This window comes from Crassostrea angulata, chromosome 3, assembly GCF_025612915.1.
Source record: "Crassostrea angulata isolate pt1a10 chromosome 3, ASM2561291v2, whole genome shotgun sequence".
NCBI classification, from domain to species: domain Eukaryota; kingdom Metazoa; phylum Mollusca; class Bivalvia; order Ostreida; family Ostreidae; genus Magallana; species Magallana angulata.
Window position 1 is genome coordinate 6906088 of NC_069113.1, and position 144179 is coordinate 7050266.

Below are 144179 nucleotides of genomic sequence, written 5' to 3' on the forward strand. Positions count from 1 at the left end.
ACGGAGACTGAATGGGATGAAATACCTTGTGTTCTCAATAAGTTCTTTCTCCGCTGTAAACCACTGCTTTTTTTTTTATCTCAGGCGACGACAGATTTTGGAAATCACCGCAATCCAGGACATTATTTTAATGCCAGAAAGGTTTTATGTGAGACATTTATTGTAAAAAAAAGACTTACAGTTGGTTTGATTTTACTTTCATGTCAATACATGTTCTAGTACTCCCCAAAAAGGAAAAAGTTATAAAAATAGCGTACCCTCAAAAATGGAAGTACATCGTCTTCTTGTGAGTTATCATGAAGAAATAGGAAACTACACTTGTGTAATTATCACATGTGAAGAATATTCTCGTAGTTACTGCATGTAGATCAGGATAAGAAATCTTTGCCTTTCTCTCTTCAGCTAGTCCCTTTTCTAGCGTTACAGTGTAATTAACTTACTGCTGACATGTACATGTACTTGTTTGATTTGTATTTTTTTTAAAATAAAATAAAATGGTTGTTATCATTATAAAAGCTTATGCTCTTTTATCACGATATAACCTAGTATGTAAATTAAGATGCTACCAGATAAACATCAATAATCCAACGACTGCCGTACTTCTGAGTGTGTGCTCTTTGGTCCCCTAAACCTGCGAGTATTCCTTTTGTTGATATCAGATGGCTTTTGGTCCTTCACTTTTGGTTGTATTTTAGCTCGAAGTCGTTTGGTAATAACACATATACATATCCAGAGCAGGATACACCCTAGAAGAGTTCCCACCAAAAAGAGCAACAGGGGTGGGTACAGCGGACTCTGAAATTTAACAAGCTGCTTTAAGGAGGCAGGGCAGCCTTGGCCATTCTAACTCAATAAAAAGTATTAGTTTTGTATTGTAACTAATGCACAAATGATTTTGAAGTTAAACTATGTAGTTGTTTTGAGACATATTATCGGCTAACTTACCTCCTGATTGTAGAGTTAAAACTAAACAAAAATCTATTCATCTTTCCTACGTTCGATAAGAAATTTGTGTCTGCTTTTTATAGAACAGTGTACTATACATGTAATTTACCTTCAGTGTTCCGATGAGGTCATTGTGAACAATATAGGAACCTATAAAAACATCAAAGGAGAAGTTTATTAGAGGAGATCCAGTTTTTTTTTCCCTTTGCAATCATACATGTGTACATTTAAATGTTAAAAATCAAAGGTTTCTATAAACATATCTTTAACAATTGTTACAGATGAATTTTGAAATCTTAGATTTTAAACTTTTTATGTAACACATGTATTATGGCAGTTGTTAAATTTTTAATGTTGTTGTTGTATGATGATAATTGTATGTTAAATAAGTAAAGGTCGGAGCGCTTACTTTTTTTAACCTCGAAATTCATGTGTAACAGTTTTCATTTTTTTTTCTAAACCGATACTTGCCACAGTCTGGCCCAACGAAGTTATTTTGACACTTGCAATTGAGCTCTCCCCGAAAGGAACTACATTTGCCTCCATTTTTGCAAGGAAAAGATGAACAGGGTTGTTCTTCAAATTGACAAAAGTCTCCAAAAAATCCTGTCATAAATAAATCATGATTACTAGGTGACAATGTTAGTCTTAGAGTAAATTTTCAGCTCGTTTTCTATCGATCTCTGAGTATTGAACTCAGTACTGATTATAGTACTGAGAATAGTACTCGAAGAAATCCTTGGATTGTCGTTAAAATCAACAAGTTTAAACAATCTCTACGGAACAAATTTGACAAATATCAACACTTTGTAAATAGGTTATGGTAAATTGTCCCAGTGAGAGTTATCTTTCCTATCGGAGGACAGTGTACCATAAACATACCTTTGGTACAACGACAGGATGCAGTGTTGGGCGTGGAGAAACATGTACTGTTGTTTAGACACGGATTCTCGCCACACAATATTTCGGCATTTAAATTTAAAATCAAAATCAAGAAAATAATGTGTTAGGCATAGTGACCAACACCGTACCATGACTGTATAGAATCAATCATCGTCAAAGACAATTGACAGGAACTACTTACTCTCCTGACAGTTTATGCCTTTAAATCCTGGCGGGCAGATACAGGCATACTTCATATAAAGGTTCAAGCAAGTCGCGGAGCCATGGCACGGATTGGAAACACATTCATCCGAATCTGCAAAATATTAAAATGCTAGTATACACTTCGATTATGATATTTTAATTCAATATACATGTAAATCAAATATGAAAAAACACATATAAGTCATTGCATACTTGTGCTGTCGTATCATATGATGGAATAGATGTTAAGAGTGTCCTTACCGGCGATGAGACCCAGAATACAGTGCTTTCTACTTGTAACACTACAACAGAACAAATCTTCTGTTATATTGTAGCAACCATTCACTGCATTGAGTACATGTAAATCGGATTCATCGTAACATACCCTTCATTATCTTTGCCCCAGACACAAAGGTAGTTCTCTCCTAGCTGTTGGGGAATCGGTCGCCATTTTGAGTATAATTCTATATGATGCTGACCTCTTGAGTTATTCCGTAAAATTGTTGTGTTGATATGTTGAGAAAAACTTTGTACAAATGTGGCGTTTGATCTTAAAGGGACAAAGAAATTCAAGTTACTAGTATACTAGTGACAAAGACTATTGAGCAATAAAGAAAACGAAAAGGGGGAATAATACTTCAATGTCTTAATGAAATGCGTTAATCTTATATTTATATTATAAAATTACACATACCTTGTGGACGAAATGTACACCGGAAAAATAAAATCAACATGGTTGTGGAAATCCATAAAGCTATAGGATGCAACACTGTTGTCTGGAAAGTTGCTGGTGTCATAAGTTGTTGAGGGTCTGCATTGCGACGAAGAGGAGACAATATCTATATAAAACTAAACAGTAGATCGTATAGAAACGAATAGGTCATAGATAAAACAAATTATCTAAATTCTCAATTATAAAGACCGCGCTGATTGGTTTACCTGGATAGGGATGCTGCTGATTGGTTGATTAGGGAGTAGGACTGTGGAGGCGAGTTTGATTGGATATCTTGGAAAGTCTTCGACCGTGATTGACACCAGATATCTTTTCCCTGCGGCGTATCCCGTTTTGTTTGTAACATTCAGGTATATGTTGCAAAAGTTCTACATAAAAACCCAGCAATGTCTTATTTACAATAAAACAAACCTTTTCATAAAATTTGAAAAAATAACTAAAAAAATAAAACTAGCTCTTATTGACTGATTGGTGATTTAACCTCATCAAGGTAGGCCTCCGGTAGCTGGTTACAGTTTTGTCCACATTCGGCAGGCTCTGGCCAACGACATTTGATTACGTCACCATCAGGATCCACAACCGGAAGTGAAACATTAGAAACGCAACCAAACGGCAATCTGAAACAACAGTAAAAACCCAATATTCATACGGTGGATTTTGTACAAAATTGATTATAGAGGAATTATTTAATCTACTTTTACCCTGTGTAAAGAGGCAGAGCGGCTATGGGACTGGCGTTGATGCTCTGTGTGTCGTTTCGAACACGTGTGTCTATAGTAGTGGTAAGTGTGACCCTGCCGCCATTGGTCAGGATAGCAGGAATGGTTACTCTAGAAATATACGTATATATTAATGATACAATTGATAACATTCTGTCATTTTTGTGTAAACAACTCAGAATATACTTACGACATGGTGAATCTCATATCCACCATTCTTTGTTCAAACCTATTTTCTCCCTGTTCCCAGCTTGGACTTTCTCCCAAAGCAGTTACGATATAGTTAAGGTTACTTCCTGTAACATTGTTTGAGCATCCTTTTAGGCACGTCCAATATGTCTCGTTAAAAGGCTGTCTGGAGGTCGTGCCCTTCCCAATGTCTCTTTCTGAACAACCAAGTCCGCACGGCCCAGTACCCAATTCGTAGGTCATACGATAAGTGTAACGAATCTGTGTGTAAAAATAATTCTTAACAATAGAAATGATCTATAATGTCAGAAAAATATGTATGGATTAATATTCGATTTTAATTTCGAGTTTAATTTTTTTGGGGGGTGGGTGGGTGGGTGGGTTAATATACCTTTAATATTAAAGGTAACAGTCGTTATTTAATTTAAGCTATAAAACTAATGTATTTACTCCGGTACCACCAAGTGCCACAGTCGATAGTCATGTTAGGTCTGCTTACCCATTAGTTAAAGAGAACATGTCATTGGGGACCCCGGGAAGGCCGGTGGGAAGTGTGTCAACCTCCAGCAGTAGTTGGGGGCGGTCGGGGCAGAACATCCCAACTGAGGCCAAAAGCCCAGGGTCAATGGTAGTTTAGAGTGGGGGTTGTTTTATGCCAAATTCAGAACTTTGGCAAGGTACTATGGGTGGACAGATGACGACAGTTTGTTGGCCCTAAGTGTATCGGTTGATGGCGTCTATATACTAATAATGTAAAATGATTTGAGAAATGGAATAAAGAACAATTATTAATAGCTTAGCATTTGAAAAGAAACCTGTTTTTAAGCCAGTAAGGAGGGGCGTGGCAATTAAGAGAATGAAGAAAACTGAGCAACTTAAATTAAAAAAAACATTCCTTTCAACTGTCACGCTACATGCGAGAGATTTTCATATTTTGTCCAAATGTTTGAAATCTTGAAGATTAATTGTGCTAATGTTTGAGGTTGGTGGCACTTGATACCAGAACCAAGTTTGAACATACATTCCACTCGACAAGAAGAAGGTTTATCTCATTACGGCACGAGCCCTCTATGGACAAGCTTTCTGATTCTCTCTCTCTCAATTATTTCTCAACAAAACGATGTTATTCGTTTTTCATATACAACGATAAATTCAGACTCGGTTCCATACAACCCAGCAGGCAACTCTTCACTGGGTTTAATGATCTTATAAACACGTTATTGCTTATCTTTAAATATGAAAACTATCCTTAGATCTACAAACCAAAATGCATTTATAAACTTGTCAAACAGTCATATACTCTTTCATAAGGTCTTTAACATAGAATTAACGTTTTGAAAATATGGATTACTAAATTATAAGTTCTTTACAAATCGGTCATTTAAAAATTAGATGTGAGATTTTGGTCTTATAAGGTAGAAGAGTAAAATGACCATAAATATCATATTTCATAACCATTTCTGTTATTCCGATTTTTAAAAAGTATCTCTTGGCGTATGAAGGTGAATTCTTTAAAATCATAAAAATAAGTAAAGAGTGTATTACATGTATTTATTATCTTAGAAGCGATATAGATAAATTCATTACCTGTTTAATATGTAAGTACTGAACTCTGGGTTTTTGTTATATCTTTTATCGTATCATTACAAGAACAATATCTACACTGTGCGTAAGTCGTCCCGTCCCTATTGTGATACACATTTTACAAATCAAGAGTATGGGAAAATGCATTCATACATGCATGTCACATGTTATATTATATACATTGTATTAACGTTACTCACTTTCTCTTGGTGTATATGGAAACAGATTAGTACTTGTTCATATTATCATGCAGTTAACCTTTTTTTCTTTTGAATATCAAAGGCAGGATTTAAAAAAAAAATGTTATACATTTCTTTTCTCGATACTGTATTGTTTTTCAGAACACACATTAAAATTCTGACTTTTAGGATGCGGGTTTTATCTAACACAAAGAAATTTTAAAAAATCAGCAAAGGTTCCCTTGCAAGCAGATTCTTTACATGAAGTCATAAACTACATTTCCCCACCTTGTTCCTATTTTCTCTCCAGCTAATGGTTCCTCCGAGAAATACAGACGATGACATCCCAAAGAGCGCAAGGATAAAACTGAACGTTACCACCACATTGCTTCCCTTCATTGCCATGCCTGTCCAATCTTTTAAACGAATTTAAGTGACATTAATTAATAAATAGATAAATAAACTGAACGTCGATATCAAAACGTCAATCAAATTATAAGTACATTATGTTCTGGCTGCTTGGAGAAAATACAACTGAAAAGTCTAGTTCCTTATTCTGCCGAGCTCACGTGGTTAAACATGAGCAAATGACCTTGTTGACCTCAAGAATCTAGTTCGATATCCGCCATCCTACCATCCTATGAGACACGAATCAAGAGTGTCCATCGACAAAATCAGAAGTTTTGAAAATGTAGATGTCATAGGCGTCGGAACCGGGGGGCTAGGGGGGGGGGGGGCTTAGCCCCCCCCCCCCTTTTTTTGCAAAGTTATACATAACCATTAGAAACATAGCATGATAGAGGGTTCAGCCCCCCCACTTTTTTTCGCAGGAAAGATTATCGTTCCTAATTTACCTTGAAAGAATGAGAAGTTAGATTCAGAAGGATACTAGTTCCCCACCCCCCCCCCCACCCCCCACGGAATAGGAATTTCATGATTTTGGAAAAAAAAATTTGGGTAAGTAATTGTTTTTTTTGGAAGTATAGGCATACTCCCCCCCCCCCCCCCCCACCCCCCAAACGGATAAGGATTTTCATGATTTTGGGAATTACTTTTTTCTCAATATTTCTGAGGATTAGTCTAGCCCCCCCCCCCCCCCCCCACTTCCAATTTGCTTCCGACGCCTATGGATGTATAAACTCAAAGTTAAGTTTGGATCCTACTTTGTGTTTTTATATAAAAAAAATTCTTCATAACACGCCCTGCTGTCATTTTGTTGTGGCACATCCTATTTTTATTTTTTGTATTATTCATTACAGCAATTCGAATTTGGTAAATATTTAGCGATAGATTATTCTGTATACACTGTAAATATATTTACTTTTTTTCTTAAACAAAACGAATAACCATTAATTTACTGCTTTTTATTCTTTAATTGTCATTTTGATTGGAATAAAGGGGCAAAATATACATGTAGTGCATAGTCTTACATGTAAGTAGTTTACGACTGAACATGGTCACCGATTTGAAGTACCATTATGATATAATTTAATTCAGAGGTTACTCGAGCCTACCCAGAGGATTTGAGGGGATTTCTGGACACAGATAAATGCCTAGCTCATCCGTCGTCTCTACGATTTTGAGGTCTGCTGAGCGAAGAGTCTGCGGAAGTAAATGGTCGTTCCTTTTATGATTGAGTAAAACAAATCGTCACGGGAAATCTCTTGGAACATTACATTACAATTACCACCCATGTTATCCGCCAAAACGTTAATGAATATGCATTTTATTTTTTGGTCAGATTTTTTTTTATTTACTTCAAACGCGTTTTACGAGTTCCCGCTAAAAATAGTTTTGTTCAGTGGCAGTAGCCGACTTAGTTTTGAGATTCTTAAAATCTTTAATACGTGATAATAAAGAGATGATTAGTATCTAAATCATTTATAAACAATGGGTTATCATTTTTCCATTACATATATTTATATGCATTGGTCAATATGGAATTTGATTTTTAAAAAGTTAACTTATGGTTAGCATATACATGTAGGCATATTTACGTGCAACAGAAGAATTTGGTCAATTTATGACAAGGCCGTTAAAATAAATTGCTTTAAAAGTTGTTAGATGTTAAATGCCGGAGTTCGGACCATCGATTAACTGCCAACCTGCAGATCGAAGGCCATCCTTAAGTGTTTTTGGTCTGTTTAAAACAAGATCTTATAAGATTTCAAAGAAGTCAGAAAGATTATGAAATATTACATACTAAGTATGAGGGGTCGACAAAAGTGAAGGTTGTTCTGTGTATGGTTCTGCGTCTAAAAAGTCCAGGATTATCAGAACGCAGTAAAAAATTATTAAAGTAACATTGTAACGAAAATTTACAAAATACATATGTATCTGATAATATCAATACATAGGGTCATTGGAAATATGTATTCATCTATTGGTTCATCTTTTACTAAGATAATCAGTACTTGAAGATTTTAAGACTGTGAGGTCACACTTGAGGACGGGCGCACTTTGCCAGGGGTGTTTGTGGAGTGTCTTCCTCTACCAGAGCTACACTTTGGGTGATAACTGTGTTTTCTCTCACTTCTTGACCCTTGCTGAGTTTGTTTGATTGCTGGTCATTGACGAGGGGTGACAGAAAAACAGAAGATTAACCTTACAGAGTTCGTCTCTCTCTCTCTCTCTCTCTCTCTCTCTCTCTCTCTCTCTCTCTCTCTCTCTCTCTCTCTCTCTCTCTGAAGATTATAAGAGGATGTATGTTCACAGAAATATCATATTCCATATCAATAAAACATGAAAGAGTACGATATATTTCTGTATAGTTTTGTAAGCAGTCGATACATATGATATAAAATATTCGTTGTCAAAATGTCAACATGAAAACTTTAGGGCTGTCGCAAAAAATATTTCTGTTCATGTGCATGCAATTAGTTTGCGGAAGTTTTCTATTTTTTTTTCTATGTTGTATACTATAGATTTGGAGGATTTATCGATTTTACTCCTTGTATAATATCACACTTTACCATTAAAAAACCCGGAAGCAAAACAAACTGAATAGTGGGGGGGGGGGGGGGGGGCTAGACATAAGAAATTCTTGATAAGCAAAGAAAAAAGGGAGGGAGCTTCGTTATGGTTATTTACAATTTAAAAAAAATATATATCAGACCCCTTTGAATCGCTTGCGAATCGTCCGTCATGGTTTCAATCTAGATACCACTACTGATTGGCGCATGTATCGATACTAGTACTGATTAACAAATATTAATAAACGAAAAACAAATGTTAAAAAAAGAGAAACAACCCACTTCCTTCCCCAATTTTCATATTCTAAATCCTAACAATCTAATAGCAGTTTCAAAGTCTGTATCAAAATTAGAGGGCCACTACTTTGAAAAAAAAAATCATTTTTCCAGATCATATGTATTAATAATTAAGGTGGAATAACACATCGTCACAAAATGGCTGACCTCTGATCGAAATGACATTTCGTTATATTAAAAGGATTTTATCGACGGCAACATGTACCTTCCTTCATAGCCGGGTGGATAGAGTGTTGGGCTTGTGATCCGTACATTCCAATTTCGAATCCTTTGGGGGATTTTGCTGTTACTTACTGGATTGAAATTTTTAGATATTCATTTTTTTTATCCCCAAACTGCAAATTTTTCGCTTATTTGACATCTGTACAGTTTATTTATCATAATATCTTTCATAATCAAATAATTTACTGTTAATTGGAGTGACTTTTTCCAGGTGTGTTATTCCACCTTAATTTTCAAGTAATAATGGTCGGCTTCCCCCCAGTGGCGTGGTTACCTTTTAATTTACTGTATTCAAAAAAGGTAAGGGGTCTGGGGCCGCCTTGAGGCCCCCAGTAGGTCCAGGGCAGAGCCCTGGTGGGGGCCCAGGGGGCGAAGCCCCCGGAAGCTCCTGGATTTTATGTTATTTGAATGACAAAACAGTCTTAAAAATATGACATATTTTAAGTATTATGAATCCAATAAATATGAACAAAAGTTGCTGAATTCCGAGACAAACATTATTTACCTGGTACTCTTCGAATATTTTCTTTAAAATTTCAAGACCCCCGATGCTCTTACAATTTCACATACTGTATGTGTAAGGGAAATGTTGAATTTTAAAAGAATGTGCAATTATATATGAAACACTGATACCCCAGAGGAAACCAACTGCATGTGACTAAAGATAATAGGCGTTTTGAAACAGGTCTATTATTCAAACCGTAAAATACTTACCTAAATGACAAATTTTTGATCAAGTTTATCCATAGACATATAACGATATGTCTATGGTTTATCACAATGTAATGTGACTTTGTCAAAATTTTAATCACCCGATCGCCGACTTTAAATTACATGTAAGTATTAATCCTTAGTGCAGCATGAAGGACTGATGTCACTTTCTTTTGTGGTGACCGTGTCGTGATCGTCTTTGCCTTCATTGTGTAACTGTTGTGCTTTTAAAAACGATTTTAAATTGCTTTGTACTGACATACTTTTTACATTTAGATTTTTTACGTAGTAAACTCAAAACCGGATGCATAAAAAGCATGAATAAATGTTAATTATGGAATGACGATATTTTTCGGAATCGTAGTAATTGCGTGGTTACGATGAGAACTGAATTATGCAGATTATAAATCAGTGGAGTCTCAATACGATTTGTTTACGTGCAAAAAATAGGAAACTCAAATCATAAGACCTATGCTTTGCAAAATTTTGTGTATTCATTTGCGTTTTTGCGTAAAGGGCGCTAACGTTGCGCCACTGCCCCCCCCCCCCCCCCCCCCCCAAAAGGTGATGCAAAAGTGAAAGTCCCATTCTGGAAATAAAACCCTGATCATTAGCCAATATAGTAGATAAAGTCATTAATTAAGTGAGTACTTTCATTGATTCTTTTGCTAACACTAGTAACAGCTTTAAAAAAATATTGATCGGGGAAAGGATGAATAGGCTTAGTGCATTCCGGAACATTCTGGTCCGACCGAATCTATATTACAGATTGTGGTTGTCGCAAAATATTAATTTCTTATAAATATCTTGTCGCTAAATATTGGATCATATTTATTGTTTAGCTTGCTTTGTTGTTTCAACTCAACGATTGATAACTTAAAATATAAAGAGAATTATTATTTTAGAAAAAAAATTAACCCGATTGATTTTTATTACAACCAGAAATGGGATTATCCAAATATTTGTCATTTTAATCATAACACACACCTGGGACTTTTAATAGAAATGTGGGGGTGTAGATGAAGAAATAGTAATGTTCAATCACTCATCAATGGTCAGGGTAACAGAAGGTACAGTATAATCACTATCTAATGAATTTGTTCCGTATTTTTTAAGTTGTACGCAAAATATTTTGATTAAAATTTTCTATTCTCTTTATAAGTCTTAGAATAATAAAATTTTATAAAGTACTTTCTCTTTTTAAATATCCACTCACTTGTTGCATCAATTACCTTAACTTTGTCTTTCCAGTATTTTAATTTACTACGATGCCATTTGGTTTGAAATTCAAAAGAACCAGACGTTATGACATTTCTACAAAGAATGTTTTTGTGGTCGGGGTGGAAATGCTGGACCATTCCTTCTTGGAGTGTACCCTGAACTCAGACAGCACGGGGCAAGAATGCCTGGAGAGCATTGCCCAACGTATAGAACTCAGTCAAGTATGTACTGAAGTAGACAGATACAACAATGTTCTTTAATGGAGAATTTTCTCTTTTGTATTGCACATCCATGTTTGTTATAGTTGCAGTTGACACCTTCTCATTAGGACAGGTCAGATCATGTATTTACTGCAATGCTTGTGTTGACATTCACATCATACGCATATACATACATGTGTACATAACAGACGTACATGTACAATTACAGAAGGTTTATAAGAACTGTGCTTTTCACCAGTTTATGTCATACACAGTACAGACATTGGTTTGAGCATCTGAGAAGAATATTGATGCATTTATTTTTCACAAAACCAACTGGCTAATTAGATTAATCAACCAGACTGGTTGTAACATGGCTTTCATACATGTTTTACTTGCAAGGGCTTTGCAAAATTTAAAGTGTAGTCCTGTAACAATGAAAGTACAACTTTAACAAGCATTCTGAGAGTATTGCATAAGCAATACACGTCCCCTACCGGTTTGTATTATTCTATGAAAGCTCCCAAGCACACAACTATTTCAGAGCTATTGTAAATGAGATGTCATGCTTTAATCAGAGATAAAAGAACAGAGGAAATTAATACTATAAAGTTGATATAGAAATTAAATACAAAATAGGTAAAATAATACTCTTTATTTCATCTCCTGTAATTTCGCCAAGTCTATTCTGTATTCGCTGGTAAAAATTTGTGAAAACAATGCACTGTTATGCACAATATCATTTCTTACCGTCTTCTGTACCCCGAATCAAACCAAACAGTTAAACAACCCAACCCGACAACGAACCCGATTGTAATAATAATACAAAAAAACCATGCCGATTAAATTTACAACACAATGCTTGACACTATTTTACAGAATTTATTTGTTTGTTAGAAATGATAAAAGAAATGGTACAGGAAAAGGAATGGTAGAAGTAACGCACGATATTATTACTGACTACATACTGGCCTCGTTTATTCAATACACACCGAACCCGATAACGAACCCGAACATTAAAAAATTGGAATATAAAAAATTAATTTTCTGGAAAATATGTCAATCAGACGCTACAAAAGTGTAAACTTGATCTGTAGTTTGACATTTTGAAGCTGTTCAGCAAGTTTCATATTCTTCCTCAATTGCATAAAGAAAAAAAGCGTGGAAAACAAGTGGGACAGACAGACGGACAGACAGACGGACGGACGGACGGATGCAGAGGAAAGCTATAGTCCCCTCCGGTGAAACCGGTAGGGGACTAAAAAGAAGACCGCTTATGAGTCAAAAATAAATTGTGCTGGATACCTATTGCGAGATCTCAAGATGAATGCTGCGAATTCTTTACATGTTTTAGGTTATTACAATAAATTATTTAGTTTAAGTAATTTAAAGTTTGCATTTCTTTGTAATTCAGACCCAGTACTTTGGCTTAAGATATGTAACAAAAAAGATGCAGTATCACTGGATTGATCTAACAAAGCCACTGAAGAAACAGATAGAGAAGAATCTACAGCCGGGGCACTCTCCCAGGCTCTACTTCGGGGTCATGTTCTATATCCCAGGGGCACACAAGATCATTGATGATGTTGCCAGGTAAGTTACCCATCATGTTGTTCCACCCCCACAGTTTTGTATTCATTAATGATAAAATATTAATGATAGAGAGTAAACTTTTGTTTAGACTGCTCAACTCAAATTTATCCTGTTCAAAAAGTTAGTTTTCATTATCATTTATGTACAGTGTGTACCAATTAACATTCTGAAATCGTAAAAATTCTTTTGCAGAATTAAAAATTCAATAGCAGTCTCAAGATTATATATATCTACTTGGTCAAAGTTTAATATTTTGAGAATACTGGCAAAGTATCAGTTTTAAGTGCATTTGTGCATTACTTAACCTGGTAAGTAACTTTATGTAGAAATTATGCATGAAATGTAATGATCTATGCTCTTTGTTGTAGATATCAGTACTTTCTACAGCTGAAGACAGATATTGTGGAGGGAAGGGTTCCTGTTGGTAGTGAGCAGGTTATACGTCTCGGTGCTTTTAGTTTACAAGGTAATTGTTGAACTCATTAATGATAATGAAATCAAAGAATAAAAAATGCTTGAAGTTACCTACCTATATTTAGTGTAGCAATTGCAATTAGTGTCTTAGTATTTTCATTTTGCAAAATAAGGAATATATCTGTTGTAGCTGAATTTGGGGATTATGAATATGACAAACAACACCAAGAATACTTTGAAGATAATGATTTATTTCCAAAGGTAAGTGAAATTCTGAATGCTGTGTTTCTGGCGTAAATCCCTATTTAATTCCAATGTTTTCAATGGGTTTTGTGAAATCATTAATCTATGTTTACCATTGAAATAAATTACAAGATGAACTATACAAAAGTGAAATCTCTTTGAAGTTTGACTGCTAATCCAAACTTCAGGACTAGAATTGTATGTGTTGTGTTGGTTGGGATGTTACGCCTGATTACTTGATTAATACATTACATGTGTACATAACAGACAATGTGCCGAGATGAGGGTGCTGTGGGAGAGATGATGCAGGAGGTCCTGAACTCTTACAGCAATCTGCAGGGGATCCACCCGGTCAAGGCCGAGATGCAGTACATCAAGGAAATCCAGATGATGGACGGCTACGGCATGGAATACTACACAGCAAAGGTAAAACTAGTCGTAACAATGCAAACAGCAAATAAAACCCTTACACAGCAAAGGTAAAACAAGTCGTAACGATGCGAACAGCTGATAAAACCCTGTTGGCTTCTATATACATGTAAATACAGTATTTGACACAGATTTATCTGTTAAGGCATTTCTATGGAATGCAACCCTACATTGTTAAGTGAATCAAAGGAATGATTTTTGTGGGTCACAATATACTTCATTGTACATTTATTTTTCTTTTGTTCAAGCTTCAATTTTCTATAGTGTGAATTGAGCTTGAAATTATTGTTATTCTTAACTGCAATAATGATATATGTTATAAGGCTCTGTAAAAAGTTGTCATATTTTCAGGATCAAAGTGGTAAAGAGCTCTACCTGGGAACCTCTTATACAGGTATACTGGCCAGGTATCTTGATGGCACACCTACAATATGTTTCAGGTAAGTTCAAAATGCAATTTTACAGCAGTTGAAACTCTGATTGTCTGATTGTTATGAAAAAGAAATAAAAAACATATGAATGAAATTACATATTGTATGTTCGATTTTAGGTGGGCAGAAATTGCCAGATTAACACAGAGCAAGAAAGTTTTGGAGATTGACACATCCAAGAGTTCTTGCCATTACACAATGGTAAGACTGTAGATAAAATAGCACATAACCGGTAGATGTTGGGGTTTATAATCTATGTATATGTACATTAAGATTTGCATGTGTTTAAAACCAAAAAGTACAGTTAAACATATTAACATTGAACAAGCTAATGAATGCTTTTGCCTCAATAGGAAGACTCAGATACTGCAAAATATCTGAAGAGGATGGGCTATCTGATTCAGAAGTTTCACAAAAACAACAAGATGACTCCAAGGTAGGTCCACTTTAAGATATCATATTGTTTTTTACATTAAAAATCCTAAGATATAAGTTTGCTCTCATTAGCTTTTCATGTCTTCCATTGAATGTTAAATTGATATCGTAAGAGTAAGAGTACTGATTTTTCGAGCTATAGTTACTTTGGATTTTATTTTTGAAAAATGTGACAATCAGGAAATTAATTGCAGCTGCTTATACTGGATTATCTTTTATCTATCAATGTGGAAGATGACACTAGATGTTTGATATACCACATGCATGATTAAAATTTCAAGCATTTCTTTTTTTTCTTTTATTGCTTGTTGGCATTTGATTTTGTGCCTGTAGAATAATAAGTTCACATTGCATCCAATCAAATGATTTAAATAAACTGTGCACTGGCTGGTCTCGGCATGTTCTATAAATAGAATGATGCATGCCCCTCTGTTACAGTTCCAGTATCGTTGACCTCTCCGAATTCGCAGCGGACGGGGGACAGTAAGCTATGCTTCACTGCATGTTACTATTCTTAGCTTGTTTCCCTTGACAACAAGCACATCACTGTGGTGATGTACTTTGGTAGCTGCATACACATACATTGTACATTATATTAATCATTCATATCAGCCATGGGTAAAGATCATATTAATAAACACTAGCTTAGATTAACCTGGTTGAAAGATGGGTATATATTTATACTTGTAAACTCTTACTAGTATAACTGTTTTGTTTCTGTGGTACAGTAATTATGTATATTCATATACTCATATTTATCTGACTATTTCACTCTGTGCTAGGATTAATACTTTATTTCTGTACAATTAATTTTAATGGTATTTAATGAAAAATTTACATTGAATAATTGACTTGTAGCATCATAAATATAGATATACATCTTCTGGATCTAATTTTTGTATACAAAAGCATGTTTAACTTTTTTATATCAATTGTTACAAAATCAACTTCTTAATACCCAGAACATGTATCTGCTTGATGAAGAGTATGATTTATGCATCCTATTTCTAAATATTTATATAATCATTGCTGTCAAATTGATATGCATACAACTTCATTTACTTGCATGAAAATGTTTAATTATCTGTGATATGTACTTGTGCATGTTTAGTCACAGTGTGACCCAGCAATAAAACTTCTCTGTCTTATTTAGGGACGATATCCAGACGTCACAGCAAGTGTTTTCGGACCCACTGGTAAGTCAGCTATGCTCTAATTAAATACTGTAAATTCCTTATTTTACGCGAGTTCTTAATTCCTGCGATGCTGCTGTTTTGTATCAAATCATGAGAATATGAAATCACGAGCACCAACTTTTTGTATTCATTTTTATAGTTCAAAACTGTCTGAAAAATAAAAGTGAGATTTTAAAATCCGCAAGAGGTGCTTCTCGCAATTTTATGTGGGTATTAATTCCTCACGTTTAAAGAGAAATCTACATTGTATGTCATAGGTTTGAGATCTTTGCATGTCTGTGGAGCTAATAGATATGTTAAGGTACCAGTATTCTGACATTGCCTGTATTCATTTGTTTCAGACCCAGTCGCAGACTTCTCTCACTTACTCCCAACATTCCACACATTCCCAAATGTCACATGATCAAAGATTTGATCGAGGTAAACTTCACGACAGCAATGTATATTATAATTATTATAACATTCTTTTAACTTTTGTATTCTCTTACTTTCATATACATGTACATGTAGATGAAGAGGTACGAAATTGTGATATATGAATTTAAAAGTGTTTGACTTGCTAAAAGATGGGAATTTTTTTTAACAGATTTATCACAGTCTTCCATTGAGGATTTCTATCGCCAATCCCAGCAGAGTCTGGAGACCACTCACAGTGATATCATCCATTATAATGGAGGTCACATGATTACTGACAGCCCTGTGATTGGTCAGCACACGTCCATGCAGAGGAGCGAGTCTCAGAAGTCCCCGCTACTGCCAGCGTATCGCCCCAGTCCAAGCTACGATGAAGTGATGCGGCGTAGAATGAGTCAGCAGTCACCTGCTGTACACAGCTCTCCTATACTCCAGTCTCATCACCACCCCACCACCCTCCCAGACCACAAACTCTACCCCCAGACCTCTCCCAGGCTCATACAGGATGCAATGTTGTTACAGCAGCCTGCGCCTAATATCATGTTCAACCCTGATGTTACTTTTACCAATGGAAATGCCTATATGAATAGTGAACTTATGTCTTCCTATAGCAACAACACAATGTATGCTAACAGAGCAGCTTTCGCTACAGACTTGGCTAATAGAGGCAGTAACTTAGTCATGCAGCCTACCTACAGTTCGCCAGAGTTGAATACCCAGCTTCCCCAGTTCAGTATCAAGGAGTCTGAGCCTGTTCATTACAAACCTCCTCCCCCTTATCCGCGGTCTAGCACGAGCACTCCAGATCTTGCCAACCAAACTGTGAGGAATACTGTGGGGGAAAGTCCAGATTTAGTGTCACGGAAAAATCTGGGGGCCAAGGCAAGTTTTAATGGAAGTATAGAAAGTGTTCCAAAGGTTGTGGCAGATCACAGTGAACTTAGCGCTTACTCCATGAACTCTGAAAGTGTTGTCAAATCTAAAGAAAGTGCAATAAACCAAAGACACACACGGGAGACAGTGGAGCAAACATTGGTCTTGCCAGACATATCCAAAGCAAGGTTGAGTCCTGATATTACAGTTCAGCATGCGGAGACAGACGATGCATCTAGTGATCACTCCGGTGCTACCTTTCACATCAAAGACACAGACAGTGAAAAGGAAGATGATAGGAGTCCAAAGCTGGACAGTGTCAAATCAAAAATTGCTATAAAATATGTTGCTCCCAATAAAGCACCCCCTCCTTCCACCACCAAAGAGCTGATCACTCGAAGGGAAAGCTTCCGTCGACAGATGATAGCACGGTCAGCTCCAGAAAATCCCATCGGAAAGGAAGAGTCCCAGGATCCAGTAGTGATCCCGGAGCACACAGATGCGGGTAATGTAACGGTACCACCCACCACTAGTCAGTCCACATTCATCCGTCGCTTTTCCAGCAGGCGTCTGTCCCACAAGAAGCCAGAATTGCCCCCCATCACCCGGCGGGCATCTGACATAGGAGCCAAGTTCACAGGGCTAGATGTGGTACCTCCAGTCAGTAATTACGTGAGACAAGTCAGTGCAGAGTCTGAGGAACAGGAGAAACCAGTGGAGGACAGTGATTCAGACAACGACAAGGTAATGGGCTGCGAACATGTACATATTCCTAAAGAGAATGAATTATTGGAAATTCACTAATACTACCAGTATGATATTAAAGACATTATTTCGAAATCCATATCTATACAGTAAATCTCGGTTATAGCAAAGTCCTAGGGACAAATGGATTTACTTTGTTATATCTGTAATTCGCTATAACCATATAACGAATTCGTAATAATAACTATAGCGAATTAACTATATACATGTTTTCTCTCACCAGACTATAAGTTTTGCTTATTGAAGCTTCAAGTAATAATAAATTACTTTGATACCCTTAATAATCGGTTTGTGAATCGAAAAAGTTATATTAAATGAATTCATTCAATCTATTATGCTAAATGGTAGTGCAAACTTTTTTAACTGTAAAGAAATTCGTTATAATAGTGTTAAAGTTTGTTATTATTCACCTTTATGGGACTCAAAATCACTTCGCTATATATGTAAATTCGTTATATCCGAATTCGTTGTAACCATAAAATTTCGCAAAGATTTGTTGAGAATTTGACTGGGGGATTAAAAAAAAATTTGCTATATCCGAGAATTCGCTATATCCATGTTCATACTAAATGAGTTTTACTGTATTAGTTTCATAGATGTAAGCATGAATTCTGGTTACAATAAAAATTTACTTGGAAAAAAGCTTTAGAAAATTAAGAATTCACATTCTGAAAAACTTTAGGACACCACAGTAAAACTAAAGATGGGGCCTCTGAAAATGGCAGCTATGAATGGTCTAACAATGTCACGGCCAATGGTATTAGCTCTTATGAATGACGAAAGCAGAGCACCAAAGGATGAAAGGGTAGGTGTTATAACTACAATGATTTCTGGCAAGTTTAAAATAAGTACAATGTTTATCCAACTTACTGGTGAAAGTTTTGCTTAATTCTTTGTACATTGGGTTTGGAGTAGGATTTGTCCATTTTTTACATATTTAAAAGTACATTAATAAAGAAACTTCATTAGTTTTTCTATAAGTCTAAGGTTAATGTTATAAAGTTCCTCCTTCCCTGGAATAACAATGTACATGTCAATTCTGGTGGATTTTACTTATAGCCTTTGTGATTTTTTGTAACAATTGCACATAAGACAAATTCTTTTTTTTCAGGAATGTATTAAAAATGAATTTAGTGAAGCATTTTGCACAACAGTTTAAAATTATATTATCATAATGTGTTTACAGAGGAAGTTACTAGAAAACAAACTGTCAGAAAACTTGGTGTTCAAAGAATTTGAGGAGATTCCAAAGAAGGTACAGTCAGCCGAGTGTAGCGTGGCTCGACTCCCAGAGAACGAGGTCAGAAACAGGTTCAAGGATGTCCTGCCGTATGACATCACTCGAGTCAAACTGACCCCGCGGAAGGACAATCACTCTGGTTATATCAATGGTTCACACATAAAGGTACGCACTATTAAGTTATTAAAATACATGGGTAGCTGGTAAATTTTTTATTATGGTACTACACAACTACTGAACATAAACCTTTTACTTTTAATCAAATCAAGTTTCTAGTACCTGGTATCTAAGAGAAGTTCAGCTTCATATATTTTGTAATTTATAAATTAGTTGTACATTGTACATTAATTTGTCTGTGTGTTGTCTTTTTAGTTGTCCTTTGGGGATCGAGTCTGGTGGTACATAGCCACACAAGCCCCGCTAGAAGATACATCCTCCGACTTCTGGCAGATGATTTGGGAGCAAGAAGTGGATGTTATAGCCATGTTGACAGACCTAGCTGTAAGTCCCTCTACTTTATCTAGTAGCTTTGTGTATTTTTTATTAATAGACCTAAACATAAGTGTCTTTAATTACAGTAAAGTTCAAATCAAGTTATGGTTGCAACAAATATAGACAATTCTTTATTATGTTGATTACACATTAATTACATGTACACATATCCAAGGTGAAATTAGGTGTGTATATATTATTATGTTTCTCTGTAAAACAACAAGTAAATTCTTCTGTTTGCAATGAATATTTAAGCAAATACTAAATTACTTTATACTCATAGATTTAGTGTAAATAATGAGAGGGATTTTATTGTTTACACTTTACACTGTATTGTGCTTCATCTAGAGGTGACCTTATTACTTTACTTTTATTGACCTTACTTTTATATTTACAGGAGCAAGGGAAACAGAAATGTCATACCTACTGGCCTCAGGAGATTGGTCCAGAGCACAAAATAGTATTTGGACAGGTAAATACATAATACATAACTGACACAAATAGTTCATTAGAAGGGACCACAAATCTGATAATTGATTAGAACAGAACGTGTACCAGTTTGTCATGTATATGTAGTTTGTACATATAGTTTTGGGTGGCTCTCCTGTTCTGTAATGACTCATTCTGTGACATTACTACATAGTTCTGAACGTTTTGTTTCTGTTTTTAGTTTGAGGTGACCCTCCTGTTCTGTAACGATTCGCTGTGTTACATCACAAACAGAATATCCGTGGTACATCTCCCCACCAAGAAGGAGAGACAGGTGTGGCACCTACAGTATACTGACTGGCCGGACCACGGCTGTCCCGAGGACATGTACGGCTTCCTAGGTAAATACCTCACACATACCTCACACCTCACACATTCAGTACAGGGTATGGACAGCTTGTAATTGCATCGTACTACATTTATAATCAATTAACTGTAATGGAATTTTATTGATAAGTAAACATTTTTAAGATGGTTATTAAACCAATAAACAGCTACCAATCAGAATATACATGCATGTATGTTGCTATGTAAAAGTTCTGTAAATATTAACGTTTTGCAAAATAATACTGTAAATAATGTGAAAGTTGAATTATACATGGTACAACGTGCCAGTGGATATTTCATGTATACCTATATAACGAGATGATGTTGTGTTTAATTGAAACATGACTGTAATGGATTTGTTTTGGTTGTAGGATTTCTGGATGAAGTAGACTCGGTTCAGCGACTGGCTGAGAGTGAGGAGGGCAGTGGTAAGAAGTCCCCCATCGTGGTCCACTGCAGCGCTGGGGTTGGGAGAACGGGTGTGGTCATCCTTACCCAGGTCATGAAGTGGTGTCTGGAACACAACTTTGTGAGTATTGCAAAACCATTACAGATAGAAGTAGCAATTAATTTTATTAAAATCATTTACAATTTATGTACAATGTAATATACAATTCATGTATAAACGGTAGTTCTGGAATTTAATTTTATGTAGAACTTTCACCATTCTTTGTACCACAGATGTCTTGAATTTTAAAGCTATTTTCTTAAACAATACATACCAGTAAACAATACATACCAGTAAACAATACATACCAGTCAACAATACATACCAGTCAACAATACATACCAGTAAACAATACATACCAGTAAACAATACATACCAGTAAACAATCATCAGAATTCGATATAAAGGATTTTTTTGTCATTCAGGACATAGATCTTCCGAGGGCCCTGGGTGCCATACGTCAGCAACGAATGTTCATGGTCCAGACGCTAGGCCAGTATAACTTTATTCACAAGACTCTGATCCAGTATCTAAAGAATTCCAGACTCATCTGAGAGGACCTGGACAAACTCACTGAACTCAAAAACTCACAACTCTACATGTGTTCTTCAGAACTTTGGTTCGAGAAGGGCAGGACTTTTTATTGAGTCATGAAAAACAAGATTGTCTAGGGCAATTACCCGTAAATTAATTTGAAAACAACATTTTATAGCTACAGTCATAATGAAATTTATCTCTAATAGAAACAAAATCATGCAAATTAATGCCAGGATGTGAAGTCTTTTGTGATTCATCTTTCCATAAGAAAATAAGGTTGTCAACAAATGCAAGGTTTTCAATTTCTGAAAGATATATCTTGGTGCCATAAATGAGGTGATAAAATGACCAACTGCTTATTCTGAAGGTTCATTTTTAAAAGGAAATACTGATATATTCTTTGATTTACTTTTGCCATTTTATATTTGGTTAACATTACTTTTTCAAAGCAGAGCTAACATATTCAGAAAGGGTTAGAATTTTTGTAATGTTAAGAAGAGAACTACGTATTTACATTTGTTTACAATAGAGTACTTTTAAAAAAGGACAAATATATGCAAAAATATATTTATATATATATTTAGAATTAAAGATACAGTATGGGCATATTTTCTTAAGAATGATATGTATACAACTTTGTATTTTTCCTTATAAAGCATGCATATGACTGAATGTACAAAACACATCTACAGGTATTTATCTATGAAATGACAAGTATTTTATATGATTGTAATTTCTTTTATTGACGATAAATTTTTTTTTGTAATCTACAATCAATCTTGAATCTAAAATGAATATCCTTTATACAGATGAACTCTTAAATTCTTTGATTTTTACTTTTTCGAGTACTTGTCATTTTTACCTTACTTTGCTCGTAGTTTTATGTCTTACCTTTTGTATGAGATTTACTTTCTACATTGTTTGTTGTCCTTTTTGAATCATGGTTGTCACCCCTGGTTGTGTGTTATATTTATGACTTTCTCATGGTATCTTTATATAATACATTTAATTTATCAGTATTTATCTGTTGTAAAGTTTAACGAACGCGTATATTCATATCTATGACTATGCAAAATATTCATGTTCAAGTTACTCATTAATAATATAAATATTTGGGGGAGAGAGAGAGAGAGAGAGAGAGAGAGAGAGAGAGAGAGAGAGAGAGAGAGAGAGAGAGAATTTTTTATTTGCATGTACATTTACCAACATTAGCATTAAAAGAAAAAAACGTATTATGCTTTAGAAATATTGATGCTTAAAAACTTGGCTGTTGTACCATGCATGTCTGAATTTAAAACAATTATAACCCAGTTTTTAAAAATTGATGTTTTTTCTTTGTGCTGATTTAAGAGTCTTGTATTTTTTTTTCAATATTAAGTGCTTTTAGAGGATATGTTGTGAAAACTTGATTTTTGTAACATACTCTATATATTTTAAACTTTTCATATTTTTAAGAATTTGGATTGTGTCCTGACTCCTTATGTTTATTACATTCTGTCAAGTCCCACTTTTGTCCTACAAACTCCAATTCGAGTGTCATGTTCTATATGTTCATCTAAGGTTTTGAACTTAAATCATTTCAATTCAATCAGCTTTATTCTAGTCTACAAAATATTTAACATGAATTGTCAATGTATTTGTTAATTCAGAATCCACCTTAGTTTCTGTAATCGCGTTGTTCTGTAGTTTTGTGGATGGAAGCTTCTTTTTAGCTTATATTTTGCTGACTTTTTAAAAGTTATACCACTACCACCCTTTAGATGAGATTCTAGTATACTTAGTATTTCTGACTTTGTGATAAGCTGGCTTCAGTGTACATGTACTCGTTTCTCTGTAAATGGTGCAATCTCTGAACCAGACAGCATTAAGTGACTGCTTCATTTTATTATCTGTTATATTTTTTTTGTTAAATGATTAAATCACTAGATTAAGCAACAATCGTTTTATTTCATAACTCAGACACTGCTGTAGTATATGTCATGTATAAAGGGCATAAAACATACAGAACCTAGTATAAACTGTATGAAAACATCTAATTGATTTGTTAGTAATTACAAGTAAATTGGAAGGCAAAAAAGGGGGAAAATGTGCATGTCAAATAATTTTATTATGCTTATTTTTATTAATTTATTAGTTTTATTATGAGTATGATATGATAAATGCATTTTAAACGATAAAGCTCTCTGGAAGACAACGGCACATTAGTCAGTAGTCTGGATCCGGAACCGTAAACGACTCGAATTCTAGTTTGGATATCGTTCTCTCGTTTTTGAATTCTGCTCGGTCTACCCGAGACTCTGGGCTCCCTTCCTTTTCTAACCAATCCTTCCTGTAAAAATACAAAGCGTGTCTCTGTTCACTATATCACAGGTCTCCAGAAAATAAAGCCAAGATCTTTATGATACCGCTATGCGACTTACTCCCCCTATTAGTTATATTTTTCAGAAGAAACGTTTTCGTAACTGGACTTACATGACTTTGACTTTGTCCTGTGGACCCTGGGCTATTCCTGTAACTGTCCCCTGCTCCGTGTTCCTCACCCATCCGACCAGACCCAGGGACTTAGCCTTTTTCTTTGTAAACTTTGTAACACATTAAACTGATTACTTTATAAGGGAAATTTTGTCACATTGGAAGGACTTGACTTTTGAAATTAATAAAAATTTATATATTAGCAGGCACGTAGCATCGTTTTTGAAAGTGGGGGGGGGGGGGGGGGGCAGACCCATCCAAAAAATCTTGACAAGCAAAAAAAAAAAAAAAAAAAAAAAATAAAAATTTATATATTAGCAGGCACGTAGCATCGTTTTTGAAAGTGGGGGGGGGGGGGGGGGCCAGACCCATCCAAAAAATCTTGACAAGCCAAAAAAAAAAAAAAAAAGAAAAAAAAAAGGAAATTTAAATCCTAATCCGTGGGGGGGGGGGGGGGGGGGTAGACTCAACTATACTTCCAAAAAAAAATTCTTCCCTACCAAAATTCCTAATCCGTGGGGGGGGGGGGGGGGGGGGACTTCAATATCACTACTCTTTTCCTTATTTTCATATCAATTTTTTACTAACTTCCAAAAAAGTGGGGGGGCCAACTCCATTGTAATTCCTTTTTGTATATGTAAATTTTAAAAAATTTGTTGCTGTGAGAAAAAGTGGGGGGCCAGGCCCCCCCTGGCCCCCCTGATGCTACGTGCCTGATTAGTAAAACATCTGTAGAATTACCTTCCTGAAAAATACATCTGAAAAAGAAATAATGAAAATATTAATTAATAATAAAGAACAAATTGGACAATAGTCTGTAATAGAACATCCACGATTATACAGAATTAGAGTGTTAAAAATGTTATGGAGTAAGTTACATGCAGACGTGCCTCCGTAAATTGATTAGAACAAACAAATTCTTGGGGGAATGGTGGTGATTATTAATGACGATGCAATATTGCTTGAAATATTTGCGGATCATTATGGTACATGCATGTGCATTATGTTGTCACAGAAATGCAGGGTATTATTCCCAAGATATTTTTATTTGACAACTGAAAGAATCGTGATGCAAGATGAGTTGGTTTTACATTGCACCTTATATCACTTTGGTGTAGTTTAAATGGCTGGAAATGGACCATTTTTACTATAATAATACAGAGGTAGTGTTTAAGTTGACTATAAAAAAAACTCATTTGAACGTGTCTCAATGTAATTAAAACTTAGATGTTAGATCTGCTCCCTTACTACTTGTGTAGCGAGTAAGCGAGCGGATCTAACATCTAATTTTAATTAGATTGAACGTGTCTTACTTAACAATTTTCAGTCATTTTCAAAGAAAATTTATATCGATATATCTTTTGGATAAAATAAATAAATGTAGTCACAAACCAACGTTAGATACAAACTAACATGCCTTAACCTATGTATATACATGTATTATGTACAATTATATACACTGGAAATTAATTGAGTATCTCAGTATTGTCCAAATTCGCCCCTTTTTATTCAAGGATTGGGTACACCCTCAGTCGATCGAACATCATCTTCACTAACCAAGGTTTACGATCCGCTCCTCTCAAAAGAGAGGGAAGAAGAGGAGCGGATCGTAACCCTCGGTTAGCGAAGAGGTCCACCACAAACTAAGGCGGTGGTGAAAATTATGTTATATACACTAATCATATTCTAAATCATAATGCATGCAGGACAAGATGTCAGCCAGATCTAGCTCTGTATCCAAGCGTTTCGTTGTTCAAGCAGCAGATCAGCGTTAGTTGTCAAAAAGAAAGTGGTTTCTATTAACTGTGAAATGCTGTTTAAAATCTCACTTCTTTCCCATGTTTCCCGATAACTTTTTTTTTTTACAATATTAATACTACTGAGTACACAGGAAAAGGCACAGCGAGTCCATATGCATCCCAGCCTACATCTATTTTCAAAGAATGCAGTTCTGTGGTGATGCTAAATTGTGCCTGATCACACCATCTTCCCAAGTCAAGGGTTTCTGATCCGCACCGCTTTGTGAGAAGCTGTGCGGATCAGAAACCATTGACTTTGGAAGATGAATCACGCATGAAGTCGATTTTCTTTATTAGAATTATCAACCAAGACTTAAGAAAAGTTGCCTAATCGTGTTAGGCCTAGGGAACCAATGTAAGTTCTCATGTAACAACCCAAACCACTGCAAACTCAGTCAAGTTTAGGTAGACAGGCGCGCGGATGGTTTCTGTATCTCAAACTTTGTTCTACATTATATCAATTTAATTCTAATATCAGATTTTTTCGCTTATATTTCATTCTAATTTAGGAATTTTTCTACTTAGAAATACAAGAAAACGTCGGTTGAAAAAGTTGGGGTAGGGGGTGTACTCGCATTATCACCGATGTGAGATCGGTTTGGCCAGTGCGACAGCAGTATGAGCTTTTTCTGTCTTACACTGTATCACTACGCCGCTTTTTAAAAACGTAAACAAACGATGTCTGCTTTAGAGAAATGCAAAATGATGTATTGAAATTATCCATTGAGTAATTGTTACAACTTATCATATTTTAATTGAAATAAATGTCGTGTGCTCTCATCGGAGGGATAAATCGAAAGTAATCAACAGAGTAGTTAGAAATCAGTTTTTAATGTAAAATAATGCGAGAAAAATAATCATTCATTATATACTCGTGTGGGATAGTGAAATTCCACCTCGGGGCCAAGATTCACTGTCTAGGACTCGGCAAAGCTTCGTCCTAGACCGTGAATATTGTCACCGAGGTGGAATTTCACTATCCCACACTCGTAAAAATGAATGATTCTATTACTCCCTTTATCCCCCTCTCCCGTTGTTAGTGCCTGCTAATACATGTACATACATCGGCCATCTCTTCCTTACTAGAACCATTTTAACAAGGCCTTGGACTTTAAGTAGGACGTAACTATATCTATTTCTTGCGTCTAAAAAAGTTAAAAATGACGCTGGTTTCAGGTGAAATATACACAATTGTGTAGTCTTAGCTCAAAAGCAAGACAAATCTTGTTGATTTCAAAGAGCCATGGCTGAGTGGCCAACAATGAAACAGACAGGCCTACGTCACATTGCTGTTTGACACCCACTACCTAAAGTCAAAGCTCTTGTTAAAATGGTTCTAATACTCCCCGCGGTTTAAGTTAGGAGGGTGAACCCTACGTGAAACCAGTGCCGGGCCACGAGAGGTGCACTGATCAGCTGATGATCCGGTCGTTTAGGTTCACAATAAAAATGGACAATGTGAAATCAGAGAACACAGCTTTCTATACCTTGAACTATGCCAAAAATCTCAAAATCGAAAGAGACTAATTCCGATTCTGCCATCGTTACTGCACAGTGCACACGCGTGCTGTTTATAACTGTATTAATTACTCAAAAACCGACCTACTCCAGTTCAACGACCAAACAAAAAATCAAACAGGAAGTCAACAGTGAACGGTACTAAAATGAAAACCAAACACCTTCCCTTCCTGAAACCGGACTAGCGAAATTCCACTTACAAAATAGATATATAATTTGCAATATGTGGCTGTGATTAGATATCAGGATTTACTACAGATACTGAGTTTAACATCAATCCCGCAACGTATTGTCAGCCTAATCAGCTTTCTTACATTCTAATTCATTTAAAATGTGAATCATTTCATTGAATTCAATAATGTTTCTCAAATTAAGTAGAAATTGTAATGATTTGATATGTAAAACCAGAAGTTTAGCAGAATAGCTAGCAATTATGTACAAGCTGGCACAGTTAATGACACATATTAAACAAAAATATATATGTACATGTACATTCTAGATTTAAAGATAAGTAAACGCCTTAAGTTGACATAGATAATATGTCAAACGTGGTTGTAATCTAAACATAAAACAACCACACAGTTTTTGTCAGGGTACAAAATAAGAACTTTGATTAACATTACACAGTCAGACCAACTCGATTTGTCACTGTACAGCTAGTGCCGCACCACAAAGTCTTTGAATTCCAGGTTTGAAACAGATTTTTCGTTTTTGAACACAGCACGGTCAATCCTTGAATTTCGACTACCTTTTGTTTGTAACCATTTCTTCCTAAAACAGTAAAAGAAAAATAAAATAATTATATATTGCAAAAATATATTTTTTGCTTTTCTTGTTCATTTTATTCTGCAGAAATATTTTTTTATACTAACACGTGTATCACGATAATGTAAAATGGTGAGTTTTCAAACGGGTAGGATTTAAATACAAAATTTACAATTATTTGGAAACTAGTTCACCTGTTGAATATAGTAGAATATTATAGAAGAGAAGATATTAAAGGAAACAAACAATATCCAATTTTCTCTTTTCTTTGTTGTTTTATACCTGAGATATGCAAACGGTTATAATCATCGCAAGAAAAACGTGCCTTTTCTGCAATACCCGCAAAAGTTGCACCCGTAATACGAAACAAATAATTATCAACATTACATTGAAACCCTCACTGGTATCATTCTCCCATCATCCCTACACTCACATCTCCGCCAGTTTTTCCTCCTCCCCCTGGGCCACGCCCTCCACCGTCTTTTGTTCTGTGTTCCTGACCCAGCCCACTAGCCCCAGAGATTTCGCAGTCTTCTGAGTGTTCTGTTCACGAACAAACAATGGTCATTTTAAAACGTTCAAGCTAATGTAAACTTAATTTCAAATAAAAAAATTATAATTCAATTCATTGATTGAAATTGAAAAATGATGCATTTCATAAACACAGTTTAAGATTCCCATCGTATTCTACATAGTGTACATGTTAATAAACACTTGGCATGAATGAATGTATATTTTTCTAGTGATCAATGCGATACCTACGTGTAGGTATACTAGACTTAGCCAATGAGGAGCACGTTTACCTGAATGTCAACTACTGTACACGTAATTTGGTCAGTACGGTGTTACTTATAGATACCGCTGTCATCATGGAATTATGCTGACTGGCGGCCTGCACGAATGTGGTAAGATGATATCCGACTTTGACTCAGCAGTGTTAACATGCTGACTCAGTGGAAATATCTTACTCGACAGACAATAGTTGTTCATGTACCTACTTATAATTTCGAATCAAATAAAAAATAAGTACATTAACTAACACACTTTGTAAAAGTATTTATAATTTAGAATATATAACGTGAAAATATTATTAAATGTGAGTAGAATAAATTCTGTATGTATTTTTTTTTTTGCACATGCTAGGGATTAAATAAATCTCTGTATAAACCTAAGGAGGCCGGATGGTCCACAAATTAACCACCAGATCTACTTCAATCTTTAATATATGATTTGTTTAGCGATAAACTATAACATGTATTTAGTAAAGAAACCATCCATTTATTTTACTTTTAAACTTGGGTATTTTCCACTATGTTTATTTAGAGCTCTTTTTCTAAAAGAGATTCATAAAGTCTAAAAATGGCCGCGACCATCGAGCCCTCTCAAGACTCTACCATGTCTACCATGCACTCGGAATACCAACCTTCCTAAAGAAAACTCCTGAAAAGAGAAACAAAACGGCTTTTAAATACAATGATCAGATGATTGAAAATGTTGGTCCTTACACAGAAAGGACAAATTTTGTGTTGTTGATTTTACAAAATGTACATATCACATAAATAATCATTTTGCGAAAGAGATGCATGAAATAATGACCAAATAATATATTGGTGACACTGAGAGTGTTGAGACACCTTGAATAATACTCGTGCAATTGATTTGTTTTTTGTTTTAATCTCCTCAAGGTTATTTCCCGTATGGAGACCAGAGGAATCTAGATCTCACCGTTTGCATGGATTGCATAAGGGTCCAAAACGTTTTCAAAATTCAGCCAAACATTAGGTTTGTGCAAATGAAATTAAATTCATATTTCTTTTGGCAAATAGTGTTCGAGAACTAAAAAAAATCATTTTTTATTTTTTATCCTTTGTAAGCTCGGGAGACTGCAGCGGTATTTCGCCAGGCAGTAAAAAAAATTACCGTATCCGACCTCCTTGGACGGTCAGAAGTTTCAACTTATGGATGACATATTTAGATAAGTTAAGAGCTCTAACAGAATTCACTTCATTTGTAACAAATTTTATCGAACCATACATCTACATCATGATCACTAATAAAAAGAAAAGGATCGGCAGATTCTTGCGTTATTGGCAATAGTAGCCAATGCTTACGATGACCAGGTAAATGGGAGAGTATTGTACAATTATGCAATGTGTGCAATCGTATAAAATTCTTGATATTATAAAATAAGCTAACTATTTTTAGAAAAATATGAATAAGACGGACAATCAAAATATCATATGTTATGAACATTACTAATTCTATCAGAAGCAAATAAATTTAGTGTCGCTTGGGCGATCGGTAAAAAACATTTACTTTTTGCCTCAGCCAAACACCCCCCCCCCCCAAACAAACAAACAAATAGCAAAAAAGCCAAGGTTAATTAAATCAGGGGTTTAACTTCTTTGGTTGATTGACAGAGCCCAATCACCACCGATGCATCATCTGTTATACATATGCATGGATATTTATATTGACTGTTTTGCATTTTCATACATTTTATTTGTTCGCTCAATATCCTTAAATGACTAAATTTGGACATGAACGAAATCCATATTATAAATAATGTGTGTATTCTTCTATATTTCAAGATTAAAAGCTAAACACAACGCCAATAAAGTCTTTAATACTGATTAAATGTAGCCAGGGAATGGCCATCATACATAATAAATGATAAATTACAACGGCAGGTAAGTTTATGAGACAGTGAGCCCAAAATAAACACGAGAGATGGCGATCTGTAACAAAGAAACAATTAACTAATTAATATCAATGTGCTCCCATCAAAAGATATGAATAACTCTGCATACATGACCACATTAAACATAATCTACATATGTTTATTGCTTTTTAGTGAGATGCAGCGCTTTTTATTAGTAAAGGACTCTTCTTTACCCTCACCCAGAAACTATTCATGAGTTTCTCTGTCAGTAAGACTACAATATGATGTTTAGCTATTGAGTCTAGTAGGGAAAGTACGCAAAAAGAACATAATATTTTTGTGTGTGTGCATCTACCGGTATATCAACTTTATTGTTTAATTGCGCTAAATTTACATTTTTAAAAATTGCATAATCCTTTATTCCAGTTTGGTCATATGAAGAACTGTAAATAATATCCATTTTTTGAATATCTTTTTTCTAATTTTTGAAAAACTTTAATCATAAACAATGGCAGACTTCAAAAGACGGCTCAGCAGATACTCTGGTTGATTAAGTAGTTGTAAACTTAGAGTAGCCATTTTATGCTCCAATTTACGGACAAATACTAAGTTCAATCATATTACACTCTAGTAATGTTTATGTTTCATAATTTAATTAATAATTATTTGTTGCTACAATAATGTAAATGTATTTTTGATTATCTCAATTTACGCTAGGTATTACATGTTTTTGAACTAAGAAAAATAACCAGTTAGTATAGTACCTGTTTAGAATGAAAATAGAAGGTGCTACAGAACTTTCATATGTAAAGTTAGCTGTATATACGGTAAATGTACATAAAGCTGTGCTGGCTAATGGGCCCCCCCCCTGATGAACAGCCGGACAGATAAATGACAATGCAGGTGTCATGTTCTCAGCTGGACTCTGCAATTTCTGCGTATATGATCTGTGGTTTTATTTTCCAGTCATAGTGCCTGCACATTACTATCAATCATACATTCAATTTATTAATTTTTCATTGGAAAAGAAATGATTATTCTGACCATTGGATGTAAATAGAGATGTTATATGTAGAAAGCACACTTATAAGACCAAGTAATATCTTAAACAGAGGGGCATCATAATTCCAGACACTATATAATAATGCAGACACTTCTCATTTAAGATTAAAATTATTCATATATTTAAATAATCATTAATTAAATCATTACAAAAAATTAATCAATATCTAATAATTTAGTCAATTTCGTTGGGAACAAAGGTACCAGTATTAACACCCTCCATTGCAAATACTGATCAACCAAATTCTCGGGAAAATTTTTGTAGACAATTTACTACTGATATCGTCCTTTACAGAGTACTTAGTCGCCATTTTACATATTATATTTATTATAAACAAACTGCACCACTTCACTTTATGGGGCTGGTGGTGGTGTTACAAAGAATATCAGAGGTAACTAAAGTGACGATATCTGTAGTAAAATGTCCGAATAATTTTTAGAATCCAAGATTTGAATAGAATGTGTTCGGAAATAAGATAAGCCAAACACTAGCGCAATTTTTTGTGCGCCGTAAATTGCAACTTTTTAACAGGCACGAAACTGTAGCTCCCAGTTCGTCAATCCAATTTTTTTTCAGAACGGTTCACAATGTTTATAAAAATGGTGTTCTTGCTTAAATACAGAACAACGATAGATTTAATTACTTTTGTAACACAGCAATTAATTATCATAACTTTTTTTTATAAATTAGATAAAAATTCACTTTATTTCTTAATATTTTATTTTCTGTTAAAGTTAGACAGAAAGATGCATTATACAATTTTCAAATGTAGCATCAACCGTTAATGTACATCTTATGTTGTGATGTTGGTAAAATATATTAAACAATATGCAGACAGATAAATAAATTATATCTTCAAAAATCTTATTATCAAATACTGCTTTGAAACTTTATTATATTTAATGCACTTTGACTGTTAAATACAACGACAACAAAAAACATACATTTCAGTGGCGTTGGAAGCAAATTGAAAGGGGGGGGGGGCTAGACTGATCATCAGAAATCTTGACAAGCCAAAAAAAAGGCTAATTCCCAAAATCATCGTGAAAATGGGGGGGGGGGGGGGGCACTACTATACCTATGACCTATTACTCCAATTGTCAATATTACTATTAGTATTTCAATCTTTTTAAAGGTAAATTTAGGAACAATTATGTTTGCTGTGAGAAAAAGTGGGGGGGGGGGGGGGGGGGGCTGGCCCCTCCCTAATGCTATGTGCCTGATGGTTAGGTCTAACTTTGCAAAAGAGTGGTATGGCTAAGCCCCCCCCCCCCCCCCCGGCCACAGCCCCCCTCCCCCGTTTCCGACGCCTATGCATTTTGAAAGAAGGACATTCGTACAGCGAGATTACTTATCAGTAACCCTGTAAACCATTTGTCCACTGAGCTGATACCTACCAATCAAATTCTTTTGGCATTATTACATAATCACTCGAAATTTTGATCATAATAATGCATTCCTGTTCAACTATGAGTTACATCATCTTAGTGGCTAAAGCCTTGCACTTATTTCATGAACTATATTGCATGTCTGTAGCTAAAATAGATCTATATCATCTTGGTGGTATTCGTATATTTCCATACAGTGCAGATAATGTAAACAAAGCATCGTTATTTACCTTGTACTTTACCAAATATTTCGTATTCAAATGATGCCAGTTTCGTCCCTGCCATTGAGCTCTTTAAAAAGCGTGCACACAGTACCCGAGTACAGCAGACCGCCTAGGTCGATGTTTGTTGACAACAAACCCAAAACTGGAACTCCTTTATCGTCAATAAAAACAGAATCCGTTTAGACAGCATTTATATACCCGGATTGATTCAACGAACCACTTTCCCCGTGAACAAGCTGTAAAAGCGATGTTTTTCTTTTTTTCTTTGGTTTGAATTTAAATGGATTAGAGTTGTATAATATCTTCATTTGATATTCATTCGCATTCAATATGTTCTACTTTTTCTTTTACATTTTCTATTTGTATTTTTTTTTATTTGTACACGTGTATTCGATATTTTGCAACTGTAGGAGACTCATTCATACCAAACCTCAATTATTTACTACGGCCGCTGGAATTTTGAATTAAACCAGTTTTCTGTTTTCCACAAGATAAAAGTGAAAACACAAGATAAAAGCTAGGCTTTAGTACATGTATATGCCGTCATCTTTATATAAGTAAATTATTATAGTTAACCACGTTAAAAAAATTGTTGAGAGAGATGCATTATAGTAGCACATATACTACAATGTGTGGTTCTTATGTCATAAAAAGCCGTAAAACCATCACACGAGCTAATAATAATGTCAATACCCCCAAGAAATGATATCCAATTAATAGACCATCTTAGCGTTATTAATGTCCAGTCATATCCAGCAACGCAATGTTTGATTAAATACATAACGGACATTGTTTATTGCGAGTATTGTTATTGCTCTGATGAATCAGTGAAATTGCTCGTTAAAAGTAGCGCTTGGATTTCCGGACTACATCCGATTTTGGCACCTGGGAAGTGTATATATAGGGGACGGAAAATTCACACACTAGACTGGACAGATCTCAACCAAGGTAAGAGGGTCTCAAAAAGTTATCCAATATCTACAACCACTCTCATCTGTATAACCATGTATAATTGTGTTAATCAAAAACTTTTCTCTGTTGTAAAATTAGATGTCCATTACGTTAACAATTTACAGATTTTACGCACTTATTTTAAAGCTATAAAAGAAATTATTGAAAACTTGGAATTCTATGGTCTTGAATACATATCGTGCAATATTAAGTTGCTTTGATTGGTTTCTTCCTTTATCAGCATGAAGTCGTTTCTTGTTCTCCTGAGCGTCGCCTGCTCCTGTTATGGACTTCACATCCTGCCGTGTGAGCCTGGAGACCCGGGGCCCCTGGGGTGTGATGCCTATCAGAGAAACGGTGGCCGCCTAGACGTAGGTGGTGCCGGAGGTGGAGCAATGAATTCCATCGGGTTCGATCAGAATCAGAACGCCGGTTTTGGAAACGGACTTGGTTCCAATTTCCTGGAGCCAAGGCTCGAATTTGGAATGGACGGAGGAGTAGTGAACGACTTTAACAATGGATTTGGTCAAGATGTCGGACTGGTCGATACTGGATTCGACAACGGCTTCCAAAATGACTTATCAGGGCTCAGTCTTGACTCCAATATCGGACCTGGGGGATTTGATCCCAGTCTCGGGGCTGGAGGATTTGACGCCGGTGTCGGCGGTGGATTTGACGCTGGCTTTGATGTGAACTCCGGTTTAGATGGGCCTTTCATTGGAGGGGGAGGTGGTGGTGGTTTTGATGGGTTCGACAACGGACTTGGAGGGAATATTGGCGGGCCATCCATCGGAGGAAACTTTGGCGGCGGGAAAGGTGGAATAATCGGGGGACCCTCGGTGGGGGGATTCAATGAAGGGTTTGGATTTGATGGAAACCTCGGTGGGGCAGACTTTGGACAGAACATAGGCTTTGGTGGTGCTGGTATTGGTAAAGGCAAAGGATTCGGAGGTGCCATCGGCAGTGGTGCAGGATTTGGAAAAGGAAATGGTATCGGTGGTGCCATCGGTGGTGGTGTAGGATTTGGAAAAGGAAAAGGTTTCGATGGTGGTATCGGCGGTAATGCAGGATTCGGAAAAGGCAAAGGTTTCGGTGGTGGCATTGCTGGTGGTGCAAAATTTGAAAAAGGGAAAGGCTTCGGTGGAGGTATCGGTGGTGGGAAGTTCGGTGGATCCCTAGGACCATCTTACCCTAAAAGAAAAGGCTTTAATATCGACAGAAGATATAATAAAGGCTTCGGAGGTGGTTCTGGATGGGGGTCAAGAGGAAAGGGAATTATAGGGGGATCTCACGGAATCATGGGAGGAAAAGGCATTGGTGGAGGTAAAGGTATTATTGGAGGTATTGGAATCGGTGGCGGTCTCGGATTTAGAGGCGGTCTCGGCAAAGGATTCGGTAAAAACAGAAGAATGAACTACGGACCACAGTTGGGACATTCTTTGAAACCACGCATTGGAAAACGGCCAATTTTCCGTCATAGACGTCCAAACATATTCCCAATAAAAAGACCTTACCCCAGCTTTGGAATTCGAAGTCCAGTCTCAATGCTACCAAAATCATACGGAAGAGTTTCTAATTATCCAAAGAATATGCCAATTAAGCCGATCCGACGAATGGCGTCCGGTTACTAATCCAAGTCAGGTAAGACGCGACTCTCCGTAATTAACATGTGTAAAGATAATCTTGATACCTGTATATAGTCTCCAATTCTATACCAAGCTTTGTCATTATAGAACTATTTTTCTAATGTACATACATGTACTAAAACTAATTTTGAAACCTATTTTACAGAAATCAACCGAAGCTGTTCCAATAAGCAAAGTCCCAAGTTGTGTGACTTTGCCGGGAGAAATCTGCACGAGAGTATACCAATAGCTGGAGGAGGCTTCTACAATAGTTCTTTGTTTTGTACCTTTTTGTTTTTATTTATTCAATAAACTTATTCAAATACCTTTTGTCTTCTCTATGATGTATATACAGGGGAAATATCCGGAAGTTTTAACACAAAGTGCGGCAATAATTACGCAAATCAAACGTATTCACTGCGTCAGGACTAGTAGGAAGTTATTAGGACATATGGATAGTTGATAATTGTACATGAAGCTAGAGACCAATAGCGACATTCCACAGGGCGCCTCCTTAGTGTACAGCGCCTAGAGCGCCACTCTTGAGTAATCTTCTGAGACTTCCTTATTTAAATTATTTCTTCCGACAAAAGAAGGTTCAGAACATGGATAAATTTGTAAAACAAGCAACAGACTTCCCTTAACAAAGTTCACAAACAATAAGTTTGACCCCAGTAATGTATCTGAATACCTTAAGTTGTAAGTCAATCACCATGCATGTCGCTTCTAAAGATAAAAACATGCCATGTAAAATATTTATTATGAGAGGTCAAGCAAAGGTGGCCACCATATTATTGGAAATAAAATGCACACACGACAGGTATTACTGAAATCATGGCCAAGGTGTAAGGCGCTAAACCAATGACCTTAAATCAGCGCAAAAACGATGCGCATGTCATGTTCTGACAAGTGCACGAGTTAGGCATCAAATCCGCTTAGTTACACAAGATACAGAGGTAAACACGAGGGGATCGATAAACACGCCGTGACCGTTGTTTACGATGACCACCGCATACTGGTACTGAGGAAGAACTAGTTGTCACTGATTGACATATTTACGTCCATATCTACACCAAGAATGTCAATCACTCATAGACTGTCAACTTCTCAATGACCGCTAATGGCTACATATTCCTCTATCATCCTTAGTGATCAAAAATTAAAATTTAATTTACTTGTCATTTTGCATTTTTTTAAAGATTGCAACGAGATTATGAAACAGACACACACAGAAATGTACAATCTGTATACTATAGGATACGACGTTGTGTAAGTAAAATTTGTCTCTTATGTTTTTCTGAAGAGATGTCCAGTTTTTACTAATGGATAACAAAATGTTCGTCAGTTTTTATACGCAAACAGCCCGCCCTTGTTTTTATTTTCAAGTGATATTGGATGAACCCAAGTAAACAATTAAGTGTCGGGAGGGAATCTCCCCTCCCGCACGCGACGATTGGCGTTGCCCCTTACTATCTTGGACCACCAAAATCGCGCGTGCGGTTTTGCAACATGTATTTTATGTTTGGACCACGGTCCCAAATCGCTTTGCGCAGATATATCGCGCACCTAAAAGGAGAGGTTTTATGAACATCAAATTCTCAAATATTACGTCACAATCACTAACAAGATATCATATTGACGCAAGCGTCAAATGGGCCGCAAAAATATCATTGTTGTATGAATCATTGGTTGTTTACATAAAACACACCACAAAGATGAAAATAAGAGTTGGTTGTACTAATTTTATGGTAAATTTTAATATACTTTCAGCAACTTGTTTTAAAGTTTAACATTTTACCATTATCATTAAGAATCGATTTCGTTACCGTAAGCATTTCTAACGGAAATTGTATGATCATTGCCATAGTATGAAGTAATGGAGAACACATTGATTTGTACATTACTCTAATACAAAGTTCAACTCATCATTTTTCTCTTGGAGATTATGTATTTTAAACCAGTTTGGTTTTTGTTGTTGTTGCATTGTATTGAATGAAACCTTAATGCATTAGTTTAATATATGATTTCAAGGGACCTCATAATAAAATAAAAATTGATTAGTTCAAATTTTCCAGTCGATTCAAATTTTCTTTTCTGTCATATTCTTGCGTAAATAATTGATATAATGTCATTTCATATTTTCTACCACATTTTACATGGAAATATAAAAAATACACACGCAAAGTCATTTTATTTGACACGGCACATAGAAATTCAAATATATCATTTATATAAAATTTAATGGCATTCAGGTCTTTAGTATTTCAGGTCTTTAGTATGTCCCGCATACCGATCCAGTGGGCATGTTCACGAAGCTATCTTAAGACTAAGATATGTCTCAGACATCACTTAGGACACGTCTTAGTCCTAAGTCAATTTCTTGAAGCCGTCCTATTTTAGGACATGTCTTAAAAAATATCTTAACTTTAAGACATCCTAACAGGTGTCTTAACTAGTAAAAATGGCAAATTGCTTCCCATACTCGCTTTTTTGTGTTGTTTGTCGTTACCGTCGAAAGTTTCGAAAACAAAACTCCTTTGCATTTCTCCACTTCTTTGAGAATGATTTGAATTTCAGCCTCAGAAAAGTTAGGATTTCTTTTTCTTGATGACATGGCTAGGTTCACTGGCTTAACATGTATAATGTAATGAATAGGCACTGGACAGAACTGAACGCACGGATAATTTAAGACTGGCGCGAATTAAAACCAATTACCAATATCATTGGCTGATCATATAAAAACATGAACAAGGTACACGAGCTTTTACAAGTGTATGTTGAATGCTGTGTGAACCATTCATTTACATACATTAGCTTTTCCTAAAAGTATTTATTTACATGTTAAAATTCCATAATATTGAAGACAATCACTTACATTTATTGGATTAAAGGCAGATAAAAAATCCAAAAGAACAATAATGTAGTGAATGTTTCACAAGAAATCTCTCTCTCTCTCTCTCTCTCTCTCTCTCTCTCTCTCTCTCTATCTCGATCGATCGAGTGGGAAAGGGATGAGGAAGAATATGAAGTTCGAGAGTTTTCGTAAAGTTGAAATAGACACACAGGAATCATATATATATATATATATATATATATATATATATATATATATATATATATATATATATATATATATATATATATATATATATATATATATAAGCACAATCATTGCAATAACTCTCAAATTGACATATACCTGCCCATAGTGAATGATTAAGATATACATAAAGCACAGAGAAATTCACCTTGTTGGAGCTCCACCTCCCGACCTCTGGAATGGGTTCCAGAGGTCGTGAGTTCAAGCCCCGGCCGGGGCGGAGGTGGAGCTCCAACAAGCTTTATCATTCACTATGGGCAGGTATATGTCAATTTGAGAGTTATTGCAATGATTGTGCTTATTATATGTATATATCTATGCAATGTGTATCGTCCTGATCCTCTCAAAGTTTCCCTTCGTCATCGAAAGCAAGATTTTTGTCTTGCCTAGATGGCCCAGTGGTTAGCGCGGTGGCCGCTCACTGCTAGGAGAATGGGTTCCAGAGGTCGTGAGTTCAAGCCCCGGCCGGGGCGGAGGTGGAGCTCCAACAAGGTGAATTTCTCTGTGCTTTATGTGTATATATATATATATATATATATATATACACACACACACACACACACACATGTGTGCATGTATTATTCTTTTAACACCCCCTCCCTCGCTTCGTTACAACGCTTATACCGTAAATCAATAACGACCAAATGCTCAACACACTGCACAGTTTATATAATACTTATGTGAAAATATAAATACTTTATTAAGACGATTTTATTTACTCTATTTATAATATATGTACCCAAATTATGTTTTCTGATTGAAAAAAATACATTCCAAAGTATAGAACAGTATTTTGTATCATCGTTTTAAACTGTTTTTCTTGTAAGGATACATACAAACTGAAATAAAGATGTCTTAAATTAGGACACATCTGAGATAGCTTCGAGAAACATCCTAAGATATGTCTCAGATTGGTCATAAGATTCGTCTTAAGATATGTCTTAGGACATGTCTTAAGACGAATCTTAAGATACTTTCGTGAACATGCCCACTGATGCATTGTTTTGAAAAGAATGAAGAACTCCGAAATTTTCCGAATAGACTATAGTCTCGATAAAAACACGCCAAATACGACAATCTACTAGGTATGACCTACTTTTCATTTACGAGTAAAACAAAAAATATGTGATATTTTCTAAAAGGCATAAAACATATTTCTACATACAAAGCACTAAGTGCGGTTTTATGCAATTTTTGCCCCCCAAAATCAAAGTTTTAGAAAGAGCTTTAAAATAAGGCGAAAGATAGTTAAAATCATATTGAAAATAAAGGTGTAAAAGGTTATCACCACAGTGACGGCATAATGTAGAAATGACGTCATGAATATTGCATTATTTTGATAAAATTGATGTTTTGTAGCAAAATATGGGTGTTTTCCGATGGTTTTTCGACTGGGAAACATCGAGCGCAGGCTTGCTCAAGTACCATTTTTTAGTATAATATGTATAACTATCTGAAGAAAAACATATGTTAAAATCCCACTTGAGCACACCTGCGCTCTATACTTCCGAATGCAAAATATAGAGCAAAAATGAGAATATCTTCATTTGTTTGCAAAGAACAAGGGACGTTATTGGCCAAAAAATGCCGTGTTTTAAAATCTAATTATACTTACCATTTTCAAAAGCCAAGAATAAACAAAACTCAATGGTATATGATTTATTCGTATAACTTTAGTGTAAGTATGATACATTTTACGTTAAACACTGCGCCTTTTTAAAAGAAACGTCGACATTTTACGAAGCCTTTAACGCGGCGTTATAAACATGACGGACAGGCTTAACTGGATTTTAACACAACCAAACATTTCTCTTATTTTTTTTTTTTTTTTTTTGGTATTAGTATTTATTTCCAAACTTTCCATTCCCTTTGCTTAGAATAAGAATTTCGTATTAACTAACCCGACATAGTTAGGGAATCGATACTGCAGAGAAATACTCGAAAGCCAGTAGAGGTAAATGAATATATTATTACATCCACCAAGTATGATTCCCTCTATTTTATTACGAAAATGGATTGTACATTCACAGCTCTGTTGAAATTGACAGAACTGAAATATAAACGATCCAGTTCTTACTAGTTTATCGATCGGTCGAAACCTTCAGCAACCTAAGAAAAATCCCGGACTACACGAAATAATCATGGTGATGTCAGAATCAAATTCCAATAGGAGACGATTTGGCTGTTTCTTATACCTAACGTACTGATGTACATAACAATAATTTTTTCTGACTTTTTTTTCAACCAATTTATTAATTTGTTGATAGAAAGATGTAAATATAAACAATAAATTAGCGATCAATGCAGAGAAAAAGAACGCGGGCAATGTAATTTTTTTCTGCAATGTCGCCACCTTCATTTACAGCATGAATCACCATAGAAAGCATTTTATTGTTTAATATCTTACTTACACTTTGTTAGTTTCTTGATTTTTTCTAATACACAAACAACTACATGTAATTTAAGACAATCGACAATCGACGCGCGTGGATAGAACAATTTAGCAACTTTAAAAATGCGGGAATTTCACAAAGAAAATCATTTACCAACCGGTACAATAATATACAAAAAAACTGATTAATTAAACAGATGAATAATATATTTTAACTTCTAGCAAGTATTAAGAATGAGCACAGGTCAATGCATTTTCTTTTCAATCTAATTACGTGTGCTTTGTATAGATAAAACCTATAAACCTGGTCATAGATCGTCTACAAACTTTTAGTCCTTGTGTGGAGATCGTTGTTTAAACCGTGAGTCTAGAATAAATAAAATTTATTCAAATAAGACTTTAGTAATTCAGTCACTGTTAGTATGCACAAACATACATTGAGAGAGAGAGAGAGAGAGAGAGAGAGAGAGAGAGAGAGAGAGAGAGAGAGTTTATTTCTGTTCAACGTATAGAATATATACAAATTAAATTCACACTCGCAATGTAAGAATCATATCAAACATAACAAACAATGTAAGACTAAGTTATTGCTGAGCATACTTCTATTATCTTCGGACTTGAAAAACAAAGGAACGACACGTTTTTGTTGCCGGCTCGCGGAGGGAGCATGTGATGCAGCTAACGGGCTGAGTATATATATTTAGCACGTGGACTCTGAAACTGCTTGGTTGAATTTCATCATAATATGCTATTGTGCATTATTTTATCGATTAAAGGATTTAATATATGACAACTAGACTAAATAAATAGCTTATATTAGTGATTTAAAATTAAATGTACGTAAAGTTTAGTCTATCACAAATTTTCTCTCTCTCTCTCTCTCTCTCTCTCTCTCTCTCTCTCTCTCTCTCTCTCTCGTTTCTTGGAACAAGTGATGTAGCCTATAAACAAAAGGATTCTAAGTGGTTTAATAAAGATTAAGACTAAAATTTTAGACAAGATCGGGAAAGACACTTTATCTACCGATTCACTAATTCTGCGTGCTAAAAAAATGAATATTTACATTTTTCAGTGTCTTTGCCTGTGATAACACTACGTATCGATTTGGTACTGTACAGTCCAATAAATTCAAATGACGTATAATTGGGGCGCAAGTGGGGTTTGATTATTTATATTCAAATAATTAATCGTACAATTGCTGAAAATTATATGAATATATAAGTAATAAGATATCATTCTTTGAATATTATGAGGTGATAATTTCGGTCGGGGCGTGATCAAATCTATCATAAAGCCCCTCGAGCTTTATTGGATTTGGTCACGCCCCGACCGAAATTATCACCTCATAATATTCAAAGAATGATATCTTATTCCTTTAGTATACAGGTATATGAAACATGTGCATGTTTTATAGGGAAAAAAATAGATACTAGTAAATATAAAAATGTTTTATAGTAAGAAAATACAAGTTGAAATTAACTGCATATATTGTTCTTATCGAGAAAGTATAATTGTTTTCATTAATATTTTAGATTAATTATTTCCAAAAACGAGCAACGGCGGACTTTTTTTGGGGGGGGGGGGTTAAAAATGGGATTAATCAGGTGACAGTCGGCAGTTCATCAGCCGTTGTCTTGGACGACATTTTTCGTCGGCCGATCAATTTTGTGTCCATCGGGCAAAGTTACATTTTTTTTTTCTGCGTCCGTGGCCGATTTCTTCAGTCAAACCAGTCGTTCAATACTGGGTCATTCTACGAATAGAGGCCCAAATGGTGTCCCGCCATTTTAGTTTGTGTTGAGCAATAACTGGTTAATGAAATTGTAAAAATAAATACGGAATATTTTAGAAGGAGATAATAAATATGCATACACACCATAAGGACACCCCTGAAAGCATTATTACTTGTAAACTATTTTCTTAACATCATGGACTTGCTTTGAAACGCCATGTCCCAAACTACAAAATCGAATTAGTAATTTTGAATATGCATGTGTGAAAACTTAATTTTCTGTCAAAATGTAACCTGTCGTGATTACTAAGGTGTAATAAAATATTTATTGCTGATTTTAAAAAGATACGGGTTACTAAATTCTTTTTTCTAATAAATCATTGTTTGTAAAACGGTGTCCCTGATATTCTTGTCATTACCGAAACGGGGAGATAAAACTGCAAAATATAGGAGACAAGAAAGATAATCCAAAAGAAGAAGACACGTGATTAAAAGTTTCAGAAACCGCTATCTTTGATGCAAGGCGTAACCGCGGCTCTCCTGTGGGCAAGTGAGCAGATATTCCATTGTAAATGGCCTTACTTTCAAGCGTATGTTTATTCAGTGTCATTACCGAATGCTTGTTACAATAAATGTACGATCACCTAGGAAAAATGCAATTGTTTAGAAACAAATATAGATTGGTTTTGAATTGTGTTGTACATTATTTAACCCCTTTTAGCAAGTAGCGCCCTATATATTCTGTTTAATATTTCAAAATGTCATTACCGAAAAGGTCATTACCGAAACAAATCCCTTGAATCAAATCGTTTCGGTAATGAAATCAGTGTTACGGTAATGACAAAAATCATCTTTAGGTTGTCTTGTGCATGGATTTTGCAACACTATTACAGTGCTTTATGCGTAAGTGGTTGTTACAAATAGCTCCTATCTTTGGGTCCTGTCCTGGGGGGTAGGCGAGAGTAACCTGCATCTAATACACAGTTTTTTGAAGAGTTGTTTTCAAATGTTGATGATTTACCTGTTTAAAAATTAATGTTGTTCAAGCCATGACTGTTTCCAAATGATTTTTGGAAAATATAAGGCATGAAAAGTTATGAAAATATTCGATCGAAACAACTCGAAACTATTTACCGGAACACACTGTCACTCCCGCAACACATTGTCATTACCATAACAAGGACAAAATAGGTCAATTAATTATCAATTAATCTAATTATAAATGTAATAAAGAGTTTAATCAACATGCATGCGTCTTTGAAATCGCACACCTTAGAAAAATGGAAGTAAAATAATCATATGCACTCCTAAAATGGTTTATTGACCAATGGTTTTTTGCATTTTCTAAAAACGTAAATTTAACACCACTGTACAAAAAAAATTGTGCGAATATTTCACTCAAACAATCATGAAGCTAAGATATTATTAAGATTTATAAGTTCAAACTATGAAAAAAATGGTTTTGTACTGTAACAATATTTTATGACGATTTGTCGTCTGTTGCGGTAATGACAATTTTTTTTTCATGTATGTACGTAAGTCTAAAAATAAGCAATAAAATAGTTTAAACATTGCTGCTGAATGTTGAAATTGTTTCCTCTGAGTTAGATTTAGTATATAACGCTGAAAAATTAAAATGAATAAAATAGGGCATATGAAATCTGACTTTTGGAAAGTTCCTTTGGGCCTCAATTTGTAGAATGACCCTACTAGTAGTCCATGCGCGCCATCGAGCAATTCTCGATCATCTTCCGATCTTCGGAAGACAGTTCTAATGTCTGTTGTCGCTCGGTCGATCGACATTTCGGCATTTGGATTTTCTTAAATGTCGGTCGACTTACGATCGAGGGTCAACTGGTCTTTGGGGCGATTTTGACAAATCGGCTGATGCACTGACGATCAACCGTATACGGTTTAACATTTACCGGCTATCAGTTAATATATAAGCGGCAGTCAGGCGCGGAACCCTTTTCCTCGATAAATTGAAGCAATGCCCACGGAGTTACAGGAATTGCGAACTTGTCTATTTAATCGGCCGACCATCGGTACTCGTCCAAAGTAAGAAAAGATCACGGAAGACGAAGACAATATGACAATATGTCTAACGTCTGTTCTGGTTTTACGATTGATTAAACTACTTCGATCACATATGACGGATACAAATGGACTTAAACATTAACTGTTTACTTAAAGAGGAAATTATTAGTGCTTTGATCAATCCTTTCAATATGTCGGCGATTATTTTCTGTTATGATCTCAACAAAAATCCACTGTAAAAAAATTATATAATCGTTTACATCTAAATAGTGTGTGTGTTGTAATTTTCTATTTATTTATTTATCAATTTATTTATTTTTCGGTTGCAATTTCTATTTCTTTCTTCCTTTTGGCTTCTCTTACGTATACAAAAAAAATATTTTAGATTTTTATAAGATAAACCCTCTTTCACCGGTAAAAACCGCGTGTTAAGCCGAGTAACTGTCCGTGTCGGATCGCGTTGTTTGAATTACTTTGTTAAAATGTGCAATTTTCTAATCCTTTTTGCTAAAATTCACATTGTTCACAGTTATTAACCGTCACCATTTTCAGTATATGAATTTGTTATGATACAGAAAATAGGTATGTTAAATATAAAAGTGGTTAATGCATGTGAAAGGTTTTAATTTCAGCAAAGATTATTCATATTTCTATATATTATAACGATTTTTGGAAATCATTCCATGTTTAGCATACACTAGTGACGTCATAATGAAAAATGACGTCATTTTGGTGCCTGTAGAATTTAGCCAGTATCGAACTTAGTACAATGCACCACATCAAAAAACAAAACTAAGACGATGAAAATATGATAATTTTTGCGGCCAAATACGGCTAATAACGTCCCTTGTTCTTTGCGGGAATTAGGTCATTTAAGTGACGTCATAGATAAACAGCGAGTGAGCAATGATGACTAAAATCAAGATTAAAGTTATAGGCATCCTCTTTACAATGAAGATGTGAAGATTTCATTTTCATACGATACTATTTAAAAATTGGTTGAAATCGGGGGCAGATATTTGACCATACCGCACATAGTCCTTTACTTTTAATTCATTAAATTAAGCATAGTATTATTTCTATTAAAAAAGAACTATTCCGCAGAAACGCAGTAACAATATTTAAATGTGTATCAAATAACAGACCGCCTTCCGGCGGCCCGTAAAAACACTTAAACTCATTGGAAAATCACAGAGGCTCGGTTGCTAAAAATAATGATTAAAATTGGTAATCTTAAGTGTATTTCTGTTTCTTGCAATAAAAATATTCACTGAAACCCCCTGTTATACAATCTTTAAAAGTGTATTCAATTTATATTTCAAAAAGTAAAATGACGACACCCGCCATCTTGGATATAATAGGGGTCCTCGGTTCACGCTATGTTTTATAAAAGTTCTCCAATTTATTTAACGATTTCTGACGATTTTTAGGTTGGAAAATAATAAAATTACTTATCCCTATCGTCTGATCACATTTGTGTGCCGCAGAGTGAACGCATATTGTCGAAATGTATTAAGTATTCGCCAAACTCATCGAGAGCAACGGATATAAATGCAAACTCTCCATGTAATCACTAAAGAGATTCGAACAATTAACCAAGAGGAATCTTTTCGCGAATTGTTTTGCTCTCTGTAGCAGACTACAAATATTTCTTGAAATGGTCCCTACTAAAAAATCTAGTTTGATTTTTATGTTACTTTTTGGTTATGATACATCTTTTAATTATAGTTACCCTTAAAGGCTTATTCATATAAAATTTTCATGAAAATCACTATTAAGGAAGTTAATTGGGCCTGGCGTCTTTATGTACATGTTTTTATTCCTTTTGAATATACTTTCAATAAATAAGAGTAAGTATGCAGTTTTGGGTTTTTTTTTCGCTGAATGAAAGCCTTTAGGGTTGTCCAATGATTAGTATTTTAATGTATTTTAACCCGTATTTTCCCGTCAAGCCATAGTTCTGCAGATACTTTTAAATTAACCTCACGTTGTAATTTTGTCCGGTAACTCATTCTCTCTAAACATGACACATTATCTGTGTTTTGCTGTTACCAAACGTTTGTTAGACCACCTTACATAATGTTAATCACCGATCAAAAATTGTTCTTTCAGTCTCGAAATCTCAATGCATACCCTCGATTTATCATTATATAGAAAAGTTAATGTAGGCTAATTTTATAAATTTAGTAACTTACATCGTTAATAGTGTTGTAGGTAATTACTGTATACAGGGAAATATTCGCCCCGTTTTATTTTTGCCCCTTTCGCCCTCGTTGTCAGCGGGGGAATTTAAGACTGGGCGAATTCTAATGTTCCAAGCAATATCTTTAGTACACAAGCGAGCTTGGGCGAATTAAGACGGGACGAAACCGTTTGCAAGTGTAGAAGGGCGAAAATAACACAGGGCGAAAATAACCCTGTATACAGTTACATCGATAAAGAACCAATTAAGTTTGTTACATATAATATTCACTGGGCACGCTATTCTATGCATTTAAAGCTCTGAATATCATTATTAATTTTAAGCTAGAATATATGCAATTCTATCATGAACAAGGATTCTTAGCCTTGGTGCATGTAATTTGGATCTCAATCTTTTTGATTATCAATTTTTAGCTTTTTATGAAATGATGAGATATATATTTACATAAAAACACGCCAAAAACGGGATTTTATGTTGATGCATATTCATTGCCACACCAACGCATTTCTTGGTTTTTGTCCTTATTTGAGTTTATTAAACCCATAAAATACGTCATTTCTCCTACAATAATCAATTATAAGTATACATAAAGAATGTCCGTACAGAGAAAATATGAACAAAGAATGCAGTATAAATTGATTGATTCGATATAATTGGATAATGAGAGTAAACAACATGATGAAATAAGAAAATTAATTTAAATCATAGGTTTGATTTGGTCTTAAATCCCCCATCTCCACCCCCCCCCCCCCCCAAAAAAAAAGAAGAAGAAGAAACTATAAGTTTGATTGGTTGTTCTAAACTTTAGATAAAAAAAATCAATTATTTAATATGTATTTTGTCTTCAAAACGAAACAAAACAAAAAACTTACTAAACTGGCATAACACTAATGATTCATTCATGATGATGTCCATCTGCGCACGCACAACAAATTAGGTAACCCGACAGAGTAAGACATCCACCAATAAGCAACAACTTAAAAATTTATTGGCACCAGAGAAAAAAGTCTTTTAGCGCTGTCGCCAAACTATTAACATCTTCCAAAATGTGGTTGCAAGTATTCACGGGTGTCGAATCCCCCCCCCCCCCCCCGAACCATGCAGCGGCAAATTCAAGTGTTTGTCCCCGACTATTGAACCTTTCAGGGGAATGTTTTCGGTGAAAGTTTTTATCACTGTTTCCATTGACGCCATTATTGGAACATTAGAATTGTTGTTTCAGTTCGACTTTCGTTCTACTATCAAACACCCACATTAGGGCATAGGCAGGTCAGCCGCCAAATTCGTGGGGCAATTGACCCCAATAACAACAAATAACCAATACATAATTTATGCAAATCTACGTAAACAGTAGTAAAATACTGACCACAACCCGAAAAAATAGACAATTCTGTGGAGCTAGTTTTTAGGTCTTATTCCAAATATAGAAAATTATCAACATATCATCAAACCAAATCAATGCCAGGAGATCCATATTTGTTATGATATTGGTTATTTTTGCTACCACAGGTCGATATTTACATTTATTCAATAAACAAGGTCGGTACTTATATAAAGGACAACTATTGAAGGGTTAAATAAGTTTGGTTAAGTTGTTCATATGAGAACACAGTTTCTAAAAGTCAACAGAACTTAGGACAAAATGATTACAGTCTATAAGAAGGTATGTACTTTAATGTTAATTTTTGTCATCAAAAGATGTTGCTTTTTATAACTAATGATAAAATAGTGATTTGTTCATTTGTATCGCCTTCAAGTTACTCCATCAACTCTATACCTACGAGTCTAAAACAAATTGTAACTTTTAAAAGACAATCTATTTCTTATTACTGGAAACCCGTTTTTAGGATAGAACTTTTCCTAACTCTTTATCCTAAATATATAAAAAAAATATCAGTAAATTGAATTAACCATAGCGGCTAAAGTAACAACGTTACAATGTATCATGAATATATTTAATGATATTTTAAACTATGCCTAATTTTTATTGATGATATATAGACACAGGAAATGTGAAAACATTCTGTTTCGTAGAGGTCAACACATCTTACTTCTTGGGCATGTTTATGTTGAGTTTGATTAATACTAAAAGAAATCAGAGGCATGTAAGCCTTTGAGAGATTTCGCTAAAAATTTTTACCGGAATAGGGAATTTTAGCATGTGCTCTCGAGAATTCGCTATGCTTAACATGCATGTGACTCTTCTGATGCTAGAGTTCACACTCACTAACACTAGTACTCTTTCTGTTGAAGAGGTCTCTAAATTTTAAAGTTTTTTATATTTACCGGATATATACACATTCGATATGGCGTCACCTCCATTTTATTAGATTTATACATTGTTATTTTATACCAGATTGGTTCACTCCATTCCTCTGTTGATGGTATGTTCTCTTACGGTTGACAGGCGGCTGTGACTTCCCTGACATTGTTGAGTGTCCTTGCTGCTGTCACGAGCGGCCAGATCCTGAGATGTCCCGGATGTAAGGTCATGGGCTTTGTCGCAGAAGATGACGATAATCTATTTCTGATAACAAACAAGCAGAGAATGGCGCAGTCTCCTTCCTTTGTGAATGTTCCTTCAGCTTATGTTGACATAGATAAAGTGTACATCAATGCAGCCCCGAGACTACCGTACCAGAGAGTAGTACTAGCTGACAGCAGTCGCCCAAACTGGAAATACCGGACGTATCGACTTCCGTCCTTGACTGCTAGAAGAAGACTATCAAATGTTCTGTCATTGAATTCTAGGACTCGGCTAGGATACTATTAATATCGGTTATTGTTTATTTATAAATGTTAATTTTATACTTATTTACTTACTAACTTAATTACTATACAACGTTCATTATAATTGATTCTTATTTCATTGTGACACTCATTATAAAATATCTTTGTGTATATTATCAATCATGTTTGCAAAAGCCTTTTGATAATATTACTTTACAATTACTTTAAAATTTACGTAGATTTTGGTGACGTAACTAAATCGTTAATATGCATTTGTGATAAAATATATATATTTTTAAAATGAAGTAAAATTGCAATATAGATTTGACTGATCCAAACTGAAAATTTATAAAAGTGATCAACAAAATGATTACAGTCGCCGCTGATAAATAATCTTTCTTTTAAAATTTGTAATCCAAATTGCAGCTAAAAGTTGTTTTTTTTTTAAATTAATTAATAGTTCAATCTAATGTAAAAATGTCTTTTAATTAATTATATTTGCACATATAATTTCGAACAGGAGTGACAAGCGATTCATTTACATTTACCAGTTTTATTCTAATTTCTTTTGATTATATGATTGTATGATACCAGAACTTTACCAATATCATTACTTTTTGTTTTATAAATGGAGTGCTATGTGAATTTTTTTTTATAAAGATATTGCTAAAATAACATTTTTCATAGAAATAACAGGACGTGATTTTAAAGTCCAACGTTTTTATTGTCAGAGCAATGTTTCCCATGGAAGATGTAAATGTAATTATGTATTTATCTACATACTCATGTGTTCTTCTCTTCATATTATACTGTTAACTTAACATTTATAATATCCAATTGTGCTATACATTGTATATACGACATATGATCATTCCTAACATACTCAATATCATGTGTACATCGTTGTGATGAATACACCATTTATTTATTTTTATCTTTTAATTACAATAAGCAATAAAAAGAACAATATTGAAACGTGTTTATTTGAATGTTGTAAAATAGTCATGAAAGGGGGGTTAAAAGGCAATGTTTTAAATATTTTTAACTTAACTTGAAAATGTACCAGATAGAAATTTTGGAATAGTTTTCAACAAATATTGCACGATAATAAAATTTCAATATATAAGTTTTCTATCTTGAATACAATGTAGGCTTACTTGGGTCCGTGACATTTCAGGGCCTCTCACGTAACGGTTTTATTTTACACTTCAACGCAACGTATGAATGGGAGTCAGACATGGACGAACTTTTCCTCAACACAGGTCATGCTATATTATTCTCCGACAATCCCATTCAAGTAGATAAACGACAAAACACGCCACGCATATAACCTTAAATAACCTCCTATATATTATATATATATTATATTCATAATAAATAAACTTTAAGAAGTATGAGATTTAAAACTTTTGAGTGTGAACAAACGTAAGGAAAAATACAATGACGAAGCAGTCACCGGTCGCAGGGATAATTTATTACAGCTGCTTTTACAGTAAATGAGGGGATGGGCGGTGAGAGGTGGGGGTGGGGTGAAGGGTTATTGAAATACATACTGAAAGTATCAATAAACCAATGGTATTAATTCTTCTTGGTTTAATACTTTTGATCTTTGATTCAATTTTTATACAGTGTAAGATATTAGTTATATTTCAGAATAAAGAAATACTTATAAATTGAATTAAAAAAAACACTAAAAAACTAATATACAGCAAAACTGTGGTTTTACCATTATTATTGATATGCTTTTAAATCGATCTGAAATAAGCTCTCTCTTAAAATATTTTTGTATTCATTGCATGTAATTATTAAAAAATTGCATATTCATTATTCTTTCATAGAGGTCCATGACTATTCCAAACATACGAACTTGATTTTTTTAGAAATCAAGAAATATGATAAAAGTCTCATACATTTGAATTACGATGTTTGCTATGTATTCATTTGCAGTCGGCATCGTTTCAAGAGTATGTTTGAATATAATGTACACTGTATTTATTTCATTTTTTTTTTGTAATTGTATGTACGTTATTTGTTTCAATCCCTAGTTATTTTCTAAATTATTAGTACTTTTAAAATATTTATTATATACGTACGTAAACAGGAAGTTGAAAAATAAAGGAACACTCTATATGCTACTATGTATAACTATTTGAGGTATTTAAAAGATGATTAAATTAAAACATTCATTTCGTTCAATGAATAGCAATATTTGAAATGTATTATGAAAAGTATGAAAGAGAGATCTTTGTAGCTTCCGTGATGTGCCCCAAAATATGTTCAACACACCAACATCTCAATAACTTTTTTACTATTTATATTCATCAACTATTTCCCGGAACTATATAATTTATCATAATCGATAAACTGTCAATTAAAAAGAATATCGAACTGCTTGATCCGAATATATGAATCTGGTAATATCCTCATGTATAAAATGTTCACTATTTAATTTTATTAATTTCAATTAATCATAAAAAAAGTTTTGATGCAAACAAGTTAATGAATAAATGGATGAATGATTAAATAGATAGATAAATAAATTCGTTCATAAATGAATAAATAAAAATTTATAAATAACTTAATAAATAAATCAAATTTCAAAATATAAATAAATAAATGAATAAATAAAAAAATAAATAATGCATTTCAAAATATAGATTGATTTATTTTAAAATAAAAAAATGTCATTCTTCGTAATGAAATTAATCTAAATCAGTATATATTGGCCTTGAAACAACAGGTTTATCAACTTCTTGATAATACTTTATTTCGTTGTTCACGCAAAAACAATATTCATGATTCCTTTATTTATATTCTCTTACTGTGGTAATCATGCCGCTTAATATGTCAATTAACAGTTATAAGGATAATCTATGATTCGAAAGTTTTGAACCTTTATTTGCATAATTTGTTTTACTCAAACGCCTTGAAATAGGGAAAAATACAAATTACGACATATTAGAAAACCTGAATTAAACAAATCTTGATTTACCTAAATACTAGACAACACTATCTTACAGACACAAATATAGTTTTAATATTATAATATGTAATAAGCTTCATCATAAAAATAAAAAATAAAATACTCACTTTATATACTTTATACTCACTTCAATAAAGATTTATTCACAGGTACTGAACTAAAACCATTTTAGCACTTGAAAGTTTGAAAAACATTTGTTTCAATATTGAGAAAAGAACTACATCAAAAATACAAATGTAAAAATCAATGCCATGTCAATTAGAATATATTGACCTCAAATGCCATCTTCTTATTCAAAGAAAAAAAATCAACAGGAAATGGTCATCATAAAAAAGCATGTTACAAATCAAACATTACTTATGCACACCTGTATCGATGCTCAGCAATTCTGTCTCTTATGAATAAGTATGAAAGAAGACCTTCCTTATTTTATAGACACACGGTCCTGATTTAGAAGGAAACATTTATAACGTAGATTTAATGAGACACAGGTGGGCCTCAAGGTGTAGTTCTTTCTGATTTACTTTTCATGTTTGACGAGTTTGTTATCGAAAGGCATCTTAAAATTCGGCCGTCCTCTTAAAACTCATATTTGATATCGTATATTGGTGATAAATATGCGTACCATATTTGATTCTGTTGCATATACATGTTTTATTTACCTCCCAGAATAGTTACGATTAAACAGGTCCTATATAAGGCCATGGTGCCAATGCTTAGTATCTATTAGTAAATAGTTCACATAGCTGAAGAGAGGTAAGGTTTCTATTGAAAATACCGGTACATAGAAAATTAATTTTAATATAAATATGCAAATCATACATAAATATTTTGAATTTATAAATTTGTATTCATTGTAACAAAAGAGTAACAGAATATTACAGAATACTTATATCTTTTTTGAATTACTGAAGTTTTTCAACGTGTTATTACATGCATTTCAAGGATTTTATATCTTGTTACAGATGTTGTCGATAGTAGTTTTCCTCTTGTTCCTATCCTCGACTCTTTGTCAGCGCCAATGCGACCCCCGGGATCCAAACTGCGTTGACGCATTCCAGGTTGCTGGTGACAATTTTGGCGGGGCAATCGCTGCAGAAATCCCCTATAACAATGTAGCCGACGCTGGCTTCCCCAATGCACCCAATACATTTGACACTGTTGCCGTGGTAGGATTCGACAACTTTGATTCTGGCCCTGGAATGCCTCAGGTCCAAGGCATTGAAGTCGTAGGACAGCCATTTGACGTTCAGTCCGACTTCGGACCTGTCCCGAGAGGAGTTAATATCATTGAAACTAGAGCATTCGATAACGATGAAAACCAAGCAATAATCATCGATACCAGGGGACCAGTGGACCAGAGACCGATGAACAATGATGTTCAGAACTATCAGCCAAAAATGGACAAGAAAATGGATATTTATCCCGGACAGATGGACAAGAAAATGGATATTTATCCCGGACAGATGGACAAGAAAATGGACATGTACCCTGGAAAAATCGACAAGAAAATGGATGTCTACCCTGCTAACTTCGATAAATATCCCGTGGATAAGTACCCTATGGACAAATATCCCGTGGACAAATATCCAGTTGATAAGTATCCAGTCGATAAATATCCCATGGATAAATACCCCGTTGACAAATATCCCATGGATAAATACCCAGTCGACAAATATCCTGTGGACAAATATCCAGTGGACAAATATCCAGTAGATAAATACCCAGTCGATAAATATCCAGTTGATAAATATCCGGTGGACAAGTACCCCACTGATAAGTATCCTATGGACAAGTACCCCGTCGACAAGTATCCAGTTGACAAGTATCCGGCTGATAAATATCCAGTTGACAAGTATCCAGTTGATAAATATCCGATGGACAAGTACCCTGTTGACAAGTACCCTGTTGACAAGTACCCAGTTGACAAATACCCAGTTGACAAATATCCAGTTGATAAATATCCAGTTGACAAATACCCAGTTGACAAATATCCAGTTGATAAATATCCAGTTGACAAATATCCAATGGACAAACAAAAGCCAAAATACGACAACACATTAGAAAAATATCCTGGTAAGTACGACAAATTCCAGAAATACGACAAATACCCAGGAAAGACACAAGATATCTATTCAGGCAAACTCGACAAGGGATTCGATAACTATCAAATGGACAAGAAAGGGAACGCATATCCTTCTAAATTAGACAAGACCTACGAACTTTACCCTACCAAAGGATACGACAAGGTCGCAGTTAGATTCGATGAGAGCGACAAGTACCCCATCGTCGACAAACTCATGAACATTTACCCCACCCAAGCAGACAAAATGATCGATAAATACCAACCCGTCGACAAGTACCAGCCAAAGTATGAGACCAGGCGGCCAGAGAAATTCCAGAAGGGATCTTACGACAAGTATGTACCTAAGCCAAAATACAACAAAAAATCTTACGACACTGGTAAATATAGCAATAAGCGTTACCAGAAGAAGTATGACTACAGCTCTAAGTACCCCAGGAAGTACGATTATCCTGAGCCGACCTCCCGTCCCGTGTACAGGAGACCCACGGTGACCGAGCCCAGCGTCAACCAACAGGAGTACTACGCCACCCAGCCTCCAGTGAACAGGAGGAGAAACGCACGCAGAATGCAGAGGCGCCGCCCCTCCAGAAGAAGGTCATCCGGGTACTAAACTCACCTCTTCACATTAGAGATCTCCACCATAATTAGTAAGTTTAATTTCTCTCTCTCTCTCTCTCTCTCTCTCTCTCTCTCTCTCTCTCTCTCTCTCTCTCTCTCTCTCTCTCTCTCTCTCTTAATCAAAATACATTAACAGAACTTTGCGTTGATATTACTTTATGTTTTGTCGAAATTATTCTTTTGTTTTTTTCTTTGACAGGCTGAGCGATGCGGTCAGCTTCTTGACTCGATACCGGACTGCCCCCACGATTACTGACGACGTACTGTTTTGATATTTGTATAGTAATAAAATAACATGACTCTGAATTATTTTTCGCTTTATGATACACAAAGGATCTACTTATTTCTGAACAAACCATATTCCATAGAATACCGCTTGTGGTGATTCCTTGATCCTCATCACCAAAAATAAACCAACAGGCTGTAGTATATATACCTGGTAACAAAAGTAAACATGCAAATAAATTTCTATGAACATTTCATAGCACAAAGGTAGCGTTAATTTTGACGAATAACTCATTGCTTTATTAAAACATCAAGATTTTGACATATCATCCCTTTTTCATCTGGCATGAAAAACACATAAGTTGAACGCGCAAATAACATACTGTGGTTTCATTAATATTCAAGGGTATCAATTTTAGTGGATAAAGTGAAAATCATAGTTTCAAGGATTTGTAAATTCGTGGCCAATGACCCTATCAATACAAAATGTTAATAGAAATTGCATTTCAATGAACATTTAATTTCGTGGATCAACTTAAAAACGAAATCCTTGAAAAGTGGTATTCAACGAATATTGATGAAACCACAGTAACCCAAAAACAATCTAATGGAAATTGCTCCAAATAATTTACATGTTTCGATCCCACTGTTATTTTAATGATAAATCGATATGATTTGGTTTTAGAGCCGGGTTTTATACCGGTTCACAAATAAAGTTTTACAACTGAAGAATAAAAATGAAACACAATACTGCCATGAAGTCTTTATATATTTTGACTTTTTTTTCAATAATCGACATTGCTATCCAACTTTTGTGATAGACTTAAACTATTAAAATAGATCTACAATGTATAATGCACGAACAGCAATACGTACATGTAATTCATTTAACAAAAAAAATTAAATTGCATTAATTACCTTTCTTTTCCGTTGTAACATTTTCTTACATCTCTGGGTGTTAACCTTGAAATGAATATAATATAATGCAATCTATTCCACGTAAAAATTTCAACTGGAAACAAAATTGTGCGGGTAGACAACAATCGGTGTCGTTCTTAGGACGTACAAGTACAAAAACTTGTAAAAGACTTGTTTAAATTAGAAAATTCTTAAGTTATAAATCTTTGTCAATCACTTAATAATTAATGTTAGTAATGAACCTTTTAAAAAGAGTGTTTGTACGTCGACAAACGCCAACTTATTGGGGTTAAAAATTCCTCATATCTATTAAGCACAGTGTATTGGTGTAAAAATTAACAAGAGAACAATTAAAACGACATTTATTTGTAGAAATTTATATTTTTTCATGAAAATGAAAACTACACACAAAAAAAACTATACACAGAAAGGATAGAAAGAGAGATTATCGCCATTTGATAAACTTGAATATTAAGTAGTACTTTCAAGTCGTTGGGGGTAATTCAATTTGATTTTGGCAACGATGAAAGGGAAGGGGTGTGTGATGAAAATAATTTCTTTTTGGACTTTCTGGGATTAATGACCTTGTTGTTAATGTATTTTTGTTATTCTTCGTTATTCTTTATTCATGATGTTATTTTGAAACAAGATTCCCTGAATGTTTGTTTGTTTATAGCCACTGACCATCAATCTGTTTTAAACAATTCATAAATGTATAATAAACAGGATGATATTTTCTTGATTTTCAACACGTGCTCAATGCCCAACATTCATTTCTGTCTTCTATTTAACGAGAATGTTTACTTCTTTTTTAAAGCAATCTTTCCTTTGTCGGCCCTCCCATTCATTCTTATTTATTATGCATCACAGTCTAATGTTTGCGATAATTACTTCAGAAATAGATTCATGCATAATACTCTTTCCGGCAACGTGTGTTTTATTGTGGGCCATACAGAGAGAAATTTTCATGCTCGCCATCCATCAGAACTGAAGAGCTCCGCCATCATGTTTAATTGTTCCCTACAGTATAAATTCTCTATAAGTCCATTTCAATCTAAGTCTGACTGTAGAACTTCACTGCCAAGGTAAGAGATTGTGGCCTTACCCTCAACGCGATCCCACAATCCTCTTTTCTCACTGAGCCCAAATTTATTGATCTTCGTGTTCATGATCAAAATTGTTTACTTTTTTTTTTTTACATATTGTATTTATTAATGTTTTATATGTCTTTTATGTGATTAAAAAAATAAAAATCATTTTATTAATTTTTTATTACGTTGTTTATTCATATCAATAATAATTATGATTTTTGTTCTTCAGATTATGAGGGCTTTAATATTTCTACTCTTTCTGGCTCTTGTCGCCGGCCAAAATCCAGACATGTTTGGCGGCGATAACTTCATTTCCGGTGGACAAAAGTTTTCGTCAGACTTCAACAATGGTTTTGACCAAATGGGGAACGCTGGAGGGTTCCCAGCTGATTTCATCGGCAGTCCCGCCCGTGGCCTCGGTCCATCGGCAAACGACTTCGGGCTGGACAACACTGGGTTAGGAGTGTCCGTTTTCGACGGAAATTCTCCGGGTATGTCCGGAAGCTGGGGTTCTCAAGGAAGCGGATTTTCGTCTTGGGATAATGGTGGATTTGAATCCAACATCGGCCAGCCAGAAATCTTCGGAGGAGGCGGATCGGCTTGGAACAATATAGACAACGGTAATTCGAGATTTTCATCAGGAGGCTTAAATGATGTATCTTTCCGCGACAGCAGTAAACCAAGATTTGGATCCGGTGGCTTTAACGACATGTCTTTCCGCGACAACGGCCCCCAGAGGTTTAGGCCCCGTGGCTTCACTGATCCACAATCCCGTCCATCCATCCGCCGCAGAGGCAGACGAAGGCCGAGATACTGAGTCTCAATCGTTCATTATTAACACATCATAACAGTGTATATATCATGATATGGCTGTTTGAAATAAATACTGGAAAACTGTTGATTTATTATTTGTTATGAATGAATCAAAATGTAAACACTTATTGCACATGCGTATGACTAACGTCGTTGTCAGACAAAAACTACCATATAAATAATGCATGCTACACTTTGCAATTTATTGCAGGCACGTATCATCAGTGGGAGGAGGGGTTGCCTGCGCCCCTCTACTTTTTCTTGCAGCAGACATTTTTCAGTTTATATAAAATTGAATCATAGCGGAGTTGCCCCCCTTCTTTTGTGGGGAGGATATACGAAATGGAAGAGAGAAGAAAGAAATTAAGAATGAAATTGAATGTAAAAGAATACTATGTATCTTCCCTCCTCTCCTCTCCGCCTTCCAACCCCCCCCCCCCCCCCCCCGCACTACGGATTATGATTTTCTTTGCTTGTCAGGATATTTTGGATGAGATTGCCCCCCCCCCCCCCCCTCTCAATTTAAAAACGACGCTTTGTGCCTGTATTGGATAATTAAGCACTGGACAAACACATCAAATTTAACTCAAAATGTTGTATAGCAAGAGGCCCATGGCCTATATTGCTGACTGAGCAATAATGACAAAATGAAAAACTCCAACTCAAGCAACGTAACGAAGTCAAATACAATTCAGGGACGGCGCGTGTTTTATATTCGTTTCACCAATACCAATGAGCAAATACGTTTGTTTCTATCTTATCTGAATGTTAATACATGTATATACATGTATAGATTTGCAATCATCCTCTATTTACCCATTTGACGTCACGATATAGGTATCAATTTTAATTATCCTCAGAAGGAAGTAAAATGATAGCGATTACTTTCATTAAAAAGGCTGGTGTTTTCGCAATCACCATCTGTTTCATGATTTGATGTAATTTCATAATCCAATTCCTACTCCCTTAATAAATGTTGATCTATAATTGCGTGATCCCTGAGGTCCACGAAGAAAATATATAAACGAGGTTACACCGGATTCTATGGGAAAAATTAAGTTTGCGCATGAGCAAGCCTGGTCTTCATTTGATTAACGTTAGCTCTCTAAGTTTCATTAAAAAAAAAATATTTTTCTCCAACTTCAAATTTTTTAAATATTCCTACACAACTGGATACGGCGTTTTCTATTGACTTCTGACACAGTGAGGGTCTTTCTTTACTTTATGTCTGTTGATTCAATGAGAATAGAATCTTTGAATTTTTATTATAAAAATATTTTGGGAGCATGTTGATTGAAATTATCCACAATTTCACACAGAGTTTGTCGGAATCAAAATTCTGTCGCCCCTCTCATCAATCAGTTTTTTGCTTCCAATTTTTCCAGTTAGTTTCCATATTTTTCCATCAATTTTATTTTTCACAAGCCTGAAAATTGTAGATTTATCCATAGCAAATATTTTTGCCAATTTACATTGTTTTTCAACTGAATTATACATATCTATATAGCCATTTTTCTTTGCTCCTCCAACATTTCCTGTCGTTTGCCCGCCATCAAGAACAATGACATTACTGGAGAGTTAAAACAAGGGGGACAAATGAGATCACACTCCCTGATCATTTTTCCAAGCATCATTTTAATATAAAAAAATAAAAATGAGTAGAAAAATGTTTGGTGAAAAGTTGCATCAATTATAGTACGTCATTGTACATGTTCCTTTTATAGATTGGTCGAAACCTTCAACCAAAGAAAAATCACGGACTGCACGAAATAATCATGATGATGTCTTCTCATAGAAGATGATTTCAAATTGATTGTTTCTTGTATCTAACGCACTGATGTGTATTAGCAACAATTTAGTAACTTACGGTCAATTTATTAGGAAGAAAAATGTAAATATAAACAATAAAATGCTTTAATTCATGCAATTAATTATTTTTTTTCTGCAATGTCACAACCTTCATATTCCGCATAAATCACCAAAGAAAGCATTTTAATGTTAAAATGTCAAAAATAGATAATTGTTAAGAACAATGAAAGTATTTCAACAAACTCTAATGTTCATAACAAGAAAAAAAGTTTTATTTATATCTAACAATATGAAATTAATTAGTTTATCCACAGAAGACGACATCGTACTCGGACTGTCTCCCTCCGGCTCCACGGCAGGTGAACGTACTCTTGTGGTCGTCGTAGGCGTAGCTGTAGGCCTGTGGACAGGCGTTCTTAAACGTCTGGGCGTATGAGAAGTTTGGACATGTCTGTGGCGTGTTATGTGCTCCACTACAGCAGTATTCGGGGTTACCAAAGGCCAGGCATGCGCTCTTACAAGCCACGACTCCACCGGTCCCGTACAACTGCATTCCGCTAGGACAAATGGCGTTAACGTTGGTATAGCAGCCAGCAGAAGAGCAATAGTATGCTCCCGATTGCCCTTCGGTAGTTCCGGCTCTGGGGCGCATGCTCATAGGAAGATTAAAACCATCAACCAAACTGATGTCGTAAAAGTCTTGGTTTCCGGCACCGTCAAATGTGATTTCTGCTAGAGTAACGGGGGGCACGCCTCCTGCACCGTTACAATGGAGTCGTCCTCCGCCACAGTCTCCAGTCTCACATCGAGATCCGCCACATCCGGTACGTCCCCACATTCTGCCGGACCAGTGAGCTGGGAAGTTTACACTGTGGCTTTGTCCATGAAAAAGTTTAAATCCGCCTTAAATTTGATTGAAAATATTGATTTGTTATATTTGATTGAATAATTACATGTATTCATTGTAAAAAGAATTATTATTATCATTATTATTATTACTATCATCATTATTATTATTACTACTACTTAATAATCATATTATTTCAATTGTTATTATTTGCGTTTCCATAATAAACATTTTTATCTGCCCGACCTTGATCAGGATTACTGTTGCCGAGGATTCCGACCCAAATTTCTTTGTTGCAGTTGTTTCTATAATGGATTCTGTGTCCGCTGCAAACAGCGACCAACGCCAGGAAAACCAAGGACTTCATGGCTATCTGATGTCGAATATCAATTTTCATAAAATTTATCAGGATATCAGTACTGCATTTCCTATTTTTACATGAAATTGATTTGTAGAATCTAAGAATTTAATGATGCTAGTTGTTTTATAAAAAAATAAGATCGTCATGTGTTGCATGTAAGATAAACGTTGGACCTTATCTAGAACATTGTTTATCTAAGAACCTAAAACTAGACCATTCCCGTTCTTTGTTCTTCATGTAATGTAAATGTAAATCAAAGTTGCATAATGCAAACATATATTCAAATTTAGTAACTCTACATCCAGCTGATTTTAATTAGATAATTAATAAGTGTCTACCACTAAGCTGGAATTTGATTTTTGTCTTATAAAAAATGTTTTTAAATATTAACAATTTATCATCGTGTTTATAAGAATGATAACTGAATAAGAAATATCACAAAATCGTATAATTTTCTTTTTAATACAGTGTTTTCCTAAAATTAATTGTTCATCGTTTATATGAAAATTATAACACTAAATTTTGAGCACCGACAAATGCATAGAAATGTATGCAATACTAGTCTTAAATTGCATTAAAATACATCGAAATAAGATTTAAACCTCAAATTTAAGAAAAAAAATTAATCACTTGGATTTCTTGAATTCGTTAATTATAGCAGAAGACAGATTCAAAATTATTTTCCCATCATATGAAATGAATCAAACGTAAAAAAAAAAATTAAATTGAAAATGAAGAAACAAAAAATAAAATTTATATCAAAGTTTTTTCTGTAAGTTATGGTCGGTGGATCCTTACCTTGTTCATGAGATTGAGAATATGTGGAACAACACAGTGTTCCTGCTTATATAATCACAGACGGTTAAATCTGGGGACTGTACTAGTTCTTTATCTCCAAATGTTAACTCTGAGGACAGTCTCAGCTTCGTCTTTGAGGTATTAATATATCTTATCTATGATATAATGTGGGGTGAATTAATTGTTTTATTTCCATAATATTGCTAGGTTGTAACAGGATTCTGGTTTTAATGAATTGTAGACCTTTCACACTAAAATAGGGTTTATTTTGTAAATAAAGCAATTTATGTTAATAATCGACATGTTATTGTTATGTCTTATGTCATTTATATATACCATGTTTAATTTACTTGTTTAATTTTAATGGGGTATTGCATAATTGTTCACTGTTGTACATTACCGTTTATATCCGGTCTTAAATAGTTTCTAATATGTAAATTCTATGAGCGATTAGCCACTCAGAAAGCCGCGCAGTCTCGGGCTATTGTTTACTCTGGGGGAAACTGCACAGAAATTGTTGATCGTATGTAAGGTCAAAATTTGTAATTTTATACATGGTCATCCTGGATTGATGATCTATATCAATGCGTAGTCCAATGTCTTTGATAGAAAATTACTTCACCGTATCACAGCATAAGGTTTTTCAGGGGATAAATTTTCATAATTTTTATATAAATATATATAAGATATTCAAATAATTTAATATGTAATATACAAATTGATATTCTTTCCCTAGGTTGTCACAATTCAATGGGACTGGAAGATATGCAAATTAGTTTTGCTTTATGGTTAAAAGTGTACTTCCCATTTTTTGAAAAGGAGTCTTTTAAAAAATAAATTTTACGCTAAACTTAATAAGTAAATTGAAATAGACTTTAATCATGAAATACCAAACATCTTTCAACACATAATTTTTAATGCGGTCGTATCACCGTATGGCACAGTGCATCCGTCTGGACGTCCGGTATCCGTCGAACCGCAACACTCTTGTGGGCAAGATTATCAACGTTCACAGGATGTTTGGGCAAGAGGAATAACCCTCGATATATCATGCATACATGAAAAATTTTTGTCGGCAAGATTGATTTGGACTGTACAGAGATTGTTCATGACATCAGAGAGAATCCTTTTAATTTTCAAAGTCGAATTTCTAGATTAACTGTCTTCATTGAAAAATTTTGGTTTTGAAACCCTATTAGCAAAATACAGATACAATTATGTGGTTCAACTTGGGGACAGTAATGAGCATGCGTTTTTTTCTCTTACTAACCTTTTTTCCCTTTTTTTTTACCTCAATTTATTATAAATAGATTCATTACATATACATCTTTAAAATCGAAAGTCAGAATTCTTAGAAGTCAATGGCGACTCATACCTAAAAATGTAAAAATGATATTTTGATTATGTCGATATGATTTTTTTACACTGTCTGAAAAGTGTGGAGGGGGCAGTTGATTAAGAATTGCATTTTCTGTCATCTGTTTTCAATCATAGGATTGCAAAAAAAAAATACGATTGATTAAAATTTAGTCCCATTAGAGTTATTGCACTTGCATTTCCGGTAGGGAAGATACATGTTTTTAGCATCGATTTGGATTCGTAATTTTTACCTCGACTTTTCATGTGACACATGTCTCATCCTCATCAGCGCATGGGCGAGATAAACTTGTACGATGACATTTGGCTTGCACATATACTAGACTCGTCAATGTATCTGAGACTTGACATTCATCAGATCATGTTATTTATTGTAAACTGTTTTGAAGGGGAAAAAAACCAATCTTTCGATGACTGTGGGGTTGAGGCCCACCGCCATAATAAAAGTTTAAGCTGCATTTCATAAATGTTGTATACAATATTTTTATCGTCATGCGCATGACGATAAAAATATTTATTTTGATAATATGATTCTCCCCTGTACTATAATAATAATTTAAGTACATGGGGATAATCTTATTATCAAAAAATATGCTTAAATTCTTGCGCCTGTTTTGCACAGATCTGACACTATTGCTAAAATGAGTTACTGTTCTTGAGATGTACTCTAGACCATCCATTCTTTCCCAGTTGACATATATTTCGAAAAACGACTTCTTATCTGTTGAAATAGAGCAAGTCACTGTTCGAGTATCTACGAGTATACTAGTATTCACATTTATCAGTCATCTAGGTCTGTTACAACGCACTTTGAAATAATTTTTTAAAGAGCGTTAAATTTGGGACCAAGTCAACGCACTTGAAAAAAAAAAAACAACCATTAAGATGAAAATATACCAGCTTTAAATTGATCATACAATTGATACATCAGTCATGGATTATGGACAGTCTATCCCATGAACCCGCCGGGGAACACTGAAACCAGAAAAAGACAGTCAAGAAATGTTTGTTTGTAATAACTAGTATAATATTAAATATATATATAAATAAAAAACAATGTGTTTATGAATTATTAGAATATTATGGTGTTCCGATGGGGCCACTTCGACCTTCGCACTTTCGCCTTTAGGTCGAGGTGCGAGACTGCGAAGGTGCGACGGCGAAGGAGCGAAGATGCGACGGCGAAGCGCGAAGATGCGAAGGCGAAAGTGCGAAGTTGCGAAGGCGAAGAAGCGATACTACTATCGCACCTTCGCCATCGCAACTTCGCACTCTCGCCTTCGCATCTTCGCACTTTCGCCTTCGCCTTTTTATAATTGTGGAGCTCTCTATCGTTTAAAGACAATTTTAGCTGTACAAAAGGACATCTGAGGCAGACGATGAAATTTTTAGAATTTATTTTCAAAAGCCTGCGCAAATCCATAACTTTTTCTTACGGGGGGGGGGATCGATGGATAATTTAATTTGCCGGGGTGGGGTGTGGCATATTTTGGAGAGTTTTAATTATATATAATTGATAAATTAAATCTTCCGGGGGGATGGGATCCGGACCCTCTCTCTCCCTTTACTGCATGTGTGAAGTTATTTATATTGAATTTTCCGGGGGGCCCCTCCCCCCTCTAGATCCATACATGAGCAAGGAGTGTCGCATAATGAAATTAGAATAATATTGTGTTTGATCCACGGTAAACAGACAGCTGGTAAGTGACAGGAGTCTGGAAGTGCATATGTACACATTATGGCGGACATTACATTTTATGTGGAGTGTAATGATTAGGCATAACCAGCACTGGTAAACATATATGTCACATACACATTAAAATATTTATAAATATTCATTGTAAGCACAATAGCCTAGTGCATGCGTACCAATAATATCATGGATTAATCGGAAAACCTTGGTGAATACGGTGCCTGCATCAAATTCTATGTAATCGACTGAGACTTTCTGAATGCTATAAAAAAAGGCGAAGGCGAAAGTGCGAAATTGCGAAGGCGAGAGTGCGAAGTTGCGAAGGCGAAGGAGCGATAGTAGTATCGCTCCTTCGCCGTCGCATCTTCGCACTTTCGCTCCTTCGCCGTCGCATTCTCGCATTTTCGCCTTCGCAACTTCGCACTCTCGCATCTTCGACCTAAAGGCGAAAGCGCGAAGGTCAAAGTGGCCCCATCGGAACACCATAGAATATACTAAACATAAAAGAGTTATGAGAGTTTAATTAAATCATATTTTAGAGCATTAAAGAATAAGGGATCAATTTTTATAAGTATTATTAGGTGATTATATACGATTGGGGGTGATCAAATCCAATAAAGTCCGTAGGGTTTTATGATAGATTTGCTTACAACTGATCGTATTAGATCGACTCAAAATTTAAATTCCTTATTACTTATATTTTATATTAGTTATAAGAGATGCCACGACCATTATTCTCCAATATACCACGAATGTCGTCAGTAAATGTATAGACACCCCAATTTTTTGTCGAATCACAGTTTTTTTTTTAAATGGGCATATAGAAAACTGAATGTTGAGAAAACGTTTCAAAGGTTATCACATCAGAAACACATGTCAGGCTTTCACTGATATTGAGAGATTAAAAATTAAACTATGTCGATTTTTCACGTCTTACGTAGCAAGGGACAATTTCAGATTTTTGTAAAATTGAGCAATACAGTGCTTGAAATCGAACGAGTGTTGCTAAAATTCATGAAATGGTTTTTCATGATTTGTAGGCCCCTTACGCAAATAACATGAGAGAATCAGGAGTAAAATAAGAATTTTGCGACTATGACTGTTGGGTTGACTTTAAACTGTGAAATTTGCAAGCTACAGACGGAAGGGTAAATAACACGGAAAGTAGGTGGATGGGACATTGTAAACTATACACCGGTAAGTTTCTGAAATGTAAAGGTGCAAGCTACACGCAGTATGGAATGCCAACTCTTTGCATGGCATAAGCTGGTGGATGTCTTAAAAGCTGAAAAATCATGAAAAAAGTGGACGAATATGAAAGGGTCGAAATCTTAGAAAAACCACTTTGTAGAAAATTTTACGTGTTCTGACTAGTAATTTTTCTCAGAATTGGTGATGGGCATTATTAAGAGTGAATTTGCAAAAATGGAAACTGAGAAAATTCTGGTTACAGAAGACACATCACCTGGCTACAGTGAGTTGTATTAAAAAAACCCTGTCCTGTGCCACCTTAATTCCAGTAAACGATATGTATTGCCTCGGATGAGCTCAGTATGGCTGTTTTAATCTAATTACCTCCTTTTACACTTGCACTGCATATTTGTATATTAAATAGATAAAAACGTACCATTTATTTTTGTATAAAATTACCCTTAAAATTGGTGAAAATATGATACAAGTTATCTTTACAAAGAAATAAGTAGATGCATTTCATAAATCCCCGAAAAAATGTCGTCTGCGTGTCATTCCGATTGGTAGCCTGTGATTTATTTCTATGTAAACTATTTCTTACAAAGCTACTGAGTTTACTAGGAACAGTCGTTAAAACTCTATTGAGGAGACGAAAAGGAAATCCTGAACTGTTAGTAAAACAGAAGTAAAGTTCTTGTTATTGTGAATGAATAACCCCGTTTGGCTTCAAAAATATTGTATGAAATATTAATAATTAAAAAAAAACCATTTCTCGAGTCGACCTTGGAGATTACTAGTATCTTGCAACATTCACACAAACTCTTACTTTCTTTTTTAAACTGTTGTTAGTTGCAAGACTACAAGTTAACATATTTACTTGGACCTGGACCGGCTCCGGGAAAGCCGACTCCTGGAAAGCCGCCTCCAGGGAAGAATGGCCTCGGAGCAGGGAATGGATTAAATGGGTTGAAGTTGGTTTGGATAGGGTAGGGTACCACGACCGGAAGAGGTTGGCGCCGAAAGCGGTTAAAGATGAACGGAAGTGCCAGTCCCGCCAGGAAAGCGCCCCCTGTGCCGATGTTTCCGAAGCCTGTCGTCTGCGCTGTTGTCATTGCCATCACGGACATGAAGATCAATGCGACGAGATTTCTGGTCAACATGGTCGTCTAGATAAAAAGGATCTCTTTACTAGCAGGCTAACACATTTAAAAAGTACAGTAAAACACGCTTATAACAAAGTGCCAGGGACGGGCGATTTTTCTTCGTTATAAACATAATTCATTATATCTGTCAAATTTACAAAATTTAATAAAGTCACGAGGAATGAAAATCGCTTCGCTGTAAGCATCATATCATTATAAGCGTGTTCGCTATAACCGTGCTGTTTCAGAGTTGCGTTCAAGACTATAGCTGCTGCGTAGGGCCACGTAGCAGCTACATGTCTGATCTTCAACGGTAAGCTAGCTTAGCTACTACGTAGATATTCTTAGCTTTAATATTTTATGTTATGCATCAAATTCAAAATGGTCACCTTATAGTTACCACTTTGTAACACACAAGAGATCTATTTATAAAGTGATATTTTAAGTTCTAATGAATTTTAAAATGTACATTTCGGCTTGAAATTAACAAATCATGTCGATGTAATTAGTCTGTAGTTGAATATTTCCAACTTCAAATCAGAGATATTGCGGTCTGTTTAACAGACCTAGATATTTTCGACCTAGCGACTAAGCTAACTGGTACGATCTCGAACGCAGCCCAGGTCATCGCAGTGAACAACTTAAAATCACACTTTATAAAACGACATAGCTAATGGTCAAAGGTACAACATTTTACGTTTCCTTATTTTAAACATCAAATTGTATTTACTGCCACCCGGTAAAATTCAAAATTTATAACATGATAATTCACAGACATGTTCGTTATTACACGTATCAAAACGTTAAAATTGAAGGTATATTTTTCAAAGTTACGTTTGTAAAAAGCTGGACACGATCAGAGATCTATTGAAAAAATATAGAGAAACACGTGCTTCCTTAAAAACCCAGACACACGTTTCATAGAAAAGCCAAACTGTAAATTTTGAATTTACCGGGTGGCAGTATGAATTTTTTATTTACTGTCACATTTACAACACGGGCAAATCTTGATAAAACATTAATTTTCATTTCAAACATGGAATCGACATATAGGTTTTAATTCTAACTAGACCAATTCTTATTTTTATGCAAAAGTTATTAACGCGTACCATAGGTAATTACAAATTACTAGTATTTTAACTTGCTTTAAGATGTCTCCAACCAAACCGTATCAGAACCAGAGTTCAGGCCTAACATGTATATCTTTGAATTTTAATTATGATGTTGAGTGTGATGCAAAAGTAGGAACAGTTTTGCTTGTTTTAAACAATCTCATATTTTTTATAAGTAATAAGATAGATAAACTTATGACAACTTTATAATAAAACATATAAAATCATTTATATAATGAACAGCAGCAACGTGCGGCCGTTCATCTCGAGCTCTACGAACAGAATTTCTTTGTCCCAAAATTGAAAGGTGTACAAATATATCATATTAAGCTTACAGTCTTAGGCATGGCAACCACATGTAAATATTAAGCGAAAAACCGTTATTTATTTTTAAGGAAAGTTGAAACTAAAAGGAAATACTTTCATTACAACTTGTCTGGTTGTAAAAATGTATTTACTGCCATCCGGTAAATTCAAATTTTACAACATGTCAGAATCAGGGAAACGTAATTTTATGTTGTTGTTCATTGATTACAGTTCGTGATACTTGAGTCAAAGTTCTCTTTTTAAAAATCTTGAAAAGACCACCCAATCATAAAGGAGAGGAAGTGCTCAGTCCGAAGGATGTTTAACATTTTCTTAACTCTGTATACCGTATTCTAGGGAGACAGTTGTCATTGACTACGTTAACACATATATAGCACCAAAGAGTAATGCACAAATCCTTAAGTCACATGAATGTAAGAATTTTGACGTGGAGTTAATCTAAATTCAAACGAAAGTTAACGTTCTTTGAGTTGTACATGGGAAATGCACCTTAATTTTGTTAACAGTCATCTGACATGGACTGATAAGTCTGTTAAAATGGTCATGATTTGGAATTTGCTCTATCTCTACTAAGGTATTAATTGTACCCAGGAAACATTTTTCTATTTTTGCAGAATTTTTTTTTATAAATCTTTAAAAACTGAAAAACCAGATGTACTTTTCACACGGTGTTAATTTCACTTTTATTACCAATGACTGTCAGTGGTCATATATACAATGACATGCAAAGTACTAACGCACAAGTATTTATATGATGTGTGTACGGAGTAGGATAGACAGGGACTGTGAGTCATATACGGCTCATGTACGGGACTGAAGCGGCACTGACCATAAAGTTGTCGTCTCTGACAGGACCCAGGGTGACAGTGATAAATGGCCGATGAACCGCGCTGTCTGTCAATGGACGATTTCCAATGTCCAATCACACGGCCAGTGTCCTAACTCTCGGCGACCGGTCCATGCTTTTTTGAAACATTGTTTTTATCCAATTAAGATAGTGGTCAAGATTGCTACGGCTTTTACATTCGGACAATTTATCCGTAGCATTATTTATAGTAAATGACTTCTTTTCGAAAATGGTATTGATTATTCATCGGTTAAATGATTGCTTTTATTATTTTATCAAATCATATTACTTATTGTAAACTTTAAGAGAAGAGATGCTATTTTGACAAACAAACGTACATGTATTTTCTTTCAATTACTACCAGCTTGGTCAAAGAGTTAAATATTTAGATCAATCGTTTAATTACATGGATGGTATGAATGCATTTCTGTTTGCTCATTTCAAGTTTTAGTTATATGCTTTTACCCCCCAAAATAGGTAGCTGGTTAGGAGTACTAGTGGATACAAGTTAAAAAGGGGTTAAAATATACAATGAATTAAATGCTGATATATAATGAAATGATTTCTAAACGTAAGAGAATATTGACAACAATATCACACTTAAAGTGGCACAATGAAAGAGTTCAGTGGAAGCGCTACCGTACGCTAATTAAAATATGGTATATGAAACAGCATACAGCATACAATGTATGTTGTTACGTTATAGTAAATCAGTTTTTTTTTAGTTTTATGAAATTTAACCATAGAAATGCATTGTTAAGTTATTATTAGGTACTTATTTCTTAAAACATTCACAAAATAATCGCCTCTGAGTTATGCGAAGCATGATACCGGTATGGACTTTTCCTAGCTAAGTATTCTGAGGATAATTCAACACAAATGAAAAAAAATCAGTAAGAGATTTCATTATAAACTTTTATAGAAGGGCAAATAATTGATTCAAACTATCACATACCCGAGCATGTCATTATCATATAAATGATGTTACATGTATGTTAGATGGATCCAAAACAAACAATTACCTATTATGACGTATATGTTATAACATAAAACACAATTGGTTAGAATCCCTTTAATAAAAAGTAAAAACTATCATATATAATAAATATCAAGCATTTATTGGGATATTTTATTCAAACATAGGATAAGGAAGAGTGCAAGTCAAACACACACACATACGAGGATTTAACAATGACTGACGGATCACCATTTTTATCAGTAGGTACAGAGGTTGAGGAGGGTGGCCCCAGGGGAAGTACTAGAGGGCCGCACTACCTACCTTTGTGTGAACACTTCCCAGCGGTACTGAAGGTAACTGGTTCCAGGTATCATGATCGATGTTTATATATCATAAGTAAGATTATACTTAGCGCGCACTTGTCAATATCTTGATAATGTGTATACATATGTAAATGTATGAATTCATTATGAATTCATGCTCTGGACTTGGGTGTCCTAATGTGTGTAACCAACATACCATAAATAACCTGGCAATAATGAGTTCTATCGCCATAGACGTTGTCTTTATGCATTTTGTGCACCAGTTGCTGTCTACTTAGAAAACCGTAGGAATCCGGGATTACTCAATATTAACGTTGATAATAATTGAAAGGACAAAATCCATGTTTAGCTATAAATGGCCCTGTGATATGTCAAAAATTAAACTAGGTCAAAATGAAATAAAATTGGTGTTATGTGTTAGTCTAGACCTGATACTATTTTGACATGCCAGAATTTCCCCGCCAAAACGTCTGCTTGCAAAAATATGTAAATGACAAAACCGGTTCCGGATCGGTTTTGGGGTAAAATCACAGCATTTTCGTTCTTTGGTGGTGTTTTTCAACAACAGCACACCCTCTGATCTAAAAACTGTTTTTAAATTATGAAATTGTATCAATAAAAAAAGATATTCAAAGTGAAAGTTTTTGGATCAGAGGGTGTGCTGTTGATGAAAATTAAAATGTAAACAAGAAGAGGAGCAATCCGGATTTACTTATTTTTTGACAGTATTGCACGTTTTTTCACACCTTTTTTGTTTTAAAATTATAAAAACCACAAGAATCAAACACATTGTGTAATTGTCATCTAATCTGAAAAATAAAAAGGTACAGTGTGTTGTTAATGAAACGTATATGTGTTCAATTTTAACACCAAATTTTGCGCATGCACGACATTCCATACATCATGTATTACATGCTTATTTGCATACGTAAACAAACAGCGACTTTTACTTTGCGTGATTAATCTTGAAAATACACGAACGAAAGATCAACAAAACCTATAGAAAATGAAGAAAGAAGAACTCTGAAGGTATGTATAAGAATTTGATTGAATACGTAGATTTCTGTTGATTTTTTCTTGAATAAATAATATTGTTCGCAACGTTCGTCTGCATGATACTATTTGACAGATGAGAAGATTGTTCAATCCGTGTATACGTTACTCAGCCTTAAAGACTGTTTTTATATAGGCATGTAATTAAAAACATACAAGAATGATTATTAATCTGAAGATTTGGTCTAAAAACAATCAATATTCGATAGCCGATACTAAAATGCATACTGGCGAGCCAGTATAGCAGATATCATGTAGGCAAAGAGAGAACGTTAGTCGTCTATATTTAGAAATAAAAAATGAAGGACGCAATATAGGCTAATGGAAAATATATATTTAGTAAATAAATCAACCTGTATAAACCATAATTATTTTCTTAATAGAAGGAAAAACGGCCAAGTGTTTTGTTTTAAAGTTTTTTTTAGTGTACTGTACAGCATATCATTCCCACATCTACCGTAGTCTGAATGCTGAAAGGTAGCGTTCTCGACTGCAAATCCGACGATCCGGGATCGATCACCGCTCGGCGCGCTTTATTTTTTTCTTTAAATATTGGATAGAAAAATTATTGAGTACACCTTTTTTCAATATACACTTTTTTTCTATAACCCCCCCCCCCCTAAAAAAACCATTTTCATCATAATTTGGCAATTATAGTTTATCATCATATTATAGCAATTAATTAAAGTTAATCTAGAAAAATATGTGTAAATGATAATATATTGATCACATGTCAAAAACAACACTTGTAACACAACTGAAGGTCTGCAGCTCCAAAAAATATTAGACTGACAGTTCCATTAAATACATTGGAGGGGGGGGGGGGGGGGCACTGTAATTCTACAGTTTGTCAATTTGAGTTTTTCTATAAAGTTAATTTATACTTGATACATTGCAAGTATTTGCTTAGTAGTTGTAAACATAAATATTCACAATACATATAAAATGATATCTTTATTTTTTAGTGAACATTAAAGTTGTGTATCACTACATTTTTGTTTTGTATTTTCAGAACATAAAAATGAATGAAGATCAAATGAAAACAGAGAGTAAAAAGATTTTCCCATGCATCCTTTGCAAAAAAAGAACAAGGCCAAATGACAGAAAAAAATGTGAGTCAACAGCAATCCGTCGCTTCCTCAGAAAGAACTTTCTTGTTGAGGCAAACTCAAATGACATTTTGTGCAACAAGTGCAGACATCGCTACCATGGAAACCAGAAAACATGCCAGCAGAAGTCTAGTTCCCTTCCTGTGTGTCAGCCTCTACAACCAGGAATGTGCAGTCCACCATCTATATCTTTGCCTCTCCAGAGAACACCTTCTTCACATGCTTACTGCTTAATCTGCAAGCGACCGGGTCCTAAACTTGTTGTCGTGTCTTCAGCAGCTAGATTTTCAGCCTTTCTTCACCATGAAATCATCATCCCACCTGGAAGCAGATGTTGTCCATCCCACATTGATGAAGGAGAGTTTAGACCTGGTGTTTTGACCAAAATACAGACATTCGAGTCTTCATTTGTAAACAAGTCGACAGTGCTGGAACTGATCCAAAAAATACGAAATTATGCCCTCCAGACCTCAACAAGCAGATTTTCTTTTGAACTGTCTACCATGAGCAACAGTGATTATATGGCACTGACTGGTATCTCTAAAGAAAACTTTGAAGACCTCCATTCCTTTATTTCCAGTGATATTCGAAACACACAAAACCGAGGCACAAGGATGTCACTTGGAATCTTTCTTCTGAAACTGAGATCAGGAATGTCAAATCAACTTCTGGCCACGATTTTTGGAATTTCAAAGTCTTCCCTCTGTAGAGCAGTAAAATCAGTCCGTACAGCACTCATGAAGTCATTTGTACCACATCATCTTGGACTACAACATACAACAAGAGAAGAAATTATAGAAAATCATACAAGACCTCTGGCACAGGAACTTTTTGGTGATTTTACAAATAAGAAAGCTATTGCTGTTTTGGATGGAACTTATATATATATTCAGAAAAGTAACAACTTCCAGTTTCAACGGAAATCATATAGTTTACATAAAGGCAGGCCCCTTGTTAAACCCATGGTTGTCACATCCACAGACGGATACTTTCTAACAGTTCTTGGACCCTACCTAGCTAGGAATAATGATGCCACTATCCTCAACCATATGCTTCATACCAATGTAGAAGATCTGAAGGGCTGGTTCCATGAAGATGATGTTTTTGTTGTAGACAGAGGCTTCCGAGATTCAGTCGATATGCTTGAGGAGCTGGGAATAAGGGCCGAAATGCCTCGCCTGATGAGCAGAGGGCAGAAGCAGATGACAACCTTAGATGCCAATGCCTCTCGTCTGGTCACCAAGGTTAGTTGTTTTCATATTTTGATTACCAGACCTACAACATAAATTCAATCATCAATCATGATGTCAGAAAAACTTCAATACAATTACATTATACAATTATTCTACATCTGTCTTCATCTGAAATATAAACAAATGCTGTTCCAAATCATTGATTTTATGATTTTCATCATTTAAATTTTTTTTCTTTTAGTAAAGAAATATACCCACTGTTAATTTTAAATAAGGCACTTTTACCTTTTTTATGAGTGGTGCTTGTTCTTAACTTTTCAGATTCGTTGGGTTGTTGAGGCAGCCAATGCAAGGATAAAGCGATGGAAGTACCTTGCTCATGTTCTTCCAACCAATCAAGTGCCATTTATCGGTGACTATGTGCGCATCGTGTGTGCCCTCTCCAACCGTTACTGCAAGCCTCTGTCGACAGGAAGTGAAGATGAAGACATGGCCCTTGCATGCAAAATGAGGTATTTGTCAACAAAAGTTAACTCTTTAAAGACATTTGTTGAAGAAAACTGTCTGGATAAGAAGTCTGTAAAGTGGGAAGTGGCTACTGATTCTTTGGAATTCCCCAACATCAGCGAAGATGACATACGAAATCTGACCTGTGGAGTTTATCAACTGAAGTTGTGTCCAAGTTATATTCAGGAGTATTTGGAGGGGGATGTGGATATCTTGGTTCACAGTGAGTTCCATGGGCTTATCAGGGTCAAGCTACAGAGTCGTCATGTTTCTTCCCGACAGTATCTGCTCTGGATCCAGTTTTCCGAGTCTGATATCACTGCATGGTATTGCAGATGTCGAGCTGGTGCCCGTGTTGTGGGAGTATGTTCCCATGTCGCCGCCGTTATCTGGTTTCTCGCTGTTGGGAGACACACAACAGGGAGGCTATTTCGTCTATTCAAGACTGGTCCGAGTTTGTCACTGATGCAGCTGTCATTGACGAATCTGAGGACAGTGATGACAGTGAGGTAGAGGAGTAACTGAGTTCATTTTTCTTCTTCTAGTGATTAATCAGACTCTGTTGGTATCCTGAAAATATGAACATTTTTGATTTATAATATGAAATATTCATTTATCTGATTCATTTAAACACAATACAGATCTGGTTGCATTATTATCACACAAATGTTTTGTAATCAACAATTTGTCAATTGTAACATATTATGACTTAAGCGAGAATTATATCATAATTTTTTTTTACATATATACTAGTAGAAAATTCTAATACAGTGTCAAAAGATATTTTTGTGTATTAATTTAAATAAGATGTTTATTGTTGTCGATAAGTATATACAATCTATCTAAATCATGATGGAAGCACACTACCTAGTTTTTATTATGCAACTTTCTTGTCAATTACAAAATCTTCACTGCAGATAAATTGTACCCTGATTACTGGTATATAATATATGTTTGTATAACTTGAAAACATTGTTTGCACTAGATAGGGGTATCTCCTCTGTATAGACTAATGTCAGTGCATTTTGCATGATGTGTTCTGTTATCATGTTCGTTTAATATTGAATCATTTTGTCATCTCATTTTTAAACTAATTGACAATGTGCCATAACAAAGAATCATTTACTTTATGATTACCATATTTGTTACCCATTATTTGCTATTTTAATTTCTGTGTTAAATATGTTACATGTAATTATTCTTTTATATATTTTTGAAATATATGAGTCATTGTTTGGGTTGAAAATGGTAGTTACATATATGCTATGTAGTCACTAGAGCTTAAAATATGTTACAAATAGAGTATAGTTATTGCTGTCGTTGTTTTTTTTAATACATGTAGCTCTTCTTTGTTTTGCATTCAAGTTGGATTTAATGTATATCCTTGTACATTCTTGGAATTGGGTAAATGTGTGAGTGTCTCAGATCAGCTGATGAAAAAATGCATGATATGTGTTAATAAATAATACTTTAAATAGCAATTAAACAATAATAAACCAATCTATAGTGAAGTGAACTTTTTCCCGCAATGAAATGGAAACGCTGCCAACACACCATACCATGCGGCTATGCAGCGTGTTGTACATTACATGTGACTCGATCGTTGATCTAACTCTTTTTATAAAAACAATTCAAATATTTCTTATTTTATATTTCCTTACGTTACAGAGAGAGTATCGAGATGTTTTATAACACTTACTTTACAAATGCGTCGATGAAATCCTTTGCATTTGTCGCTGTACAATCCTGTTTGTCACCGTGCGAAATCGTGTCACAATGGCCGACTTTACGGAAACTAAGGTGTGCCATTCGGGTAAAAAAAAATTCAATTCCGTTTCTTTCTCGATTAAATTCTGATAATGAACTTATCTTTAACTTCAATTTAATGACAAAAACATTCAATTTCATAGATAACAATATAGTTAATATGTAATTTACTTGAAGGCTCTTTTAAAGACGTAACGTCATGCTTGACGCTATAAAAAGCACGCGTTTTTCGCTATTATAGTGTCTTCAAATAAACATCAGAAATATAATTTCTGAATCCTTAAACACAAAAAAAAAGTTACATAACGAATGAAAAAATGTTTTAGAATATTTTTAATACAATTTTAATTGCTTTTGACGTTAGGCCGATTTTGGCTAAACATGGATTTAGTCCTTTAGAAAATATATACTTCTCCCTAAAAAGTTGTTACGCCTTTCATATTACTTATTTGTAACTTAGAAACTCGATCAAATGTATACATATCAAAGTTATCCAGTTCATTTTCAGTGTAAAGCTGTATTGGTAGCCTTTTTAACCAGTGAAAATGCTGATATATGTAAATCTTTCCTGGTCATTTTATTTGTAATGGGTTTTTAAAAATAAGTTTTCAATATATTTGATTAGTGCTTACTATTTATTAAAAATATAATATCATAGTCATGTACTCTTTACACAATTGCGCTTAAAAATAGTTTCATTCATGATCAGCGGAAACAACATTACAACAAATGTTTAGAATGTCGATGTAAATGCAATACATAGAAGAAAACAAAATAAACGTTAAATTATTTTAAAATTCACCTTGACTGAAGAAATGTAAATTTGAAGCATTCATAGTCTTACCCTAGCTGGCTCCTCATTCTTTTCACGAAAAATATAAGTCATTCTTTGATTGACATTTTTTTTATTAATGAATATTACTTATATCACTTTCATGATTATTGTTCGTTATTTTATACACGGTATATTTTAAATATTTATTGTGTGTGAGAGCGTGTATTTTTTCTTTTCCTTTTTAATGACGGAATGGTTATGCAACACGTGCACCATATTTCTGACGTAAGACTGCTGCCAGTACTTGGCTATGCTTCGTACGGACAGAAAGAAATATATACGCCAGTTTCTTAGCAAGGATTTTAACTTAGAGAGACCAGCTAAGCAGTGAAAAATAAATATAATTTAATAGTCAAACATCTTGTCGTTTTTTTTAAATTTACTCCACATCCATATGTAAAGAACGATGAGATAAGTGTATAGTCAAAAGTCAACATGATTATATACCATTGTACAACCAGTATACATTCGTTTTATGTGCGATTGTAGCGGTAAGTCTATGAAAACCAGAAGTATTAAAACTTTACAATCTCCTTATAAGACAGCAGATTCGTTTTAAACGTTTTCATTGAACTATACATAAAATTACATTTGCAAAGGGTCTTTAGCTTTTTATTTATTTATTGCAATTCAAAAGATTTCAATTCAGTTTTCAGAAACACCCTCACGTAGAACCTATTTTGTTCCAGCTGGAGTTTTTCCCATACCCTTCAAAGGATACTAGTAAAACTATTTCGAGTTAAAAAATGGTAGACATTTTTGTCTAGGTGACGGTGCAAGATTTTTTAAAATTTCTATTTCTAGATATTTGATTCAAGATTACACGGCTTTGGGGTTAATAGTTGTTTACCATTATCAGTCATAAAGATTATGATTTTACCGCACCCAGACAGTTATAGCGGCAAGTTTTGCAGTTTACCTCTGATTCTCATGTACTTAACATTAAAGACTTACATATTGCATACAAAAGCCCTCAAATAAATAATGATTATTTTGAAGAATCATTTCATGAATTTTAGCAACACTTATACAGTTATACGGCGTCAAGTACAGTATTTCTCATTTTTACACAAATATTTAGCTTAAACTGTCCTTTGTTCAAGAGTTTATCAAATGTCTGACCAATTAGACAAATTGTACGTAAAGTGAATTCCAGCGACAAATACTAGTTTTAGTATGTCGAGGGTCAGTCAAACAATTCTTCTATGGTAAAATAATTATATACCAGCTTTAAACCCTTTACTTCCATTTTCTGCAATTGCCCTAACATGTGTATCTTCATTCTTAGATCAACAATTACAAACGTAAACCATTTACTTAAACAGACAATGATTGTTTTTATGAATGTGTTTATTGCCAACATAAACAATGGTGATGAGCGACAAATGGATCTGATTCTGTGACGATGTGTGTGCTGAGCGGCGCTTGTCCTGCTCTCATTCCGCTTATTCTTCTTCTTCTTTACGATGTGCGTCAATTAAAGTGGTGATGATTGGAAATAAATAACCTGCAAATATATACAAAGAATTAATGTTAAGTTACTGTAGGATGTTTCAAAAAATAACTGATCCTCATTTCAAAAACACATGGTTACGAAAAAATCGAGAAATTTTAACACGAGAAAATAAAAAAAAAAGAAAATTAAATAAACACCCTTAAAAACCTGTAGTAATTGAGATTGACAAATAAAATCTGTTGAGCTTACATGATGGTGATTCTTTCTCAGTAGTGTTTGCGGTTGTGGTGGTAGACGATGACTGGTGGCTGGGCGATGGGGAAGGGGGCGAGGAATGGTGGGGGTGGGGGAATAATGACACGGCTTGGGTTGGGTCCAAGGCTGTTGGCGGCAATAAAGGGAGCGACGAAGGACAGCGCCAGGGCTGGGTTGTTGCTGATGAAGCTGTTCAGGTTGTTGAGGAAGGTGTTTGTGGTGATGGTCTGAGAGAAGACAGATCCTGTCAGGCACAGGACGGCCAAGACAACAGCGACGCAGGACTTCATGGTCTGTGACAGAAGAGAACAACATTTACTTATCGAATGAAACTGACATGCTAAACAGTGTTTGGCAAATTGCGCCTAATAAAGACAGTCGTACTTGGGTTCTGTTCTATTATGTTATGAAGACTTGCATTAGCAATTTCTGTGGCGAAAAATAATGCATGATGCAAAATCTTTTTTCGTGGACACTTTTAATTATGATTTTAAAGAAAAACCTATTTTTTGAACATATCCTCTTTTTTTCAAGAGACACCAGTGATTTCAAATTGGTCTTTGAACAGAAAACAAATTGACATTTCAAAAACCTCGCTTCTGCAACGAAATATTTTTTTTCCATTATTATTTTTCATTTACATTGACCAGAATACTTGAGCTAAGAGTAGCTCGACACATACCTGTATATGAAAGAGTGAATCCAAAGAATGAACTGAAGATTCTAGAAACTCGAACTACTTTTATAGCAAAGAGGCAGACTCTTTTGACAGATGCAATGTCACTGTGTCTGAAAAATGTTACATATGTCTAACAATACTGAATGGTTTTCTTCATTAATGTTTGAATTCACACTTTACCATTGTTAGCTCGTGTAATACAATGTCTGCAGGTCACGGCAGATTAACGAGAGGTGTCCACTGCTGTCGCGCCAAGACCGTCTCGCCCTACCAGGTTACAACCATCAAAATTTTTCTTTTGAAATCAAATTTGTCAAATTTCCAAATTTTACATCTTACAAATAAACAAATACACAATAGAGAAATAGGAAACTCAGAAGAACAAAAGTTGCTATAAGTTACTGATAACATTTATCTTATGTTACTTGGAATAATTTATATTTAAATTTTTTGCTTTGATCTGACTTATTGATTCTGTTGAAACAATGGGTGTCATTTTGTCGAAACATAGATGTGTTCGTTGCATGGGCTAAATATTTGATACTGACTTTGAATTTGATCAGTAATTTAAATTCAACGCCCCCCAAAAATTCCTCCGTCACAAACATTTTACATGTAAATTGAAGAAATTGAAATTGTATATGTATGAAGACAGTACATTTGTAATATCTTTTAAGACCAACAGATCTAAAGAGCTTTTTAAGGTTGTGAAGTATTGTGAAGACAATTGAAATGCACGTATCACTATTCCTTTTCTCAATATTGTGTGATGACTGTTTGACATGTTTCCCGGTGGGTATGTGAGATCCCAACTAACACTAGACCCGCTGTTAGTCCGTGTGCTCAACGAGTACAGCGCTCGTTAGTTACTTTTTATTACTTCACGTCGACAAGGAGATATTGTAACTCCAACACTATACTTGCTGCAAGAGTTGGCATAATAAAAGCCGATGAATACAATGCAGTTGGAACGAGCGGATATTATCCTACCATAAAATGACAAAATATCATGTAATTACGCAACAAGTTGTCAAAAACCACAGAAAAGCATGCAAAATATTTGTCAAAGTGTCATCAATTAGCGGTGGTTATAAGATAGGTATTATGCTAAAGACATGATAACTTGTAATTAAAATCCAATTCATAGTAGCATAGATCTTGACCTTACAGAGTATAGATTTTTGTATTTGGTAGATGAGGAACTTTAGGGGGAAATTCTTTATTTGTTTAAATTTCTCCATTATCTTTAATTTAAAAATCAAACTTTAAACTAGAAAATATTTTTTATTGATTCCAAAAATAGGCCCCGTAGGTCTTGAATTGGAATAAGATATTTCTTCGTTAGTTCATCCCCTTACGGTCCTCTCTCCTATTACATATATAAAGGGGAGAAATAATGGAGTCAAACTATAGTTTCTCTATCGCACAAACTGTAACAGGTAAGTTACAACAAGAAGGTTTTTTTCATATTTATCTAATGACTGATCATTACAATTATAAATGTTGCAAATAATTTTTAGAATCAATTTCCATTCGCTAAGTTTAGGCAAGAAATGCAACAACTGTAATGAAAATGAGTTGCTTATAGACGAACTTTAATGTTGTGTTGTGCATTGATTTTTAACTGCAATGTATTTTTCTTTCACCTGGCCAGGTAATAATGAGGTCTTCAGTCGCTGTTGTCTTTGCCGTCCTGTGCCTGACAGGATCTGTATACTCTCAGACCATCAGTACAAACACCTTCTTCAACAACCTGAACAGCTTCATCAGCAACAACCCAGCCCTGGCGCTGTCCTTCGTCGCTCCCTTTCTTGCCGCCAACAGCCTGGGACCCAACCCCAGCGGTGTGATCATTCCCCCACCCCCACCATTCATCCCCATGGTCCCTCCCATGGCAATGATGCCACCCATCATTGTCAGGAAGCACCACTACTGAGGTGTGGATGATATGAAGTAAGTTGTCACAAGAATATCACTTTCTTATGAATCAATTACACAAATAAACTTTGGCAACTTTGAATATCTAAGCAGTTTCAACCTATCTGCACTGCAGTGTGTGTATGGTTGTTCATACAACATTATTCCGATGTTGCTCTAATATGTATGTAATTTTATTTTTCTATCCATTTTCTAGAGATGCTGGAACTTCCATGGTTATCTATCAACAACACATACATTTTTAGGATGAACTCATCTAAGAGACCCGCCATTTTTGACGTTGACGTCACATCCGTGGTCCACGCTTAGACGGAGATGAAAGGTTGAGGACTGGAATATTGCTTGTTATAGTTTTTAATAAACCCAAAACAAAACTATACTATCGTTGCTTTTCTTTTTTGCTTACTTGATGTTCAGATCAAAGTATTTATGAACCTATAAAATGGTTCACTATTCTATTAACTCAATTTCAAATCGCATAAAAGGACGGCATAAGGTAGCCGATTTTCATATACCCGTAATTGTGTTTAAATACCTAAAACCGCGAGGACGTGTACTGCGGTAATTTCATTGTTGAAGAACTGTTTCTTGGACACGTCTGACCAAGAATTTATGGCGTTTGTATACAAGACTTTGTAACCAGTTTCACTGGCTTGAATGTAATTAGTAGCCCTTCAAACGCGGTTTATTTCTTAGATTTCAAATCCAATTCCACATATTCTTATTTGGTAACCAAACTGCCTGTAACAGAAGCCTTAGATCTTAAAAAAAAATTATAAGATATTTACATTCAGAACACCCCACGTATGAACCACGTATCGATTCATCAAAAGGTGGAGTTTATTTTAATTAAGCAAAATTAAAAATAACGGACTTCATTTACTGACGATGCAATCTCCATACCCGTGAGAAACAACACACGAGGCTTTTAATTATTTGAATTAGCTCCAAATACTAGCCATTAAGTTTAAATGATAAAGTGACCTCCAAAACGTACTTTAATTTTTGATTTTGACAGCGAATTTAAGAAGATACAAAGAAGTTCACCCTAGCACAACGTACAATCGTTAACATTAAACCGCGTTTTCCCGCGTTAACTATCTGTGTTGTTAAAGAGGCTCGCTGTTTTGGAAAAGAGATTGTTATCTGTGTAACCTGCTTGTAAATGCGGTCTAAAAAGAGAATTTATCAAATTCATCTCCGTTTTGTAAATTGTTATTTGTGTGACCTGATCGCAAACAATGTCTTGAACATAACATAATATAATAGAGCAAAGTTTTACACGCCATATACATATATATGTGTTTATGTACATTGCAAATCTATGCGATTTAATATTCTTAAATCTGTAGAAATTTTGTTAGCGAACAGTTTTTTAGAAAGTTAGTTTCTTTAACCCCACCAACGTTAAAACTGGGATGGGGGATATTATCTTCATTGCGGTTAGTCAGCCATTCTTTCCCCATGTTGTTTTTCAGACTTTTTTGTAATGGTTTTTAAAATTTATTTCGAACTTCCTGTGTAGCTTCATTATGATGCCCTACATATAAATTTGACGATCATTACTCTCATTACTCTCAACCAACAGGTATTTTTATCTACGGCCGGGTTACATATGTGTCTCACTACATGAAGGTCAGAAAAGAGAATACGCGACTTTATCGAGCTGTACTGTACCATTTCATCTAACAAAGCAAGTACCACTCATCGGATTCAACTCTCGTTATATATTTATTAATATATACATATTTTAAAAGTTATTAAGTTTAAAAATCTCTCGTATTCATGTTCGAATAAATGCGTCTTTTTACCTACATGGACCCAAATTTTTTACTTGTTTTTTTTTTTGTTTTTTTTTGTTTTTTTTCTTTTTTTTTATAAATAAATAAATCAGATTTGTCCTTTTAAATGAATCTTTAACAGAATTTTCTCTAAATTGAATTCTATTTAGTTCATAAAACGACAACTGAAATTAAGGGTACCACAGGGAACACGTTTCGCTTATGCAATACTCTCAGAATGCTTGTTATGTCTAAACATGTGGGAATCGTCATTTACCAGTTGTATAACCAGGTGGGAACACAATTCCACCATGCAGTTAAAAAGTTCGCTGCATAATGTAACTCTACGGGAATATTTTACGCACCTGTCAACACGAATTTCCGTAGTACTAGACCTGGAGTTCTGCAGCCACTACATGTAGGATATAGTGTACCGTTTACCGTTTATTGCATGATTTATCAACATAAAAATTTGATATTACACGCACACTTCTTTCCTTGAACAATTAATTAAGGATGACGTTTACTCAGAATGAAAAAAAAATCCACTGATGATAATGAAAAACCAACTATTGTGTGTTATAGACCTTACATGGTAGTGTTGTTCCTCATTTTCAAAAAAGTAGGTCAATGACCTACTTTTTGAGTTAATGGCCATTGAAGATTTTTTGAAAATTTAAGAAAAATCCATGAAAATTTTACAGTATGATTGAGATTTTCTTAATTGTGAAAACGGTACAAATAGTTAACGATTGTACGTTGTGCTATGGTAGTGACATTAATTGATACAAAGCATTAAGTTTTCATTCTCAATTTTTATTGATATTCTAGTCCGAATTTCCTCTATCAGTTTTCAAATTATTACCCATATTTGATTCAATATAACAAAAAACTGAATGATGATTATGCTAAAACATTTATAGTATTAAACAAAGTATATTGACCTTTCTCTGCTGGCATTAAATTTATATGAGGTCAATATTCAAAATTTTGAGATATGGTATTTTTTATCATTTTTAAACATTTTTCAATATTTTTGTAGTGTGTGCCATACAATTATCTAAACGAAAAAGCAAGATAAAACTAACAGAAAATATGCAAAATTATGTTGACTAACAAATAAAATCTTAACTTTATATATTATAGTACTACCAAAAATATTTCAGTGGAAAACAAAATCTGAAAAATTTAGACCGAATTTCCTCTGTTTTCCATAATTTAGTAAAAATATCGATTGTTATGTCAATAATAATTCATTTCATAAAATTTACACTTTTTGTATATAAAACAATTTTTACTCATGAAATTGAACTTTTTAACAATCTGGATTTGAGAACTCAAACCCTGAGTAAACAACGTCCTTAAGGAATAAAATACTATACAAATGAACCGATAATTTGCGTGTGTTCGAGTGGACGTACTTTTTCAATTTTTTTTTTTACTTTATCAGTTTTGGACCTTCTCTAAAAGACCAATATGGATTGTTTTACGGCTGCACTGCTTATCAGTGAACCAATCAACAGATATATAAATCAGTGAAAGTAATGCCTTTGTTTGTGTATTGCTAAACTCATGTTTCTTGTGTAATCGGCATCTTTTACAATTGTACATGTCTCGCCTGCAGCCAATAACACCTAATAATGCCTGCAATCACGTCACTTGTAAGTGTTACGTAACCCGAATGACGTATAATTACCGATCGATATTCATCATAATCAAAACGATTGGTTGTAAAAGTGCTACCCAACTGATGAAATAATTGTTAGTTTATCTCAAACGCGTATAAAGTACACCACTTTTGTATATATATATTTATACTATTTGTCTATCTGACATATACTTGTAATAAATCAAGATAAATAAAATCTTATTTAACGAATTTTCTTTCCCTTCAAAAATACAGTTTCAAAATGATGTAGAGTTGTTAACGATATTGTTATTTTTCTCCTGACATACATTTTTTGGTTAATTTTTGCTCTGACAGAACCAGGAAGTTCCCTTGTTATAAACTTCACCCACAAACGACTTACAAAACCAGTCACGTGATAACAATGAAGTGGTCAGTTGAAGAGATCACTGTGACCTAATTGACACGTTTATTACGACTCGGACTCGTTAACAATATATTACGTAACCCAATGATTGGTTAACAGCCTTTTATTCGTTTATCACAGCTATATAAGTAAAGGTCTGAAGAGATGTGTTTAAATCAACATCAAGAAACAGCTTGGTAAGTTACAGTTACAAGAAGTGGCCGTGTTCGATTGAAATACGATTCACGGCCGATTAAACCTGGATGTAGACTATTTGTATTATAATACGTTATGATTAAGAAAAATAACGTTCATTGGAAAAAAAACCCCAAACTTGATAGTTTCGGGGTTCTTCCTAAAGTAAACTTCAAAGATTTCAGTGGTCGTGATCAGTTTTAGATTTTTTTAAATCTCCTTTAGAAGAAGAGCTCTGTATAAAAAAATGAAAATACCTTACTTTAAAGAGGTTAAATATATGGAATTTTCTCTACTAATTAATAGTTTTAAGCTTCACAATCTTTAAATCTGAGGTAAATTTCAGGGTCAATTTACTGACCATCCAGCCCCCTATAACACGTGCATCGTTTGAGCGCTATCTTTCACAAAGTGCGCACATAAACCGTATTATTGCTTTTACACTTGGTATTAATTTTATAAAATTAAAACATAACTTATAATCCAAAACTACTTTTCTGCTTAGATATTATTATGATTTTACATGCAATAATTTTAATTTAAGTAAAGCTTTTTATCCTTTCTCAATTCAGATAATCATGAAGAAACTCATTGCCACGTGTCTTCTGCTGTGTGTAGTGTCGTCTGCTCTCGGCCAGTTCCCAACCAACTTTTTCCCGGGACTGGGACCCGTTTTTGGACCTTTCGCTTCAGTGGGATTCCTTGACAGGATTTCCGGTGGCCCCGGACTTCTCCCTAGAGTGATTAACGGACCAATCGGAGGGGGATTCCCCACAGCTCTGGGTGCAGCCGGCTTATTCAGCGGTGGCAACGTGCCGTTCAATCTTGGTCTGCTTGCCATTGGTTGACGCGACAGTGACGTCATAACTATGGACTTGTAAGAACTTGTGTCACATGTGGACAATCTATACATTTCAGTTACCCACATCAGTTAAGCTATCGGAAGTAGCGTGTTTCTTGAAAAAGACAATAATATGGAAACAGAAGTATCAGTTAACTGTTGATCATTGTCTCCGCATATATCATAATAAAGGTTGTCTTCAGAAAAAAAGGTATTTGTCTTTATACAAGTAATGGTCAGAGTAAAAGTATCGTGTACCCATTTCAATAACTTCATATCTTCTAGAAGTAATAGTTAGTTTGTGTTTCACTTAAACAAAGATTTTCTGATTGCGTTTTTTAATTAAGAAACAATAAATCTTAGTGTGTATATTGTATGACTAATGAAGTCTGAAAACTCAACATCAACTTGATATCAGATGAAATGTTTTCCCTTCTTACATCTACCAAAATCATGTTCTTTGCTTAAAGTTTAATCTGGTAACGCAGTTTTAAGTATGTTAACTTACGTATCTACTGATTGGTGGTCAAATGAGTATGACTTTTTGAGTGTGGATTTTTCTAAATCATCGCGTGTCATTGGTGTTTGGTATTATAGTACATATACTTGTAAAGTAATAACCAATGGTATTTATCGTGTTTATATTCTATTCAACATTAAGAGTACGAAGAAATCCACTTCATGCAATCAATCATCGTATATTAAAAATTCCCTATGAAAGTGTCACAAAAATATGTCCAATATCTAATCATAAAGTCACAAGTTGTTTGTATATATAAGAGTTTTTATTTTATTTTGTCCTTGTTTAAAACAAAACAAAAACAGCCAGGAAAAAACTGTAAAGAAAGAAACAGGACACATTATTAATATTGCGTATTCTTTTATATATATATATATATATATATATATATATATATATATATATATATATATATATATATATATATATATATATATATATATTGAATTGACTGTTTTTTAATGTAGTTTTTTTATATGCTGTGAGAATTCATCGTAATGTTGAAGTTTTTTACAAAAGGAGATGTCTTACCTTTGATATTTAATACATGGCGCCGCTGGAACCTAAAGCATATCCTCCCTGGGAATAGGCGGATGCCCCGCTGTATCCAGCCTGGGGATAGGAAGATGCATACCCTGCCTGGGCATAAGAAGCTTGGGGATAGGATGATGCTCCGGCATATCCTACTGACGGATAGCTAGATGTTTGGTATCCTGTAAAAAGTATAATATAGAATTGAAGAATTTTTTCATAATTCATTAGTGTTGCAAACATGCTCGTGATGTTGACAAATACTAAGGCTTTTACTTAACACTGCATTTTATGATCCCATCACCAGTGTGGTTATTTTCTATATCATCACCAGCGTTGTATAGTAGCTAACATAAACTTGAATAATTATCCAAAAAAATCTGTTCTATTAAAATTAGAATTTTTCAATACCTGAAACCATAGGTACAGCAATGGCGGAAGATTTTCCGTATCCAGTCATCTTTTTACCATATCCGCTCATCTTCTTTCCGTATCCGCCGTAGTGTTTCTTTCCATATCCGGATCCTCCCATGCGTCCACCGATCATACCGCCCATTCCTCCAAATCCACTAGCGCCCATAAATCCACCAGCGCTCATTAAACCACCAGCGCTCATTCCTCCAACGACAGGGACGCCTCCCATTCCTCCAAAGAATGGGCCACTTCCCATTCCGGGTCCTCCGATAATGAGACCAAAGGAGTCGTCATCGAAGAAATCATCGTCGTAAAAGTCATCATCGTAAAAGTCATCATCGAAGAATCCATCGTCAAAGAACCCATCATCCCCGCCAAAGCCGACGATAAATGGTCCCCTGCGCCACTGGGCGGAACAGCTGGCCAAAAGGACGGCAGCCAAGGTCAAGGTCAGGAAGGATTTCATGGTTTCTACAAGAATACAGAACGTACATCCCAACGTAAAACAGAATACAAAATGTAGGGTACATAAAAGGTTTTTTCAGTTTAAAACATCTCGGTTAGATTTAAAGTGAAGAGCAAAAATACATACTACAATCGCTCAGAATTTTTTCCTAAAATATTCTTATTTCTACATGGTAAAGGTGCAACAATTTATGCTTTTAATTAGTAAATCGTTTTTAACTCGCGCGAATGACATGCCAATACTTACCTAGAGAGAAGAGACACTGGTACCTACCCACCGTTCGTTGGTCTATATAAAGGGTTCCATGCTGTAACGTACACGAGCTGTTTGGCTTAGGGGTGTCGGGCAGACACGAACGTTATGCGTCGCTTACCAAACATGTCTGCCTATCGCTTCCTGGTCCAGAAAAAAATCACAGCAGTTAGGAAATCCCCCTCATATGTAGGTATAGATAATCAATTTGTTCTTGCATCTCTGGTATTTCAGGTTTTTAGTTCAATGCAATGACTGCATGGTGTAAAGCGGCGGCAAACAATATGAATTTAACGATACTGTAAAGGGGTCGCTGAACGAACACATCAGCGGGTATTATAATATTGGTTATCCAGGTCCATATCACCTTTGTTATACAAATTTTTGAATATTGTTTTACCAGTGTTTTGCAACTTGAAAAGCTGGTCTAAGATCACTCAGAATAAAAATAAATATTAATTGAAATTGTGCTGAAAAAAATCAATTTTCATACCAATAAAAAATTTAAAAATAGGGATTTTGACAAATTATTTATTCATTCACTTCATTTAACATTACATTATTTTGTGCAAAGATCTGAAGCTGTACTGTAAACAAGGACTTCATTTTGACTTCACATTTTATTTACACCCATGTGGCAACGTACTTTGAAAAAATTGCCCACTTTAATTTTTTTCCAAAGTGCGTTAAGTGTTAAATTCAGGACGAAATTAACGCACTTTGAAAGTGCGTTAAATTTTGGACTAAGTTATCCCACTTTGAAAATTATTTTCAAAGTGCATTATGAAGGTACATCAACATTTTTTTAGGATTGAGACACTTCACTCACTTTGAAAAAATATGTATAAATCACAAATTTAACACTAATGAATCTAATTTACCGTCTTTAAGGACGGGGATGGGGACAGGGGTGGAGGTTATACCAAAGGGTTTGTTGTTTCACGGTGGGGAACATATTTCCACAGACTAAAACATTTTCCAAAAATGTAACGTTTCAAAATATAATTAAGAAATATAAATTAAAATGAAAATTTACTTTAATATCTAACGTAAACATGTGATTATTAAATTTTTATGCACATATCGGCCGCTAAATAATATTTTCCTCGCTCATAAAGACCGATTTCAATGAATTTTTTAAGACCCTGCGTTAGCAAAACTTTTGTTTAAAAATCAATAATTTGATAACAAATTATATATTGATATAAATTGATTAGGATTTGATTATACCTTTTAGTAGAAAACTTGGTTTTTGAATATCTGACAGAAATTCCGAAATATTTGGATGTAAAATGTAGGCGGGAAACGGGCGTTAGCGTTCGCAGTTCTTTATGCTCTAGCTCCTGTGAAATTTAACACCTTAAATTTTTAAAATAATTTGAAAAAGTCCAGGATTGATTATTTAAAACGCAAATAATGCACATGTTTTATGCCAAGATTTTCAGACATTGATAAAAAGAAATCCGAACATAATTTTTTTTACATATGGGGATAGATTTTTGAATATTATTCATACTAGACTTCGTCACAATTGTGCACTAAATAATGATTTATTTCGATGTAGTATTATCAACAGTCCACTCTGTTCGTGTGGTAAGCTCGAAGATACTTACCATTATTTTTTCACATGTAATAAATATAAAGATGCTAGAAATGTTCTATTTAATGACGTTTTTCAAATTGTAAATCTTAACATTGTCAATACTCATGTTTTACTTTGGGGTGACAGTTCAATAAGTGACAACGAAAACAAGAATTTATTTACATTAGTTTATAATTCTATCAAAGATACTGAAAGATTTAACTGATCTTATAACTACTAGTGCACCGTTGTTAATCATATGCATGTCAATTGCATATATGTATACGTCCATTCTATCCACTGACCTTTATTATGTTGTGTACACATATATTGTATTATATCTTTGTATTGGGAGAGGGCGGTCTAAGTTATGGAAACTTGTGTCCAATCCCAATTGTATTTTTTTACAATAAAAATATGTTCAAATCAAATCAAATCAAATCAAGTAATCCGAACGATCCGGGTCATTTTTTTTAGTGTTGAATATTGAGACCAATTGTGTCACGCTTGAATAAAGACCGTAGTCTGTTGGAAAATGACCCGCATCGTAGAATTTTGATCACGAAACCGGTTCTAAATTCAACAGCAAATAAGCACATATAAATGAACATTTTTTACAGTGTATATCTTTGATTTACTCATTTAAGAATAATTACAATTTATTCATGTTTATAGTTTTTTAGATTGATATGTTTAATAAACGGTCTCTCTAAAACATGAACCATTTCACTGATTATGTCTAGAATTATCATATTAACCTTTCATGTAGTAAAATATTTGAAATATAATAGTACATGTAAAGTTTAGAATGCATGTATATAATCGCTATGATTGCAATATTAATATTTGAAAATGATGTCTGTTATAAGATTAATTTCTGTTGATTAACATGGTTACACGTGTATTATTTCTTCTAAAAATAACCTTTTTTTACATATTTGCTGAAGGGTAGTAAATACAAAAATCTGTAATATATCATTTTGTTTAATTTTGTATTTACATTTACCTAGCAATTTGAAATTATCGTATTGTAAATCGAAAAGTTTTTTTTTGGTGGGTGTAAATACAAAATTTACAGTATAACATATTGTGAATTTTGATTTTACAACCACTAAGTATATCTTAACTTTAATTCTTTAAATATTTTATGTACATCCGCCCGGTAAATTTCCAGCAAACTTTACAATACGACATATTTACACCTACTAGTAAACTTACGATATGACAAATTGATACACTAACAGTAACCACTTTATTATTTATAATTTAAAAACATGTACACGTGTATTTCGGAAACGTTTACTTAGTGGTTTTAGGCACGCTTCACGTACAATTTCATGCATATTCATTTCGGCACACATGTAACTGTCTAAATCCGTCTTGAATCTTATTTTTCATTAGTTTAGGCCATCCTGTGTATTTTTTATTAGTTGTTAAAGACTTTTTTTTCCAAAATAGGGTCGGTGGGTCGAAATAAAAATTCGACATATTTTCATAAAAGTTATAAGTGTAATAGTAATACAAAAACCGACTCGCTTCCAGCACTAAATATTGATAACAAAATATTATCCTAAAAATTTACCCTTTGTTAAAATATCATTTTATCTATTTTATATAATATGTTGATTTTTCTAGTGGATACAATTGTTTAGATAGATTCATTTACGGACACCACAAAAAATCCCCTCCCCCTAATTTCTGGAAAGGGTAGGTCGGTTTTGATAAACAACTAATAGAAATGGATTTATTTGGATAGTGTTATCATATGCTTGATAATTTTGCATGCTATTATAAATATGTGCAATAAAGAGGATTGAAAACATCTGGGGGGGGGGGGGGGGTTCTGGAAGAAAAATAATTTTGCATATTGGAATGTATAGCAACAGCTAGTTGCTGCCATTACCCAAACTCCATAATCATATCCTTAATTGGTTTATGAGATGTGATGGTATGCTAGACGCTGTTTCATTTTTTGATCAATATTGTTTTTATTCTTAATAAATATTTGAATGATACAATAAACATAAAATAAAATTTACATAAATAATAGGTATATAAATACACAATATACATACAAGGAATAGAACATTCATGTTAATATATAGATATAATTATGAAAGTATACACTATTTGTATTATAAATAATTATACCTTGATCTCAGGTGGAGAGAGGTAATATAGGCTATTTTTGCCCGCTGTTCAATCCATATTCACTTATATACTTAATAGAGAGCAGACAATGTTTAATAAAACGTTAACAGAGATAATGATTCCATCTTGTGTAAGATTTTAGTTGAATTTAATGAATATACACAATCATGTAACACGAACCTATTCTTCCTGTACAAATACATAAAACTGGTGTTGGGCACACATGTCCAGAATAAGTTACTGAACTTGACCACCTTCTTTCTACACAAATATATAATTAATATACTTATATAATTTTCAGAATATTGAATTTCTCAACTAGATATGTCGATATGGCATACTGCTTAAATTTTGGTTTTTTTAATTACTTATTCACATACTTTGCACATTCTATGTAGTAATAAAATTCGCTAGCAACAAAGGTTTTATTATCTTATAACAAACTCTCAAACTTCTCTGAAATAAGTATGCAGCGATCGGAAAGATTTTGCTTAAGAAAACTTATATCACATCTCTAATATAGGTTAAAAATATAGCTACATCCACATACATATAAAACTTAACAAACCAGGATCACTCGTGTGACATCTTAAACTATATATACTGGGTTCCTCTGACACATATATATATATTATTTTGGCATAAGAGTTTAAATGGAGAAGAATCTTTGTCAAAATCTACAATAAAGGATTCTTCATCATATCAAGCCTGATGAAAGAAGAAGGGAGAAGGATACTCAGGCATAGCCAGCCTAATAATAGGATGCTCCTCCAGCATACCCTACTTGTGGATAGCTTGATGTATGGTATCCTGTAAAAAATGATTTCATAGTTCAGTGAACACGATTCTGTTTTGCGAATTATAAAAAGAGAAATATTGCATTACTTAAAAATCAAATTGACTTACCTGAAACCATAGGTACAGAAATGGCGGAAGATTTCCCGTAACCGGTCATCTTTTTACCATATCCGCTCATCTTCTTTCCGTATCCGCCGTAGTGTTTCTTTCCATATCCAGATCCTCCGATGTGTCCCCCAATCATACCGCCCATTCCTCCAAATCCACTAGCGCCCGTAAATCCACCGACACCAGCGCCCATTCCTCCCATAAACCCACCAGCGTTCATTCCTTCGACGAATGGAGAAACGCCTCCCATTCCGAATCCTCCCCTCCTTGGCCCGCCAAGGAAGAAACCAAAGGAGTCGTCATCGAAGAAATCATCGTCGTAAAAGTCATCATCGTAAAAGTCATCATCGAAGAATCCATCATCAAAGATTCCATCATCCCCGCCAAATCCGACGATAAATGGTCCCCTGCGCCACTGGGCGGAACAGCTGGCCAAAAGGACGGCAGCCAAGGTCAAGGTCAGGAAGGACTTCATGGTTTCTACAGGAATACAGAACGCATATCTCATGGTAAAACGAAATACAAAACGCAGGGTAATAGAACATTTTACAATTCAAGTAAGTGTTTTTTTCAAAATGTAAAGATAACATTCGCTCATATTTGTTTCAAGATTACCTTTATTTTTGAATGGGAATGATGCAACTGTTTAAGTTTTAAATATGAGTTGGTTTTTTTTGAAAATCCTTTTTGAGCTCCAGCAAATAACACACTAATACTTACAATACTTACCGAGAGAGAAGAGACACTGGTATTTAACCACCGTTCGTTGGTCTATATAAAGGGTTCCATGCTGTAACGTACACGAGCTGTTTGGCATAGGGGTGTCGAGCAGACGTTATACATTGCTTATCGAACATGTCTGTCAATCGCTTCCCGATCCACAAAAATCCAAGCTTTAAGGGAAATCCCCTGTATGTGTGCAAAATCTATATGATTTTGCATCTAAGGCAATTTGAGGTTTACAGTTCAATGAATAGTCTGGATCCCGCCCCCGCCACCGTGTTTCACTTTGAAGTGATCTCAACGCTGCAGAGAGGGTCATATCAACCGAATGATGGTGTAATCTCTCTGAGGTTTCTCTAATCTTATTAAACAAGAATTCTTAATTTTCAAAATGTAAGAAAGTATAAGAAGTTTTGTAATATCAAAACGTGAATAAAAAATACGATACCTTTTAAATTATAGAGTCATGAAGCGCCTAATAAAGAAACAACCATACTTTTGATTTAAAAAACGACAAATTAATTCATAAGTTAGTTTTAAAGGATTTTGATATTTTTATTAGCTCGCCTGAGCCGAAGGCTCAAGTGAGCTTTTCTGATCAAGATTTGGCCATTGTCTGTCGTCGTTGGCGTCTCTTCTTCACCAGAACCAATGGGCTGATTTCAACCAAACTTGGCACAAACATCACTTGGTAAAGAGGATTAAAATTAATTTTGTTCAATGAAGGGCCACGTTTCTTTTAAAGGGGAGATAATTCAGAATTATTAAAAAATTGCTTGTATTTTTCAAAATCTTCTTCTTAGAGATGATTTGGCCAGTCAAGCTTAGATTTGTGTGGAAGCACCCTCAGTTAATGTGGATTCAAGTTTGTTCAAATCATGGTCCCTGGGGGGGGGGCAGAATAGGAGGATAAGGTTTTACATAAGAATAAAAGAGAAAATCTTTAAAAATCTTCTTCTCAAAAACCATGCATTTTGCCAGTCAAGTTCAAAGTGTGGAAGCAGCCTAAGGTAAATAGATGTAGATTCAGGTTTGTTCATAACAAGGTCCCCGGGGTTGGGCCACAATGAGGGAATGAGGTTTTAGAAAAGAATATATAGAGAAAATATTTAAGAATCTTTTTCTCAAATCAATCTGCCAGAAAAGTTCGAACTTTTGTGGATATTCTTTTAAAATCTTCTTATAACTATTAATAGTAGGCTAGAAAAATTTGAACTAGCTTGGAAGAATTTTATGGTGTAGATTCAAGTCTATTCCAATCATGGCCCCCGGGGGGTATTGGGCCATAATTGTGATGGGTCAAACTTTTACATACGAATGTATACAAAAAAATTCTTCTTGAAAATACTTCAGCCAAAAAAATTAAACTTGCGTGAAAGCACATGCTGTGCAGATTAAAGTTTGAACAAACTATGTTTCTTTGGAGAAACGTGGGGCCACAAACGGGTTTTTTTTTTTTACATCAGAAAAAAAAATACTAAAACAACAAAAGGAGCTTGGCATTTACCATGAAAATTATTGGGAAAAAATCGGCAGATCTTTTAACTTGTTGTTCAAGATCTACTGTATTAGTTGCTGGGATATTTTGATACTGTGTTACTGATTTGATCATAGTTATGACTATTGTTGCTCAGGTGAGCTATGTGGCCCCTGGACCTATTGTTTCATGAGGCATTCATTTTGGGACGAAATTTATTGTATCCACTACTTTCCTAGCAAGATATTTAAAATTCAATCCGCTTATGTTCAAATACTCCATTTTACGGGGAAAAATTCATTCAACTAAAATACCTTTAACAAATCAGAAATGCTTACAACAATAAATCGATCAAGACTGCATTAAAACTATTTTACAAAGTAACGAATGTGTAGTAACTTATCCGAAATCGAGAAATAAAACCCGTCCGACGTGAACATATCATGAATTAATTGATCAAGTTTATTTATAAGACCTACATGTATGATCATGATTTGATCAATAAAAACTTACGATAATTACGATAATCGTATATCTATTTTATCTTTTTTTTATACATTATTTACTAATATAAAAATTCAATCAAAGAGGCTCATATTAGTTTGAGAGAATAAGAACCGATTAAAATTCTACCCTCGCAACTTGCCTGAATGTTTTGGCATTCATTCTCGATACGGAATGAGATTTGCTATGGGGTTTTATTTTTTTTTATCTGCGATTTAATTTGTACAATGGTTATTGTTAAGATGAAAATATTAGCCTGTTCAAAACAACTAAGAAGGAATTTTAGGTTTGTGATAAATCTTGAGACTAATTTTCTAAACAGTACTTTTAAATTATTTTATTTTCAGACATAGGATGGACTGAGAATGACAGAAAGACAAAGTTTTTGTTGGTTTTCCTTGAAATTTTAGCCTGGCCAAATGTGTTTTTTATTGACGTTTTTTATTCGGTTAGGTTTGTGTTCTATCGTCTGTGGTTGTTCAATAGTTTGTCATAAAATATATGCGATAATTAGAAAATAAGGAATTGAAACATTCAACAGGAGGGTGTCTATCTAAAGGGTTTGCAAAGTTAATGACCTAGAAATTCGTCGACGGCTTCACAATAAAAATGCTAAGTTAAACTAGGTTCAGTTTATTGTTTTGGCGTCTGGAACTTAAAACATTATTTATTATACAAAATACTCAGTATTGCAAAAGTATTCATTTTCTACCAATTTTTTGCATTGTCTGATTGACAGTCGCGATTGTTCTATTCTTGTATGAAGTTAATTGATTAAGTTGATGAAATAAGTCTGGATAGTCTTTTAAACGTTTGTTTATTTATTTCTTTATTCTTATTTTATGATTAGTACAAGATAATCATAGACATAAAGTATATACAATAAACATTAAATAGAACATCCATCTTAATACATGTGGGAAGAGTAGACATTGCTTTAAAAATAAACAGATATTGTACTATACGATTTTAACTTTTTTGATATACATGAATATGATATAAACATATTGTTATCGTAGGAATATTCATCTGAGATCGGAACATAATTAGAAGATTAGACCACTCTCTCCATAAACAAATATTTATAGCATACAATAGAAATAAAATATACGCTTCATATATATGTCACTATAGTTTCCAAAACCATGGAAGTTTGAAACCATGATCATTCGTGGGACGTGTCTTTACATGTACACACCGGGAAATAAATAGCTTAAATCTTTTTATTGTTTATCACATTTTCAGCAAAGAAATCGCAGTAACCTTTCAAATACTACATTTATAGGTTACTCAATAGTTTTCTTTTTATGCTGTTGATTATAACATTGGCATATAGTAAAATAAAATATGCTGCACGGAACTTCAGACTGCGCACGCTTCATTCTTTATATGTATGTACTCGGGACAGAGATTCTACGCACAAGCTTATTGCTTTTGCGATACTTTAAAAAAAATACTGAAAATTAATGAAATATATTATATATGACAAAAACATACAAAATGAGCTTATATTATATCATTTTGATGCAATAATCTACAGAAAGTGCTCTGCCTAATTATATATTCGTAAATACATGAATTTTTAATACAATTCACCGCTTAACCTAAATAGTTAGTATTGACCCCCAAGTGAAGAAGAAAAGTAAGGGGTAGCTCCGGCATATCCTCCCTGGGAATAGGCAGATGCTCCGCTGTATCCACCCTGGGGATAGGAGTATGATCCGGCATATCCTCCCTGGGAATAGGCAGATGCTCCGCTGTATCCACCTTGGGGATAGGAGTATGATCCGGCATATCCTCCCTGGGAATAGGCAGATGCTCCGCTGTATCCTGCTTGGGGATATGATCCGGTATATCCTGCCTGGGAATAGGAGGAGGCTCCAGCATATCCTCCTGACGGATAGCCTGCTGTCTGGTATCCTTGAAAAATATAATATATAATTCAATATTTTCTTATCTGAAAGATTTTAAAATATTGATACTTAAAGAACAATTATGCTTACCTGAAATCATTGGTACACTCATTGCGGAAGATTTTCCGTATCCGGTCATCTTTTTACCATATCCGCTCATCTTCTTTCCGTATCCGCCGTAGTGTTTCTTTCCATATCCGGATCCTCCCATGCGTCCCCCAATCATACCGCCCATTCCTCCAAATCCACTAGCGCCCATAAATCCACCAACACCAGCGCTCATTCCTCCGACGAATGGAGAAACGCCTTCCATTCCGAATCCTCCCCTCCTTGGCCCGCCAAGGAAGAAACCAAAGGAGTCGTCATCGAAGAAATCATCGTCGTAGAAGTCATCATCGTAAAAGTCATCATCGAAGAATCCATCATCAAAGAGTCCATCATCCCCGCCAAAGCCGACGATAAATGGTCCCCTGCGCCACTGGGCGGAACAGCTGGCCAAAAGGACGGCAGCCAAGGTCAAGGTCAGGAAGGACTTCATGGTTTTAACCTAAAACAGAACGTTAAGATTTATTTACCTCTAACTGATAGAATTCATAAAGTGAATGGCTAAATTGGTTGCGTTAACTGTAAAAACCTTTTTTTATTTTACAGAAGTACAATGTATTTAGCGGTTTTTTTTTGTTTACTAGTGCTGCATGGTAGTTATAGTTTTACTTGGTGAAAAACACGTTAATGCTTACTGATAGTTGATCTACAGCGCGGTGTCCATCCACCGTACAGTAGGTTTTATATATAAGATTCCATGCTGTAATGTACACGCGGTATCTGTATGAAGGCCGCAATCATTAACATGTACATGTACCTCGGTTATAGAACATGTCTGACAGCTCTTCCTGATCTGTGATAATTAATGTTACCAAGGAATTCTTGCTATAATTTCTTCGCATAATCTATAGAATTTATATCATTCATATAATTATCCAAAGTTATAAATCATATAGTAATACAAATAAGTAATAACTTTATTAATTACTGATGCTCGTTAGCTACATAATTATAAATAGCTGTTTTCAAACAAGGGTATATACGTTAACATAATGTGTTGTTCAAAGGTTATGGTTTCCATGACTTTTATACATGTAATAACTTCATGAAATATCGAATACAATGCATAATTATTATTTAAAGAGTGTTGTCGAATGAAACAAAGAGATACATACAGGTATCCGTCTCATTTAGTCCCCTGGATGTGGACTATAAGGTCTGGAGAGAACACTGAAAGGCAAATCTTTCCAATTCAGTTCTACCTTAGTAATTTATAGTCGCGTTTAAGCTGACTGAATGGCAGGCTTTTATTTTGTGTTCGATTACATAGAGAATGTCATAATTTATTTTGCTCATGAATGTGCCCTAAATTAAATATATATTATATCGTTTAAAATTCCCTCTTTTTATTTTACAAGGAATATTTTGTGTTTACAAGGAATATTTTGCGTTTCAACTACACGTTAAAAATTAAAAATTAAGCTGCTTCCATGTTTTTTGTTTTTGTTTACACTTTCCAATTACGTGAAATAAATGATTTCATTTAATGCTTTTGAGGTTCACTGGAACATTTTCATCCTTAATTTAAAAATATTTTAACAAATCACATAATAAATCACATCAACTAACTTTCAAATATGGAAATAACTTTCATGAAACCAAAAGAAAAATGACTCTTGACAAACTCCAATTTAATTTGTAGGTCAGGGATGCGTTTGACAAAATAACTTCCTTCAAAGCCGTAAATCTTCACAGTTAAATAGACTGATCTTTTAAATGTAAATTCTCTACAAAACTATTTATATCAATCACTATCTATTATTGTATGAGCTACTGTTATTTAATTAAAACATTCGGTAGAAATGAAAAAAATAGCATTTATATAACTTAAAATACGGCAGCCTTGATTACAAGCCCTTTTTGAGCGGCCCGAGACATTAGAACTAATTCACGTCGAGACTTGTGTGTCTTTTTTTGACAGAACAAAACCCGAAACTGAGTACTTGTAATTAAAGCTTTATTGTAATCTGTCTCCTACTTTGATAACCTAGAAATACATTGTTAGAAAAAGATACGCTCTGTATTAATAACGTGTACTGCATATGATGATTATGTTGCAGGTGCCCGCTCCATGCATCTGACGTTATAATTTTTGAGTAATAAATACCCTATCAGGCTTAAGTGTAATCTAATACACAAGGTACCCATCGCCGCCATCCGTGGTTCCAGTAGTCTTTTATTCAATTTCAATGATTCCGATTGATAACAGAAAATTGAATTTTTGGTTAAATATATTTATTTGCATACAACAAAAATAACTGCGAATTTACAGACAAACAAATCTGGGTTGATATAGAGATCTTTGAACAATTATCTGCTATGATGATATATTCGTAATATTATTAATTTAATAATATACAGAAAATTATTTGTTACACAAGGAACCGAAATGAATTAAAATAACTAGATTCATTGCTAGTGTAAGTTTTGTCTGAGAATAACATATAACAACTGATAATGTCACAATGTAATTCCGCCAACAAAACTGTTGATTTCAGGGACGCAAGTGTGATGAAATATACACCGGAAGACGCCAGAAAATGAAACACATCCTACAAAATATTAAAATGAAAAGCGTATCATTAAAATGCACGTATAACATAATAAAACATTTTTTTTAAAATCGTAAATAAGTTAGATCAAGAGTCTTGATTCATACCTTGACTTGCCCTATCATCCTCATCCATATAAGTTAACCTACAAAAATAATACGTTGACAGTAAACTGGTCATTGTAGTCTCAAAAAACAAAACAACAAACAAAATACAAATATCAATGATTGATAATATCAAATAGCTTAATTAACAAAATTATAACAATAAAAATTTTAATGCTTAAAACAATTTGCCATTATGGCGTTAATCTTCCATCAATAAATAATTCTGCGACGGTTTTTACTTTTTTAAGTTAGGTTTATTTCAAGTAACATGTATTTAAGACATTTTTCACAAACAGCATAATTTTATAAAGTGAATGGGTGCAATCTTTCCGGGAAAATATTCTAGGAAACCCTGAAAACAGTCACGTGGGCTTAACAGAATTTTCACCGGTGTAGTGTGAAAGCAAAATAATAATGTCAGTATATTAACTATAAAATGATAGACAAAGCAGAAAGTAGTTAAGAAAAAAAGGCATTAGTAAGAAAATTAAACAGCTAGTAATGTAAGTAGTTTCTTTTCTTGAGAGGAAAACATGGTCCTATGTTACTCCGTCACACACCAAACTTACCAAATATATACCTATCATTTCTCAATACGACTTCGAATGGCCTGAAAGTTAAAGGACGTGCGTTAAGGTTAACGTTAGGCTTTGACATCACTTACCATACAACATTCCGGGGCGGGGTGGAAAAGGTCCTATAAAAGGTGGAGGAAGTCCACCCCCGATAAAGCGACGTCCACCACCGATAAAAGCCGGTGGGGGAGGTATAATGACGCCAGAGGGGTTCGGACCCAAACCACCTCTTGCAAGGAAAGGGCCAGCGAAAGACAATGCAAGAAGAGGATATCCTGTGATGAAATTCCCAATTTGACCAAATATATTGGTACTTTGAGATAAGATTGTAGTTGCCATTCCCAAAATTAGCAGAGTTTTAATGCAAATCTTCATTGTGCTGATGAAAAATGAAGAAAAATGTATCAATTACCATCTACTAAACCCCATGTAACTACAACCATCATCTATGTGTCGGGCGGGTTCAGGACTGGGTAGGAGGGAGTTGGATAGTGTTTTTATATTTCAGATGGTGATGATGAAAACTCGAAAAATACACTAATTTTTTCCGACAGATTTACTCAACAAAACACTTATTTCAAATCAGTGCGAGAATTTTCCCAGTAAAAAAACAGCTCTACAGAACTGCATTATAATCAAGAATTCCTATTTCCTTACCATGTCGTACGACGAAGATTGGAGGAGGAGGAGGTCTCATGAAGGGCATCATGGGAAAAGGTCTTCGGAAGAATGGCGGCGGAGGAGGGAATGGGGGTCTGCTGAGCATTAACCCGGAGGGATTCGGACCCAAACTATTAGCGGCAATAAATGGAGCTGCAGCCGCAATCGCAAACCAGGGGTAGGTAGTTATCACTCTTCTTATTGTGTCGCCTATTCCAAAAGTATTTGTTGTGGTTTGTGATAACGACTGCCCAACCAGGGACAGAACCAGTAATAAACACACTCCTCGTCTCATTTTCTGCAAAAAAGGGAAAACGGTTCTCCAGTTTCCTTTCCATTTTCTCCGAAACCAGACAAAAAGGACAGAACAATAAATCCGCCACCTAAGCTACCGACGAAAACGAATGCACGACTGTAAAAGGTAAGTTCCTTGTACAGTACATAGACTAATGTACAACAGCATAAAACGGCACAACATACGGACAGTTGGGACATCTCGCACCTGCCAAAACCCGTAGTTGATGACACCTATAAGTTTGAGAAGTACACTTTGGGATGCAGATTAACGACATAAGACAAAACAACATAAAAATGACATCACAGTATTACTGCATGTGGTAACAACACAGGATTAAAGCTCGTAATGGTCGGGTTTGAACACGGAGAGTTTGTAGATTGTACATCGGATCATATTAAGCAGACAGTACAGTTATGAAACAGATAAAGCAAATGCCAATATATGAAACATAGAGCAGACACTAAAAACAACTGAGGATGACACATTCAAACAAATTGAGCAGATACCACAACGTCACTTTGATGCTTGTTACTCTGTGTTTAGAAGACGCTTTAAAACGCAAACCACACTCCACAATATTATTACAGTTTACAGTTGTTAGGGGAACACATAGATGATGATGGTGTAGATGCAGGGATAAAATAACGACACAAAACAATTATTAAACATACATACATACATACATAAAAGCAAACTATACAATCACAAAATGATGAGATTATTACAAATTGACAACGGACAACAAGAATTATATTCATCATTAAAAAACATAAATAAATTCATAAAAATAATTTTTCTGGATTTTTTTGTTTCAATTCTATAGTCAAAATTGATACCATGGCTACTTTTTAAATTAATTCTGATGAGAAATCCTTTTTAAAGACGGTTTAATTCAAATTAACACGCTTGCACATTTTATCAGAAGAGTAGTCCTATCACAATACATGTTGAATATTACAGACAGTAATCCAATCGAGCACTACTCCAATAAAAATAACTCGGCTGTTCCGGGCCTTACCTGGCAGCTTGCAAATCCTGTGGCAAATGCGAGATGAGTACCGTTGGACATCATTTTATACATCGAAAAAATAAATATGCAAATATTGACAATTAATGTACGCGGGGACAGCTTTCACCATAAGAAAGACCAGGGGGAACAGATTACTTTCAGCACTAAAGCCGAAGTCTGCAATAAAAGGCCTCACTTTTTGTGGTCGTAAATGTCCGCTTCACCATATATGATGTTCCTGATCCAAAGTAGGTCAAAGTCTTGAATCATCTGCCACGGGACAATTGACTTTTTAGGATACGTAGATGATTTATTGACCTAGATGCAACATTCTTTTACTTATCTCAGTTGACCATTCAAAAGTGAACCCTCGCCAATATTTCTGGTTTTCCAAATTACGGTGATAATAAGAGGACAATGCTGGAAATAAGTAAAACGTATAAATCAATGCACCTGGTTAATTGAGGCGGATCAAACTTTCAATGATTTTATTCTCATTGTCAAATTTTTTTTGGCGTTAAGATACTTTATAAAATTAGAATGTATTCAAAATAGACAATAATATACGAATTTAAGCGTCTAAAATGGTGAACTTTACTTAATACAAAGAAAACATCGTCCTTGATATTAGTAAGGTCACGATATTTTTTTTATCTGATTTTGTCAGTGTTGTGTTGTTTTCTGGTTGGGTTTATAAAATATAGGAAGAAGGATATATATTTTATTAGTGTAGTCTCCACGTACTGGAAATTTTCTTTGATGTATTTGATTTAAGTTTCAATTCAATGAATATTTTACCTTTTAAGTGATTAGTTAGTCACCATATATTTGTATAAAAAGACTACTGTTACATGATGTATTTCTACTAGATATATTCTTTTTATTTAAATAGTTTCTTAATAACGGTTATAATCCCAACCCTCAACTAGATCAAATCATTTTCTATATTGACTCATTTGTAAATCAGAGAAACATTGAAGATAATTAACTAGAATATGACTTTCAGAATATAACAGCATGTATGGTTGTATCTCCAATTTAAGATACTTAATATTTCAATCCTAATGATTATGATAATGGAGAAGCTTTCAAAAATCGTGTAAGGGGTTAGGTGGTCGACAAACTTCCCACCAAATATACCTTAAACTCTTTAATATTTTTTTGGTCATAAACTGTTATTTGGTAAAGAAAAATGGTGATATTTTAATTTTAAAATTGAAGATTTTCCTATGTTATGATACAGAGATTTTCATCTCAAGGAAAGTCTGACTAAAGATGGATGCGACAATCCAATCCTTTTATAATTTTTTCTATAAACTTTCAATCCGCCTTATCTCTTTGCATGGATTTCATATATGTAAAAGGTGAATTGAATAAGAATTTAAAAAAAACAACAGTTTGGCTTTGATTTTAATAAAGTAATGCAAAATTAAAGATTTTAGTACGGTCAATATATTCCCCCTTTTTACCAATCATTTATTTGAAAAAATATATTGCAATAAGCTTGATGTCAGTCATCATTGTCCAAAAGATGCTTTTCTCTCATGAAGTCATTTACTCATTTTTTTTTTCAAAAAAAAATTGTTTTTCCTTAGGTCTTGTTGTAAATTTTGAATTTACCGGGTGGCAGTAAATAAAAAATTTAAAGCATGACGATTTTGTATTTACTGCCACCCGGTAAATTCAAAATTTACAACATGACATTTCATATACATGTTTAACCTTTGCAGTAATAGAGGTATTCTACCATATTTGTGGTTGATTTTTTTCAAACCACGTAACCCTACAGGCACGTAGCATGAGGGGGGCCTGACCCCAGCCCCCCCCCCCCCCCACACACTTTTTTTCGCAGCAACAATTTTTTTAAAATTTACATATAAAAAATTGAATTATCATGGAGTTGGCCCCCCCCCCCCCCCCACTTTTTGGGAGTATGTAAAAAATTGATATGAAAATAAGGAAATAAGGAGTGAAATTGAAGTTATATGTTATATACTATTTGGTTCTCCATACTTCATACTTGGCACGAATTCCTTGATTGATTGGTCAATAAACACTTGCACTACTGTAGTGTTCTGTTTTCCTTCGTTTCATATATAGTTCAATATATGCACAGTCTGCTTGGTCATCAGTACTGATGGACGAAGTTGGTTATGCTGCAAGTTTTTAGGAAATGCATTTAATTGTTTTGTAAACTATTTTCCCTTTTAAATCGTAGTTTAAAATTTTTAGAAAATGTATCCTTTCTGTAGACAAATGGACTTTTGAATTGCTTAAAATTCTTCAAACAAAGAGTAACATTTTCAAAAAAAGAACACAAGAACTCATAAAACCCATTTAGGCTCGCTCCGGTCACATTTGACCAGTAAGCCAATTTTTACTTCATTATAACATCGATTATGCGTGTAGTTTACGCAGTCTATGTCCATGTGTCTGTACATGTATAGAGAATCAAACTACATATATATGCTGGAAAGAAGTTTGGCATCTAACAACCATTATATGTCAGTTTTACTCGGTTGGCTTAGTTTATAATTGGAGGCTTTAGTCGAGCGATAGTCGAGTACTCGATGATTTAAGCGTATTTGAAACTGTCATTTTTTTAAATCAAATAATGTTACTGCCACATTGTCCTCGTCTTAAATCAAAGAAAATTTAAAAATTTATGATAACATTTACTAGATGTATTTGATTAAAAATAAATTGGAAATTATTTCCTATAAATATCCGTTAGAAAATGTTCTGGCTTTTCCCTTTTCTCGAGACTCTTACATTTAATTGAGCTCCGTATCATCTTGGGCAAATCAAATGTGACCTGTTCTACGGTACTTATTCATTGTCCTTGCCTTATCAACAATCAAAGATTAATAATTATAAAATCAAACATCTTAATTAAAATAATTATTGATATGATTAAAGTTTTGGTTATACATATGAAAACATCTAATCCAATAAATAACTAATTAGAAGAAACGGAAATTGTTCTCAAGTAACGGTATATGTCTGTCTAAGTAAATCAGAAGGATTAATTATTAGCCGCTTTAAAAATACACAAGGGATGTCGATGGAAAAATCGTAACTTACGGATCAAACATATGCATGTCGATAAAAGAAAAACTGTTATCAACATTCGTAGAACAAAAACTGCCGTGTTAAGAAAAAAATAACATTTTAAAATGCTGTTAATATGGTGGCATATCTCTGCCCCTTGTGTGCAAGTTATTTTTCTATCAAATATGTCGACATGCAATATAAATATGTTAATATGCAAGAAAATTGCAGTCAGATAAGAATTATACAAAACCTCAAAAATTCTCAAATATCGCCCACCTGTGACATCCAAGATGCTACCTTTTTATGTCAACATGCAACTTATTTATGTTAAAATGCAAGATGAATATGCTGACATGCAATTTATTTATGTCAACATGCAACTTATTTATGTCGACATGCAACTTCTTTATGTCGACATGCAACTTATTTAGGTCAACATGCAACTTATTTATGTCAACATGCAACTTACTTATGTTTACATGCGAGATAAATATGTTGACATGCAACTTAGCTATGTTTACATGCGAGATAAATACGTTGACATGCAACTTATAAGTTGTATGTCAACATTACTAAGTTACATGTCAACATAAATATGTTGCATGTCAACATATTTATCTTACATGCTAACATAACTAAGTTGCATGTCGACATAAATAAGTTGCATGTTAACATAAAGAAGTTGCATGTTAACATTAATAAGTTGCATGTTGACATCAGTAGGTAGCGTATCTAGCATCTTGGATGTCACATGTTGGCGATATTTGAGATTTTTTAAAACTCTTATTTGATTGCATTTTTCTTGCATGTCAACATAGTTATGTTGCATGTTGACATAACTATCTTGCATGTCAACATCTTTATCTTGCATGTTGACATAATTAATTGAAAAATTTCTTGCACAGAAGGGGCAGAGATATGCCACAATATGTTTACTTTATTACGAGTAATCTACTAAGAAAATTTTTGTCGATGATCGATGTGACTGAGCGATAGTCGAGTACTCGTTGACATCCCTAAAACATATTCAAATAGAATATTTGTGTATTGAGGTTTTCATATTCTTTATTATAATTTGATTACTTCTATACCAAAATGTGTGTGAATTAGGTTGATATTGTTTTTTATTGAGGTTTTAAGTCAGTCAGTACTTACTTTGTTCTAAAACAAGAGATATTTGCGAAACACTTATGCTCCCTCCCTTGGAGACCTCTGCAAAGAAAATGAACGGAAACTGTAAGTTGCAAATTGAAATTTTTCTAAGCCCAAGGTGCATAATTCTGTTGAAATTTCTCAATCGTAGCCAAAAACGAACTTGACCTAGATATTTTTATGATAAAGTAGATGATATCCCGCGCAAGTGCGGAAATTAACACTTTTTTTTAAATTTACAATTTACTTATTTACATGTATTTATTATTTCATGTATTTGCAACCGAATATTTATTTTAAAGCAAAGTTGTCAGATATAAAGTATTTGCTGAATGGTTAACTCGTCCTTCACTTTCCGCCATGGTGTTAACTATTCTAACCGCGTTCCCGGGTACCCCGTTCAGGAAAGTTCTTCCAATCAAACCTAAAATCGCATAAAATTCATCCATTTTATTTATAAGAATTAAAAAAAAAAATAACCACAAATTACCGACCTCGAATGTATCTGCCTGAGAAGCAAGTTGAACTCGCCCTGTCTTCCCGCGTCCTTGGTTACCCCGTTCTAGAAAGTTCTATCCCAATTTCTCACCAGAGGTCGTGCTTCGCAAGCGTCTATCCATTAAAACTAAAATCGCGCATTCAAGAAACGAACCAACTCGTTTCATTTATTCAACATTTGTCAAATCTTAATTTCTTTGTATATATTAAATACGTTCCCAGTAAATATATTCACTCTTTGCGTAATCATTCAATATTAATAATTTATATTATTGCAAGCGCGTCCACCACCTTACTCTCATTTTCTGCTATTTCGGGCTTGTTTATCGAAAATGAAAGTAGGTTTTTTATTTATTTCTCAATCATTTATCAGGTAAAATTCATTTATAGCTTACGGACATCATAACACACGTGTTGAAATACTAAAGCAGCTACTCTTGGGAAGGCGTTTCGTAGTTTATTGGCAAAATGTATCAAACTTCATATCAGTATGTACAACCTCTGCGAAAAAAATGAACGGAAACTGCAAAAATTAAAATATTTTAAGTCCAAGGTGCTTAATTCTCTTAAAAATCTCTTCGATTCTACCCAAATTTAAAGTTAAACCAGATATTCTTAAAAGTGTTTGCAAAATTTGATTTCAGTTTGTGCAACCTCTGCGAAGAATATGAAACTGTTGGTGGACCAACCAACCGACAGACAGACAGGAGCAAAGCAATATGCCCTCCCTTCTTCAAAGGGGGCAATAAAAATGTGCGAGTTGTATTTAACACACAATGTGTAGATAAGTGGTAAAGAAAGGACGTACTTAAAGCTCAGTTTACACTTAAAAGACAATACCTGTCTACAAAATATACATAAACACGTGTTACCAAGAAATACCGCTCGGTGAGAGAATGCACGGCAGAATACTTGATAGAACGCCGAAAAAATTACCATTCACGTGTACAGAAGACCTACGGTTGTCGTGTGTGTCAGAAGTAATTTTTTTTTTGGTCATCGAATCAATATGTTGTGGTCAGCTAAGCACGGCATATACATGTACACAGTAATGTTTGGACATAAAAAGGCTCAAGACAAGAGAAAAGCCAAGTCTGGGGTCCTAAACTTGCATTTTTACATGATCACTCCATTTACAACTGCATTGACGGCGACGTATTTTTTTACAATCTAATTACTATTTTTTGGTCCTACATAATTTTTGCCATGTAGATATAAGCAATGCAGGTGTTTGATATTTGTGTAATTGATCATGCAGTAATTAAATAATAAAACTCGTATCGTGTAAGCATTTTTTTTCTTTAAAAAATGGATTTTATTCACATTATTTCATGCAAAACCGCAAAGTTTAGATAGTACGTGGGAAAAGGGTAATTCATGTAGTAAAGAACTAGAAAATTGCAATTCAATTTGACAGAGAGATGGGGTTTATTTTCTTTGACTCGAGCGATTGGCACTTAAACGATCGGTAGTTTGCCTATGAAGGTCAAGCACAGCTTCTTAAAGAAGATAAAAACTTACATGAAATACGAAGTCTGTTAATGTGTAAATCAATGATCACAATTTAATAAAATTCGTTGCGTGGCTAAATTATTGTAATAAATTTAAGATTATAGTAGAGATTTATAAGAATAACAGATATAGTAAATATGCTTTTTTGGAAAATTTAATTTGTGTTAAATGTTGAAATAAAATACAAAATATCGCGGTGACGAAAAACAATTTTGCCCAAAAACTACAGTAAGTCTACAGTAAAGTCACGTGGTTTAGTCGCTGGATCAATGCCCGACTGTCACATTTTAAGCTGTGTCATTTCGGACGACTTCTCTTTGTAGCACCAACATTCTAGTCACTGATTCTACAGGTTATCACTCCTATTGAATTCACTGCACTCGAAGAATCAATCAAAAATTTTGTTGTATAAATACATATTGCTCATTAACTGCCCATAGTTACTATATCCAGGGTTGTAACCTTTGTTGTATCCATAGTGACGGCGGGGCCTGTGATAGTAGTGTGGTCTGTAATGGCGGCGCCCCCATCCCCATTGATTCCATCCTCCCCACGGTCTTCTGTAGTTATTCCACCTGTATGGGGAATATCCCCAGTCGTCGTACGTATCGTCATACCGATCCGACAGGTTGTCTCCAAAGTCATCGAATCTATCCCCAAAATCGTCGCCCCAGAACTGAGCTGTGGCCACAGCAAAACATGCCACCACAGCCAAAATTGTGAGCTTCATTGTTTCGGGGATCTTCGGAACCAGATGGACTTTTGTCTCCAAAAAATATCCCACACTGACCAATGCAGATCAAAATGCGTTTATATTTATATAAAGATGTGCGGGTGTGTATTAGTCATTAGAGAAACAAGTAACAAAGGACATTTACATAGATTAAGACTGGGAAAATGGCCATTTATTTATTGACGTAGAACATATTGTGTACATCTCGACCAGGAAATATCACTTACAGACACTAATTATGACCATTATACTTCCATCGACGAAACATGAATGAGACTAAGACCATTATATTTGTAGTGTAATTTAGATGCGGAAGGAATAAAAACCTAAATTGCACATACTTCTATCATAACTACATTTTGACAAACAATTAATTTGTAGGAAAGACGGTTATTGGGTATTTCTAAAAGAGAAATATAGATAGTGCATGACACTTCAGGATAAAAATCTTAATAATTTATGTAGTACTACTTACGAGGATTGTAGTGGGATTTTTCCTTTTTGTTTTGTTTTGGTGTTCGGCAAGGTGATCCACTTTTCATTTCAATTTATACATTCAATATTTACCCTGTAATATACTCAATTGCGCAATTCTGTCATGCTGTAAGGCTGTAACTCCCACAAAAATAAATGACTCATGAGAATGAATTCATTAATTTTGGCTCTGATTTAATGGCTGTACATGTACTATGAAAACAAAGAAGTCGAAGCCTTTTTATTGCTCACGACCTCTGATACGGCAAAAGAAATGCTTGTTTTATTGATAGTGCTCGTAAAACTGACACTCAAATGTTATAATCTGTATGTTTATTGGGAAGTAGGTAAGCATATAACCGAATTCTTTTTTTATTTAAAATGTTGTTGAATTCTCTTACAAAAAAAAGAAATTTCTTTTTAAACACAGAGACTCATTCCAGTTTATTAATCTTCAAAATCTTGCATGTAATTTATTTTATTTCAAAGAAGAACACAAATACATGTTTTTAACAAATCCAAAATAGTTTCCAAGTATGCATGTATGTCTTATAAACAATTAATTCAAATACACAAGCCTTTATGTTAGCTTCATAATTAATATCACTCATTAGTTGTTTCCTAATACTATCTGGAAATGACCAAAGAACATATTCAAAATACAGTTTCAGCAAAAATCAATTATTTTTGTTTAAAATGGAACTGATATTGTTTAATTCTGTTAATCTTGCGATTGGTATACGTTTGGGTGTTGCAGTTTTCATGATTAATAAATATCAAATTATACGTTTAGATTATAATTCTATAGAATAAAGCAATGATTATAGAGTTAATGTTGGTCAGGACTGGTATGCGTTCCGACTAGTTAAAAGGAATAGAATCTGGTTAGGTACATCTACCTCCTTGAATTCTGTTTTGATCAGTTGATAATGTGTTCACAGTCATCTTTTTTACATTAATTGCATAGCATGACGATGGAAGGAAAATAAAGAGATTTAACCACTTATTATCAGAATGCATCGCCCGAGGTAAATGTGCAATAACTGTCCATTATGTTGGAAAACATACCGTAAGGCTATACAAGATACACCGTGTACTATTTTTCAAAACTTTAATATTTAATTTTTTGTAGGGCCGTCTGGTTAGGAGAGAATTTCCCATGATAGCATTTGCCTCTAAACAGATCGGAAATAGTGTTTTCCTAGTGTCGCGCTAAAAAAGCAATCAAAGATGGCTTTTATATAAAAATAATGAGGTTAACAGTACATGTATTTCTTTCACATAAATATACCTAAAAAAAAGATTTATAAAACTTTCTCTAATTGGCCTCTTTGTACTTTGTTTAATTTTTTATGTCAAGCTTTCCATATTCACCTAAAAATGAAAAGTCCAATCCCATTCAAATAACTTTGAACAAACGTTGTGCCCTCATAGTCAATCGGCTAGAAAACAAATTCTAAATTATTTCCTAAGAAGACAGATCTTTGAACTGTTCTTTCTAAGCGTACAAATGTATTCGGCAAAACGGCTTTGGTTAATTTGTTTGATTATACACAGAAGTGATCGATTATATATTTTACAAATTTTCTAAATCCACAAACAACTTCAATGCTTTTGATAAAACGATTTCGCCATAATGGCATCAAACAAAATGAAAGGTCTGTCGAGACTGATCTAGTTCCATGGATCAAGAAAGGTGACGTGATCGAGACAGTCCTGATCGGTACATTGATCGATTGATTTATTGGAGGTTTTACTGATGTTCAGCTCCTATAAATTGGCAAATCGTGACGGACATGTGTTTCATGAGTAATACAGAACTCGAAATGGTGTCAGCAGTATGCAATGGTGTCCCAATTTTGTGTTCTTCTTTCAGATTGCCGGTGCGATTTTTTAAAAAGAGCTTAATTGCTATAATTTCCTGATAACTGTTGATGATATTAAAAAACCCGAAATTATGCAATGTGATGATTGCAAACATGTGTTTATACATGTTATACTGCTTCTTATGTATTTTCATTGATCGTCTTTTTACCGAGTGTGGGCCCAGGACACCTTATGTCTTCATAGTGCTGTATTATTAAGCATTAAGTGTAGCTGTATTATTTGTTTATTTACGGTCAATATCCAGTGACTGAGCTGAGATTGTGTGGTTGGTGCTTCATCGTTTCATTTTTATGGCTTTAAAAATATATGGTAGAAAATAAAACATTTTCTTTGCTTTCAATATGAAAGATAGTCCGGATGCCTACAGGCAATTACGTATTTTTAAATAAGAAGAAAAAGGACAGGAACTAATTAGTTATTTTTTGAAAGAATATAGCAATCATTTTGATACATAAAAATGTCAAACATTGGGGAGAAATCTTTTCTTTTAGTTAAGTATTTTCTCCCTAATTTATTCGAGAGAAAAAACCCATGCAGTTTAAAACACATTTTTACATTTACTATGAATTTTTACTCGCATACACTCTTTTAAACCAAGCTAAGTATTATTAAAGGAGTAGTAATACTAAGTTCAGTATTAGTTTATATATGGAAAGCGTTAAGAAATCCTTATCATTCAGAAAATGAAATAGTATGTATCAGCACCACAGAGAAATTTATTTCACCATGAATGATCTAACATTAATTTCAGTGAAGTTCCAATAAAAATCAAAAGCAACATATTAAGGGTTTATGATTAATGAATGTTTTTTTATCGTGCCAGTGCATACCGTAATATAAGACGAAAGTATCTGAAAGAAACGGTTTCTTCATTCACCTTTTAATTATTTATGTGTATGCGTTACAACCAAAGGTGGCAAAGCATATGTTTAATGCATAGGGAACTCTGTCTTTGTAAGACTTGATTTGCGACTGGCTGCAGGTCTGTAGCTTCCGATCTAAAAGATTCGGATGAACGACCTAGGAGGTTCAGTCCTCTACGTATCAATAAGTTGCAGTTTACGCCGCACACGCTAACCGACCTCGGAAAATGAAGTATGTTTAAAAATTCACGTGCTGATCGAGAGTCGCCATATTTACACGAACAGATAAAAAACGGCACCACTGCACTTTACGTTTCTGGTGATGGTGTTTAAAACAAAACAAAAAGATAATTATTGGCCACGCATAGTCACCGGTTTTCTTCATATTTTGGATTTTGAGACCCTTTGATGAAACAAGATACGTAAAGGGTTTTTACAGGGACCGGTTGCTATGGTAACAGACGATAAATTTGCAAAATGGACATTTCAAGCTCATTTAAATGCAAATTGTAAGTGATAGTAGCAGTTTCAGTTATACAGAATAAAATCATCGCATACAGAAATTGTGAATATTTTTATTGTTGAAAATTTTTCATGGGCATATGAACAGTTTAATAGTGTTACCATGATAACTATAACTAAACAGCGCTAAAAAAATAAAATTGTTTTCGTTTTATTCGAACATAAATAGTTATAAATGGAAGAAATATAAATGAAATCCTATTCCAGGTAGCAAGAACAGTAGGATAAAATGTGGAAATATGTTCAATGGTTTCAACTTCACTCTTGCAAAAAGAACAAGATTCTTCAGATTTTGATTTGCCCACCACTGTTTTTCTATAACTTGAAAATTGGCCATATAGTCAATGCAATATCTTATACTTCATAACTTAGATAAGGATCTGATGCAATTACTTTCTATATTGTTTTGAAATTGCTAGATTTGCCATTTTTTATCTTTGGTCCCCGTTACCATAGCAACAGTAGCCATTGAAACAAATTAATGGCATCTTGATACTTATAACATCAATATGTATCATTGTTTGCAATATTGAGAAAATCGGTGACTAAGCGTGTCGAAACCTCTCTGTACTATTTTGATTTTTACATAGAATTAAAAAAAGACTTATTGTCTGTAGAGCAATTTCTTGACAGCAATAATATGTCAAAGAAAATTCTCAATTGTATTTTAGACATTACACATACATATACATGTATGCGACGCTTTTAAAAATTGTGCTTTTAATGCAAGCATGCTTAAAATTGAAAATTTGTAATCGAATGAAAATGATGAAGCTGATAAAATGGTTAGGTATTAGTCGTATTGATTATAATAAATTAGGGATGGCAATTACTACCGGTTAACTGGTCGGAACGATTGTAACCGGTTACAGATTTTGAAATCGGGTAATCGGATAAAAAAAATCGGACACAATTTTATAAAAATTCAACACTCAGAACAATGAACTTCATAGCTGACCATTTTCAAACATCGCTAAAAGCTTTAATTTGGGGGTGGTTGGTTTCCTCCTAGCTTAATTAAAGGGATCTGTACCGGAGTTAAAGGTGCTAATTACTGTTTAAACATTCTCGAAATCTGAAAATCTTACAAGTCTTCATTGTATAGACCACACAATACAACTACGCGTGAAAGGAGCATTTGATTTACTGACAGTTTCAAAATTACATTCCTGTGTCTGCTGGATGACGCGAGGCCATCAGCGACCCCCCCCCCCTCCCCCCCCCCCCCCAAAAAATGTAAAGCTATACAATCGATGGACTTTCTAACAGCGTTTCAAGACAAGCTGAACGAACTGGAAAGTGAAGTGTCGAAATATTCAAATAAAAAGAAATGCAAAACGTTGATCCTCTGAAATGTTGGTCTTAAATGAAGGAAGGAGTCTTTTCTGGTTTTCGACTTGTCAAACGTAAATTTGATTAATTGTTCATTAAATCAGGATGAAAGGAAATTAGAATAGTATATATTTTTTTAGTCTTTTTTACTATCATACAACTTGGCATAGAAAAAGTAATCAATGTTTAGAATCTAACAAGGACTATATTTTTGGCGGAATATTGGCGTAGGAAAATATCACGTTTCGCAATTCAGAATTGCAGATTAATGAGCCTGTTTTAGCATTTTAAAAACAATAACATTAATGTTGGATTTTTTTTTACTAATGTGAACTAATGATATGATACTTGGGTTTCAGAATATGTTTTTAAAATATGATTTGCCATTCAAATTACATTTTTATAAGCTTTTTTAAGCGCCCATTCTATACATTGATTTGTTTGGGGGGAAAAATCACTAAAATCAGTTGTCTCTCTTATTAAACGGTTAATATATTAGCTTTATTAGCTATAAAGTCTTCATAATACATAAAAATCAGAAATATTTTATTATTGGAAGCATAAAAAAATAATCAAAATTTCTTCAAAATTTAAGAAAATTAGAGGAAATGCGGGCTAAGCAATATCAATTTTAGTATAAATATTTATTCCAATTTAGTAGTATAAGCTGATAGACATTCTGATATTCTATCAATTCATTGAAGAACAGAATCTTCAAATCTTAACAAAATGTCCACGTAACTGCAAAGAGCTACATTTAATTTTATCATCCTTTAAGTTGAGGAAAAAGGTAGTGACCTTGACCTGTCCTTCAAGCGCAAACAAAAAGGTCAAATTTGATTAAACTGATAGGATCATTTGCAAATATGATCTGTTTGACTGTGTCAAAATTTTCTGAATTTCTTGTCATAAAAAGAACCCAGTATGTTTGATAACGAGAAGACTCCTTCCTTAAGTACTGTTTCGCTGGTCTAACAAGAAAATATTTCTTAATACAAAGTACATCAATGCCATCTGGAAAGATATTTTTGACAGACATTGTTAAAAAACATAGAAGCCGATTATCATCTGTCGTTATAGATCAGATAGTATTTTTGAAAAAAAAAAATAAAACAATAGGACTGATTAATATGATGATAAAAAAAAATGTCCATGATATTTTATGCATGTTCATTCATGTGTTACTAGTTTTTCATTTAAAATAAATAAAATGTTCTCATTAAACATGACACTGATAAATTAACATAAAATAAAATAGAATAAAATAAAAAAAAAAAATGTGTTTCCAGAAAGTAATTTTTGATACGATTAACCGGTTGATCGGTCGGAACGCCATGCGATTAACCGATTAGCAATTTTGTAACCGATTGTCATTCCTATGGTAAATAAGTAAGTATACGCATAACAACACCCCCTCCCCGGATAAGGATTTTATGGTTTGCAAATTGGCCCTTTTTATGGTTGTCTTGAAAGGATTTTTTGGCACGAGTCTGCCCCCCCCCCCCACACACACACTTTCAATCACGATGTTACGTGCCTAGTTTGAATTAAAAAACAAATCTTTTTAGTGAGCAATATGATTTTTGCAAAGTGTTCATTTTCTATGCAATGTAATTTTATTACTTTTTCGACAATCTAATTAAACTTACCAGATCCTTCACGCTCCTGTATTTGATACATGTATGTCGGTGTGAGCATCTTCCACGCGACTTATCGATACCGGGGAGTGATTGGAAGTACTAGTTCTAATTTTAGTTAGTTAGATTGTTTTTTCGATTACTTTCTTTTTTAAGATAAAAATCTTTGAAAATTGTTAAATTGCACAGGTATGTGTCTTAGCAATAAACTCCCTTTCGCTTATTTAAGGAATGAATTCAATATTTATTTGTTTTATACGATATAAAATGGTTTGGGGCAGTTTACGCTTTATAAACCGCGAAGCGGTTTATAAAAAAGCGTAAACTGTTCCAAACCATTTTATATCGTATAAAACTAATAAATATTGAATTCATTGCTTATAATTTAATTTTTTTACTCTTCATTGTAGATAAAAACGGTCATTTGACCTTTAAAATGACGTAAAATTGTACAAAATTCAAACGTAACGTCAGGCGTATTGATACGTTTTTGACGTTAGTCTTACTATGACGTAGGCAACATTCTTTATACGATATAAAATAATTTTTTTAGCCAATCAGAAAGCGCGTTACAACCAGAATTAAATTATATGCATTTCAACCACTGACATAAATGTTAAATGTAAAACCATATAGTATATACCAATTAAAATATGAGGAAGTGCACTACCCAATAAAATTTTTCAATTTTTATTCATGTTTGATAAGCAAAATAGTTACTACAACACGGTCCAAGTTCATTCCCAAAGACTGCATATTTTGGCTTTTTGGCAAAAAAAAAAAGAAGAAAGAATAATCCTGCTATACGTTTTCTCCAGGGTACGATTTCTCTCGATACCTCTTTGCACGCCTTTTAGCGTTAATTCGGTCCATGACTGTTGGTTTTGCATCGTGATGGGTTTTTTTTTGCATCGTTGTTGATTTTGCCAAATATGCTGTTGATTTTGTTTTATGCTGGTCTGATTTGTATTGTACGAAAGCCCACTGAGCTCATTTTCGTAGGTAAAAAAAAATATTTTTTTCGCGAATAAACGCGAAACTTTTGCGATATAACGCGTAAATTTCGCGAAAAACGCGAAACCATTTCATAAATATTGTCATTTCATACAGAACCCTTATGAAGAAAAACGATTGAAAACAAACACATTTTAAGTTTTATATCATAAAATACTTATTATTCATTATTATTATAATATCCGTGTTACGTTGATTTATGATGACAAAATTATCTTTTTTGCATATAGATATTAATATATCTGATAAAACTTAATGACATTTTTATGTTATATGTCCAAAGTAGATCATAAGTTTGAGCATCATATTACGATTTTCAGTTGTTCGCCGACCATATGTTCGAACAGACATTCATTGATGATCTTTTTCTTATAAAATTGATGTAAATTCAACCGTCGGAAACCTTTAAAATCTTAGTATTAATTTTCAAATGACATATGTGATAAATTTGGAGGACGAATTTACGTCATCTAGATTTGAAGAAAAGCTTGAAAATTTCAATTCACACCTTGACTTATCTTTCTGATATTTAACTAGACGTTAAGTTATGTCGCAGCGATATAACATATATTATAAGGTTTTAAATAATGATATCCCGTAAATTCTAAAATGATACTTAATAAAACGTTTAATTCGAATTAAAATTGTTATAATTAAAATATGTTGCTGCCTCATTTTCAATAATACAGCGCCCATTAGAATGTGAGAAGCGCGATGCATTATGTCCTTCTAAATCAGTACTAAGATTTTAAAGATTTCCTACGTTTGAATTTATGTTAATTTGTATAAGGTTAGATCTGATTCATTTACATCTTTCTATAATATTATTTTGTTTTATTTAAATCAATATATTTGTTTTCAGTAATTATTCTTCATTGGGGTTCTTCTATGAAATAACAATATTTATAATTAAGTTTTGCGTTTAATCGCGAAAGTTTCGCCTTTAATCGCGTTTATTCGCGAAACATTCGCTTTTATTCGCGATAGTAACGCGTTTATTTGCGAAACTAACGCATTTATTCGCGAAAGTTACGCGTTTATTCGCGAAAGTTTCGCGTTTATTCGCGAAAAAAATATTTTGTTTACCTACGAAAATGAGCACAATGGGCTTTCGTAGTATTGCAACACTTTTTTTTATTTCAAAAATAAGTTGTCTGTTTTGCGTTAATGTCTTCTTTACCCTTTCCATCGCCCATAGAGGACACCCTGCGATTTTTATTGCCATTTAAATTTTATACCACCTGGTTTTATTTGACCCTTTTAGTTTAGTAGTAAAATTCGTACCTAGTGTTTATAGTCTTTTTTATAGAATCTAGGTACTTGTAATCAAATATGGAATCTAGAAGTTTATAATTTTAAACTTTATCTTCATTAATTGGTGGATAAAATGAGTTCTAGAAATAAATGTGACGATAGAAAAAATAGCGTTTTTTTCTGTTGTTGCAATAACTATCATGCTAAGTAGTGATCCCCGCTAAGGATTAATTTTCGATCCGCGCCTGACCTAGTAATATCATCAATAGTGAAACGGACTATACTATTTTATGAAGAATGTTCCTTTTTTTAAACATGGTATTAGACACCAGAAGCATCAAACATGACTATGATTTTATTAAGCAACCTAATGTTAATATTTTCAACCACGTGTAGAGTGGCTAAACACGAACGATTATCATAACTATGTTCTGAATACCATCGTTTAATTTAAATAATCGCTAGATGATAAAATAAGACATACATCTTCATAGATTTTCGTGTTTTAACATAAATCAAAGTAGGATATGATAGGAAAAAGACCACTGAACAAATCTCGGAGAAGTCTCGTGAACTTTTATTCGAGCGCCTCTGGATTTATTGCATAATTAGCAAAGATAAAGAAAACATTCCGAACACATTCGTAGGGTGAAGGAGTTCCAACGAAGAAATCTATCGTGGACTTTTCATTCTTGTGCAGTTTTGACATTGGTGCATTTAAAGATATTGATATACTTACATTGAAAAAAACTTAGTGTCAAAAAGAAATGGGACTGTCACAACTGACCTGTTGTGATGGGTTCTTTAAACATTTACCCCTTATGAAATCATATGGATGACTCTTGTTTTCCAATAAACAACAACAATATGAAAAAAATAAACAATAAATTTATCTACATATGTACAAAGAAATTATAATCATAGTTCTCAACGGGCCTCCATAATCTCGTGCGTCTTTCTACCACGTTCCACCACTATCCACCACGCTCCACCAAAATCCACCCCGTCCCCTCAGGTTAACAATAACTTAAGAATTATAAAATTGGTCACCTACAATTAACACACAATTTTCTAATAAATCATTACAAACATAAGTTTTATGCTAACCCACTAATGGCTACTATAGCTTTAAAAACAAGTAAATTAACGACATTATAGTACACATAGTAATACGTTCTTGTTCTTGTAGGTGAATATGATCAAACACGTTCTAGACAATTTATGTAATAAATTGCAATACAATTCATCCGTCGACAAAAAATATCGTAAAGTTACACTTACTGAGTTGTGGCAATAAAAATACAGAAAATGTAGGCAATCAGGTCTCGCAACGCCAGCGCTAACAAAATCCACACAGGCTACATGTTCCCTAGATCACACAGCAGGGGAGACACGAGAGACACACCCAAGTTCACACAGCAAGGGCTTAACATACACGAAATTACTGCTCGGCGTCCAGACCTCTTCTCCCAAAAGTCAGCCCACACCCCATATATATAGTCATCAAAACTAACCAAACAAGTTTTCCTACTCTAGATACTAAATATAGCGACATCCGGCAACACCCCTCATAAGCTTCTACGTAAACCTGCCAAACAGGTTCGAAGAGAATCCCAATCTAAACATAGTAAAATCGAGAACGGAACAACCCAGTGACCAATAAAGCGTAAATAAATGAACGATAACTTAGATCTATAAACGATAACTCTTACATTAAATATAGTAGACAAATATAGAATCAATTATAATAAAATATATCATTGGCATAATGTCTATTGTGACAATACCTCCGATCCTAAGACACAAAATACAATTTTGTGAAAAACCTACTAAAAACTATGTACACACACTGCAAATTACTCTGGAAAAACACGACTGAGAAAATCAGCCCCAATATTATCCACACCTTTGATAACTTCTGTTCTAAAATTGAACGCTTGTAGAAAAAGAGACCATCTCATCAATCTACCGTTGGATGCCTTAATCTTCTGTAAATGTAACAAGGGCCTATGGTCAGTCTCTAGAACAAATAATATACCATATAAATATGGATGGAATTTCTTTAAAGCCCATACAATGGCGAGACACTCTTTCTCAACTACCGAATAACGCTGTTCTCTGTCTAGCAGTTTCCGGCTTGCATATGCAACAGGATATTTGCGTACGTCATGCTCCTGCAGTAACACTGCGCCAATGCCATGGTTAGATGCGTCTGTTCTCAAGATAAATGGTTTCGTCAAATCTGGTAATCTGAGAATTGGACTAAAAAGTAACATGGATTTTAAACGCTTGAATGAATTTTCCTGTTCAATTTTCCATTCAAATTTGTTTGGAACACCTTTCTTTGTTAGATCAGTTAAAGGAGCAGCAATTGTAGAAAAATTGGGAACAAATTTCCGATAATATCCTATCAGACCAAGGAAAGATCTAACCTGCTTCTTCGTTTCTGGTCTAGGTGCTTCTTCGATTGCTTCCAGTTTCTCGGTGGATGGTTGTATCGTCCCTCCTCCAACAATATGGCCTAAATACTGTAGTCTTGTCTGCGCTATCTCACATTTCGATGGCTTGGCAGTCAACTTCGCCTTCCGTAGTCTATCCAACACCTTTTTAAGTTCTGCAATATGTTCTTCAAAAGTTTCTGTATGAATAAGAACGTCATCAACAAAACTGTCAGTGTGATCTAAACCTTTTAAAACTTTCCGCATGAGCCTGTTAAAGGTTGCTGGACTATTAGACATCCCGAACGGCATTACCTTGAATCTGTATAGCCCATCTGGTGTTAAGAAAGATGTTAAATCTTTATCTTGTTCTTTCATAGGAATTTGCCAATACCCTTTACACAAATCGAGTTTAGAAAAGAAACGACTGTTACTGATTTTTGTCATAATTTCATCAGGATCTGGCATTGGTTCAGGGTCAAAAATGGTTACCTTATTCAAGTTACGAAAATCCACGCAGATTCTCTTGCTACCATCGGACTTCTTCGCAACAATCGAACTAGCGTAAGGTGACTCTGATGGTTCAATAATGTCCATATCTATCATATTCTGAATTTCCGCTCGAACTGCACTCCTGACTGCATACGGAATCTGATACGGTCTGTTCCTGATTGGTTCCTTCGTAGTTAGATGAACCTCATGCTGAATAAGGTCAGTCCTACCAGGTAAATCTGTCAAAACATCCTGAAATTCATTCAAAACAGTGTTTATGGATTCAAGTTGATCTGATGCCAGTGAGCAATTTACCTTAACATCTGCAAATGATTCTGTCGCTTTCATGGGGAGAAGATGTAACAAATGTTCATTACTAGAATCCTCCGTCTCCTCTGATTCCAAAACAACACATGATGCAAGCGGTATTCTTGAGTCTGGCATTTGTTCTTCTCGAATATAATATTTCTTCAATAGATTCACATGAAATAAGCGAAGTCGTCCATTCATATCGATCTTGTAATCAGTTTGTCCTACCCTCTCGACAACTTTGAAAGGTCCTTTCCACTGCATTAAAAGTTTGTTATTATCAGTTGGAAGTAAAAGGAGAACGAAATCACCAACCTTGAAATATCGAGACTTTGCCTTTTTATCATAGTTTTTCTTGTAGCGTTCCTTGGATTTCTGTAGTTCTTCATGAGCCAGTTCACACGTTCTTGCCAATCTTTCCTTAAGGTCCAATACATACTGGTAAGTAGTTTTCACTTCAGGGTCGTTCTCTTCCTTCGTCCACAATTCCTTCAAAACTGCCATCGGTCCTCTAACACTTCGTGCATAAACAAGATCAAATGGAGAAAATTTAGTACTTTCTTGAGGAACTTCTCGATAAGCGAATAATAATGCGGGTAAGTATCTATCCCAATCTTTTGGTCTCTCAGAACTCATTTTTCTTAACATTGATTTCAAGGTACCATTAAACTTTTCCACTAGTCCATTACAAGCTGGGTGATATGGAGTTGTTACCAATTGCTTAAACGACAACAGTCGACCCACCTCTTTCATTACATTAGAAGTAAATTGCGTACCCATGTCTGACAGAACTTCCCTTGGAATGCCAACTCTGCTAAAAATTTCCACCAATGCTTCTGCTACTGTCTCTGTATCAATGTTCTTCAATGCAGCTGCTTCTGGATATCTAGAACTGTAATCTACAACAGTCAATATATATCTATTTCCTTTGTCAGTTATTGGATATAATGGACCTACCAAGTCTACAGCAACACGTTCAAATGGCGTGTCGATAATCGGCATCTCATTCAAAGGTACTTTAATCACTTTGCCTCTAGGGAATGTTCTTTGGCATACATCACATGACTGGCAATATCTCGTCACGTCTCCCTGTATCCCCGGCCAATAGAAATTCGAAAGGATCCGATCTAGGGTCTTCTTAGTCCCCAAATGCCCTCCTAAGATACTATCATGCGCAATCTTCATGACTTTCGTTCGTAAAGGTTCTGGAACAACAAGTTGCTTATAATGTTTTGTATCACTAACCTTTGTTGAATGATAGTGTCTGTACAACAGTCCTCTATCGACGCTAAACCAAGTCTCAATGTAATCACCGATCGTTTTCTTCCTTCCTGACGCTGCATGTTCGTGGTATACGTTCAGGGATGTATCTTCCATCTGAAGTTGTTTCATCTGGTCCAAAGTCAAATCAGCATCTACTAAACTTGTCACATTTAGTTTCTTCATACCTTGGTTTTCTTTCTTCTTTTGAGCTCTAGTCTGCACTGCTTGGAGAACTTGACTGCACTCGTTCCTTTCTTCTTTTCTGCACCACTGAAGATCTGGATCATTCTGATTTCTGACTCCATCAATGTTACCTAGGATAAGATCATAAACAGGTTCTTTCATGCATAATGCTTTGACATTACCAGTGAAATAGGGAGTATCCACATAAATGGATGCCTCTTCTACGTTCCGTACTGTACCATCAATCAAAACACATCTCTGCACTTCTCCAGTCAGCTGATCATCTGTGACTAAATCTCTCTTCACAACTACTCCACTACAGCCAGTGTCTCTTAAAACTTTAATCAGATTTCCACCAACATAACCCATTTGAACAGGCATATTTTCACATACCTTGCATACTCCCCCAAGTACAGGCAAAATGTGTCCACAAGCAAGTTTTACCTGTCCATCTGTGACACAACACTCCAACAATTTATTTGTAAGGATACATGCTGATCCCATATGCGGCTGATTTTGACATGGCATGACCTCGTTGGTTGTGACTTCTGTGGAATTTGGTAAACTGAAACTAGAACTGTCATTAGATTCATCACAGTTTAACTCACATTCATGTGGATTCTGTAAAGCTGCTGCTTTCTGGATGCTGTGCGAAGGAGTAAATGTGCGCGGAATTGTCTGTTTATTATTACAGTCTTTTGCCAAATGTCCATTTCTATGACAAATGTAACACCTTCTGTCGTAGTTCTGCTGTGATGAAGTTGAAGATGATTGCTGCTTCGGGCCAGTTCCACTGCCAGCGCTTCTAAAACCACTGTTGCCCGGATTTTGCTTCTGAAAAACTTGAAAGTCTTTAACAAATGATGGATAGCCATGAGCTTCAATGAATTGGTCTGCCAGATTCGACATTTCCTCTACAGTTTTTGGATGGCGCTCCTTAAGATACATTCCTAATTGTTTACTACAACTGTTTAGAAATTGTTCTCGCAAAAATAAGTCTTTAATGTTTTCATATGATTTAGTACTTCCTGCCAAACAAAACCATTTTTCCACATAATTATCAAGTCTAGCAAAGAACTGTGAAGGATTCTCACCATTTTCAGGTCTGCTGGATCGAAACTTCAAACGAAATCCCTCTTCCGTAAGTTGGAATCTCTTTAATAATGCCCCTTTCAATGATTCATACTTTAATGCCTCTGCAACCGGAAGTCTAGAATAAACCTCGAGAGCTTTACCCGTCAGAAGAGCACTCAAATTCATCGCCCAAGATGATTTGTCCCACTTTGCACAAGAAGCAAACCTTTCAAATCTCTGCAAATACGAATCAATACAATCTTTAGATTCATCAAATGGAGGTAACTTTGGTAATTTAGCAAGCGATTGCGAAGCAAGACCTGAACTAGAAGCTAATTCTCCAGATTTAACTCTACGCAATTCAGTTTCTCTTTTGATTTTTTCTAACTCTATTTCACTTTCAATCTTTCTAGCTTCTCTTTCTGCTACTCTTTCCATTCTTTCAAACTGTTCTCTCTCTTTCTTTTCAACAAAATCTTGTAAATCATTCCCTTTCAATCCAAACCTCTCACCCATTGTTACAAACTCCATTGTTTCAACAAAAAAAACTCCACAAAAACAGAAAAAAATAAAGCTGACAAACCACATACACTTAAAAAAATATAAAATTCAAACAAAGTCCAACTGATCAATAATAAGAAAAAAAAATTAAATCACGATTTGAACTAAAGCAAAAATAAAAAATCTAATACAAGTATACTTGGCTAACAAAGAGTCATCCCACCGCTGCCACCAAAAATGTCACAACTGGCCTGTTGTGATGGGTTCTTTAAACATTTACCCCTTATGAAATCATATGGATGACTCTTGTTTTCCAATAAACAACAACAATACATTGGATGAAAAATCAAGTTTCAGCAAAACTGAAACTATATGGAAACCTTGCTGAAACTTGAAGTTGAAGTTTCATGTATAGTTTCCGCAATGCGGAAACCATTATATCGATTCAGCAAGTATCCGTTAGGTTTCAGTCAGCAGAAACTTTAGTCTAAGATTCCTGATGGTTTCCGCAATGCGGAAACTAAAATTGAATCATGTGAAAAGTTGTGTAAATTATTATGGAAATATCAATCAGTTTCAGAACATTTCCGCTAGGTTTCAGTATGCTGAAACTTTAAGTTAAAATTCCAAATGGTTTACGCATTGCTGAAACTATTACTAAAATTGATTTGAGTTTAATAGTGATATCATTTATTTTCAGCAGGTTTAAGTTTAATTCTAGCCTAATGATAATGAATCCGTACATACTAAAATGTATAGTAAGGTTTCAGCGTGACTGAAACTATATGTAAACATGTAACTATCTTCAAATGTGGCAAATAAGGCGATTAAGAACCTTACTAAGTAATTAATTGATTTTGAAAAGAAAAACTGATGTCTGATCTTGTTTAATGAATATGATGAAATCATTAATCTTAGGTACTCGGGCACGTGTATACATGTGTATACATTCTTTGTCCAGGTGACCTCCTCTGTGATTTTCCTGTATATTCTGTGTGGATTGCAGGGTTTTTTCTGTCAGGAGTGAACAAAAGACTGTTACATAACATATACACAGTACGAAGCGCGAGTTTATAACTGGAGCCCGGCGGGAATTTTTTTTCAATTTGTGTGTACCTGAGTTAGTAAAACTGATAAGTAAATTATAATTATTTAGTAAAATAAATTAATATACCTATTTTGTAACACTCCTTCTTAAATCATTTAGTTATCATTTGAATGAACCTGAGGTACAGTAACTAATTAAGCAAACAAATTAAGGTAAAGTCGTTGTAAATTTTTACAAATCGTACCAAATATTCGTACAACCTGAAGTTTAGAGCTAATTCATTTCTTTTTTAATACCACGCCAACACATGTACACAGGAATTTTTTTGTAAAAAAGTCTACAGTTGATAATAACAAGTAAAACCCACTTGGAGTTTGAGTCTAATATAATAATTGTTTAATTATTTACATGCATTTCAGACTTTACTACATGTATGACTGTATCATGATTCACTGAGGTCGGAAGCAAATTGAAAGGGGGGGGGCTGGACTAATCGTCAGAAATATTGAGAAAAAACCCTAATTCCCAAAATCATGAAAATCCTAATCCGTGGGGCGGGGGGGCTAGTATGCCTATTACTCCAACTTCTCAATCTTTCAAGGTAAATTTAGGAACAATTACATTTCCGGCGAGAAAAAGTGTGTGGGGGGGGGGGGGCTATATGCCTATTGGTTAAGTCTAACTTTGCACTAACCCCCCCCCCCCCAGCCCCCCCCCCCCCCCCCCCCCCCGGTTCGACGCCTATGTGATTCGTGCATTTCTATACTTTGTATTTACTTTCTGTACTGTAAACACAGATATTGATACATGTTTATGAAACATGCACATGTTTCTGTTATAAGATATAATAAGCATTATTTATAATTTTACTGAAGTTATACGTTATATTACAAAATCAGTTTAAAATCAAGCACTAGCCATGTGGTGCACGTGATTTTAATCCCATTTTTAAAATTTGATTATACATTCGTATACATTTGATGTAGAAAGTATACCAAATAATTAAAATTATATTTTGTTTATATATCAATCCGACGTGTACGTCTTACTTCCCGGCTTGTTTAACGCGTTTGTATCTTAATTTCATAAGTATTCTTAACGTACTGTTCATCGCATGACCAATCAGTGCACATGTGTAACTGTAAAATAATTGCCATCAATTCATCGTAGTTGTAAATTCACCGTACGGGTGAACGCTGTTAACCGGACCCCGTTAATTGATCGGCATCTAATTATATTTGTGATTTCTGTGTGTTCATGCAGAACCTGCTCTGTGATAAACATAATATTTTTCACACCTCTATATTTTGAATAAGAATATGACCGTGCTTAGAATCGCGGTGAAAATTGGACAAGTCAAGACTAACTTGTCAATCAACTATATATGGCTCTATCATATTTAGTTTGGCAAAATCATCAGTACATGTAAATAATTTAATATAGTTAAAGACAAAATCTGATACATATGTCTCTTTAAAACTTGTTTAATTTCATTAGACATTTGTAAACAAACAGTCGGCCATTTTTTTTTTGGTTAATCACGTGTTACAAATACAAACACACGCCAATACTTTGTCGTATTTAACCAGGAAATACTGACTCGGACAGTTCTTATTTAAAATAAATATACATGTAAAAAGTATACTATTCGGTAAAAAAAATGATAATTTTGATTAAACATGTTAAACATTATTCATTTTAAACTATCCCAAGATGCACTTTTCCAAGATTCAGCGGGTTCTGATTGGTCAGTATTGGCGCACTTTATGATTCCGAGCGAAGGTTAAAATGGACAAGAAGGTGCTGTTGTAAAATGGAGAATTGAGAAGCATTAATAGCCTCTACAACAAGGAGATAATGCAGGAACGAAGAACTCATGTCAAGGTAACTTAATTCACAACATAGATACTCCCAATAACATTTTCAAGGCTCTAATTTATCTCTCATTTGTAAACGAGAACTCGCGCCATCAAATCAAGATGGCGTCATTTTTTCAAACTTGGTTCGGCGTTTTAATTTTTATTACCGTCTCTCTTTTAAATATACGTTTTGACCAAGTTAACCATTAACCAACTTTATATGATGATCAAGATTATCCAGGGTATACACATATATAATTATATAAACGTCCCTAATATATGAATGCTTGGTTGGTAAACAAGACGAACAATGAATCTTTCGCACATTATACAATTTACAAACTCTAAATGTAACGAAACAAATTTATTAATAAAATCCGGAAAATGAAATTTTTCACGTTTTTCTTTTTCAGCATTGACAGCATACAAAGTCAATGTTTCCGGTGATTAGTTGCATCCTCTGTTCGGTGATTCGGGTGAATGTTTTGACCAGCTGGACGATGTGCATAGGCGTCGGAACCGGGGGGGCTAGGGGGGGCTTAGCCCCCCCACTTTTTTTGCAAAGTTATACCTAACCATTAGAAACATAGCATGATAGAGGGTTCAGCCCCCCCCACTTTTTCTCGCAGGAAAGATTATTGTTCCTAAATTTACCATATATGGCCAGAAATTAGTCCTGACTTTTACCCCTTTATATTTGTAACCAGTAACATTGGTTACATCGGTAACAATGTTTGATTATGAATGATTTTCAAACTTTCATGTACTTGTGACAGGTTACAGTGGTTACTGGTAACATTGGTTACAAAACAGAGTTAGGTTTGGGTTAGGGTTAGTTTTGGGTTAGGGGTTAGGGTTAGTTTAGGGTTAGGATTAGGGTTAGTACAGTGGTTACTGGTAACATTGGTTACAAAACAGATTTAGGTTTGGGTTAGGGTTAGTTTTGGGTTAGGGGTTAGGGTTAGTTTAGGGTTAGTTTAGGGTAGGGTTAGGGTTAGGTAACCATTGTAACCAATGTTACCAATGTAACCAATTTAAAAAAGACCCCCTGTAAATCATGAAAATGACTGTCACCACTGTTACCCTATGTCACAAAGAGAATAGAGCTGTTACCATTGTAACCAAATAAAATAAGACCCCCTGCTAAACAGAAAAAAGGCTTGTCACCTCTGTTACCGCTTGTCACCAATAGAATATAGCTGTAACCATTGTAACCACATAAAATAAGACCCCCTGCAAAACAGAAAAAGGCTATTCACCTCTGTTACCTCTTGTCACCAATAGAATATAGCTGTAACCACATAAAATAAGACCCCCTGCTAAACAGAAAAAGGCTTGTCACCTCTGTTACCTCTTGTCACCAATAGAATATAGCTGTAACCATTGTAACCACATAAAATAAGACCCCCAGCTAAACAGAAAAAGGCTCGTCACCTCTGTTACCTTTTGTCACCAATAGAATATAGCTGTAACCATTGTTACTGGATGAAATTAAACCATCCAGCGGAAAGAAAATAATCAGTTTTGTATTATGTTACTTTTGTCACCAGAAAACAGTGCCTTGTTACTGGTTACAAATGCAATGGGGTAAAAGTCAGGACTAATTTCTGGCCATATCTAAAATTTACCTTGAAAGATTGAGAAGTTAGTTTCAGAAGCATACTAGCCCCCCCCCCCCCCCCCCCCCCCCCCCCCCGGATTAGGAATTTCATGATTTTGGAAAAAAGAAAACTTGGGTAAGTAATTGTTTTGGAAGTATAGGTATACTCACTCCCCCCCCAGATACTACTGTAGTCATTATATGACATAGTTTAAACAGCAACTGGCAACTGCATAGTAGCTTCTTTATTCAGAATTTTATTCAGAATGCTTTTATTACATGTTAGGCTGAATGACTTATGTTTATTGTTTACAAATCTAAATGAAACTTTATTATTCATGTTTAAGATAAATAGAACAGACATAAAGTACAGCCCAGTGAGAGGAACAAGTTCATCGCAAGAAGAAGAATTTTAATGCTACCACTGTCCAGAACTACTAAGTCTGCTGTAGCCATGATGTGATCATATGAGTGCTTCACCGGTCTGGACAATGCTCGAAAGTCCCCCAAAAAGGCCTATTTCCATAAACTACGACTCGGGTTACATCAACAACAGCCAAGGACACTCCTTATTGATTCGAATGGACACATCTCTACGACCCGACTAAACCTCTGCAGAACAAGACTTTTTAACTGTAAAGTATTCTTGTTTCAAAAAACCTATAAACTATAAAAGTACTTTTCTTATATGATCAAATACCAGTATATTACAATGTCTGTCTGTAAGCTAGAATCTTAGAAAATCACATGGTTTTGACTTATTAAATGATTGATTAGACCTTGCAGATATTAACTTTCATTTTCTTAAATAATTTGTTATATTTGCAAATATTGCATAAAATATTAGACTCCATGTAACATATATCCTCACACCTCCAAGTTGATAAGTGTTAACTACTTTTTTTTCCATTTTCTTTGTTTAAACATTTCTTGATAACTTAGATTTTATTTGCAGCAATATATGAAAATTAAGAAACCAATCTTAAATGTAAAAACACTGCATTAGGAGATGAATGCATGGGTCATAGAAATGATAAAATACACCAAACAATATTCAATTATGTCGTATATGAAAATATATAAAGACAACATATACCCCATGTATTACAATTTTTAGCTCACCTGAGCCAAAGGCTCAAGTGAGCTTTTCTGATCACAATTTGTCCGTTGTCTGTCGTTGTCGTCGTTGTCGTCGTCGTTGTTGTCGTTGTTAACTTTTCACATTTTCATCTTCTTCTCAAGAACCGCTGGGCAGATTTCAACCAAATTTGGCACAAAGCACCACTAGGGGAAGGGGATTCAAGTTTGTTCAAATGAAGGGCCACACCCTCTCTGAAGGGGAGATAATTGAGAATTATTGAAAATTTGTTGGTATTTTTCAAAAATCTTCTTCTCAAAAACTATTCGGCCTGAAAAGCTTAAACTTGTGTGGAGGCATCCTCAGGTAGTGTAGATTCAAGTTTGTTCAAATCATGGTCCCCGGGGGTTGGGAGGGGCTACAAGAGGGGGATCAAGTTTTACATAGGAATATATAGAGAAAATCTTTAAAAATCTTCTTCTCAAAAACCATCAGGCCAGAAAAGCTCAAATTAAAATGGGAGCATCTTCAGATAGTGCAGATTCAAGTTTGTTCAAATCATGGTCCCCGGGGGTTGGGAGGGGCTACAAGAGGGGGATCAAGTTTTACATAGGAATATATAGAGAAAATCTTTAAAAATCTTCTTCTCAAAAACCATCAGGCCAGAAAAGCTCAAATTAAAATGGGAGCATCTTCAGATAGTGCAGATTCAAGTTTGTTCAAATCATGGTCCCCGGGGGTAGGGTGGGGCCACAATTGGGGGGTCAAGTTTTACATAGGAATATATAAAGAAAATCTTTAAAAATCTTCTTCTCAAAACTATTAGACCAGAAAAGCTCAAATCAAAGTGGAAGCATCCTCAGGTAGTGTAGATTCAAGTTTGTTCAAATCATAGTCCCTGGTGGTATGGTGGGGCCACAATGGGGGAATGGATTTTTACATTTGAATATATAGAGAAATCTTTAAAAATCTTCTTCTCAAAAACTATTAGGCCAGGAAAGCTCAAATTTGAGTGGAAGCATCCTCAGATAGTGTAGATTCAAGTTTGTTCAAATCATGGTCCCCGGGGGTAGGGTGGGGCCCCAATTGAGGGATAAATTTCTATACAGGAATATATAGAGAAAATCTTTAAAAATCTTCTTCTCAAAAACTATTTGGCCAAGAAAGCTCAAATTGGCATGTAACCATCCTTAGATAATGAAGATGCAAGTTTGTTCAAAACATAGTCCCTGGGTGTAGGGCGGGGCCACAATGGGGAATAAATTTTTATATATAGAGAAAATCTTTAAAAATCTTCCAGGAAAGCCCAAATTTGAGTGGAAGCTAGGGCTGGGACGATACTGTACTGAGCCGATTCGGTACATATCACGATACATGAGATGCTATACGATACATATCACGATACATTGCAATTAAGTGAAAACATGAATAAAAGTTTAAAATTTATTCAACCTGCCGATGTATTACCGCATGTCCAAAGTTATTTTGTTATATTCATAATGAGCGTTGCACAATTTACAAATTACTTTAGTCTCGTGTACACTAGTTTTTCATTAACAAGTACTCCAAAAGTTTTCCACACTCCATATTTAGCTTCCTAACAGTTTTGACAACTTTACACTCCATATTTAGCTTCCTAACAGTTTTGACAACTTTACGAGGTTTTCCGCCATCTTTGTACTTTCATATTAGGCGCGCGGACTAAAAATAGCCGATATATGAAGCTCGGATATTTTTGAAAAATTAAAAAAGTTAGGTAAGGTATCGTTGTATTAATGGTAAATGTATCGATCCAAATATCGTCAAAATAAATACCGCGATGCACCGGTGCATCGGTGGATCGTCCCATCCCTAGTGGAAGCATCCCCAGATCGTATAGATTCAAGTTTGTTTAAATGATAGTCCAGGGGTATGGTGAGGCCACAATGGGGGATGAATTTTTACATAGATATATAGATTAAATCTTTAAAAATCTTCTGTTAAAAGACTATTTGGCCAGAAAAGCTTAAACTTGTGTAGAGGCATCCTCGGGTAGTGTAAATTCAAGTTTGCAAAATCACAATCCCCAGTGGTAGGGCAGGGCTGTGATGTCGGTTTGAATTTTTACATAGGAACTTATAGAGAAAATCTTTAAAATATTCTGGGAAAGTTTTCGGTCCAAAACTCAATACTTAGTGTGAAAGCACAGGTTATGCAGATTTAAGTTTGATGAAACCATGATTCCCTAGAGAAAAGTGGGGCCACGAAATGGGGGGGGGGGGGTACATAGGAATAGAGAAAAATCTTCTTACAGGTACAACAACAAAAGGGGCTTGGTATTTACCAAAAAAAGAGGTGGGTAAAAATTGGCAGATTTTCAATTTTTTTTAGCAATATCTACTGTACTTATTTGTCAAGATATTTTGATACTGTAATGCTAATTTGATTAGAATTAAGGCAATTGTTGCTCAGGTGAGCGATGTGGCCCCTGGGCCTCTTGTTATATAACAAAATTACTTGGATGGAAAGTTGTTTCCATGTGGGTTTTATTTTAAACTGTGTTATGTAACTAATATATAATTGGAATTAGCTTTTATATCATAAGTAAAATGCTGGTATTGATGAGAATTGTAAGGTGAATGATCTGTGTGATACTTTGTATTTTATACATTCATGCTACAAAAAGCAAGTACATGTACATGTAGTAATACTTGTCATATATAAACAATGTATATTTTACTTCATGTCTTGGATTTAAAAATATTAATGTAGGTAAAGTAGTGAAATGTAGGAAGGTAAACCATGTGTAAAGAAGAATATTCATCAGGAATGAAGTGTGTTGCAATCAGCATAATTAATTAAATGTGTACATCATATTTTTGCACATGATTTGACAGACTGCTCCATTGTTAGCTTTTTATTGGCCAACAAGCTTTTCATATCTCCCTCTGGGTCATCTATTAAATACTGACAGGCTTATGATATTAAAATCTGATCAGTTGGTACATCATGGGTGGAAATGAAAAGTTCACTTTGGACTTAATGGATTATCAAAAAAATGATATCAAATCCTGTTCTATTGTAAAACATTAGATTATATTACTAACAAAGAAAAGGTTTATCCCAACTTGTAAGTGGGTCACTTTGACCTCATTTTGGAATTTATTGACATATTCAAATCAAATCTGGGTCAAACCTCTATAGTCAACTACTATCTTGTAGTGTATTTTTTTTTTTTAAAGATGGATACTTTAGACTTTTCAAAAATATGTTATGATGTACATATTCATTGTAGTTCAAAACAAATTGAGACAAGTGTATCATGTTCATGTAACAGTGAAGTTTTCTTTGTTTATTCATGTACGTGCAGTTATTTTGTAAATTGCATTCATATTTTTTAAAAAGTAAGATCTTTGTTGCATTTTTAAAGGGAGATTTGATAGGCATTTAATCGAGATGAAAAAAAAATACAAATGTAAAGATTTCTATGGGAGTTTTTTTTCTTGTGCAATTTTATCATTTTTTAAATAAAAGTCCCTAATAAGGGAATTGCCATATGGATGTTTCTCCATTATTGTATCTTGGCTGTATTTTATTTATTATTGGAAACAATTTCAGATTTTTGAACAAAATAAATTTGGAACTGTTTGAAATTGTTTTGTTTTTACATAAAGTAGAAACCTTGCTCAGCTTTTGTGAAAGCAAAAATATAAAAAGTTTCAGTAAATTTCAGTTGCGGAAACCCTTTGTAAACAATATGTTTCCCAATTGTATATGGAGGTTAAAACTATGCAGAAACTTCAAGTTTCAGTAAGATTCCGTCGCGGAAACCATTTGTAAACAATATGTATCCCAAACGTATATGGAGATTGAAACTATGCAGAAACATCAAGTTTCAGTAAGTTTCCGTTGCGGAAACCATTTGGATTCATGGACAGCCTAAGTTTCAGCACTGCGGAAACTTAATGAAACTTGAAGTTTCCGTGCTGAAACCTGTCGGAAACTTAAAGTAACCTTAAGTTTCCACAGAGTTTCCAAAGGGTTTCCGCAGCGCTGAAACCAGATATTTCATCCAGTGATATGAAAAAAATAAACAATAAATTTATCTACATATGTACAAAGAAATTATAATCATAGTTCTCAACGGGCCTCCATAATCTCGTGCGTCTTTCTACCACGTTCCACCACTATCCACCACGCTCCACCAAAATCCACCCCGTCCCCTCAGGTTAACAATAACTTAAGAATTATAAAATTGGTCACCTACAATTAACACACAATTTTCTAATAAATCATTACAAACATAAGTTTTATGCTAACCCACTAATGGCTACTATAGCTTTAAAAACAAGTAAATTAACGACATTATAGTACACATAGTAATACGTTCTTGTTCTTGTAGGTGAATATGATCAAACACGTTCCAGACAATTTATGTAATAAATTGCAATACAATTCATCCGTCGACAAAAAATATCGTAAAGTTACACTTACTGAGTTGTGGCAATAAAAATACAGAAAATGTAGGCAATCAGGTTTCGCAACGCCAGCGCTTACAAAATCCACACAGGCTACATGTTCCCTAGATCACACAGCAGGGGAGACACGAGAGACACACCCAAGTTCACACAGCAAGGGCTTAACATACACGAAATTACTGCTCGGCGTCCAGACCTCTTCTCCCAAAAGTCAGCCCACACCCCATATATATAGTCATCAAAACTAACCAAACAAGTTTTCCTACTCTAGATACTAAATATAGCGACATCCGGCAACACCCCTCATAAGCTTCTACGTAAACCTGCCAAACAGGTTCGAAGAGAATCCCAATCTAAACATAGTAACATCGAGAACGGAACAACCCAGTGACCAATAAAGCGTAAATAAATGAACGATAACTTAGATCTATAAACGATAACTCTTACATTAAATATAGTAGACAAATATAGAATCAATTATAATAAAATATATCATTGGCATAATGTCTATTGTGACAGGGACTTAAAACACCAACAGGTGGTTAAAATAATGCTAGAGGGCCGTTATAGTCATGAAGTGTACATTCATCCAAAAGATCTTCGTTCTGAGACTTGGCCTGAGAAAGGGCAGTAACTGCCAGTAAAGGTCTACTAGCATTTCATCAAAAATGGTTACGTTTTGTCGTTCAATATCATATGAATGCAATAGGCATTGAACAAGAGAAATTAACTTAATTTCTTAAAGGTATAAAAATGTTTACGTGATTTATTTAATGACAGTTTGGTATGTGAGCTTGCTCACTTTTGCTTTCACTCGCTATTCGGTTGAGATAATTTCACTTTTATTATGCCTTAAGTTTATGGAACGGGATATTAGGTCTGATGATTGAAAAATAATGCTTGCATGTAAACTTATGTAATTGTAAAGATTGAAAATGCTCTCATTCCATGCATCTTGTGATTTATGTATATTTTTTTCAAACAAGTAGAGTGAGCAAACTGGAACTGAATGTAAGGAGTCTACAGTGACGTTTATATATTTTCCCACTAGACCCAACTTTTGAACATTGATAATTACCTCACAGAACAGCCCAACTATAATTCAATGTATATCTTTATACATGTAGTATTAATCAAATTGTAAACATCAGGAAAACTAGTACTAGTACAGCAGTGACTGACGATTGCGAAAGATGTATTATTGCTTGGATAAACTTCAGATATATAAAGAGAAATGCGACCAGCTTTAAGTAATGTATTTGAGAGAAAAAATAAGTGGTGAGCCACCGTAAATTTATATTGGCATCTTGTGTCAATACACCACAAAAAGAAATTCGTTCTTGGTACAACTGAGTAATATTGAAATTAGTTCAAGGTTTCCTCACACGATATCTCGCAATTTCTGACACCTTTAATTCATACTGTCCTTTCCGATATATTTTATTTTATCAAATAAGTCATGTTGTATGTTTTATTTGATAAAATAAAATATATCGGAAAGGACAATACGCTCTGACATTTATAGTTTTCAATTCGAAGCGGGTGATATTGAAGATTTGATATTTTCTGCACATGGAGATCGGATAAAGACCATTCTATCATGCTCATTAATTACACGTAATGGTCGTTAAATACAGGATATAATTGTTATGATTTATATTGAAATCAGAGTTCTGAAATACAAGGGTGTAGTTTGCATGTTGCTGCTACCCCGACGTGCATTCAGCTGTCGTTGTGAGGCGGGCACCTGCTACAGATAAACAAGGGGGATAATTACCAGTGTCAGTACCGTACAGGGCACTGCTGGGCACGAACTCCACGCCCATGGTAGAAACATCGCTCTCCTTTGAATGGGAGTTATCTTTCGTTGAACTGTGAATATGACCGTTTGTTTGTATTAATGAATAACTTCAACGTGAAAAAATATGATATCAATAAAACTTAAAACGCAATATTTAGAAAAGATTCTTTATTTTACATATTACTCAACCACAGACATCCAAATTTTGCTCAACCATTAATTTAAAAGAATAACAAACTAAGCATACGTGTACTTACTTTTGAAGTAGAAAATAGGTATCTCTCTCTCTCTCTCTCTCTCTCTCTCTCTCTCTCTCTCTCTCTCAAATAATTTCAAATGTCTCTATGTTTGGTTAAAAAGAACTTAACTAAAATGTAGGTAATTTTACAAATTCTCAAGGAGACGGAGAGTACAAAAACATTTGTACCTGATCTTAGACGGGGTAAACATTTTGAGCAGCGTAAACCTAAAAGAAATGAGACTAATTCAAGAAGTCGTTTATTTAAACAATATTTTATTATGTAAAAAATATTACATAATAGGATTGGACAGCAGGCAATCTGCCTATTTGAACCCTCTCCTTTAACAGTCAATTTGACAAACATTGATGGTACAATGTAACAGTAGAATATAGTTGAGAAAAACAAAGGAAAAATAAGTGGAATTAAGATGCTTGGTACCGGGTATTATTTATGTACAAAATGAAAAATAGTTGTAGAAAGCTAGCAGTTCAGCTGTTTGAATGACACTGTGAATAATGCATTAAAACTTAAATCTTTTGGTAGCTAATACATAATCATGTACAATCTTAAATATAGCGACATTTTTGTTATAAGGCAAACTACTGTCCCCATATAACAAGAAGTCGTTAAGATGAAGTATTCCTCATATTTTTTATACATTTACATATTCATTATTCAATCATGTTATTAAAATGTATATCATGTTCAACACAAACCAGAGGGTGGACTGTAACACATATCTACCGTTTAATCTTTCCTAAAACTGCATCGTAAGCCTTTATTAATGTCTATTTATATATCTGCCATCTCTGGATTTCTGTGTCATCGCAGAGGCAGAATGTGAATTCTTCCAGACAACAAAAGATTTTTAGCCAACGCCTTTTTCTAACAAAAAAAATTAGATATGTTCTAAATATTACAGCAAGAATAGGGTTAACATGCCTTTTGGTGGTGTAGTAAAACTGATTCTGTTTCAATTATTCGCCGGATTAAGCGTCACAATTAGGTGTCGGGTATTTCGGTCAGGTTAGTTGGTCACGTGAGTTGTCAAATTTATAGGGGAATAATTATGAACACATTCTACAGCTCGCTACTTTTAAGGTTAATCCATCTCCATATCGCCAGCTTATCTTGTCAAACCATCACACCTCATCTAAACGATAACCTGCAAAAGGGAAATAAAAAATTTATATGTTCGTGGATAGAAATGCAGAGATTTAAATGAAGTGTTGAAGCTTTTATTTATTGTCTCTTTATTTCTCTTTGAAAAGCAAATTTGTTAGATATTTGATGGTCTTTTAAATGCCAACAGATATAAGTAAATGGATCGGAAGATTTGTCACGATAAGACGGATGATTCCTATAAAATATGTTGTGCATACATCAAAGCTATAATGGGATCGGGTTCGTTGTGTTTAGTTTCGGAACGAGCAAAAAGCAACAACAGTAGCGACCTCAACCTGGATTTCACCCGGATGATTACTCCTCCAAGAATGGGATCAGCTGAGTCACTTCAAAGTTTGTAAATGTTGCGCAACTTCACCTGGTTTTAATTTCAGATACTCCTTTCAGGGTTTTAAGAAACAAAACCGAGACGCTTGATCGATTTATTTCAGGGGTATAGCAGAGGTGACCGACTTTTTTTTTCTACGTCAGTTATAATCTAAGGTTGAGTCGACCTGTATTTTTGTGAGGAAATTCGCCCAAGTATTCTGGATTTTGACTTGGCCACTGACCGATTTGATTGTCATGTCTCCATGCACTCACAGAGCAGGTTTACACTTAAATAAAATTCCGTGACGAACTGTCTCCACTTTAAACTTTTGTTTATTTTAGACATCAAATACACGAAATCGCACCCCGTGAATTTCAGACATTTCATACTCTGATTTAATTATTATTTTCATGATTATTACAAATTAAGGGTTTCAGCAACTCATTAAAATGATACATGTAAAGCATGAAAAGGAACTACCACTAACTTCATTGTACGTCAAATATATGAGAACTATTATATGATTGCCTCTTCTAGTTCAATTTTCGTTAAAAAGAATAATACAATTTCAGCTCTATAAAACCTTCGTTGCCGTGACATTTCGCTATCACGATAGCAAAATTTTCTCTACTTTAAAATTTTCTTTATCTTTCCCAAATATTAAAGTAGGTTTATTGTGTTAAATATGAAACTGCATGTGATTTTAGGTAGTGAAGATATAAAGACTATAGCGGCATTTATGATTGATTAAAATAACATTATAATTTTGATAAATTTATCAAATTATACATCGACGCTAAAGATCTAAGAAAATTTTAAACAGAAGGGCTTATAACTCATTAAAAAAACTTTAAGTAAAAAAAGTTAGTTTATTACAAGTAGTTTGTCGAAATTGTTAAATTTTTCTTTATAATACATTTCCTTAAAAAAAACGGGAAAAAAACAAATAAAAACAAACTCTCAATATAAAAGTACATGAAACAGAAAAATATGTCTATTCATCCCCCCCCCCCTTTTCAAATTAATTCTCAATGAATGTTTATTGCAATGTATAGTAAACCCAATCATTTCAAATTTCATGAACTTTTAACTTCTGGAACTTAATAATTTTTTGATCGAAAAATGTATGCATGAAATCGCTGGTAGTTTAGCAATATCTTGCAGTTTGTACATGATAAAGTTGCTGAATAATGCTATGCTTGTATGACAATGTAAATATCCTAACCCTTTTTTAATTAAATTGGTCTTGCGTTCTATATTTGAATGAATTCATTCAGTTTATACAATTTGTGACAAGCTCAGCTATGGATAAATCTCGGATATTTTGACCGGATATTTTGACGTAGACTAAAAACTAGTCGACGTGTACAAATTTCTTTTGTGTAAAAATTCATTACCCCAAATTTCATTCATTTTATTTTTTTTTTCATAATGGAGTAAAAAAAAAATAATTCGTTTAAAAGAAAACTCGGTGAAGTGAATTCTTTCGTCACACATTCAATTGTATCCATCATAAAAGGGTTTTAGATTTAATGTCAGCCTTTCTCAAACAGGTCTGGTAAATAACGCGGAAATCGATAGCGAAAGATTGGTAAATACTGCAGAAAGGGGTTTATACGTCAGGTTGCATTTGTAAGGAGGACGGGTTTATTTATTATTATTTCAGTTTACTTCATTATTACTGCAGCTTGTTTAGGTCTTGATTTTATATATCATTATTAGTAACAGTATAAAAAAATTCTGCATATACGACTCGTATCTATATAAATAGAATGACTTGCACGTGATTATTTGTATGCTGATGAAAAACAAACACTTTTATCGTACACCATTCTAATATTAAGCGCACACAACTAGAACAGATACCTAAAAATGGATAATTTGTCCTCGAAGTTTATACTCAGAGTGTAAAAGAAATTCAGCGATGGAAATAAAAACCATATTTTGTACAAGTATATATGTACCTCAAATTGAAGTGTCATTTTTCCATTGAAAATAAGTATATGTCTTTTACATTTTTTCATACTGCTGGCCTTTGAATATAATTGCAATATTCCCTAAAAATATTTTACCATGACTAAGATTTCTTCATTGTGAAAATATTGCTAGTTTAAAAACTCTTTATGACAGTGAGAGAGGGACTGTTTAGCTAATTTGAATTTTAAAATTCGATACAACCTTTATTTTCAGTCCAATCCAGTACGAATAACAATTAACCATGAATGTAAGATAGATACATACTAATGGAAATCAAAATCGTTGTAAATAAATGGTTTTATATTGCATATTCTCTTTAAAAGCAGAAAAAATATAATAAATCTTTAGTTGTTATTAATTTAGTTGTATTTTGTGAATTTAGAATGAATTTTACCCATGACATCGAACATTTGAACAGTCTGATCTTGTAAATCTAAACCTTAGTTATACGAGAATTACATGTACATGTATGAAGGAAGTATTTTTATCAAACACGAACCACAAGGAGTTCTCATCTACTACATGTATACAACTGTTTAGTGATGGGTAGCTATCAATCGCAACATCTCGGACCTTTCCGGCAGATTTTGAAAATCTTTGGCCTTTCCGGCAGATCTCGGAAAAACAGCTCGAAAGTTTCAACATAACCGGATGTTAAATTTTTATACAAATTAGAGTCGTTCCAATTAAAATTAATATCGGCTAGACAGTCTTATATTATATTTTAGGGTATATCATTGACTTTCATATAGTCTAGCTCGCACTCCAATGGGTCGTAAAATGTGTTGTATTTACATCGTTTTATAAAAAGGGGGGTTGTCAGGTGTTTTTCCGAGCTTTGCCGGAAAGGCCCGAGATGTTGCAATTGGGGTAGCTACATCTTAACTCCCAGTGTGATTAGTATTGTATTCATGCGCCACCATGATTCTGTGAAAAAGAAGTAAATGAATTCAGTACATCTATAAATAGACACAAAAAGACCCCACAAGAACACCCCATAATTAGACTACTGATCTGTATCTCATTAGCGTGGTGTAATGGACTGTCATTAGAGCGCATCACTTATTATATCAAACGATATCATATTTAAAATGAACCTTTCATAGGAATTACCAGACCAGGAAACCTTAAGTCGGCTTTAAAATAGGCCACATACGGAAAGAAGGCAATACATGTATAATCCTTAAAACGATTAAAAAACACCTAGTTTTGTTGAAATGCCATTTTACATGTAATGATTTTGAATTTTTTTTATTCTAAAGACGCATTAAATAAAAATTACATAATGCACGTACATCGAAATCCATGACTCTATACTTAATAAAAATCTCTATTAAAGAATTTAATAAAACCGAAAAAATCAACGAGTTAACACCCAATATCTTTCCTTCTACTTTGTATAAATTTCAATGCAAAATACATAAAATTTGCAGTTTATCTTGGAAATTTACAAATGAGAGTTTGAAATACATGTAGGTTGTTATGAGTATAAATACGAAATACTATTTTAACCATAATAACACTTTGATAAAGATCACCTATGTAATCATTATAAAGAGTACATTTTAGTAGAAAGTAGATTTCGTCCAAGTTGCAGACATTGCAGGTACGCTCAGTTACAAGTTCATCTCCTAAATGTGCATTTTTTTTTTTGGGGGGGGGGGGGGGGTAAGATGTTGATCAATATATTGTAACCACGTGACGATGTTCATATACTTCCCGTAACAATCGATTTACAGTTTTTCTTAAATCTCACTGGCGTCGGAAGCAAATTGAAAGGGGGGGGGGCTAGACTAATCCTCAGAAATATTGAGAAAAAAGTAATTCCCAAAATCATGGAAATCCTAATCCGTGGAGGGGGGGGGGGGGGAGTAGGAGTAGACCTATACTTCCAAAAAATAAAAAAAATATTTACCCAAATTTTTTTCCCAAAATCATGAAATTCCTAATCCGTGGGGGGGGGGGGGGGGGGGGGGGGCTAGTTTGCTTCTCAATCTAACTTCTCAATCTTTCAAGGTAAATTTAGGAACAATAATCTTTCCTCCGAGAAAAAGTGGGGGGGGGGGGGGGGAGCTGAACCCTCTATCATGCTTTGTTTCTAATGGTTAGGTATAACTTTGCAAAAGAAGTAGGGGGGGGGGGGGGCTAAGCCCCCCCCCCCCCCCCAGCCTCCCCGGTTCCGATGCCTATGAATCTAAATTCATGGGGTGGTAAATGCATTGCAGACAGCGGAGTATTTCGAGTTGAAACGGCTAAAAGCATCGATATTTAAGTCCAGTTTTAGTGTTCGTGACAAAAAATGCGTATAGGTATAATTAAGTATATTCATACATGTAGTGCAATATTTTAATCTATGAGTACCTATTACATGCATATTATGACTCAACATAACTTTATACATTGGTTCTCCTTACACATAGTCACTACAGGTGGTAATGTAAAGTCAAGGGGACAAAATGCTTTCTTGATCTTCATATGT

The 144179-nt window shown here is 34.4% G+C and overlaps 13 protein-coding genes, 4 long non-coding RNA genes and 1 pseudogene across 19 annotated transcripts in view; 8 read left to right on the plus strand and 10 right to left on the minus strand.

Moving 5' to 3' along the window:
* Nucleotides 1-415, plus strand: part of LOC128176657 (uncharacterized) — a 2862-nt gene extending 2447 nt beyond the window's left edge. Inside the window, exon 3 of the long non-coding RNA XR_008242798.1 lies at nt 85-415. This is a non-coding gene — a long non-coding RNA (uncharacterized LOC128176657). The remainder of the gene's footprint in view (nt 1-84) is intronic.
* Nucleotides 416-567: 152 nt separating this feature from the next.
* On the minus strand, nt 568-5962 carry LOC128176651 (uncharacterized). The gene is made up of 13 exons (XM_052843135.1): nt 5724-5962; nt 3674-3933; nt 3466-3594; nt 3246-3381; nt 2971-3132; nt 2726-2880; nt 2417-2581; nt 2293-2333; nt 2030-2143; nt 1828-1911; nt 1417-1551; nt 1055-1095; nt 568-795 (listed from the first exon to the last, which is right to left on the minus strand). The coding sequence occupies exons 1-13, from the start codon at nt 5838-5840 to the stop codon at nt 577-579; spliced, it is 1758 nt and encodes a 585-aa protein (XP_052699095.1). The 5' UTR covers nt 5841-5962; the 3' UTR covers nt 568-576.
* A 4619-nt stretch (nt 5963-10581) lies between these two features.
* On the plus strand, nt 10582-23166 carry LOC128176650 (tyrosine-protein phosphatase non-receptor type 14-like). 2 transcript variants are annotated; one of them, XM_052843133.1, is made up of 20 exons: nt 10582-10707; nt 10889-11079; nt 12473-12651; nt 13020-13117; nt 13256-13326; nt 13576-13734; nt 14089-14177; nt 14288-14369; nt 14522-14604; nt 15042-15086; nt 15757-15799; nt 16141-16219; nt 16386-17830; nt 18534-18656; nt 19038-19256; nt 19464-19592; nt 19981-20055; nt 20254-20413; nt 20771-20928; nt 21273-23166. In XM_052843133.1, the coding sequence occupies exons 2-20, from the start codon at nt 10906-10908 to the stop codon at nt 21399-21401; spliced, it is 3540 nt and encodes a 1179-aa protein (XP_052699093.1). In that variant the 5' UTR covers nt 10582-10707; nt 10889-10905; the 3' UTR covers nt 21402-23166. The 2 variants fall into 2 exon arrangements, with proteins under 2 accessions (XP_052699093.1, XP_052699094.1); XM_052843134.1 differs by lacking the exon at nt 15042-15086.
* A 145-nt stretch (nt 23167-23311) lies between these two features.
* LOC128176655 (acylphosphatase-1-like) lies at nt 23312-27266 on the minus strand. Its single transcript, XM_052843141.1, has 4 exons — nt 27143-27266; nt 24598-24614; nt 23857-23966; nt 23312-23713 (listed from the first exon to the last, which is right to left on the minus strand). Exons 1-4 carry the CDS (start codon nt 27195-27197, stop codon nt 23590-23592), a joined length of 306 nt encoding a protein of 101 aa, XP_052699101.1. The 5' UTR covers nt 27198-27266; the 3' UTR covers nt 23312-23589.
* Nucleotides 27267-27802: 536 nt separating this feature from the next.
* On the minus strand, nt 27803-33418 carry LOC128176656 (acylphosphatase-1-like). The gene is made up of 4 exons (XM_052843142.1): nt 33282-33418; nt 29362-29378; nt 28372-28481; nt 27803-27944 (listed from the first exon to the last, which is right to left on the minus strand). The coding sequence occupies exons 1-4, from the start codon at nt 33334-33336 to the stop codon at nt 27830-27832; spliced, it is 297 nt and encodes a 98-aa protein (XP_052699102.1). The 5' UTR covers nt 33337-33418; the 3' UTR covers nt 27803-27829.
* Nucleotides 33419-34080: 662 nt separating this feature from the next.
* On the plus strand, nt 34081-36178 carry LOC128176652 (uncharacterized). The gene is made up of 3 exons (XM_052843138.1): nt 34081-34223; nt 34468-35867; nt 36018-36178. Exon 2 carries the CDS (start codon nt 34469-34471, stop codon nt 35855-35857), a length of 1389 nt encoding a protein of 462 aa, XP_052699098.1. The 5' UTR covers nt 34081-34223; nt 34468; the 3' UTR covers nt 35858-35867; nt 36018-36178.
* A 12670-nt stretch (nt 36179-48848) lies between these two features.
* Nucleotides 48849-51020, plus strand: LOC128177716 (uncharacterized). The gene is made up of 2 exons (XM_052844542.1): nt 48849-48978; nt 49723-51020. Exons 1-2 carry the CDS (start codon nt 48958-48960, stop codon nt 50086-50088), a joined length of 387 nt encoding a protein of 128 aa, XP_052700502.1. The 5' UTR covers nt 48849-48957; the 3' UTR covers nt 50089-51020.
* A 2703-nt stretch (nt 51021-53723) lies between these two features.
* LOC128176789 (uncharacterized) lies at nt 53724-56038 on the plus strand. Its single transcript, XM_052843327.1, has 3 exons — nt 53724-53784; nt 53994-55761; nt 55932-56038. Exon 2 carries the CDS (start codon nt 53994-53996, stop codon nt 55722-55724), a length of 1731 nt encoding a protein of 576 aa, XP_052699287.1. The 5' UTR covers nt 53724-53784; the 3' UTR covers nt 55725-55761; nt 55932-56038.
* A 1777-nt stretch (nt 56039-57815) lies between these two features.
* On the plus strand, nt 57816-58863 carry LOC128177786 (heterogeneous nuclear ribonucleoprotein A1-like). Its single transcript, XM_052844657.1, has 2 exons — nt 57816-57960; nt 58196-58863. The coding sequence occupies exon 2, from the start codon at nt 58199-58201 to the stop codon at nt 58781-58783; it is 585 nt and encodes a 194-aa protein (XP_052700617.1). The 5' UTR covers nt 57816-57960; nt 58196-58198; the 3' UTR covers nt 58784-58863.
* Nucleotides 58864-60633: 1770 nt separating this feature from the next.
* Nucleotides 60634-62708, minus strand: LOC128177535 (uncharacterized). The gene is made up of 3 exons (XM_052844266.1): nt 62595-62708; nt 61682-61808; nt 60634-61491 (listed from the first exon to the last, which is right to left on the minus strand). The coding sequence occupies exons 1-3, from the start codon at nt 62601-62603 to the stop codon at nt 60893-60895; spliced, it is 735 nt and encodes a 244-aa protein (XP_052700226.1). The 5' UTR covers nt 62604-62708; the 3' UTR covers nt 60634-60892.
* A 2149-nt stretch (nt 62709-64857) lies between these two features.
* On the minus strand, nt 64858-71708 carry LOC128178332 (uncharacterized). Its single transcript, XM_052845449.1, has 3 exons — nt 71563-71708; nt 67733-68021; nt 64858-64946 (listed from the first exon to the last, which is right to left on the minus strand). The coding sequence occupies exons 2-3, from the start codon at nt 68013-68015 to the stop codon at nt 64921-64923; spliced, it is 309 nt and encodes a 102-aa protein (XP_052701409.1). The 5' UTR covers nt 68016-68021; nt 71563-71708; the 3' UTR covers nt 64858-64920.
* Nucleotides 71709-73566: 1858 nt separating this feature from the next.
* On the plus strand, nt 73567-77082 carry LOC128175644 (uncharacterized; annotated as a pseudogene).
* Nucleotides 77083-79370: 2288 nt separating this feature from the next.
* LOC128175115 (uncharacterized) lies at nt 79371-80625 on the minus strand. The gene is made up of 3 exons (XR_008242636.1): nt 80422-80625; nt 79734-80032; nt 79371-79535 (listed from the first exon to the last, which is right to left on the minus strand). It is a non-coding gene; the product is annotated as an uncharacterized LOC128175115 (long non-coding RNA).
* Nucleotides 80626-81787: 1162 nt separating this feature from the next.
* LOC128175207 (uncharacterized) lies at nt 81788-82733 on the plus strand. Its single transcript, XR_008242641.1, has 3 exons — nt 81788-81857; nt 82073-82371; nt 82553-82733. It is a non-coding gene; the product is annotated as an uncharacterized LOC128175207 (long non-coding RNA).
* A 5228-nt stretch (nt 82734-87961) lies between these two features.
* Nucleotides 87962-89529, minus strand: LOC128178429 (pupal cuticle protein 36-like). Of its 2 annotated transcripts, none has more exons than XM_052845582.1 (4): nt 89411-89529; nt 88669-89142; nt 88258-88439; nt 87962-88042 (listed from the first exon to the last, which is right to left on the minus strand). In XM_052845582.1, exons 2-3 carry the CDS (start codon nt 89135-89137, stop codon nt 88267-88269), a joined length of 642 nt encoding a protein of 213 aa, XP_052701542.1. In that variant the 5' UTR covers nt 89138-89142; nt 89411-89529; the 3' UTR covers nt 87962-88042; nt 88258-88266. The 2 variants fall into 2 exon arrangements, with proteins under 2 accessions (XP_052701542.1, XP_052701541.1); XM_052845581.1 differs by having other exon boundaries at nt 89384-89522.
* A 3459-nt stretch (nt 89530-92988) lies between these two features.
* LOC128179085 (ATP-dependent RNA helicase A-like) lies at nt 92989-94893 on the minus strand. The gene is made up of 3 exons (XM_052846579.1): nt 94758-94893; nt 94029-94508; nt 92989-93932 (listed from the first exon to the last, which is right to left on the minus strand). Exons 1-3 carry the CDS (start codon nt 94843-94845, stop codon nt 93874-93876), a joined length of 627 nt encoding a protein of 208 aa, XP_052702539.1. The 5' UTR covers nt 94846-94893; the 3' UTR covers nt 92989-93873.
* A 3234-nt stretch (nt 94894-98127) lies between these two features.
* On the minus strand, nt 98128-99520 carry LOC128178583 (ATP-dependent RNA helicase A-like). Its single transcript, XM_052845829.1, has 3 exons — nt 99386-99520; nt 98736-99192; nt 98128-98652 (listed from the first exon to the last, which is right to left on the minus strand). The coding sequence occupies exons 2-3, from the start codon at nt 99181-99183 to the stop codon at nt 98345-98347; spliced, it is 756 nt and encodes a 251-aa protein (XP_052701789.1). The 5' UTR covers nt 99184-99192; nt 99386-99520; the 3' UTR covers nt 98128-98344.
* Nucleotides 99521-100968: 1448 nt separating this feature from the next.
* LOC128178784 (uncharacterized) lies at nt 100969-108666 on the minus strand. Its single transcript, XR_008242993.1, has 6 exons — nt 108652-108666; nt 108161-108217; nt 103961-104371; nt 102642-102942; nt 101410-101447; nt 100969-101302 (listed from the first exon to the last, which is right to left on the minus strand). It is a non-coding gene; the product is annotated as an uncharacterized LOC128178784 (long non-coding RNA).
* Nucleotides 108667-144179: the final 35513 nt, after the last annotated feature.

Coding starts and splice junctions, on each gene's coding strand:
- LOC128176651 (XM_052843135.1), bottom strand. CDS start 5,840: ATGGCAATGAAGGGAAGCAATGTGGTGGTAACGTTCAGTTTTATCCTT. Junction 2,334..2,416: donor TGGGGCAAAGATAATGAAGG/GTATGTTACGAT, acceptor GTTCTGTTGTAG/TGTTACAAGTAGAAAGCACT. Junction 796..1,054: donor ACCTCATCGGAACACTGAAG/GTAAATTACATG, acceptor GTTAAATTTCAG/AGTCCGCTGTACCCACCCCT.
- LOC128176650 (XM_052843133.1), top strand. CDS start 10,906: ATGCCATTTGGTTTGAAATTCAAAAGAACCAGACGTTATGACATTTCT. Junction 14,605..15,041: donor AACAACAAGATGACTCCAAG/GTAGGTCCACTT, acceptor CCTCTGTTACAG/TTCCAGTATCGTTGACCTCT. Junction 18,657..19,037: donor GAGCACCAAAGGATGAAAGG/GTAGGTGTTATA, acceptor ATGTGTTTACAG/AGGAAGTTACTAGAAAACAA.
- LOC128176655 (XM_052843141.1), bottom strand. CDS start 27,197: ATGGCAGAATCGGAATTAGTCTCTTTCGATTTTGAGATTTTTGGCATA. Junction 23,714..23,856: donor CAGGACAAAGTCAAAGTCAT/GTAAGTCCAGTT, acceptor GTATTTTTACAG/GAAGGATTGGTTAGAAAAGG.
- LOC128176656 (XM_052843142.1), bottom strand. CDS start 33,336: ATGGCAGGGACGAAACTGGCATCATTTGAATACGAAATATTTGGTAAA. Junction 27,945..28,371: donor GAGGAAAAACTGGCGGAGAT/GTGAGTGTAGGG, acceptor TTACTGTTTTAG/GAAGAAATGGTTACAAACAA.
- LOC128176652 (XM_052843138.1), top strand. CDS start 34,469: ATGAAGTCGTTTCTTGTTCTCCTGAGCGTCGCCTGCTCCTGTTATGGA.
- LOC128177716 (XM_052844542.1), top strand. CDS start 48,958: ATGATTACAGTCTATAAGAAG. Junction 48,979..49,722: donor TGATTACAGTCTATAAGAAG/GTATGTACTTTA, acceptor TACGGTTGACAG/GCGGCTGTGACTTCCCTGAC.
- LOC128176789 (XM_052843327.1), top strand. CDS start 53,994: ATGTTGTCGATAGTAGTTTTCCTCTTGTTCCTATCCTCGACTCTTTGT.
- LOC128177786 (XM_052844657.1), top strand. CDS start 58,199: ATGAGGGCTTTAATATTTCTACTCTTTCTGGCTCTTGTCGCCGGCCAA.
- LOC128177535 (XM_052844266.1), bottom strand. Junction 61,492..61,681: donor CAACAGTAATCCTGATCAAG/GTCGGGCAGATA, acceptor ATCAAATTTAAG/GCGGATTTAAACTTTTTCAT.
- LOC128178332 (XM_052845449.1), bottom strand. CDS start 68,015: ATGTTGACCAGAAATCTCGTCGCATTGATCTTCATGTCCGTGATGGCA. Junction 64,947..67,732: donor CGGAGCCGGTCCAGGTCCAA/GTAAATATGTTA, acceptor TTCTGGTTTCAG/TGTTCCCCGGCGGGTTCATG.
- LOC128178429 (XM_052845582.1), bottom strand. CDS start 89,137: ATGAAATCCTTCCTGACCTTGACCTTGGCTGCCGTCCTTTTGGCCAGC. Junction 88,440..88,668: donor TGCTGTACCTATGGTTTCAG/GTATTGAAAAAT, acceptor TACTTTTTACAG/GATACCAAACATCTAGCTAT.
- LOC128179085 (XM_052846579.1), bottom strand. CDS start 94,845: ATGCCAAACAGCTCGTGTACGTTACAGCATGGAACCCTTTATATAGAC. Junction 94,509..94,757: donor CCAGTGTCTCTTCTCTCTCG/GTAAGTATTGTA, acceptor GTATTCCTGTAG/AAACCATGAAGTCCTTCCTG. Junction 93,933..94,028: donor TTCTGTACCTATGGTTTCAG/GTAAGTCAATTT, acceptor CATTTTTTACAG/GATACCATACATCAAGCTAT.
- LOC128178583 (XM_052845829.1), bottom strand. CDS start 99,183: ATGAAGTCCTTCCTGACCTTGACCTTGGCTGCCGTCCTTTTGGCCAGC. Junction 98,653..98,735: donor GAGTGTACCAATGATTTCAG/GTAAGCATAATT, acceptor ATATTTTTCAAG/GATACCAGACAGCAGGCTAT.